The sequence below is a fragment of the Rhinatrema bivittatum genome, chromosome 6 (assembly GCF_901001135.1).
Source record: "Rhinatrema bivittatum chromosome 6, aRhiBiv1.1, whole genome shotgun sequence".
Taxonomy (NCBI): Eukaryota; Metazoa; Chordata; class Amphibia; order Gymnophiona; family Rhinatrematidae; genus Rhinatrema; species Rhinatrema bivittatum.
Genome location: NC_042620.1, coordinates 368,633,913 through 368,778,091, shown reverse-complemented (window position 1 = coordinate 368,778,091; position 144,179 = coordinate 368,633,913). Strand labels below are relative to the sequence as shown.

The following is a 144,179-nucleotide window of genomic DNA, read 5'->3' as shown; positions in this document are numbered from 1 at the left end:
ATGTTTTCAAAACTCTGTCTCTATCTAGAGACGATAAAAATTTTACAATTAGGGTACCTCTCTGTTCTACTTGGGAAACAAGGGACGTTTCTATAAGTTCTGTGACATTCAAGGATACATCCTGTAGCATTTGTTCAGAATTTTTCTTAACATTTATAAAATATGCATTGATAATCATTGGAAAACTTTCCGGCTGCCATGTTAATATTTCACGAAAATAATCTTTAAGTTGTTCTTTAGCAGATATCATCTTGCATTGGGGAAAATTAACAAACCTCAAGTTTAAATATCTAACAGAATTTTCAAGTGATTCTACCTTCTTTGTGAGTGCCAATTCTCCCTTTATTATTACAGATTGTACATTTTTAATTGAACAAACATCTTCTTGGACCTTAGACAATGCTGTCCCATAGTTAGTAACCATGGGATTTAGATTCAATAGAACATTTTGCATATCTTTAATGTTATCATTTAGTTTCATAATATTATTCTGTAACATAGTCATGGCATGCCATAACATTTCCAAAGTTACCATTTTAGGATTCCCAGTCAAGGCCTCAGGCATAGGGAGTGAAGTATTTAAATATAATGACTCTTGATTAACGTCGTTCCCTGCTTGTGGGTTTACTGCCCCACCTTTAGGTGGCATTGGGGGACCTACAGCTCCCTGGTTCTGTGTTATAGAAAAATTTATGTGATATATAATTTGCTAGACCAGCACCCCTTTTGTTTTGTACTTAGAAAGCAGGAATTGATATGTTATAATATATGTACTTAGAGGTTTATGTAACCACATTGTGATATTCCTGCTCTCTTTAATATATTCAATGTTATTAATTGGATAATGTACTATGAAAAATTAATAAATAAATAAATAAAAAAAAAAAAAAAGAAAGAAACCTTACACCATTATGGTTTTCAAAGTCCCTTTATCTCATTTCTCAAAACTTTATATAATCAACCACAAGCTAATATTTGGGTAAATGGGGAATTATCTGAGGATTTTACATTAGCTCGAGGCACCAGGCAGGGTTGCCCATTGTCTCCCTTCCTGTTTATTCTATCCTTGGATCCCCTATTACGTATTCCTGAGGAAAATCAGAGTATAAAAGGGATTAAAATGGGTTCATTGGTATTCAAATCGGCCGCATTCGCGGACGATCTTTTGTTTCATCTGACGAACCCCACATGCTCACTTCCAGTTGCTCTTCAAGTGATTGCAGAATATGGTCTTCATGCTGGTTTTAGCTTAAATTTGGATAAATCTGAAGCCATGGTAATTGGACCAACATCTACTATACCTTGGTGTGGGGAATTCCCTTTAAAGTGGGCAGTTGATAAAATAAAATATTTAGGGATATGGATTCCAAAGTGTCTTACCAATCTATATGATTTGAATGTATCCCCATTACAACAAAAAACTGATCTTTTTCTAAATGCTTGGCTTTCTCTTCCGCTGTCTCTTTTTGGACGAATACACCTATTGAAAATGACAATACTACCACATTGGCTGTATGTCTCAGTGTTCTGCCTCTACTTCTCACCCAAGCGACTATTGCTAAATATCAGAGAGTAGTTACTAAATTCCTATGGAGAGGGAAAAGATCAAGAATGAAACTATCTAATCTTATGAAACCATTATCCACGGGTGGAATGGGTCTACCTGACTTGAAATTTTATAACCAATCTATTAATTTGTGACATATAGGAGATTGATTGATGGGCATGCAATATTTTTCTGATATCAGTCTTGAAGCACAGCTACTTACTCTGATATCGCTTTGTTATGCTCTACATGTTCCTTATGCTTCTTTGTCAAGCACAATCAAATCTGATCTCCTTCTACAACCATTACGAAGAACATGGAAATGGCTATTAAAGAAGATTTCATTATCTGACAAAATATCCCCATTTCTTCCATTTTATGGTAATCCAATGCTGTCTGTAGGCTCAGCTGCTTCACGTTACCGTTTATTTATTTATTTATTTAGCAGTTTTTTCATATACCGAGGTACAGCAGAAATCGCCTTCACTCCGGTTTACATTTACAACAACCTGATACATTTAAAGCATTTTAACAATAGCATAAATTGGTTCCGAACAGCAACTTAGTCCAAAACAATATCTGCAATATAACAAGGTATATATCAGTTTCAAATTATGCGAGGGGGGGAATTGAAAAGGAGAGACTAAAAGTTTCAGTGAATCAGTGAATCAGTTTATGGGATCGTTCAAGACTCAGATGCGTTGGACAGTTATTAAATGTAAATGGATCCTTCTTTTCTTTCTCGGAACTCCGTTCTCTTTATAGACTTCAACCAATTGATTATTTTCAATACCTTCAGGCTCATCATTATGTGCAATCGATAGGCGCGCCCACCTTCATGGATCCCAAGTGGCAATTTCTTACAAGCTGGTTTGATTTAGACAATCCCCAGAAACGTTCTATTTCATTCTTGTACAAACTATTGGAGACTACATTTAAGAGTTGGTTTTTGGAAGAGGTACAACTTAAATGGCAATCAGAACTTAGACATTCAATATCAATTGCAGCGCTAAAGTCTGCATTTGTCATGACATGAAAAATTACATGCAATATGCTTCTGCGTGAAACTCGATACAAAATCGTACATTTCTCAACATCAAGCATACAGAGCGGGTTTTTCTAATTCTGATAAATGTCTCAGATGTAGGGGAGGGTCAGTGCATTTGGGTCACTCCTTTTGGAGTTGTCCAATAATTCAAATTTTTTGGAAGAAGGTTTATCGTTCTGCTAATATGATTGTGGGATTTAAAATTCCTTTTTCGTCGTTGGTGGCACTTTTTGGAATCTTTCCTAACTCTTTCAAAGGAAATAAGAGCTCAATTCTCTGGATTACAAAAGTCTTTTTGTTGGCCTGTAAAGCTATATTAACAACTTGGATGACACCGGAGGGACCTTCTCTTTTATACTGGCGTTCCTCTATAATAAATCTATTAACCTTGGAAACTCTGGCTAATACTAATCTGCCAATCAAGACTAGAAGAGAAATAAATGCAATTTGGCTACCCTTTCTACTAACATTACCACATGACTCGAAAAGTCTTTTTCTTAATCGAATAGATATCTGACATATGATCCTTAATGTACTTTACTATGTATTTTTAGGGATGAGATAAATTTAAGGGCCCCATTAGTGCAGGGAGAGAGGACGGGAGGGATGGAGGAAGGAAGGGAGGGATGGGTTGGAGGAAAGGTTTGGGGAGGAGGGGTAAGAGTTAAATGGACTAGAGTTAGAAATAGTGAACATAAGAGTTTTACAAAAAAAAAAATATATCTGTTGTATGTAATCAGATATACAATTTGTGATGTTCATGGTTATATGGGTTTTAAAAAAATAAAAACAGATTTACCATAAAAAACAGTTTGCGAAAAAAAATTTCTGGGTGCCCAATATACACCCACAATATACCCAGTCTGGACCGTGAATATTGTGAGAAGGTACAGAGAAGGGCTACCAAAATGATAAGGGGAATGGAACAACTCCCCTATGAGGAAAGGCTAAAGAGGTTAGGACTTTTCAGCTTGGAGAAGAGACGGCTGAGGGGGGATATGATAGAGATGTTTAAAATCATGAGAGGTCTAGAATGGGTAGATGTGAATCGGTTATTTACTCTTTCGGATAGTAGAAAGACTAGGGGGCACATTTAAAACTAATCGGAGAAAGTTCTTTTTTACTCAGCGCACAATTAAACTCTGGAATTTGTTGCCAGAGGATGTGGTTAGTGTAGTTAATATAGCTGTGTTTAAAAAAGGATTGGATAAGTTCTTGGAGAAGTCCATTACCTGCTATTAAGTTCACTTAGAGAATAGCCACTGCCATTAGCAATGGTAACATGGAATAGACTTAGTTTTTGGGTACTTGCCAGGTTCTTATGGCCTGGATTGGCCACTGTTGAAAACAGGATGCTGGGCTTGATGGACCCTTGGTCTGACCCAGTATGGCATTTTCTTATGTTCTTATCTTGTTATGTGGTTGTATATTGTGCCAATAGCTGGAGAAAACTGACGCTCATATTAGAACATAAGAACATAAGAAAATGCCATACTGGGTCAGACCAAGGGTCCATCAAGCCCAGCATCCTGTTTCCAACAGTGGCCAATCCAGGCCATAAGAACCTGGCAAGTACCCAAAAACTAAGTCTATTCCATGTTACCATTGCTAATGGCAGTGGCTATTCTCTAAGGGGTAGATTTTGAAAAACTGCGCGATCACGTACTTTTGTTTGCGCAGCAGGCGCAAACAAACGTACGCTGTATTTTATAAGATACGCGCGTAGCCGCACGTATCTTCTAAAATCCTGGATCGGCGCGCGCAAGGCTGCCGATTTTGGGCAGCAAGCGCGCGCCGAGCCGCGCAGCCTGCCTCCGTTCCCTCCGAGGCCGCTCCAAAATTGGAGCGGCCTCGGAGGGAACTCTCTTTCGCCCTCCCCTCACCTTCCCCTCCCTTCCTCTACCTAACCCACCCCCCGGCCCTATCTAAACCCCCCCTACCTTTATCCATGGATTTACGCCTCCCGGAGGGAGACGTAAATCCACGTGCGCCAGCGGGCTGCTGGCGCGCCGAGACCAGACCCGGGGCGGTTCCGGAGGGCGCGGCCACGCCCCCGGAATGCCCCGGCCCGAAACCACGACCCCGGGCCCACCCCCGAAACGCCCCGCCCCCAAAACACCGCGCCGTTCGGCCCCGCCCCCGACACGCTCCCTTCCGAAAACCCCGGGACCTACGCGCGTCCCGGGGTTCTGCGCACGCCGGCGGCCTATGGAAAATAGGCGCGCCGGCGCGCAAGGCCCTGCTCGCGTAAATCCGCCCGGATTTACGCGAGCAGGGCTTTGAAAATCCACCCGTAAGTGAACTTAATAGCAGGTAATGGACTTCTCCTCCAAGAATGTATCCAATCCTTTTTTAAACACAGCTATACTAACTGCACTAACCACATCCTCTGGCAACAAATTCCAGAGTTTAATTGTACGTTGAGTAAAAAAGAACTTTCTCCGATTAGTTTTAAATGTGCCCCATGCTAACTTCATGGAGTGCCCCCTAGTCTTTCTACTATCCGAAAGAGTAAATTACCGATTCACATCTACCCGTTCTAGACCTCTCATGATTTTAAACACCTCTATCATATCCCCCCTCAGTCGTCTCTTCTCCAAGCTGAAAAGTCCTAACCTCTTTAGTCTTAATATAAAAAATATAAAATATATATAAAATCGGGCAATCAGGAGAGGTGGCCCGGCATGCATTAAGAGAGTTGGTGCTCAATCATGGGCGCCGGTGTAACACACAGCGATATTGCTTCGGCCTGAAACTGCGTTAATTATGTGCATATGTTACATTAAGTATATGTGCACACTTTTGTAAAATACATTTAGAAAATACACAGCTTCCTGCATTTAAAAAAAGTGTGTGCATCCCCTTTGACGCAAAACGGCCATCAGGATGCTGATTGCGCCCCTGCCTTCACGGCACAAAAGCCTAAATGGACCGCCAGCAGCCCTTCTGCTCCCCCTGACAAGGATATCCAGGGTTCCTGGAAGCCTAACTGATCCCCCATACCGCTTTGTAGGTAGAAGGAGAGGTGCTCATCTCCTGCTGTCTTGCACATTACTATCAGAAACACACCAGCTCCCCACCACCTCACACTTTGTCCTCATGCAGGTCAAAGTATGAAGCAGGGATGTGCTGACACCATTTTGTCAGTGATGGACAAGGTAGCAGAAGGTAAGTGCCCTCTCCTCTCTGGCAGGACAGAGATTCAGGGAGGCCTGGGCAATGGGGAGGTTTGAGGACTGAGCAGCCTTGTTACAGACAACCCAAGTTTGGATTACGAATTTCAGGGAGATGGGCGGCGCAGAGTTGAGAAGGGAAGCAAAAGTTCGTATATGTGCACAACAAGCCCCTGCAGGTGAAAAATAGCAAAAATAATAAAAAAACAAAATATGCATTTGCTAAATACTGCAGGACATACAGGTAACATAAGGAAAGCATAGCCAACCATCTAATGACAGCTACTACACCTAGAATCAGGTGTTTGAAGCTAAGCTGTACCTCAGGCAGTCATTCGTCTCCCTTGCCCCTTCTGAAAACGCTGCCTAGAATTTTAAAAATTAATTTAAAAAATACATGTAACATAACTTAAACCTTCCCACAGGTCAATCAAACAGGTTGATCCAGTCCTGGTTTTGCCCCCCCCCCCCCCCCCCCTTACATGGAGTTCATGTTTTCTTAGGAGAATCAAATCTGCAACTTTAACCATGCAGTGGCAGGTGGGGTTGGGGGTAAAATCATGACTAGATGAGCCTGTTGGATTGAACTGAGGGAGGTGACAATCCTGTCCTTCATCTGCTTCTCTCATTATCTCTCTGCTGGCCAGCCCTAGTCTGTAGCTGTCGCACCTTCTCCTGTTCTACAGGCCAATGCAGTAACCCGTGCATGACAAGTGGGCACTGAAATTCAGCGCATTGTCTCATAATGCAAATGTTAAATCTTTTATATAACTCCCAATGCAGTAAGCTAATGCTATGACAATGCACCAGGAGTTATAAAAAAAAGGCACAGACCAGAAAATGTGCATTCAGCTCAGGCACATTTTATGGAACCTGCTTTAGCCGCAGGGAGGGCACATGCAGCTTCTGGAAACCAACAGAACTCATCAGAACAGTCAGGCACCACTCCCCTCTGTCCTCCAGAACCCAGTCAGCCCTGAACCTGCCTGGCTTTGGATGATTAATATATATAATTTTTTTTTTTGTTCTCTCCCTTGGACACTTCATATGAAGGCCCCCTACCTTCCCCCCTGCGATCACAAAGGGCTGAAGCAGCAGAAATTGGCAGTTTTGTTGTACGCGAGACGCTTTACTACAGCTCTGACCAGGATTTAAGTTTCCAGCACTAAGACACTCTGGGTTAGGGCTAGCATACCTCAATGCACTGGCGGGGGGGATGTCTGCTTAATGCCCTCATTTGCATAGGAATTCCATGCAAGGGTGCCAAACAGGATGCACAGTTTTTCACGTACGTTATGTGCCCGTAAAACTCCTTGTGGCATCAGCAGTAGGGTTTATGTGCACAAAAGGCATGCGCAACTGTGAATAAAACTGCATTTGGCTGAATGCACCTTATTGCATCAGCTTGTTTGTAGCTGTCAGCTCCCCGCTCATGCTCTGCTCAGACTGCAAGCTATTTAGAAAGGGACTTGTATCTGAATACTTGTTATAAAAACGGTAAGTTTGCCCATCTTTTTAGATTGTAAATGTTTTGGGTCAGGGACTCTCCACTACCCAGCATTACCCTTCTTCTCCCCCAAATTGGCTGATCTTTACTACTCCTTATTCCTCCTCCGATGGTGGTTCTCAGGGCAGCAGAGTGCTCCCTCAGTCTTTCCTTTGATGCAAGCTCCACCAGCTGCAGAGGTATCAGCAGGCAGGTCCCATCCAGAGCTCCCAGCTCCTGCATATTGCATGGGCTCACCCTTCCCCTCAATGCCTACTCGCTAGGTCCCAGAAAGGAACATAACCTGGGAACTTTTCACTTGTGGTCATCCTTAGATGTAGTGTGCAGGGGAGGGGTGGGGAGTGCCCACACTCCCTAAAGTTTCTCTCTCACTCTCACTCTCTTTCCCCTCTCCTCCCCCTTATGGATGACCCCAAGGCCCTCTCCCTTGCTTTGAATCTCACTCAGCAGAGAAATATATTTTGCTGTCTGTTTCTCTTGTTGTCCCCAGAACAACAGGAGAAACAATAGCTCCCTAATCTGTTTCTCCCCACTCCCAGGCACCCTGCAGAGATCAAGAGGGTTGGGCCTGCACCATGAGATTTTCCAGGTGACTTCCCTATCCACCATTCCCAGGAACCATGGTCACAAGTCTGCAGGGCAGGGGGAAATAACAGCTCTCAGCTCTGCTGCAGTGGCTGTGGGGGACAACAAACCAGAAGAGGCTAACATTCTCTTGTGTTCTGTGCAAAATACAAAGATATCAGAGATACATATTTCTGAAAACTGACAGTGAAAAGCAGACTTCCCACAAAAAAATGAGCAGGAAAAGCTCTATATAATTCTGTTACCAGGCCATAAATGTAATCTGACCAGAGAAAACATGGACCAGCACCAAAAATAAGACCCATCCTTGATATTTTTCTTCCTGTAACCTGTAACTTTGCATGACTATAGTTTTCCATTTTTTTCTTTCTTTTCTTCCCCTTTTATTTTAAATCATTATGTATATTACCTTAGCAATACAAAGACTAGGGGAAATTCCATGAAGTTACTAAGTAGCACAATTAAAACAAATCAGAGAAAATATGTTTTCACTCAATGCACATTTAAGCTCTGGAATTCATTGCTGGGGGATGTGGTCAAGGTAGTTAGTATAGCTGAGTTTAAAAAAGATTTGGATAAGTTCCTGGAGGAAGTGTCCATAAGCCATTATTAGCCAGGGTAGACTTGGAGAAAGCCATTGCTTATCCCTGGGCATTAGCAGCATGAGATCTATCTACTATTGGGAATCTTGCCAAGTACTTATGTACTACATTGGCCACTGTTGGAAACAGGATACTGGACGATGGACCCTCGGTCTGACCTAGTATTTCAAATCTTATATTCTTATGTAAAATTGTCATGCCAATAAATTTATCTGAATCGGAGACTAAAACTCCCCTCCCCCTCTTCCTGCTCAGCTGTACTTCAAAGAGCCTCAGTTTCTCCAGCCCTGAATTGCAGGGTCTTTGATTGGTGGTGCATGGCACATTTAAGTTGGTGATGACTCGGCTCTACGCCAATGTGTACTGGAACCCAAAATAAGTATTAACTTACCAAATTCTTTGGTTTACGTTGAAACTGAGTTGTAGTATTTCTGCTTTTCTCTACAACCCTCTTCATAACAAGGAAACAGCTTGTTATGAGGACATTTGTGCGGGTGCCGATCCCGAAGCAGTCTTGTGTTCTGGCTGCTCCCCTATGGTCGGCTCCCGTATTTTATTCTTTATTATGTATTCAAATGTATTTTATTTAATTTTATTATTTTACTAAAAAGTCCGCTGCCCAATTCCCTCGACAGTCTTGCCCGTGTAGCAGACCGACCCTTCACCTTCGATTTATATTAACTTGTTATGTATACTTGCTAAGTAGATTTTAACAGCTAAATCCCGTGAGGCTCAGGTCAGGTCTGCCAGCCCGACACGGTCCATGTTTCGGCGGTTGCCTGCTTCAGGGGCTGCGGGGACTGGACTGGAACCGGGACTTTCTATGGACCTGTAGATACCTGTAGATACCATCATTATTGTCTGCTTTTGGCAGTTAACTTTTGTTTGGCATAATATCATATTTGCACCATAATCTTTAATGCTGAATATTTTGTCCTTAAAAATAAATGTGAATTAATTTCAGCAAATTCTACTGTTGTTTATTATTATAAGAACATAAGAAATTGCCATGCTGGGTCAGACCAAGGTTCCATCAAGCCCAGCATCCTGTTTCCAACAGAGGCCAAAACCAGGCACCAGAACCTGGCAATTACCCAAACACTAAGAAGATCCCATGCTACTGATGCAATTAATAGCAGTGGCTATTCCCTAAGTAAAATTGATTAATAGCCATTAATGGACTTCTCCTCCAAGAACTTATCCAAACCTTTTTTGAACCCAGCTACACTAACTGCACTAACCACATCCTCTGGCAACAAATTCCAGAACTTTATTGTGCGTTGAGTGAAAAAGAATTTTCTCCGAATAGTCTTAAATGTGCTACTTGCTAACTTCATGGAATGCCCCCTAGTCCTTCTATTATTCAAACGTGAAAATAACCGAGTCACATCTACTCGTTCAAGACCTCTCATGATCTTAAAGACCTCTATCATATCCCCCCCCAGCCGTCTCTTCTCCAAGCTGAACAGCCCTAATCTCTTCAGCCTATCCTCATAGGGAAGCTGTTCCATCCCCTTTATCATTTTGGTTGCCCTTCTCTGTACCTTCTCCATCGCAACTATATCTTTTTTGAGATGTGGCGACCAGAATTGTACACAGTATTCAAGGTGTGGTCTCACCATGGAGCGATATAGAGGCATTATGACATTTTCCGTTCTATTAAGCATTCCCTTCCTAATAATTCCTAACATTCTATTTGCTTTTTTGACTGCTGCAGCACACTGAGCTGACAATTTTAAAGTATTATCCACTATGATGCCTAGATCTTTTTCCTGGGTGGTAGCTCCTAATATGGAACCTAACATCGTGTAACTACAGCAACGGTTATTTTTCCCTATATGCAACACCTTGCACTTGTCCACATTAAATTTCATCTGCCATTTGGATGCCCAATCTTCAAGTCTTGCAAGGTCCTCCTGCAATGTATCACAGTCTGCTTGTGATTTAACTACTCTAAATAATTTTGTATCATCTGTAAATTTGATAACCTCACTCGTCGTATTCCTTTCCAGATCATTTATATATATATTGAAAAGCACCGGTCCAAGTACAGATCCCTGAGGCACTCCACTGTTTACCCTTTTCCACTGAGAAAATTGACCATTTAATCCTACTCTCTGTTTCCTGTCTTTTAACCAGCTTGTAATCCATGAAAGGACATCGCCTCCTATCCCATGACTTTTTAGTTTACGTAGAAGCCTCTCATGAGGCCTTGTTAATAATTTTATTATAAATGTTCACTGTATTTTGACTATGGAAATATTTTTCCTGCTTTTCTGTGTATGTAAACCGGTATGATTTGCAGTTTAATGTAAGAATGTCGGTATATAAAAATTAGAAATAAATAAATGAGGGACTTTGTCAAATGCCTTCTGAAAATCCAAATACACTACATCTACCGGTTCACCTTTATCCACATGTTTATTAACCCCTTCAAAAAAATGAAGCAGATTTGTTAGGCAAGACTTCCCTTGGGTAAATCCATGTTGACTATGTTCCATTAAATCATGTCTTTCTATATGCTTTACAATTTTGTTCTTGAGAATAGTTTCCACTATTTTTCCCGGCACTGAAGTCAGGCTCACTGGTCTATAGTTACCTGGATTGCCCCTGGAGCCTTTTTTAAATATTGGGGTTACATTGGCCACCCTCCAGTCTTCAGGTACAATGGATGATTTTAATGATAGGTTACAAATTTTAACTAATAGATCAGAAATTTCATTTTTGAGTTCCTTCAGAACCCTAGGATGCATACCATCTGGTCCAGGTGATTTGCTACTCTTTAGTTTGTCAATCTGGCCTACTACATCTTCCAGGTTCACAGTGATTTCGTTCAGTTCGTCTGACTCATCACCCCTGAAAACCATCTCCGGAACTGGTATCTCCCCAACATCCTCATTTGTAAACACGGAGGCAAAGAATTCATTTAGTCTTTCTGCAATGGCCTTATCTTCCCTAAGAGCCCCTTTAACCCCTCTGTCATCTAATGGTCCAACCGACTCCCTCACAGGTTTCTTGCTTTGGATATATTTAAAAAAGTTTTTATTATGAGTTTTTGCCTCTATGGCCAATTTAATTTCAAATTCTCTCTTCGCCTGTCTTATCAATGTTTTACACTTAGCTTGACAATGCTTATGTTCACTCTATTCACCATCATCCTTTTCAACGCTCAATCGCTCACCAACAAAACTCTTATTCTAAACGACATACTGCAGGACTCAACCCCAGACTTTTGTGCCATAACAGAAACATGGCTCAAATCCACCGATATAACCCTCATTAACCAACTACCAACACAGACGTACGATTTCTTCTCAATCCCAAGACAAAAGAAAAAGAGGAGGGGGTATCTTCTTAGCTGCAAAAAAATCCTTAAGGTTCACAGACCACCACATCAGCACAGCTACTAAACTAGAACTAGGACTGTTCAAATCAGAACATCTCCAAATCCTTCTAGTCTATGCCCCTCCAGGATTACTAGAGTCAGACGCCTCACCTATTATTGAAACCATAACTTTACATCTCAATCTTGACTCCCCTGCTATAATCCTGGGCGACTTCAACTTACATGTTGACAAAGTCCCTCTTTCAACAAACTGTGAAGCTTTCCTTACCGCAATGTCAGCGATGGGTTTCAAACAACAAATCAACAAACCCACTCACAAAGCAGGCCACACGCTCGATCTCTTCTTTACAAACTCAGGTATTTCTCTTACAAATCAACCAAATTGCAAAAAAGTCCCATGGTCTGACCATTCGCTAATCTCCACCAGCTTCTCTTTACCAAGATCAGACTCCAATCTAAACTCAAGACCCTCTTTCTTATACAGAAAACCTTGCTCCTCGGAACACCTCAGCAACCTTCTTACTTCAGATCTACCACTCATAGATGTCTCTACGCCCAACTCGGCCCTCCAATCCTGGTCCAAAATAACTAAATCTATAGCAAACACTCTCTGCCCACTGACAACCAAAATAAGGTCTTCTAATGCATCCAAAAGACAACCCTGGTTTAATGATGAACTGCGAAAGCTCAAACAACTACTTCGGCAGAAAGAAAGAAAATGGCGCAAAGCCCCCTCACCGGCCTCACTATCTGAATACAAACGCTCACTCCATCTATACAAAAGTATCACGCTGAAAACCAAAAGAGACTATTACGCCCGGAAAGTTCATCATCTAATCTTTGATTCAAAAGCCCTATTCGCCTTCGTCTCCAGCCTCACTAAACCCATCATTCCAGATATCCCACCCGAGCTAGCCCAGACTAAAGCAGATGAATTGGCTCTTCATTTCAACAAAAAAATATCTGATCTCCTCAATCAGCTGATTACAAACACTACTGCTCCAGATATCACATATCTCCCCCAAGACAAAGACATCCAGCTTAACGCTTTCGAACCCATCACAATCACAGAGATACATTCGGTGTTAAAAAGAATGAAACCGTCATCACACCCATTTGATCAAATCCCTTCCAAATTGCTTCTTCTCATCCCCGATACTATAGCAAAAACACTGGCAGAAATCATAAATTGCTCCCTATCACAAGGGATCTACCCAGATGACCTAAAAACAGCCTCAATCAAGCCACTGCTAAAAAAAACCAAATCTAAATGCTTGTGATCCCAATAACTTCCGCCCGATTTCCAACCTCCCATTCATAGCTAAAATCATGGAAAAATTGGTAAACACCTAACTATCCAACTACTTAGAGGACCACAGTATTCTGTCCCCAAACCAATATGGTTTTCGCAAAGCTGCAAGCACCGAAACCCTACTACTCTCTCTCACGGACTTCCTCATTTCTGGAATTGATAAAGGCCAAACATTTTTACTAATCCTCCTTGACTTCTCGGCGGCCTTTGACACCGTCAATCACGCCCTACTTCTAAAACAACTGGCAAACATTGGATTGACAGGTGCTACACTAAACTGGTTCAAAACATTTCTAGAAAACAGAGGATATAGAGTCAAAATTCACAATAAAGAATCCCAATACCACCCTTCTAACAGAGGGGTGCCGCAAGGTTCATCACTTTCACCCACGCTCTTTAATGTCTGCCTGTTACCACTATGTCAACTTCTTACAAAATTAAACCTGAAACACTTCCTTTTCGCAGACGACGTACCGATCGTGATTCCCATAAAAGAAACAATCTAAAAAACAATGGAACACTGGGACAGTTGCTTATTAGAAATTAAAATTCTCCTCACCAGCCTAAACCTCGTACTCAATGCTTCAAAAACGGAATTCCTGCTCATATCACCGGAAAACAATAACACACTTCCAAAACCAACCACACTCCTTCAAACTACCCATGTAAGAGATCTAGGAGCTATCTTAGACAATCGTCTCAACCTCAAAACATTCATTAACCAAACCACCAAAGATTGCTTCTACAAATTACATATTCTGAAAAGAATCAAACCACTTTTCCATGCTCTGGACTTTAGAACAATCTTGCAAGCAATAATTTTTTCCAAACTAGATTATTGCAACTCATTACTATTAGGCCTCCCAGCTTCTTATACCAAACCCCTACAAATGGTTCAGAACTCCGCAGCCAGAGTTCTTACAAATTCCAGGAAAATGGACCACATCTCCCCTATCCTCAAAAACCTCCATTGGCTACCAATCCACTATAGAATCATGTACAAATCCATCAACATCATATACAAGACCATCAACCAACACACGCAACTCGATCTACAATTACCATTTAAAAAATACACTTCCGCCAGACCCATCAGGGAATACTACAAAGAGTCACTCCAAATTCCAAATGCCAAAACCTACCAACATAAATCCTTGAGTCTCAGAGCCTTCTCTACAGCAGGTCCAGTTCTGTGGAACTCTATACCACCTGATTTGAGACAGGAGCCATGCGCTCTAACATTTAGGAAAAGACTAAAAACTTGGCTTTTCAAAAAAGCATTTCCAGGCCTTGAATAAAACTCACTCATCAACACAAACTCTTATATAATAACTGGATCTAAATAAATAAGAATCCACCTATCACTAACTTACACTCAATATTACCTGCTGAGTTTCTATCATATCATCATCATGCACTACTGTGTCATATTTATTCTCTTGGTTATTTATTTTACCGTTCATATTTATGTACCGTCACATTCATTCAAATAGGCTTATTTATTTACTCTGCTACACTATTACTCTAATTGGATGAAATGTAAATATTGCATTGTTTAACCTCTCCCCTCTTCCAGTTCCATGTTAACTTTCCCTGTTTTATTGTAACTTTCTCACACCCTTTAATTGATTCTCTGTATTTAAAGTTCACAGTTTTATTGGAAATATTTATTACGTTACGCTATACTTTACACACATTGTTATTTGTAAACCGGGTTGATGTGATGCCTGTCATGAAACTCGGTATAACAAAAATAATAAATAAATAAAATAAAATAAATGTTTTATCCTATTTTCTTCAGATGGATCCTTCTTCCAGTTTTTGAAGGATGTTTTTTTGGCTAAAATAGCCTCTTTCACCTCACCTTTTAACCATGACGGTAATTGTTTTTCCTTCCTTCCACCTTTCTTAATGCACGGAATACATATGGACTACACCTCTAGGATTGTATTTTTAAACAATGTCCATGCCTGTTGAACACTTTTAACCTTTGCAGCTGCACCTTTCAGTTTTTTTCTAACTATTTTTCTCATTTTATCAAAGTTTCCCTTTTTAAAATTTAGTGTTAGAGCTGCAGATTTACTTATTGACTTATGTTAGTCTATTGAATGGAATCAGAGTTAAGAATGTACAGGTAGTTATTAATAATATATATTGTACTTCTTTCAAATCCTTTTTTAGTCATTTATGGAACAAAAATGTGAATGTTTATTGCTTTGGGCACTCCATGCTACCAGTGCTACCAAGTTCTTGAAATATAATAGTTTAGTTGTACATGGACCTGAAAGGTAAAAGATATGGAATAAATAAGGAGAAAGTCAGTTTATTATCTTCACCTCCTCAAGCCTGAGGTAATTTTCTTGGAAAAAAAAAGTACCAGGTCAGAGCTAGCGGCAGCCTCTACCTTCCAGTCCAGCTGCAACAGAGACCTTAGACCAGTGGTTCTCAACCGGTGTGTAGCCAAGCACCTGCAAGTGTGTCGCGCACTTTCTGGTCTCCTGCTGCCCTGCCTTCCCTCTCTCTCCTCACTCCAATAAGACGCACACAATTCTTCAATGAACACTGCTGCCATTCCTACCTGGGCTATCGGCACATTCAAGCCCAGAGAGGAATGGCAGCAGTATTCGAGGAAGCCAGCAACAGCAGCATGGCCTTTTTTAGTTCCCACCCCTGCGGCCCGGAAGAGGAAGTGATGTTTAGGGGTGCGTGGGAAGAAGAAAGAGCTGTGCTGCTGCTGCTGCGGCCACTGCAGAAATCATGTCCCAAGACTCCCTCCACCTCCTGCGATCATGGGAGCACGTCCATCTCCTTTCTCAAGCAGTCCTTCACCGCTGCATACCCAGGGCAGCTAATTATGGATTTCCCAAACAGACAAGTGGCAGGAAATCCCTGAGGCCGCATTCTCAGCTGACTACTCTGCACCATGATGATTGCAGCACAGGAAAACAGCTGAGTGCTGTCTTCTTACCACTGCAGGGCCGGGGAAAGTCACTCCTGCTGCAGTTCCCAGCCTGTCATGACTCTGCTTTAATAGCAGCATACCGGTTGCCTTTTGCTGTAGCTGCCATGTGTGCTGATGGCAGGGGTAGTGAGGGAGATAGAGAGAGTGAGCCAGCATGTGTATAAGCATGTGAGAGACTATATGTGATTGAGACTGTGTGTGTAAGTAAGAGAGAGAAAGCATGTGTGATACCAAGAGACTGGTCAGGGAGGTGACTGGTGTGTGTGCATGTGAGAGAGAGATTGGTCAGGGAGGTGACTGGTGTGTGTGTGGGTATGTGTGTGTGTGTGTGTGAGAGAGAGAGAAAGAAATTGGTCAGGGAAGTGACTGGTATGTGTGTGTGAGAGAGAAAGAGAGATTGGTCATGGAGGTGACTGGTGTGTGAGAGAGCTTGTGTGTAAGTAAGAGAGAGAAAGCATGTGTGAGAGAGCTTGTGTGTAAGTAAGAGAGAGAAAGCATGTGTGAGAGCAAGAGACTGGTCAGGGAGGTGACTGGTGTGCATGTGAGAGAGAACCTGGTCGGGGAAATGACTGGTGTATGAGAGACAGAAAGTGTGTGTGTGTGCATGTGTGTGAGACAGACTAGTCATGGGCCCTAAGGCAGAGGAGCTTGGGGACAGAGCTTCAGCAGCCATTGCTGCTTCTGGTATGTGCTATTGGCTTACAAGGGAAAGGAGTAGGAGAGTTGCTGGAGAGGGTAAGTAAAGGTGGCTTTTTAAGTTTATCTTTCTTGATTGACTGCCATGTTAATTATTGGGTATTATGTGATGTGTCTGCTGTTTGAAATATTTTATTGGTGTTTAGAGAATTTTTAATAATTATGTAAGTTTTAAATGATTGAATGTTATTCTATGTATCAGTTGTTTTGAAACATTTATTATATTTATTATTCTAGTTTTTGAATTATTATTTTATATTTCTTGAGAAATGTATAAATAGAAATGTGGAGACAAAAACTGAACTGGAAACAGCCAGACTGAGTATGCAGTGCAACAATGGAAAAACAAAAATATTAACTTGATGGTCACTTTATTCTGTATTTGGTGAGGGTCTGTCTGTGTTCTGCATGTGTGACCCAGTTAAGGTTATTCTGCAAGCTTGTAGTTTCTGTGTAAGGATCTATAGGAGCTTGGCTTGTTCTGTTTTCCTAATAGGAGGTGTATTGGTGTTTAGGGCATGGTTAAATATTTGTAGTGTTGCCTTTTCATAGATACTGTTGTTACTGTCTGAGTGCATTCCATACACTTTGTGTGGATTATTGCAGAGCCTGGGACTATGTTAGGTGCTATATTTCTCGTCCCATTTCTCCAGGTTTGCACTGCCTGCAGAGTGGCTTTTTTGGTTTTCCATTCCAGTTTCTGTCTCCATATTTATAATTTGTGTCTTTCTGTACTTGGAGAAGGTCAGTTTTGGGTGTGTGACCAAGGTGAGGTATTTTACTAGCATGTAGGCATTTGTATCAATCTTATTTGTTGTGTTTTCTCAATAGGACATGCATTAATGGTAAATTACTGTCTTTTCATAAGGAGGGCTATTGCACCTGGTAGGAGAGAGTGTTTATGTTGCTGTTACTGAGATGACACCAGAAATATCTGTTTTGTATGGGAAATTGAACGGGGAGTGTCCTAGTTCTGTTCTGTATCCATTGTTGGGGGGTCAGGGCGGTTCCTAAGAACATAAGAAAATGCCATACTGGGTCAGACCAAGGGTCCATCAAGCCCAGCATCCTGTTTCCAACAGTGGCCAGTCCAGGCCATAAGAACCTGGCAAGTACCCAAAAACTAAGTCTATTCCATGTAACCATTGCTAATGGCAGTGGCTATTCTCTAAGGGAACTTAGTAGCAGGTAATGGACTTCTCCTCCAAGAACTTATCCAATCATTTTTTAAACACAGCTATACTTCATGGAGTGCCCCCTAGTCTTTCTACTATCCGAAAGAGTAAATAACCGATTCACATCTACCCGTTCTAGACCTCTCATGATTTTAAACACCTCTATCATATCCCCCCTCAGTCGTCTCTTCTCCAAGCTGAAAAGTCCTGACCTCTTTAGTCTTTCCTCATAGGGGAGTTGTTCCATTCCCCTTATCATTTTGGTAGCCCTTCTTTGTACCTTCTCCATCGCAATTATATCTTTTTTGAGATGCGGCGACCAGAATTGTACACAGTATTCAAGGTGCGGTCTCACCATGGAGCGATACAGAGGCATTATGACATTTTCCGTTTTATTCACCATTCCCTTTCTAATAATTCCCAACATTCTGTTTGCTTTTTTGACTGCCGCAGCACACTGTACCGACGATTTCAATGTGTTATCCACTATGACACCTAGATCTCTTTCTTGGGTTGTAGCACCTAATATGGAACCCAACATTGTGTAATTATAACATGGGTTATTTTTCCCTATATGCATCACCTTGCACTTATCCACATTAAATTTCATCTGCCATTTGGATGCCCAATTTTCCAGTCTCACAAGGTCTTCCTGCAATTTATCACAATCTGCTTGTGATTTAACTACTCTGAACAATTTTGTGTCATATGCAAATTTGATTATCTCACTTGTCGTATTTCTTTCCAGATCATTTATAAATATATTGAAAAGTAAGGGTCCCAATACAGATCCCTGAGGCACTCCACTGTCCACTCCCTTCCACTGAGAAAATTGCCCATTTAATCCTACTCTCTGTTTCCTGTTTTTTAGCCAGTTTGCAATCCATGAAAGGACATCGCCACCTATCCCATGACTTTTTACTTTTCCTAGAAGCCTCTCATGAGGAACTTTGTGAAACGCCTTCTGAAAATCCAAGTATACTATATCTACCAGTTCACCTTTATCCACATGTTTATTAACTCCTTCAAAAAAGTGAAGCAGATTTGTGAGGCAAGACTTGCCCTGGGTAAAGCCATGCTGACTTTGTTCCATTAAAACATGTCTTTCTATATGTTCTGTGATTTTGATGTTTAGAACACTTTCCACTATTTTTCCTGGCACTGAAGTCAGGCTAACCAGTCTGTAGTTTCCCGGATCACCCCTGGAGCCCTTTTTAAATATTGGGGTTACATTTACTATCCTCCAGTCTTCAGGTACAATGGATGATTTTAATGATAAGTTACACATTTTTACTAATAGGTCTGAAATTTCATTTTTTAGTTCCTTCAGAACTCTGGGGTGTATACCATCCGGTCCAGGTGATTTACTACTCTTCAGTTTGTCAATCAGGCCTACCACATCTTCTAGGTTCACCCTGATTTGATTCAGTCCATCTGAATCATTACCCATGAAAACCTTCTCCATTAAGGGTACCTCTCCAACATCCTCTTCAGTAAACACCGAGGCAAAGAAATCATTTAATCTTTCCGCGATGGCCTTATCTTCTCTAAGTGCCCCTTTAACCCCTCGATCATCTAATGGTCCAACTGACTCCCTAACAGGCTTTCTGCTTCGGATATATTTAAAAAAGTTTTTACTGTGAGTTTTTGCCTCTACAGCCAACTTCTTTTCAAATTCTCTCTTAGCCTGTCTTATCAATATCTTACATTTAACTTGCCAATGTTTTTACTTTATCCTATTTTCTTCTGTTGGCTCCTTCTTCCAATTTTTGAATGAAGATCTTTTGGCTAAAATAGCTTCTTTCACCTCCCCTTTTAACCATGCCGGTAATTGTTTTGCCTTCTTTCCACCTTTCTTAATGTGTGGAATACATCTGGACTGTGCTTCTAGAATGGTATTTTTTAACAATGACCATGCCTCTTGGACATTTTTTACTTTTGTAGCTGCTCCTTTCAGTTTTTTTCTAACAATTTTTCTCATTTTATCAAAGTTTCCCTTTTGAAAGTTTAGCACGAGAGCCTTGGATTTGCACACTGTTCCTTTTCCAGTCATTAAATCAAATTTGATCATATTATGATCACTATTGCCAAGCGGCCCCACCACCGTTACCTCTCTCACCAAGTCCTGTGCTCCACTGAGAATTAGATCTAAAATTGCTCCCTCTCTCGTCGGTTCCTGAACCAATTGCTCCATAAAGCTATCATTTATTGCATCCAGGAACATTATCTCTCTAGCGTGACCCGATGATACATTTACCCAGTCTATATTGGGGTAATTGAAGTCTCGCGAGAGCTGTCACGTTCGCGCCTTTTCTGTGTTTAAATGCCCCACACCTGTGTGAGCTTGCGCGCTCCGGGTATTTTCATAAAGGTATGTACATTCGTAAAGTTCGGTACTGTGTAGCCCCTTTTTCACCATTATTTATACTCATTGATATTTGTTTTATGTCTTAGATTATAATATACCCCTGGTCCCTCCCGAAGCAGCCCAGCGAAACACGGGACCGTGTCGGGGGACCTGTTTGAATTCTGTTCTGTTGAACGCATGGAGTTGCCACTATAAAAAATTGATTCCTTTCATTATTGGAATTGCTAATAACCACCATAGAAATTGTGGTGATTAAACTTTGATCTTGCACCAGTGTTGTGTGGTAATTGAAGTCTCCCATTATTACTGCACTACCAATTTGGTTAGCTTCCCTAATTTCTCTTAGCATTTCACTGTCCGTCTCACCATCTTGACCAGGTGGATGGTAGTATACCCCTATCACTATAGTCTTCCCTGACACACAAGGGATTTCTACTGTGATGAGTTGAGCCAGTGCGGAGTCTCTGTGCTGTAAAACTTTGAGGTGTTTTCCTCAATGGCATGGTTACTTTGCAGGAAGGAAACTACATTTCCCAGGTGCCCTGGTAGTCAGCCTCAGGAAGGGTTGGGGGCAGGGAAACACAAGGGCGGTTTCTTCCTAGGGAGGGGCACTCTATCTGACATAAAGAGAGTAGCCCTCCAAAGAGAAAGGGGAGAGGAGAGCTGGCGGGAAGGCAAGTAAGATCCAAAGCCTGAGTCTGGGGGATGGTGCCCAGGCAGACCTTTTCCACTAAAAGCTAAGTCAGCTCTAACAGAGGGTTTTTAGAACTGCACAGCCCGGGGAGCTTGTAGCAGGGAAGAGTTGTTTTACTTAATTAAGGCAGCTGAAGGAAAAGAGGTAATTAGGACCTGGCAGCTGGCCTAAGGAGATGTTCCTGCCTTGGGGGAGGTTTCATTACTATGTTATGCTTGGGGGAAGTAGAATGTACTGGGAGAAAAACCTACTTTGCCCACATGTTGTGCAGGGGAAAGTATATTAGAAACTCAGAGTGAGAAGCTTGGTTGGTAATGCTTGTTAAGTTGAGTGTTTTTCCTTTCTGTGGAGTTTGGTTTAATTAATAAACTTCAGAACATAAGAAGCTTCTGCCTGAATATAATATGTTATGTTAAAGGGCTGCCAGGGAGGTGACCCTTACTCTAGTGGAGAATGAGGGGTTTGGGCTCAGGGGCCTAGTTGTAAGAGGGCCTTCCCTTACCAGTGGTGCTGACCCATAGCCTTCTTGCCTTATGGTTATCCTCTACTCCTGTCTCCTGGGAGAAACTTCAGGCAGGGATCTGCTATAAAGGACTTTGTGGAAGCAGTCCTTGATAATTAGCCCCGAGCCCGAAGTCACCGCTGAGGACCTGCCACCAGGGGCACCATCATCGCCACACTACCCATAAAGATTCAATTTTGTATTTAGTCTCATGCAGGATGTTTATCCTGTTGGACTCTATGTCATCCCAGACATAAAGTGCCACACCTCCTCCCGAGTGCTCCTCTCTGTCATTGCGATATAATTTGTACCCCGGTATAGCACTGTCCCATTGGTTATCCTCTTTCCACCATGTCTCTGAGATGCCAATTAAGTCTATGTCATCATTTACTGCTATACATTCTAGTTCTCCCATCTTACTTCTTAGACTTCTGGCATTAGCATACAAACATTTCAAAGTTTGTTTTTTGTTTGTATTTTCATTCTGCTTTTTAATTGATAGGGATAAGTTAGAATTTTTTAGCTCAGGTGAGTTTTTAGTTACAGGCACTTGGACTATTTTTCTAATTATTGGAACCTCACTGTCAGGATGCCCTAATTCTAATGCATCATTAGTATCCTTTAAAGATACCTCTCTCCGAACCATGCGCTGCTGAGCGACTGTCGGCTTTCCCCTTTGTTCTAGTTTAAAAGCTGCTCTATCTCCTTTTTAAAGGTTAGCGCCAGCAGTCTGGTTCCACCCTGGTTAAGGTGGAGCCCATCCCTTCGGAAGAAACTCCCCCTTCCCCATAAGGTTCCCCAGTTCCTAACAAAACTGAATCCCTTTTCTTTGCACCATCGTCTCATCCACGCATTGAGACTCCGGAGCTCTGCCTGCCTCTGGTGACCTGCGCATGGAACAGGGAGCATTTCAGAGAATGCTACCCTGGAGGTTCTGGATTTAAGCTTTCTATCTAAGAGCCTAAATTTGGCTTCCAGAACCTCCCTCCCACATTTTCCTATGTCGTTGGTGCCCACATGTACCACGACAGCCGGCTCCTCCCCAGCACTGTCTAAAATCGTATCTAGGTGACGCGTGAGGTCCGCCACCTTCGCACCAGGTAGACATGTTACCAGGCGATCCTCACGCCCACCAGCCACCCAGCTATCTACATTCCTAATAATCGAATCACCAACTATGACTGCCGACCTAACCCTTCCCTCCTGGTCAGTAGGCCTTGGGGAGATATCCTCAGTGCGAAAGGACAATGCATCACCTAGAGAGCAGGTCCTTGCTACAGGATCCTTTCCTGCTACACCTGGTTGGTGCTCTCCCATCATGAGACCTTCTTCCTCCAAGGCAGCACCAGGGCTGCCAGTCTGAAGTTGGGACTTGACTACTATGTCCCTGAAGGTCTCATCTATGTACCTCTCTGTCTGCCTCAGCTCCTCCAGGAATGCCACTCTAGCCTCCAGAGATCGGATTCGTTCTCTGAGAGCCAGGAGCTCTTTGCATCGCATGCACATGTACAACTTCTCACCGGTGGGTAAAAAATCATACATGTGAAACTCGATGCAAAAGACTGGGAAGCCCCCCTCTTGCTGCTGGACTGCTGCCTTCATCTCAATTTTGATCAGTTCCTAGTTAAATTTTAGGTTGCTATGGGAGTAGGAATGTGTCTAACTTCCTTTAAATGTATTAGTGAATTCACTATGTGTCTGGTAGTGGCCTACCAGGGTCTGATCGAATTCTCAATAAAGTTTTTGTTGATGGTTTTTTTTTTTGTGAAAGTGGCACCTGCCTATAAATTAAGGGATGAGCTAGGGGTGGGTGGGCGAGGGGTGGGAGGGTTGGGAAATACAAACAGTCTAACTTCAGTTAGTCAGCCTAACTCACTGCTCCCTTGATTAACAGATGTTGGTCCCTTTTCAAACCCAATCACACTACCTCAACACCTTTCAAAGGTGAGTAACTGAGCTGAACTATTCAACTTTTTTACTTTGGTATACACTGCTCCTAGCTTATTTCTAGCTTCTGGCTACTTTTTGGGTTTGTTTGTTTTTGGGGTTTTTTTTGTGGGTTTTGTTTTTTTTTTCAATACAAGCACTCAGTTAGTATTAAATACAAACACTCAGCTCGTTAAAAGTCTGGAGAACACTCAGTTCTGCAGACTTTTAAAAATAAACACACTACCTACTGCTACCTTATTGACTGACTAAAAATACAAACAGTCTAACTTGTTTATTCACTGCCTTTCTGACTATTAAAGGCACAAACACACTAAATAATATAGATAGATACAAACTATATGTTTACATTTAGCCCCATGACGATCGTGTTTTCAGTGTATCACCCATATAAGAACCATCTCTCAGCTGTGTCCCGACAGAAAAAAGGTTGAGAACCACTTCCGTAGAGCAATGGTGTTTGAGTAATAAATTGTCATTAAATATTTAAAAAACTGAGATCATGCATCTAGCTTGCTAAGAACATAAGAACATTGTTTTCTATATGATGTTCTGCCTTTTTTATTTATTTTTTTTACTTCTAATGATTTAGAGCTTCCAGTTTCTCAGACTGCTAGAAACGTGGGTGTTGCCTTTGATGCCACCTTGTCATTTTCTCCTCATGTTAAACAAACTTTCCAGACAGCATTCTTTTACTTGAGAGTTCTATGTAATCTACAACCACTGTCATAGCCAGGCAACTTTCATCTGGTGGTCCAGAATTTAGTTATTTGTGGCCTGAATTACTGTAATGCAGTTTATTTGGGCTGTCTGCTGTTATGCTAAGAGTTTTACAGCTCGACTGATAGTAGGTGTGCTACGCTGGGAACATATATCCTTTGTATTGTAGTCACTGTACTGGCCCAGATCATCTGGCGTGTTAAGTTTTAAGTACTGCTAATGGTTTTTAAGGCTCTGCATTGCAAGGTGCCTCCCCTGTATTACTTTGGCCTTAACATTTTATGTTCCTGCTCACCAGCTTAGTTCACAGGGATAGAGCTTACTTGAGGTTCCATTGTTTGGATTCTCGAAACTGTGAAATAAGAGCACGAGATTTTACTCTTGCTGGTCTTACTCTCTCAAACTCTTTGCCTGAGGTTTGCATAAAGATTTTCAGAAAAAGGTGAAAAGTTTTATGTTTAAGCAGGCATTTAGAAAATGCTAATCCTTAACTTGTTTTGATCAGCATATTTAATTGCAAAGAAGGCAGTACCACAGTGATTTTACTTTCATTTCTGTTTGTAAAGCATTGGAAATATTTATGTGGCAGATTGCTGTTTTTATGTCATTATGTAATATGTATGCTCTTTCTGCAACCTGCCTAGGATAATATATAGGTAGCTTAGAAATTTGAAGTACATTTTGAAAGAAAGAAAGAAAGAAAATGATTCCTTCTAGGTTGGTGAGTTGGCGTGACTTGACCGAAAATCAGTACTGGTAAGATTTGTTAATCAAGGTGGTTGAAATAGCTAAACTATTACATTTTAAGGATGTGCATTCATTTGAAACAAATGGGGACAATATAACAAATGAGACCATTTTCATTTTATTTGTGGAGGGTGCCCACATATTTAAACAAATTTTTCATTTTCATTTGTGTTTCACATTGAAGTCTATGGCTGTACAGAGCAAGCTGAAGGTGCAGGCAGGGATTAACTGGCAACTTTATCAACCAGCTCTTGTCTATATGACATAGCAGCCTAATTGGAGCTGAGGAGGGAGAAATAGGCAATGAGGATAAATCACAGTGAAACTTCTTTTTAAATAGCCTATTGCTGCCATTTGGATCAAGTGACACTGACATCCTCCCACTGAAAAGTCTAAGCATGCACAAAGAAATTCCACTTGCTCTGTTACATTTTGCAGAAAAAAAGTTGTGCATTCAACAACTTTCATAGAGTTAAAAAAAAACTATGAGAGCTTTTGGCACAGGGCTTGGTCTGATCTTCAGTGTTGCAGTTAGTCAGTGCATTCACTCACTGTGACAGAAAGACACAGGCATTGTTTTACATCTGTTTACTGGGGCAGAGTAGGATTAGAGTGTGATTGAAGTTATGCTAGTGAAGACTGATTTATTGTGTCTCTATCTGACACAGCACAGCCCAGTGCTCTCAGGTTAACTGCAGACAGATTGAAGTGAACAAAAGCATGGACTTGTCAATCTTCTTTGCTTTCTTTCTAACAGTTTTTTTTGTCTTTCTAGGGATATCCTTCATAGTGTGTGCAAAAGAAGTCAGTCAGCAGTGAACATACATACCGTATACTGTGTATGTGTGTGTGTTGTGTGAAACAGAGACATTTTTGCACACACTGTGAAGGATAACCCTAGAAAGACAGAGCCTGAATCTATGTACTAGCAAACACTCTGTGAACTTAATTGAGTATGTTTGACAGACATACTTATTAGTACTAGAGTGCTACTGTGAATGCTGGTACTGTATCAATAAATTTTATTGTGATATCAAAACCCCCAGTAGTACTTCAAATTCAATCATGCCACTGTGAGGAAAGGGCAGAGGAGAGAATGACAGGGATAGAGGAATGGGTGTTGCTGCAGAGCTAGCCCAACCTGTGAGAAATACAAACAGTACTAGTAGCAGTGAGAAAAAAGGGAGTCCTATTCCTAAACCAAAGTGGTTTTTTTTAGCCACAAATCCAGGAGTGGAAGCCAGCTCAAGCCATAAGAAATTAAAATTGGGAGAGAATGTGCCACCACTACCTGTGCCTCTTCCTCTTGTAGTTAAGCAGGGGCAAAAGGTGGGATAGCCATCAGAGGCTGGTGTTATCAGGGTAGAGGCAAGGACAGGGGCAGCAGAAGTGCAATACCCAGAGCTAGCAGTGCACTCCTCCATGTTTACTGTTTCTGAGGTAATGGAGGCAGTATTTTCTGAGGAAGAATCTTGTCTGGGATTTCCCGAATCAGAAGATATTGAAGAGCTAGAAGCTGAAGAAAGTTTGAGAGGTCTGGTCATTAGTGTCTTAGCCTCCAATGAGATGATGAGTTGGGAGATAGATAATATTGATGATGTTGAGAGCAAACTCCAGAAAGAGCAGACAGTTCAGGTAGAGCGCATAAAAGATGCCCCTGGCCTTTTTCCTCATGGTCTGTCCTCAACTTCAACTCCTGTGCCAGCATCAGGCCCCACGGATGCAGAAAAGTGTTCAAATAAGACATCCCTGGTCTGGAATCACTTTGAAGTGAGGAAGGACCTGTGTTTTACTCAATATATTCACTGCAGTAAAGCCATCAGTCAAGAAAAGTTACTGGGGCATCTGAAAAATGCTAGTATGCAGCATCGCCTGCAGAAACAGCATCTGCTAGCATTGGTATTAGGGGAGAGGGCAGTATTAGCCTGTGGATCCCCTTGACACTCAAAGCCACAAGAAATCACTTTGGGAACGGTTTGGGAAGCTTTAATGATGATACAGAATTCAATAATTTCATTAACAGAGACTATTAATAATTCTCAGAGTAAAATTCAAGTAATTGAACCAATGCTGGCCTCTCATGATACGAAAATAAAGGATTTGGCAATAAAAATGTCCTCTATGCAGGACATACAGGCTAAATTAATTCAGGATGAGAGTGTTTCAATGAAGAAGATCGAGAACTTAAAAAATTCTATTAGATATTTGAACCTTTGGGTATTAAACTTCCCCAAAGTAAAATTAATTTCTGCCAGAGAATAGTTCAAGAAATATCTTGTTGAAGTTCTTCAATTTTCAAAGGAAACCATACCTTCAATATCAAATATATATTTTGTATCATCAACAATGAAAGAAGTAGATCTAACTGCATTTCTTGAAACATCAACAGAGGAACAGGTTGAATATCGAGGGACACTCTTGGTATCATTTGTTCTGTCTATGGATAGAGATTTAGTCTTGAGTATGTTTTTTCGAAATAGAAGTAAAATGTACTTGGGCATTCCCGGATGTTACCTCGGCTACCCAAATTCGAAGGAGAAAGTTCTTGGAAACGAGTCAAGAAGCTAGACAGTTGGGGGCAAAAATCTCAGTCAGGTACCCTTGTAAATGCCTTGTATATTTGAATAATATCCAATATCTCTTTTTTGAGCCATCCCCATTGAGAATTTTGTTGGATAATCATGGAATTGGGAGTAATGTAGTCCAACCAACTCAGGATAATTTAGAATAGGGTTATCTCCTTTTTTCTTTTTCCATTTTATTTAGTAAAATGTTCTAGTAAATCTTGAATCTTATATTTTTACCTTTGATTAAGGTTTATCTATAGATTAAGGTGTAGACAGGTAATGTCTTAAATTTACTTTGGTATATTATAAGATGTAAGCATGATAATTGAATGAATGATATGTAAAACCTAAATTAGTTTAGTCTATATATCAGTTGCCAATAATTGGGATTTTTTTTTTTAAGTCAATTAGTTTAAGTCTTTTCTTTCTTTTGAGTTTTTTATAAAATAATTGCCAATTTGTTTTTTTCCATCATTATAAGTTATTTTATTGATATTACCCCCTTTTGTATTTTTATTCTTACTTTATCCTATTATTGTCATTGTTGTTTTATTTATTTATTTACTTGCTTTTTTTTGGTTTTTTGTTTAATATTAACTATACTCCTATTTTATAAGACCATTGTGAACCGCTTTGAACAGTAGTATTACTGAAAAAACGGTATAGAAATGTTTTAAATAAAATAAAAAATTAAAACCTGGGACATTTTTCTACAACCTTTCTGTTAAAAAGAGCAATCAATAATTTAAAAAAAAAAAAAAAAAGTCATAGGAAAAAGGGGAAGACTTTTCCCCAAGCTGATCCTTGGGCCTTGCCTTCATGCCATGCTTTAGGGTCTGATGTTTTTGCTGAAATGTATAAAGCAGTAGGTTCTGGATTTTCCCCTTCTTCTGATCTGGCGTTATTGGGATACTGGGGTCAGTTTCAGGCCTCAGGCAAAATGACGAAATTAATCTCTCAGATATTACTAGCAGCCACTCTTAAGTGATCTGATAAGCTGTATGATTCTATTTGGGGTAGATTATGGTCCTATCACTCGTCTTTATAATCACTAAGTCAAAATTATTCTCATGTCATTTATTTCGACTGGATCTTTTAAAATATTTGAAGCAATGTAATGTTATATCTCTGATATTTATGGAGGCAGAGTCTCTCAATATCTTTATTACTGTGGTGGTTACCTGTATGGATGTGTAAACCGCTGCCTGTTGGTTATAGAAATTAAAAGATATATTTTAAAAAAACTGTGTTTTGTCTAACGATTTCTTGCACACCTACAGCTTTGAACTGCACCTTGAAAAAAACTATAGAAATGATGGTGAAGACAGAAAAATTGTTAAAAATAGTCTACATCTGTCAAAAAATAAAAGTTGTCATAAATACTGCTGTAATTCTACAAATACCTGTGAGAGCTATTGCATAACTGTGCCAGCAACAAGCGTGACCTTTCCATGTAATTTATTCCAAAGCTGCTCAGGCCTCTTTTATTAAAAGCAACACTTCTGAAGCAGAATTAAATCCTTTTATAATCATCTCTGTGGCTGAATAACATTTTTCTTCCATAAGTGGAGAATGTTATTAAAATGACACTGTTTCAAATCCAGGATATAGGATCCTGGCAAACTCTCATCTTTTGGGCTAGAATTCTGAACATGCCCTTCCAAGCCTGGCTGGAGGAACCTTCCCCTTTTCTGGTACCTTCTCATTGGTCGAATGGTAGGGAAGAGCTTGAAGGTTGCCCCAGCTCTCAAGCTGAGGTAATGTACCAAGAGAAACGTAAATGTCTCAGAGTGTGGGCGTCAAGTGAGCAGCTCCAGAGCTCCTGCCAAGCTGTCGAACTGGTGCCATAATGTTTGGAGCGGGATTAGTGAGTCACATTCTGATTTGGAATGTAATATTTTCATCTGTGATGCTCAGGGCCATTAAAAGGCAGTGGCGGATGTCAGTGCGGAGAGCAGAAGAGCAGGTGATGTTTGACGAAAGGCTGGCAATTTTGCTCTGAGGATATTAATCACAATCCATCACAAATCACTTTAAAAAGAAATTTAGCAACAGTTTAGAACTTGTAAATGCATGACGAGTTGGGGCTATGATATGCATTCATTTTCAGCTAGATGTTCTTTGCACCACCTTTTTTTTGTTGTGGTAGTTGTCTTAATATGTAAAGTAATACAGGTTACCAGCTTATGCTGTATGTTTGTTAGCTTACTGGGAAAATTAGTGCTAAAACTGCCCAAAATTTTCTTCGTCACCCATCTTTAGAATTGTCAAAAAATAATCTATGTGGAACCTGAAATTTGTTGTCTCCCATAGTGCAGGCAGGATCTCTTAAGGGGTAGGCTTACCTGCTGGATAGTCTGTCATGGGTCAAAAGTGCAGGGCATGGCACTCATGGCATGTGATGTCTGTTGCGTTCGTGGACCCTTGACCTGAGGTGGTATTAGCACCATCTGTGGGGGAAACCCCCACAGGTCCCCACCATCGGGTGGCGAGGCTGGATAGGAAGCAGAGGCAAACTGGAGCTTCTCCACTACCAGCCCGCGTTCCCCGCAGGTTGAGCCTTTGGGTACTGGGGCTGGCTGGTCTTAGGTGGGCCTCTACATGGTTGATCCCAGGGAGTAGGTGAGAGAGCACGGTGGTAAACAGGAGAGAGAGAGGCCGGAGGCTTGATGCCAATGGCGGCACTGATCCAGTCCAGTAGGCCAGGCTAGGCGGAGAGCATGGCCGGGCCTGGCCCAGAAGAGCGGAGGGACGAGGCAAGGCCGCATCCAGGACAGGGGCCCGAGGCGAGCAGCGGTAAGCGAGGTCAGGTCTGGTCCAAGGTTCAGAGGCAGGCAGCGGTAAGCGAGGTCAGGTCTGGTCCAAGGTTCAGAGGCAGGCAGCGGTAAGCGAGGTCAGATCTGGTCCAAGGTTCAGAGGCAGGCAGCGGTAAGCGAAGTCAGGTCCGGTCCAAGATCAGAAACAGGCAGCAGGAACAGGTGAACTGGAAAAGCAACTACAGGAATTTGAGTAAGCAAGAGCGAAGAGACCCATTGCCAAGGCAAGCTCTTGAGTGTCGGGGCTTGCCTTATACACCCGGGACATGCAATGTCATCACTAGTGGCCGCGGGAAGGTTTCCCACCGCAGCCCCTTTAAATCTGGGTCAGTGGAGCACGCGTGCCTAGCAGCAGGGATCAGACGAGGCGGCGTAGCATGGCTCCCTTGTCGCGGCTGGGAGGTGGGAGGTGAACACGGCAGCATCCCTCCTCCGTGGAGGAGCTGAAGGGCAGGCCAGAGCCGAGCCGGGAAGCGGCAGGACTGTGACGGGATCCAGCGGGCGCCGCCGGGGTGAGAAAGGCCACAGCCTGGACCTGGCGCCGAAAGGTGAGGACAGGCCTCTTGGGACCGAGAATTGTAACAATGTCCAGCGCCACTGGTCTGCTAGGCACCCTGCAAAACTGGCACTCCAGCTCCACCACAACCTGACCTTGTGTGAGACTCAGCAAGACTTCTGGGGAAGTAGTGCTCCAAACTTCCTCTCTTGTTTGCTTCTCTGCTAAAGGCTTTACAGCACGCTGTGTCCACAACACGCCATACTGCATCACACTCCTGGCCCATGTGTACGTGATGATGTGACATATATGTATAGGTGCCGCATGATGACTCACTCCTCGCACAGAGGATGCAACAGTTCTAGAGAGTTCTACCGGCTTGCACAGATTCGGTAAACCTTCTTTTACTGAAATTCTGACGACAGACCCTGCAGTCATCTTAGGTTTAAATGTGCAGCATTTGCACCAAAAGTCATTAATGAACAAAACAGTTCAGAATATACTGTTTCCCATAAAATTGGCAGGATCTGTCAAGGGATAGACTTTAGGTGTAGCTTCCACAACTCCATGTTCTCATGTGATTCCACAATAAAACCACAGGATTCACTGCAGTTGAGTCCAACCATCTCGTTCTTGCACACATATAACGTGACAGATGAAGATTCTAGATAAGAGGTAGCTGTTCTCAGCGTAATCAAATCTCTAAACCGCCAGTACATCAAATGCTATTAATTATGTCTGACGCAATCTGATGAGCCACATCAGGCATACTATTCATATATTCTGAGATTTCACTAAACAGAGGATTAATCTATAAAACATGATACTAAGGGGTTAGATTTGCTATAAAATATAATTTAAACAATTAAACAATGTTCTTTCCTATGAACAATATTGATGTAAACTGATCAAGATATGTACTAGAAACCTATTCTCTCTCTATGCTATAAATTACACTTAATACTCGTTGACAAGATTAACCATGTGGTAAACTGTTTTGAAGAGACTGACCAGCCACAAAAGTGGAATAGAAATCTTAAGAGTGTCATATGTTTAAATTGCTGGTCCTTATTTTCAAAATGTTTACTTGATATGGGCCCATTTTATCTCAGAAAGCATCTTGTTCGGATATGCTGCCCTCACTCCTCTAATGACTTTCTGCCATACAGCCTTTCTTCCAAAGTTCTCAGATTGCATACTACAGGGCAAGAAGCCTTCTCAGTACTGGGCTCTCTCTACCCTTCAAAACATTATTCCCCAAAGATGTGTGCTTCCATAATTCTCGTTTTGCCTGTTGGAAGGATGCCAAAACCTGGCTCTTCCAACTGGCATTTGTTTGAGTTGTTACTGAGGTGGTGCCTTTCTGCTAGGTGCTTGTTTGTTTTGGCATTAAATATGGTGAATAGATGAGATACATCTGGTACTATTCTATGTGCCATTCTTATAACTTTTTTATTTGTTTTTTTTGTTTTCAATATTTGCAGAAAGTTTGTTTTGTGTGTTTTATTTCATGTTTGTTAGTATTTTGTTGCAATATCTGTTGTTTGTATTTTGTATTTATTTTACATTGGCTGTATTTACAAATGTTTTTTGATTGATGTGCTTATTATTGTATGTATTTTTATTGCTGTCATTCACTTTGGGTGTTCAAAAATGGTAAGGCAAAATTTAAATAAGTAAGTGATGATGATGATGATGTTTTCTTTACCACATTTGCCCATGAGTGCATCTTTTTCAGAGCTGTGTGTGATCTGAACATCATCCACAGTATCCCTCCTTTCCTTTCCAATGTAATCATAATGTATGTTATTATGTAGTTGTAAAATGAAGTTTTAAAATTATTTAATGAGCCATTCATTTCTTCCTTTATAATCTGGAATTTTTTCTGAACATTATTGTTTTGCTTACATGTGGGCACGTCCAGGTTGACTCTCATTTCTTGTTCCATCAATTAATCACAAAATTTCAGTTATAAATTACTTCCCAGTATTTGTTCTGCCTGCTTAATTAAATCCTTTGTGTCATCCTTGGTCAGGCATGCTTTATTGTCATCTATTTTCAATTTTGAACCTGGAATTCAGTGTTCTGTGAGATAAAAGGATTATTATTGAGCTACTAGTTTTGTTTTGTTTTCAGTATTTATCCCTGGATCATTCATCAGCATTTAATTATTTTCTAGATATGCCCTTGTTTTTGCAAAGTTTCTCTAAGAATAAGTGAATAAACTCAGTTTTAGAATTCTTGTTTTTTGAAAAATGTTTCTGATTATGAATGCTGTAGTCTCAGTATTCATCAGATTAAAAGAATAATATTTCCGTAAAAGAATTAGAAACTCCACCTTGGCCTTTTATTAAAAAAAAAAAAAAAAAAAATTAAAAAAATAAACTTCTTTTCCGGTCAGCTTAGGCTGAGAATGCTGCACAAGTGGCTCTCACAGGCCCTGGGGAGAGGGAATCATAGTCATTGTGCAATGGTGACACCCAGTGGCTGGGTTTAAAGATCACAATTACAGGGTTTTGAAAGGTGCATGCGCCCCCCCAGACCAAGGATAATCATTGCTATAACTGGGCTTAAGTAAGTTACGAAGGGATGTAAAACAGGAGAATAATCCCTGAGTGGTTGTGAATGGAGCCTCATGGTGCCAGATCCCAGCCCTTGTTCTCACTGAGCTGGAATTACAAAGGACCCTGGGAGAGGGTCTCACTTCCTCTGTTTTTTGGTCTGAGTCCCCTGGGAGAGGGATACATGTACTCACTGTGAGCTGTGTGCTCAATAACCACGCTGGAGACATTTGCATATTATTCAAACTTAAAACTTCACAGAGTTGAATAGTCTCATGAAATGGCACAATTGAACAAATCCCAGCACCACTGTATTTGTCTATTGGTTTATAGTATCTACCTCTATCTGTGCAGGAATCTTGTTTGCAGGCAAGGAAACCATCCATCCTCTTGTATTAGTTGGAGGTCTCAGTGGGCAGGGTAACCCTAAGATGGTTGGGAAACCCCTTCCAATGATGGCCAAAATCCTGTCTTTACAAAGAGTCCAAACCTCTGTCTGCCAGGGTGAAGATGACAGAAGGGTGTCCTGAATGGTGTATTTAGATTCTTACTCACAATTAGCAGGTCTTCTGGATCTTTTTATTCATTCTTTTGCTTAGTCCATTTCCTGTGGGGATCCCAGATGGTTGAGATCCTGTGTCCAAACAGCAGCTTGGGCTTTTTCTTGCTCCAGGCAGGAATGAGGGAAAAAATCTTCCTCCTGGGCAGCTAACCAAAATTCTTCTTATCCCCAAACAATACTAACACAGGAGTTGTTCCTTGCAGCAAGTCCTTGACGTCCATCGTAGGGGCCGCCGGTGGGAATACCTCCTTTCTTGGGAGGCTTATGGACCCGAAGAAAATTCTTGAGAACCAACTCAGAACATCCTGGACAAAGCCCTCCTCCTGAACTTTCATTGTGCCCATCCGGGCAAACCCTGACCTCCAAGAGGGGGGCGTAATGGAGGGGTACTGTTACGGGTACCGTCCATGGCAGACCTGCGGCATGGCCCCCTCACTTTTCCACACTGACTCCAGCTTCTGGTTCCTCCTCGCTGGTGGCAGTGGGCCATCAGTTCTGTCCTCTGGCCTCCCCTGGTGCCTCCGACTCTGCCACAGTATCTGGCGTTCCCAGTCCTGCTACTACTGCTTGTCGGGCCTCTCCGCGTGGCCCGTGGAGAGATGCTGCTACTCACGCTGCACCCCTCACTAGGCATGTGTGCACTATTGATTCTTAAGTAGTGACCACGGCGGGAACCTAACCACGGCCCTGGATGATGACGTCAACTTAACTACAGTATTTAAGCTCAAGCTTCACTCCCTAGCGTTGCTTTTGCAACAGGTCTCCTCGCTGGTTGAGTATTCGTTGCCTCCTAGAGAGTCGTCTCATCCCTACATTCCTGTTCCTCATTGTTCCTGGTTCCTGTCTCCTTGTTCCTACCTTGATTAATTCATTGGATTGACTACATGGATTTTGACTTCGCTTTGCCTGACTTCGCCATTGACTATCTCCAAGCCCGGCCCTCCACTTCGCCTGACCACGCCATTGACTCTCTCCATGCCCGGACCTCCGCTTCGCCTGATCACACTACTGCCTATCTCCAGACCCAGACCTCTGCTTCGTCCAACTACACTACTGCCTATCTCCAGACCCAGAACTTTGCTTCACCTGACTATGCTATTGCCTATCTCCAGACCCATACCTCCACTGTGCCTGACTCCGCTCTTGACTATCTCCATGATCAGACCTCAGCCTTGCTTGCCACTGCCTTCAGATTGCCGCCAGCCTTGACTCGTCTGCCCTTGGACGCCTCTTCAGCTTACTCCCTGGACGTGGTTTCTTCAGGCTTCAGCCTGGTTTTGCTTGAGCGCCCTCTGTTTGCTTCTGTTCCATTGGCGTCCAAGTTTCCAGGACATTATCCAGTCCAGAGTACCATCTCTCATCTTTTGTCTCTGGGCTGAACCAACTCTTGCTTCAACTACACACAGAGGCCCACCTAAGTGCTGCTGACCCCAGCACCCAAAGGCTCAACCCGCGGGGAACGAGGGCTGGTATAGGTGAAGCTCCAGTGGCCTCTGTCTATCAGCCCACTCTGCTTGCCAATGGTGGGGACTCATAGGTCCTTACCTACAGGTGGCATCAACCCCACCTTGGCCCAAGGGTCCACCTCCGATGCAACAGATTGCAAAGACCATGGACTCTGTGGAGCAGTGTGCCCTCCAGAACATTCCAGGCCTAGCATCCAAGGTACAAGATCAGCAGCAGTTTCTTGAGGCATTGGCCTCCTACATTGGACGTCTCCACTTCCGGTTTAATGACTGCACCAGGGATCCGGTTCCTACCCCGGCTCCTCCTCATCCACAGCCATCACCATCGATGCCTTGAGCCCTGCTGGCCCTACCAGCACCCCCACACTTCAACGGTGACCCCAGACTCTGCAGAGGGTTTATCAACCCTCACTCTGCAGCCCTCTGTCTTTCAGGACGAACTGACCAAAGTCACCTTTATCCTATCTCGTCTTGAAGGGAAGGCACTGGCTTGGGCTTCGCCCCTATGGGAACGATCAGACTCCCTCCTAAGGGAGTTATCTCAGTTCATGGCTGTGTTTAAATGGACCTTTCATGATCCTGGGTGGCAAGCCGTGTCAGCTTGTTACATCTTCATCAAGGTCAAAGAATTCTCCTTGACTATACCATTGAGTTCCGAACTTTGGCTTCCAAGCTCGCTTGGCAGGAAGACTGCCTACGAGCCATTTACCTGGATGGACTTTCCTCACAGCTGAAGGATGAGCTGATTGCAAGGGAGCTCCTCTCCTCTCTCGAGGACCTTATAGATTTGACAGGCCGAATCGACCACCGTCTCCAAGAGCGTCACCGGGAGTGTCGGATGCCCAAGAAGCCCTCTCTGGTTCGATCCCATTCGCCACCAGCCCTGCTCTGAGTAGAGTCACTACCGTGGCCAAGATGGAAGAGCCCATGCAGCTGGGCCGTGGTCAGCTGACACTGGAAAAACGCTTCCGGCGGCGACTGACCTGTCTATGTCTGTATTGTAGAGCACATGGCCACCATCTACAGACCTGTCCTGTCCGTCCAGGAAGCTTCCCACGCTAAGTTCAGTAGGGGTCCTGAACTTGGGCACAATTTCTCCAGCCCCTCAATTGTCTGTACCGGTCACCTTGATCTGGGACTCTCGGTCCTTTCCAGTTCTTGCTCTGGTGGATTCCAGAGCAGGAGGTAACTTCATTCTCAAGGATCTAGTCCAGCTCCTGGGTATAAAGACCCGTCCTCTTGAGACCTCCTTGTGCTTAGCGTCTATTTATGGAGAACCGATACCCAGTCGAATCTTTCTTACTACAGAACCAGTCCAATTGTGTACTGGAGCCCTGCATACTGAAGAACTTGAACTGTTAGTATTGAAGAAATCCATCCATCCGGACATCCTAGAACTCCCCTGGCTTCAAAGACACCCTCCCCAATTGAATTGGGGTTCGTTGCAACTGGTGGAATGGGGCCTGGGGAGGGCCACGACAGGATATGGGGCATCCGGCATTGGCTTCTTTGACAGAGCTATGGGAATGGATCCCACACAAATTAAGGAGGAAAATTTGTAAAAGAAAATATATAAATATTTTCTGGTTGTTGGAAGGCAGAAGAGGGGGCAAGAATGATAGAAAGAAAAGTAAGAAAAAAGGCTATGAAAGGGATTAAGGTGTCTGGGTACGATGTTTTTTCCGATTGGCTAGTGTGGTGGGGCACTTCCAGCCCGATCAGCATGGGGCTTTGCTGGCGTACGGAGATAGCATATTAGGGGCATTTAGGGATTATGAAGGTTGGGCCTGGCTCAATTATGATGAAAAGTTTAGGGACAAGATGGCAGGGAACCGATTTATGTCTTGGGGGACTCAAGATATTAATTTGTGGTTAACCCAAATGACAAGAGTGCAGGAAATCTGAAACACAGAATGGGTGGGGTTCAGGCGGCAGGATGGGCCAGTGCCAGAGGAGGAGGAGGGGGCAACTATTCCTTTCATGCTAGTGGGACAGTGGGAAAAGGGACGGCGAGTGGGAAGGGTGCGGGAGGGAGCGGGGACGTCTGTTGGAGGTTTAATAAAGTCATGTGCCTTTTCCCAGACTGCAAGTTTAGGCACGTCTGTGCTGTGATGAGGCACACCCATCTTTCAAGTGCACTCAAGACGTTATCATAGCGGTCAAGCGTGGAAAGGTGTGAATTGTTGAGGCCGGCAGGATTACCGGTGAGATTCGCAGTGCTGGCTATGTGGCTGCGAGCATATCCGAATCGCAAGGTGGCGCAGTTGCTTTTTTTTGGGTTTCAAGGAGGGTTTTCAGATTCCGTATGAGATCCTGGGGGTGGGGGAGGGATCCGGAACTCAACAACGGTGGGGCAATTGGAAGGGGTGGTGCGGAAAAAATTAGAGTCAGAGTTGTGATTAGGTAGGATTGCGGGCCCATTCGAGGTGCCTCCGTATGACCGGATGCATCTGTCTCCTTTGGCGGTTATTCCAAAGAAAGCAGTGGGGAAGTACAGGTTAATCCTTAATTTGTCTTATCCAAAAGAAGCGTCAGTGAATGATTACATTCCAAAAGAAAAATGTACGGTTCGTTATGCTTCACTGATGCAGCTTTAGAGCTGGTACGGCAAGCAGGGCGGAGGGCCATGATGGCAAAGGCAGATATAGAATCGGCTTTTAGGTTGTTACCAATTCACCCGAGCAGTTTGCACTTATTAGGATTTTATTTTGACGGTGGTTTTTTCATCGATTGGTGTTTACCAATGGAATGCACCATATCTTGCGCATACTTCGAAGCATTTAGTTCCTTCCTGCAGCGGGTAACAGAAAGGTACACCGGATGTCAGCAAATGTTACATTACCTGGATGACTTTTTGTTTGAGGGAGAGAGCGAAACTGAATTGTGTCGGGAGCAGTTAAAAGGGTTTTTGGAGATGGCAAAGCAGTTGGGGGTCCCAATAGTGGGGGACAAGACAGAAGGTCCGGCTACTAAATTGACAATCTTGGGAATTGAATTGGACTCGGATGTGATGATTTCCCAATTGCCGGATGACAAAGTAGTGAGATTGCGGGAGTTGGTAGGCGAGGTTAGGAGTGCAAAGAAAGTGACTCTAAAGAAATTGCAGTCGTTGATAGGGTCGCTGAATTTCACGTGTCGGGTGATACCGATGGGGAGGGCGTTCATCTGACAATTGTCGGCTGCTACCAAGGGTATCAAGGTGAGTCATCATCACATACGGGTGACCCAATCCATTCAGGAAGAGCTAGGGGTGTGTGAAGTCTTTTTGCAGTCTTTTAATGGGGTACGGGTGATTCCAGAGTTGGAAGTAGGAAATCGGGACATAGAGCTGTTCTCGGATGCGGCGGGGGCAGGGGGGGGGGCACACAGGGTTCAGAGTATTCTTTAAGGGGATGTGGTGCACGCAACTGTGGCCTAGGGACTGGGTGGACAAGGGTTTGACGAAGAATGTCACTTTTTTGGAGTTATTCACTACAGTAGCTGCAGTAGTGATATGGAAGGAGCTCTTAGCCAACCAGAGAGTGGTGTTTTGGTGTGACAAACTAGGGGTGGTTCAGGTAATTAATAATTTGACAGCGCGGTGTCCCCGGGTCTCCAGGTTGCTGTGAGCATTAATAGCGCATTGCTTAAGTAGAAATGTAAGCATTAGGGCCAAGCATGTACCGGGAGAGCAGAACCTCATAGCTGATGCTTTGTCTCATTTCCAATGGAAGTTTTTTTGGGATTTGGCACCGCATGCGAAGGAATCTCCAGAGAAATTTCCGGAAGATTTGTGGTCTCTTGGACGGATGAGGAATGGAGTATGATACAGCAATATGTGGCGCCAGCCACATGGGCGGCTTATACAGTGGGCAGGGCAACCGTGTTTCGTTTTCTGTGGTCTGATGGATGGCTTTCGGGGCCAGTGCCAAAGAGAGTTTAGTGCATTATATTTTAAGAGCCCGGCGATTAGGATATTCGGCGGGATCGGTACGAACTCAGCTAGTGGGATTTGCCTTTTTCCAGAAGTTGCAGGGATGGGGTAACCCGCTGAGTAGTTTCCGGATAAAGCAGGTTCTAAAGGGGTGGCAGAGGGACAGGTATGGTGAGGGAGATTTACGAAGACCAATAAGATATTTGGATTTGATTCAGTTAACAACTCACTTGCTGGCGGTATGTTGGTCTGATTATGAGGCACTGTTATTCAGCACCGCTTTTTCATTTGCCTTTTTCGGGGCTATGAGAATCAGTGAGTTGGTAGCGAAATCAAAAGGGGATCGTTCGGATCAGGGGATCCTGGTCTGGAATGTCAAGTTGTATGAGGCAGGGGTTGAGCTCTTTTTAGAGAAAGCCAAAACCGACCAAAAAAGGAAAGGGCAAATCATCATGCTGATGCCAGTAGCGAACGTGGATGTATGTCCAGTGCGGATAACCAAACTACTGATGAGGGTTAGACCGTCATTACAACGTCCTTTTCTGATTCATGAGAATGGAAAGCCGTTAACTAGGTTTCAATTCAATAGGGTATTGCACATGGTGGTCAGAAAGATGGGGTGGAATGAGAAGCTTTACCACTCACATTCTTGTTGAATTGGGGCAGCCACGTCAGCAGCGGAAGGGGGAATATCGGGAACTGGTATTCAGGCAATAGGTCAATGGAACTCCAATGCATTCCTGACATACATCAGACCATAAAAAAAAAAAAATTAAGAGGGGGCAGAGAAGAATATGGTTTTAAGAGGGAGTCTCCAGGGGTGTTGGAAGGGGGCGGGGTGGAGAAAAGGGGGTACGAGGAATACTTAATGACACCGTCTTTTTGTTTCAGAGATACTAGTGCTTTACCTCTGGGACGAGGGGTAGAGACAGAAAAGGCAGGAGGGGGGAAGATTGGGGGAGGGGGAGTTGGTGGAAAATGTTATAAGTTTACTACTGTTTGTAAGGAGCTCGGGTTTATGGATTAAACTGCGGCCTATGTTAAATGCCAAAAGTGGTACGTGTTTTATTGGGGGGGGGGGGGGGGGTATGGAGCTAGCTGAACTCAGGTCTAATCTCCCTGAGTTAATTACATCTAAGACTTAGTATCTTGCCAACTTAACAAACTTGTAATGAATAACATCAAATTTTAATTCTCGCTTTTAAAAAGGACGAATCTAATGGAATCCTGCCCTGGGTGTCAAAATGTGTTTCTAGGTATTACAAGAACTCATTGCTTGCTCTCCTACTGGAGAACTCAGAGTAAGGCACAGGACTAAAACGAAGGTACTTCCCGGCCAAAGACAAGAAGAGGGTCTGCTGGTGCTGCAACCCGAAGAGAAACCTGCAGGGTCGCAGCAGCGCTATCCTGCCACAGCCGGAAGACAGCCATGCAGGGCTGGAAGAGAGGCCTGCAAGGCCGCGGCAGAGCGCCCACCAGAGCCCAAGCAGAAGGGGTCATGAGTCGCCGCCGGAGCCCAAGCTAGCAGCGGCTAAAAAAAAGTGAAGAGAAACCCAAGTGTCACCGCAAGAACCCGGGAGAGTGACGTCCAAGAGGAAAAAAGAGGCCACAAGCCACCACCGGAACCCAAGCCAGTGGCAGTCAAAGAAAAGGAAAGGAGGCCATGGGCCAACGTGAGAGCCCAGGTGGTGGTGGAAGAATGGGATAAGGGCCGGCAGCAGTGTTATTGGAGGCTGGCAACTGCGGCTGGGCCTTTTCTTCTTCCCGCACCTGCCCCCCTGGCCAGGAACAGGAAGTGATGTGCAGTGGGGTGCGCGGGAAGAAGAGCTATGCCGCACCAAAAGTAGTGTCGGGCAGCGTTGGCCCCGGGCAATAGCGTGCGCCCGAAGCAAAATCAGAAGCAGCCAGAAATTGGCACAGGAGACAGCAGAATTAGCCTTCCATGGCCGATAGGAATCTTCTTTCTTGGCATGCGGGGACTAGAGAAGGAGGCTGCTGCAGCTACCATTTGTGCTCGGGGGGGTGGGGGGGCAGGAAATGAGAAAGCCAGCCAGCCTGTCTGTGAGAGAATGTATGTGTGATTGAGTGTGCATGTGTAACTGTGAGTGAGAGCCTGTGTGTAAGTGAGAGCATTTGATTGAGATCATCTATGTAAAGTGTGTGAAAGAGAGCATGTGTGTGATTGAGAGAAACTGGTCAGAGAGGTGATGTGTGTGTGTGTGTATATAGGAGAGACAATGGAAGTGACTGGTCAGGGAGATGACTGGAGTGTGTGTGTGTGAGAAAGAAAGTGATTATGGGAATGAAAAGCCTGTGCATGTGGTGAGAGCTAGCATAGGAGTAAGAAACCTGGGTGAGTGTGAGACAGCATGGGAGTGAGAAGCCTGTATATGTAAGATAGAACATGGGAGTGGGAAGCCTGTGTGTGTGTGTGTGTGTGTGTGTGTGTGTGTGTGTGTATGAGAGAGAGAGACTGATCGGGAAGGAAACTGGTGTGTATGTAAGAGAAAAACCGGTCGGGAGATGATTGGTGTGTGAAAGACAGAAACTGGTCATGGGGGTGTAACTTGTATGTGTGTGTGTGTGAGAGAAAGAGAGATTGGTCGTGTGCCCTAAGGAAGAGGACCATGAGTACAGAGCTTCAGCCACTACTGCTTCTGGTGTGTGCTACTGGCCTGCATGGGAGTAGGAGATCTGCTGGAGGGGGTTAGTAAAGGTGGCTTTTTAAGTTTATTTTCTTGATTGACTGCCATTTTAAATACTGAATATTATGTAATGTGTCTGCTGTTTTGAAATATTTTATTGGTGTTTGGAGAATTTTAAATAATTTTTATGAGTTCTTAATTGTTGGATATTATTCTGTTCATAGTTGTGAAACATTTATTCTGCTTATTAGTATAGTTATACAATTATTTCTGTGTTGGGATCTATAGCTGCTTGGCTAGTTCTGTTTTCCTAATAGGAGGTGTATTGGTGTTTAGGGCCTGATTTAATATTTGTAGTATTGCCTTTTGAGTGCATTCCATAATACAAGTGTAACTGTGTGCGGATTAATTTATGTGCATTACTGCAGATCCTGGGAGTATGTTAGGTCGGTTCTGTGTATGTGACCGAGGTGAGGTATATTACTGTATCTTATTTGTTTTATTTTCTCAAGAGGACATGCATTAGTGATAAACTGCTGTCTTTTCATAAGTAGGGCTATTGAGCCTGGTAGTTGGAGTTTGTGTTGCTGTTACTGAGATGACACTAGAACCAGAATATATATTTTTGTAAGGTGAGTTGTACAGGGAATGTCCTAATTCTGCTTTAATTGTGGGTCAGGGGGGTTCCTGTGGATGCAAACTGTACTTTTACATTTAGCCCTATGATGGTCATGTGTTCAGTGTGTCACGCATGTAAGAACCATCTGTCAGGTGTGTCCCGAAAGAAAAAAGGTTGAGAACCACTGTGCTAGAGAACAACTAATTCATGACCATCTCAAGGTGACTGGAATTAAAAGTTCCCAGGTATGGAGAAATGGGGATTTTTTCTATCCTTATTAGTTTTAATTATTGAATATTATTTGACGTCTGCTCTTTTTGAAATATTTTATTGGTGTTATATACAAATTTTTGAAAATTTCCCTGAGTTAAATACTGGAGATTCTATTCATCAGCAGTTTTGAAATATATATTTTTAGTATGATTTTCCTATTGTGATTGATGTTTTATAGTTCATGATTTTATTGTTTGATGTTTTATGAGGAATGATGGTATTTTCTGTTTTTCCATTGCTGCATTACATACGGTCTAACTTGTTGTGATTTCCAGTTCAGTTTGTCTGTGCATTTCTGTGTATATTTTATGGTCCCTTTATTCTGTATTTGGTGACTCACCAAATTGTATGTGTAATTGGGTACCCATGGGCCAGTACGGAGAAAAATCCCCCGGGCCACTATTTTCCCACAATCCGCCCCTGGTTCTATTGCTAATTTTTTTGTATAAATGAAGGAGATATGGGGATACTGCAGAAGAGCAGAAATAGTCAATTACTACTAAGTTCATGGTTATGGAAAGTGTGGTTTCCTGAATAGCCAATAGATGCATCCTGTATGGTAAAATTACACTATGCTAACGAAAATGTGGAAGCGTATTTATTGGGGCCTGTTCTCCTTCTTTAAGGAAGGATGGGAGAGAAGTCCACTAGAGTATTTCACAGTATAAAATGTTGAGTTCAAAGCTTAGTGGGAAAGGGGTGGTTTAGGGTGGCCCAGGGGGCCTCTACCTGGAGAGGGCTCTGCAGGGGTTTTCTCCCTCAAGGGGAAGGACCCAAGGCTGAAAGAATTTTTCTCGCCACGAAAAAATAAATAAAGAGGACTCATCCATGAAGAAGAAGAGTAATTGAAGGTCTCGCCATCAATGGAGGACCTAGTAAGGAGGTGGTCCGGATGAGGCCTTATGTGGAGAACCCGGGAAAAACCCGTGCTAAAGATTCAGGGAGTATTTCAGATACTATCCTGGGAGGACAGGAGACTCCAGAGTGGCAGGAGAAAAAATATTTACATGTTTCTGAAGAAAGGGTTTTAGGGTACTCATTTAAGAGAAACCTTGGAGTGCCATTCTGTACGGGGATGGCATGGAGCAATGGGAAGGGAAGTACTTGGACACATTGTATTTGGCACTGTTCTGCAAGTTATGCTTGATAATCTGTAAAATGTTTTGTAAAATCTGATTGCTGGTAACCCCAGAAAATGCAAGATACAAGATGAGTCCCTATTTATTTATTGGTGGGAGTATTTGGGAACAAATTTTAGTAAAGCAGTCAGAAAGGGTTCATAGAGGGGAGATCTATGAGGTACAGTTCTCTGACAGCTCAGGAAAGCATCACTCTTACTTCGGGGCCTGGGTCCACTACACTGTCTGCTTGACCCAATAGCTATTGTATCCTACTAAGAGATCAGTGCTGTACTCCCAAACTGGCACTGGACCCTCTCAGTTTTTATGTACCCTTCCTTGGAGGGCTGCAACAATAAAAATAGATAACTTATTACATAATACATAAATATAGCATGCATGCATAACAAACCAATACCATAACACATGCATTCCTTTCTATAGTCCTTCATAAACTCTTAGGAGCAGATTTTTAACGAGTGTGCGCGGGGTACATTGTGCGTGCTACCTGGCGGCACTAATGTATGCCCGATTTTATAATATGCGCGCGCTGCCGCGCACATGTTATAAAATCCAGGGTCCGCGTGTGCAAGTGGGTGCACTTTGCGCATGTCGAGCCTTAGGGAAGATCTGATGGCTTTTCCCGTTCCCTCCGAGGCTGCTCCGGGGGGGATTAAGGTAGGGCTGGGGAGTGGGTTAGATAGGGGAAGGTGGGGGGAGCGAAAGGAAAGTTCCCTCCGAGGCCGCTCCGAAGGGAACTTTCCTTTCGCTCCCCTCCACCTTCCCCTCTCTTCCGCTATCTAACACACCCCCCCAGCCCTACCTAAATCCCCCCCTACCTTTCTTCTCTAAGTTACGCCTGCCTGCGCCAGCCGGCTGCCAGCGCGCCGTCTCCTGGCACGGCCGCTGTGCCGGAGGACTCGGGACCATCACCCCTCCCCCTTCCCGCCCCCTTCCCGCCCCTTTTTCAAAGCCCCGGGACATACGCGTGACCCGGGGCTTGCACGCACTACTGAGCCTATGCAAAATAGGCTCGGCGTGTGCAGGAGGGTTTTTAAAGGGTTACGCGCGTATATTACATGCGTAACCCTTTGAAAATCTACCCCTTAGGTTTCACTATGAGGTGGCAAGAGCTCCCCTCCTCCCCCCAAAAAAATACCTTGCCAAGCCTTAGTTACTCAACCTTGGCTGGTACCCCTAACCCACTGTGGCTGCGGCTACTGCTGCTGCTTCTTGCTTCCAGGTAGAGTTCTCTTACCTCCTTTCCCCTATCTCCTGTGAACCTAAGATATTTGAACTGCAGGGCAATCCATGGAGCCCTGTGTGGTTGAAACATCAGCTGTTTGAACTACAAGAGACCCTCATGGTACAAACAGATGATTTTTTAACCATGTGGGGATCTGTAGATACATAACCCAGTGATTCAAACATCATTTTTGAACTGCACGGGCCGCAGGAGGGAGGGAAGACAAGGGAAGGGGGCTGAAGCTGGAAGCAGCAACAGTCACAGCCACTTCAAGTTAGAGAGAGGCCAAGCTGTAGGTTAAATTAGAAGCTCCTTGGGGAAGGGGAGGAGGAGGAAGAGAGAGATCAAGGACTTGGTATTATGGGGAGTGCAGGAATTCATAAATTTGCTGGGGAGGGAGGAAAAGCAGGGGAAGAATGGGAATTTCTGGAGAGCAGAGACTCAAGGATTAGGGATGTGTGGAAACTTCTGGGGGTAGAGGGAAACTGGGGACTGAGTTTGGTTGGCAGAGTGGGGACTCAAATAGAATAAGGGACAGAACAGGGACTTGGGATGGGGAAAGCAGAGGCTCAGATTGAACAGGGAATTTTTTGGAGGGAACAGTAGGGACTCGGCAATTAGGTGGGTATGAGTGTGAATGGGGGTATTAGATGGGGATAATAGAAGAGGGCTGAAGGGTGGGGAAGAACTGAGAGTTGAAGACTAGAGAAAGGATGGGAGAAAGTGGAAAGGGATTGGGAGGCTGTGGAGGGATGAGCAAGGAGAGGGATGATTCTGTGAAGGGGTGAGAGGATGGGAATGGGGCTGCAGAAATAGTGAAAGGGAGTAATAGAGGGCTGGACAAGCAGTAAGAAAAAGGGGCCTGGAGGGCAGGGAGAAAGTGAGCTACAGATGGAGCCAGGACTGGTGAGGGGCTGAGAGGTAGAGGAAAGTTTATACACTTTAATAAATGTAAAGAAAACGAGGGGTGGAGTGGGTGAGGCGAGGGAAAGTTTTTAGGGTGGAAATGGGGAGCTAAGGAGTGAGAAAGATGGGGGAATCGGAGGCTGGGGAATGAGTGAGAGAGAGGTGGCATGGCAGAGCTGGGGAGAGAGGTGAGAGTGGAAGGTTAAAGAGGAGGTGAAATCTAGCTATGAATGGATGGAGAGACAGAGATGAGAGAAATGGAAGAAAAAAATGAAAGGGAAAGATTAATATCAGAGACAGATGCAGGGAAAGAAGGGAAGGAAAAAAGTGAGCAGCCGGCCAGATAGTGAGGAAGTTGCAGTCCATTTGTTTACTTCTCCCAGCTGCCTTGGTGGTCTACTCCAGAAATCACCACAACCCACCTTGGGCCTGAACTGTTCTCACCCCGTGCCCTCCAGCAGCCAGCCATGGGCTGGGGAGATTATAGACCTCTCTATTTCATAAGAACATAAGAAAATGCCATACTGGGTCAGACCAAGGGTCCATCAAGCCCAGCATCCTGTTTCCAACAGTGGCCAATCCAGGCCATAAGAACCTGGCAAGTACCCAAAAACTAAGTCTATTCCATGTAACCAACCATTGCTAATGGCAGTGGCTATTCTCTAAGTGAACTTAATAGCAGGTAATGGACTTCTCCTCCAAGAACTTATCCAATCCTTTTTTAAACACAGCTATACTAACTGCACTAACCACATCCTCTGGCAACAAATTCCAGAGTTTAATTGTGCGTTGAGTAAAAAAGAACTTTCTCCGATTAATTTAAATGTGCCCCATGCTAACTTCATGGAGTGCCCCCTAGTCTTTCTACTATCCGAAAGAGTAAATAACCGATTCACATCTACCCGTTCTAGACCTCTCATGATTTTAAACACCTCTATCATATCCCCCCTCAGTCGTCTCTTCTCCAAGCTGAAAAGTCCTAACCTCTTTAGTCTTTCCTCATAGGGGAGTTGTTCCATTCCCCTTATCATTTTGGTAGCCCTTCTCTGTACCTTCTCCATCGCAATTATATCTTTTTTGAGATGCGGCGACCAGAATTGTACACAGTATTCAAGGTGCGGTCTCACCATGGAGCGATACAGAGGCATTATGACATTTTCCGTTTTATTCACCATTCCTTTTCTAATAATTCCCAACATTCTGTTTGCTTTTTTGACTGCCGCACCGACAATTTCAGTGTGTTATCCACTATGACACCTAGATCTCTTTCTTGGGTTGTAGCACCTAATATGGAACCCGACATTGTGTAATTATAGCATGGGTTATTTTTCCCTATATGCATCACCTTGCACTTATCCACATTAAATTTCATCTGCCATTTGGATGCCCAATTTTCCAGTCTCACAAGGTCTTCCTGCAATTTATCACAATCTGCTTGTGATTTAACTACTCTGAACAATTTTGTGTCACCTGCAAATTTGATTATCTCACTCGTCCTATTTCTTTCCAGATCATTTATAAATATATTGAACAGTAAGGGTCCCAATACAGATCCCTGAGGCACTCCACTGTCCACTCCCTTCCACTGAGAAAATTGCCCATTTAATCCTACTCTCTGTTTCCTGTCTTTTAGCCAGTTTGCAATCCACGAAAGGACATCGCCACCTATCCCATGACTTTTTACTTTTCCTAGAAGCCTCTCATGAGGAACTTTGTCAAACTCTTCATGATGCTAATCCTCCCCAGTCTTATTTCCTGCTGCAAACCACTACTATCACCTAGTCCTACCTTCCCTTACATTCCCTTCCTATTCCTTACATTCCTTATCTCACCTGCCATTCTGTCATCTGCACTGTCTACTACTTTTCAAAGTTTTCTTCCTCTCATCCAGCCATCTCCACTTTCCTGATAGCATCTTATCCTTGTTGTTTTCATTGTATTCTCCTGCTCCTCCTCCTCCTATTCTCAGCTGGCGATATCAATCCCAAGGCAACTTTCATCCCATTGGTGCATATCAAACCATTACTCCTCCAGTCTTATCACTATTCCTCTTCTCCCTCCTTTCTTGTGCTCCCTGTGGAATGCCCAAGAAGCTTGCCTTTTTTCATGACCTCTTTTCTTTCATGCTCTTCATGTCCTTGCATTGACTGAGAACTGAGGACTCTACTTCAGGTGCTGCTAGTGCTTTCTGTCATGGGGGTTATCCCATACACTTCACACAAGTAGGCCACAGTGGTGGTTTTGGACTGCTGCTCTCCCCCTCCTGTAGGTTTCAACCCCTTCTTCCATCTCAATTCCACTCTATCCACATATTTTCACACTACCTCTCTGGGTCACTGTCATTTATTGACCCCCCTGATAATTCCCCCTCCTCCTTTCTTACCGATTTTGATTCCTGACTTTCCTTCTTCCTTGACCCATCTTACCCCTTCGCTTATTCTTGGTGACTTTAACATCTATGTTGATGACCCTTTTGACTTTTATGCCTCAAAACTCCTTTCCTTCACCTCCTCATTTGATCTCCAATGCTGTTCTACTACATCTACTCACAAGCATGGCCACTTCCTTGACCTAGTCCTTTCCTCCAACTGCTGTCTCTTAGACTTCTCCACCTCAGTTCCTACTCTCTTAGACCATCACCTGATAACTTTCACACTAAACCAACTTCCCCCACAGCCTCATCCAGTCACCACCAACACCTTCAGGAATCCTACTGTTTCATCTCTCCTTTCTTCCACTACATTGTCTGAGTAGGGCAACAAAGAAATTTCTTCTTGTAACACTATACTCTCCTCTGCTTTAGACCCTCTTGCCCCTCCTCTTACCTGTCCTGTAAGGTGCATCAAACCCCAGCCTTGACTCACCCCTGGAATTTGCTTCCTATGTTCCTAAGCCTGTTCTGCAGGATGTCTCTGGCTAATATTTTAGATCTGAAGTATTTTAGTATTAATTGACAGTACTTTTATGTGAGATTTTTTTGTATATGTTTTTATTTAATTATGAACGTTTTAGCTGTAATCCACACTGGCCATTTGTTATGGAGATATAAATCTGTGAAATAAATAAATAAATAAAATCCCATGTCCATGCAGACGTTATACATTTCAAATTTGTGTTAACCTTCTTCCAGTCCGCTATTGCACTTGCCAAGCAAGACTACTGTGTCCATCTCACAAACTCTCATGGATCCAACCCTCTCCATCTGTTTTCCTCACTCAATTCTCTTCTCAAACTTCCTTCACCTCCCTCATCACTCTACCCAGACTATGGCTGATTTCTTCCATGACAAGATTCGCAAAATTAGTTGAGTTCTCAACTAGGTCCTCTCTACCTCTCTCTCCCCATGTTCTTCCTCCCTCTTCCCCTGATCTCAGCAACTTCTCCATTTCTGAAGTCCGAGTGGAGGAAACTGCCCATCTTCTCTCCTTCTCCTTTTTCCTCTGACCTCATTCGCACCTAGTTCCTCAGCTCTGTTTCCAATGCAGTTATCCCTTTCATCTGTCACATCCTCAATCACTCATTTTCCATTGCTACTGCTCCTGCTACCTTCAAATATGCTGTGATCACAGTACTCTTCAAAAAAAACCTCACTGGATCTTATCTGTCCTGCCAACTAACATCCTATTTTTCTTTCTCTTTTGCCTTCAAACTACTTGAACCTACTGATCACTGCTACTGTTTTGACTTTCATCTCAAATCATCATTCTTGATCCACTCCAGTCTGGTTTTCACCCTCTACATTCCACGGAAACAGCTCTTGCCAAAGTCTCCAGTGACCTGTTTTTGGCTAAAACTGAAGTCCTTTACTCAGGCCTTATCCTTCTTGACCTGTCTGCTGCTTTTGACAATGTGATCACTTCCTACTTTTTGATACTCTGTTCTCACTTGCATTTTGGGACTCTGTCCTGTCTTGGTTTTCTTCTTACTTCTCCCATCACACTTTTAGTGTTTCCTCTGGCAGATCTTACTCCACTGTGTGCCTTAAGGTTCTATCCTCTTTTCTCTGTATACTAATTCCCTTGGTGCTCTGATTTCCTCTCATGGCTTTCAATACTATCTTTATGCTGATAATTCCCAGATTTACCTCACTACACCACACATTACATCAGGAATCCAGTCCCAGATCTCAGACTGCCTGAGATTGTTGCCTGGACATCCCACTGCCACCTTAATCTCAACATGGTCAAAGATAGTGCTCCTTTTTTCCCAAGTCCACTTCCCATCTTCATCCATATTCTATTTCTATGGATAACACTGTAATCCGCCCAGTCCCCTGGTCAGTTACCTTACAGTCATTTCAATTTATCTCTTTCCTTCTCTACACATATCCAAAACACTGCTAAAATGTGCCATTTCTTTCTCTGTAACATTACCAAAATCTATCTCTTCCTTTCTGAACCTATTACCAAAACCCTTATCAACTCATCATCTCCCACTTAGACTATTGAAACCTGCTCCTCACAGGCTTCCTAATGAGCCATCTCTCTCTACGATCCAATCAAAATTCAGTTGTGCAACGTATCTTTTGTCAGTCATTACACCCATATAACCCCCCTCTTCTCATCACTACATTGGCTTCCTATCCATTCCCACATGTAGTTCATCCTTCTCTTACTCACCTACAACAACCTTCATTCTGGAGCTTATCTTTACCTCTCCTCTCTTCTCTCTCTCTACACCCCTCCTCATGCACTCCACTCATCTGGCAATCTATTCCTATTTATTTTATTTAAATCTTTTCTATACCATCGTTAAGGTGGGTACCGTCACAACGGTTTACAATAAGGCACATAAAGTAATGATACCAAAGTCTGTCACTTTACATAGGTGCCATAAGGTTCGGTAACATAGTTTGTGATCAATGTTAATTGATAAATGTGATAATTCATGTCCGGGTCTCTGTCTATCATTTTCGAGTATAGCACTAGTTTTATAATTGTAACTTATCGTTTAGTGATGGGCTATCTATTAAAAACCTCACACTTAGTAAATACTGTAGTGTGTGTGGGTGTTCAATTGTCTGTACCTTGCACTTCCCTGGCTTCTATTCTCCCTTATCTTTTAGAAAAGCTTGTTTAAGGAGCCAGGTTTTTAAATTTTTTCTAAAGGCTTTGCTGTCTCTTTGTAATCTTAACTCCAAGGGCATGGAGTTCCATAGTATGGTGGACGTAGCAGATATACAAACGAGAATTTTCAAGGCCGAGGCGGAGGAGGTTACCATGTAAACAGCAGTTCAACATGGGTCAGAGGGTAGATACCTCTGACCCATAGTATGGGTCCTGCCAAGGATAATGCCCTTTCTCTTACTTGTGTTAGTCTTGTTGTTTTGACTGATGGAATAGTTAGGAGTGCTTTGTTGGCTGACCTTAGGTTTCGGTTAGGGCTGTGTTAAGCCAGTCTGCATTTTCGTTGTGTATTAATTTATGTATGGTGCATAGTGTTTTGTATTTTATTCTTTGTTCAATGGGAAGCCAGTGTAACTCAGCCAGTGTTTCGGTGATGTGTTTTCTTTTACTTATGCCAGTTAAAACTCTTGCAGCCGTGTTTTGCAAAATTTGTAGTGGTCTTAGTGAGGTGTATGGTAGGCCTAGTAGAAGGGCATTGCAATAATCTGTGCTTGCGAATATCAACGCCTGTAGTACTGATTGAAAGTTGGCAGTTGTTAGGAGTGGTTTTAGTCTTTTGAGAACCATTAGTTTGGCGTATCCTTCCTTAACCTTTAGAGATATGTGTTGTTTTAAGCTTAGTTCTGTGTGAATTATTACTCCTAGATTCCGTACTTTCTCTGCTAGTGTTATTTGTTGGTTGTTATTGAGTGTGATTTGGCTCTGTGTGATCTCCATATTTTTTCGTTCTAAATGTAGGAATTCTGTCTTCTCTATATTGATTACTAGCTCCATTTGGTTTAGTAGCTGTTTGATGATGTCAAGATACATGTTGGCTATGTTTAGTGTTTTCTCAATTGTGTCGTCAATGGGTAATATTAACTGAACATCATCAGCGTATATATAGTGTGTGATTCCCAGACCTGCTAGCAGGTGGCACAGTGGTAGTAGGTATATATTAAAAAGTGTAGCAGATAGGGCGGATCCCTGTGGTACTCCAGTTTGAAGGTTTATTTTATCTGACATAGCGTCTTTGATTTGTACTTGAAAGTATCTGTTACTTAGATATGATCTAAACCATTTGATAGTTTTGTTGTTTAGTCCTATTTCTTCTAGTCTATTTAGCAGTATGTCATGATTTACAGTATCCAAGGCAGCTGACAAGTCTAGCATCACTAGAATGTAATGTTGACCGTTATCGAATCCCCTCTTGATGTTGTCTGTCAGCGCAAGTAGAAGTGTCTCCGTGCTATAATGTTTTTGAAATTCATGTTGTGAGGGGTATAGGATATTATTGCTATCTAGGAGGGCCGCGCTGATGTGCAGGAACGACGGACATCAGGTTTCTGCAGCTTCCCCCAATGTTGCCGCGGCAGGTTGCCGTTGCGGGTCAGGTAGGGGACCGCGGCCGCGGAACACAATTACTTTTGGAAAGATCTAAACATTTTACAATTTCCACAGACTATTCATATTCTCCATGTGCAGTGGCTACTACAGTTTTTGTTGTATTTATTTTCTCAGGTTCTGTGTTGCTCCAAGTTATTTGAAAATATAATATTAATTTAATTTTATATCATCTTTTTCATGCCACAGGTTCCTAGAACACTCTGCATTTCTAGTGGGAACAGCACACTACAATTTCTCTTTTCGATAATATGATTGATGGAAGAGAGAGAGAATGAATTAAAGGTGACAGTGGTGAGCTAACCCATGTCAGGAAAGAGACAAATTGGCAAAATTTGTGTAGAAAAATGAGCACCTAGCCTCCTCACATAACAAAATGCTGACAATAACTTTAAAAAGCTAAATTATCTAGTTTTGTTTATATGATGATCTAATTATTCTATGCTACAAAGATGCAATGGTATCCTGCAATAATAGTTGCTAAAAACAGTCATATTGGCTAGTCTTCCTGGTCAAATTTGGCTTCTGCGGTGATCATAATGCTTTATTTAGTATCCTTGGCTTACAGGACTGGTGCTTTCATTAAACCAGTGGTCCCCAACCCTGTCCTGGGGGCCCTCCAGCCAGTCGGGTTTTCAGGATATCCACAATGAATATGCATGAGAGAAAATTTGCATGTACATAAATTTGCATGTACATATTCATTGTGGATAACCTGAAAATCCGACTGGCTGGTGGGCCCCCAGGACAGGGTTGGGGACCACTGCATTAGACAAACTAGGTCAGGGATGGCAAACTGCAGTCCTCGAGTGCCACAAACAGGTCAGGATTTCAAGATTTTATTTTTTATTTATTTAGAGTTTTTCTATACTGGCATTCATGATCAAATCACATCATGCGGTTTACATTTAACAAGGGGTGAGTATGAACATGAACATGGAACAAGTGAAGAGAGAAGAATGCAGTTACAATAAAACAAGGTTGATCAAAACTAGGAGTGAAGGAGAAGATAGAGTAGAATTTAACATAACAAAGGCATAATTATTTACAATAATCGCAAGTGGCTGACTAAAGTTGCTGTTGGATTATAGATCAGTTGGGGTCTGTAAAGGCTTGTTTAAATAGCCAAGTCTTAAGCCTTTTTCTGAATGTTGGGAGGCATGGTTCCTGTCGAAGATCCGGTGGAATGGAATTCCATATCGCTGGTCCTGCTGAAGAAAATGTCCGGTCTCTGAATGTTAGATGTTGTGTGGTTTTGGAATGTTTTACATGAAGTGATCCTCTGTAGGCTTCTCTAATGGGTCTGGTAGAAGACCCATTAGAGAAGCCTACAGGCTTCTCTAATGGGTCTTCTGAGAGGGATTTGTAGGTTAAGATGAGTATGGTGATGAATGGCTTTGTAGATCATTGTGATGGCTTTATGTAGAATCCTGAAGTGTATAGGAAGCCAGTGTAAGATTTTGAGGATGGGGGTGATGTGGTTTCTTCTCCTCGTGTTTGTCAGAATTCTGGCGGCTGTATTTTGGATCATCTGAAGGGGCTTAGTAGAGGATGATGGGAGCCCTAGTAAGATAGAGTTGCAATAATCAAGCTTAGAGAAGATTATTGCTTGAAGAACTGTTCTGAAATCTTGGAAGTGAAGGAGAGGTTTTATTCTTTTCAGAACCTGTAATTTGTAAAAGCAGTCCTTTGTTGTTTGGTTGATGAATGATTTTAAATTTAGACGATTATCAATTAATACTCCTAAGTCTCTTGCTTGGGTGATGAGTAGGTTGTCTGGCGGACACGAGATGATGTTTCTGTTTTCGGGGGATATGAGTAGGAGTTCGCTCTTTGCAGTGTTTAGAATCAGGTTTAAACTAGCGAGGAGGCTGTTGATTTCTCTAAGGCAGTTTTTTTTTTTTAAACATATACAAAGCATACATATCTTTGCACAGAAACTCAGCAATTTGCCAGTATTATATCTATTATTTAACCACCATCTGCATTGTGTGGAGGGGGCAGAAGGATTTATGGGAGAATACATAGAACTAAAACAAAAAGGTAATGGGCTTCACAGGAATTACAACTACATTCAAGAAGAGACTTAAGACACTACTCTTCAGACAAGCCTTCCCATAACCACTCGTCCTGGCCACTTCCTCCACGGACTCACCCCTCCCAGGTTAAGATTCCTAAGCACATTTTTTTCCGCTGCCTAAGCTATCCAGTATATGCATTTGACTCTCATTAAAGCTATGGTAACCCGCATACTATCCCTCCCCCACCTCTCCAACCCCTCCCTCAGATTTTTTTTCCTTTCACCACAAAAAGCCAACTCTTTCAGCTCTTACCAGTTCGATATGTTATATTTTCCCCTTGCTTAAGTTGTATCCAAGTTTCTCCTCCTGTTCTATGTAAGACAATTTTTTGTCACTGACTGTTTATGGTTGCAATGTAAACCGGAGTGATAATTAACCCTGTTATTTGAACCGGTATAGAAAAGTTATAAATAAATAAATTAATTAATTAATAACATTTATCCATCATTCTTATTGTCTGAAATATTCACAGTATTATCTCTAGGGGAAGATGTTAATAAGTTCCTTTTCCTGGTATCAAGAAACATTCTTAATTAGGGATGTGAATCGTTTTTTAACGATTAAAATTATCGTCCGATAATTTTAATATCGTCTTAAATCGTTATAGAACACGATACAATAGAAATTCTAACGATTTATCGTTAAAAATCGTTAAATCGTGTTAGTGCGCACTAACGGGAGTTAGTGCGCACTAACTCCGAGTTAGTGCGCACTAACTCGAGTTAGTGCGCACTAACTGAAAATGATACAAATTGACACTTTCCAGGTCAGTAAAGGTCAGTTAGGAATGAATATGTGTTCCTATTGGCTGGCTGCCCTCTTATCTATTGATGTTAACCAGGTTCCCACTGAGGTGATGGTTGGGGGGATGGGAAATGGAAATGGAAACTCAGGAACACTAACAGAAAATGATACAAATTATTGACACTATCCAGGTCAGTAAAGGTCAGTTAGGAATGAATATGTATTCCTATTGGCTGGCTGCCCTCTTATCTATTGATGTTACAAAGGTTACAACTGAGGTGATGGTTGGGGGGATGGGAAATGAAAACTGTTGGTAGTTGACAAAAAAAGTAATGTGATCAGTCAATATGACTAGAACCTGTGCCCTATTCCTGATACCAGGGGTGTTGTGATCTTCCTGCACTCAGTGCCCTATCCCTGATACCAGTCTGAGACAGCTCCCTCCCTGCATTACTAGTGAGAGGCTGGCTTCACAGACAGGGGGGAGCTGCCTGACCCTCACTCCTGACTTCCCCCATGTCCCAGCTAGTGAATGGTGTGTGGGTGAGGGGGGGGAGGATGGTGAAGTCTGAGACAGCTCCCTCCCTGCATTACTAGTGAGAGGCTGGCTTCACAGACAGGGGGGAGCTGCCTGACCCTCACTCCTGACTTCCCCCATGTCCCAGCTAGTGAATGGTGTGTGGGTGAGGGGGGGGGGGGGAGGATGGTGAAGTCTGAGACAGCTCCCTCCCTGCATTACTAGTGAGAGGCTGGCTTCACAGACAGGGGGGAGCTGCCTGACCCTCACTCCTGACTTCCCCCATGTCCCAGCTAGTGAATGGTGTGTGGGTGAGGGGGGGGGGGGGGGGAGGATGGTGAAGTCTGAGACAGCTCCCTCCCTGCATTACTAGTGAGAGGCTGGCTTCACAGACAGGGGGGAGCTGCCTGACCCTCACTCCTGACTTCCCCCATGTCCCAGCTAGTGAATGGTGTGTGGGTGAGGGGGGGTGGGAGGATGGTGAAGTCTGAGACAGCTCCCTCCCTGCATTACTAGTGAGAGGCTGGCTTCACAGACAGGGGGGAGCTGCCTGACCCTCACTCCTCCGGGGTATTGTGATCTTCCTGCACACAGTGCCCTATCCCTGATACCAGGGGTGTTGTGATCTTCCTGCATGCAGTGCCCTATCCCTGATACCGGGATGTGTGCAAGAAGATCCCAACACCCCCGGTATCAGGAATAGGGCACTGTGTGCAGGAAGATCACAACACCCCTGGTATTAGGGATAGGGCACTGTGTGCAGGAAGATCACAACACTCCTGGTATTAATAGGGATAGGGCACTGTGTACATGAAGATCACAACACCCCTGGTGCCAGGGATAGGGCACTGTGTGCAGGAAGATCACAACACCCCTGGTGTCAGGGTTAGGGCACTGTGTGCAGGAAGATCACAACACTCCTGGTATTAATAGGGATAGGGCACTGTGTGCAGGAAGATCACAACACCCCTGGTGCCAGGGTTAGGGCACTGTGTGCAGGAAGATCACAACACTCCTGTTATTAATAGGGATAGGGCACTGTGTGCAGGAAGATCACAACACCCCTGGTGCCAGGGTTAGGGCACTGTGTGCAGGAAGATCACAACACTCCTGGTATTAATAGGGATAGGGCACTGTGTGCAGGAAGATCACAACAACCCTGGTGCCAGGGTTAGGGCACTGTGTGCAGGAAGATCACAACACTCCTGGTATTAATAGGGATAGGGCACTGTGTGCAGGAAGATCACAACACCCCTGGTGCCAGGGTTAGGGCACTGTGTGCAGGAAGATCAACAACACTCCTGGTATTAATAGGGATAGGGCACTGTGTGCAGGAAGATCACAACACCCCTGGTGCCAGGGTTAGGGCACTGTGTGCAGGAAGATCACAACACTCCTGGTATTAATAGGGATAGGGCACTGTGTGCAGGAAGATCACAACACCCCTGGTGCCAGGGTTAGGGCACTGTGTGCAGGAAGATCACAACACTCCTGGTATTAATAGGGATAGGGCACTGTGTGCAGGAAGATCACAACACCCCTGGTGCCAGGGTTAGGGCACTGTGTGTAGGAAGATCACAACACTCCTGGTATTAATAGGGATAGGGCACTGTGTGCAGGAAGATCACAACACTCCTGGTATTAATAGGGATAGGGCACTGTGTGCAGGAAGATCACAACACCCCTGGTGCCAGGGTTAGGGCACTGTGTGCAGGAAGATCACAACACTCCTGGTATTAATAGGGATAGGGCACTGTGTGCAGGAAGATCACAATACCCCTGGTATCAGGGTTAGGGCACAAGTTCTAGTCACATTGACTGATCACATTACTTGTTTTGTCAAGCTACCAACTGTTTCCATTTCCCATCCCCCATATACTGTCAGTGGGAAGCTTGGTAACATGAATAAATAAGAGGGCAGCCAATAGGAATACATATTCATTCCTAAACTGACCTTAACTGATCTGAAAAGTGTCAAATTGTATCACATCTCTATTCTTAATTGCTCTGGGGCAAAAAAAATGAAAACATCTTTATTACACGTTACTACACATTTACACGGATATCTTAGAAGAAACTTAGCCCCAATAGCCATACATTCCTGTCTCATCAACAAAAAAGCTTTCCTCCTCTCCTGTGTTATTTTAGCCATATCAGGGAAAATTAGTACTGAATATCCCATATGTACCCATATGTTGAAAATAATATCTCATAAGCAGGCTTACATCACTCTGTTATTAAAGAAACAAGTAAAGTAGATCTTTCTACTATTTCACATGAGGACTCTAGAAACTCTGTCAGGTTTCCAATGTCTACCTGTTGTTGTTGATTAACTTCCCCTCCTCTCTTAAATGGAAGAAAGTACACCTTGTTGAACGCTGGTTTCATTAGGTATTCTCAGTACTTCTGTTAGGTACTTTTTTTAGAGTTACTCGAGGCATTTCACCAATGACCCTTGGGAAGTTTAGAACTCTCAAATTTAATCTCCTCATTTTATTCTCCATGATTTCCAGCTTTCTAATCACAGTTTGTTTGTCCTGAATTAACTTTGCACAAACATTATGCGTTTCCTTTACTGAATCTTCTGGAACACCAATCTTGTCTGCATATTCCTTAAAACGGTTATCTTGTTCTGATGAGATTCTGTCCATTTTCCCAGATAGCAAAAACAATTGTTGAGAATAGGCCTTAAACATGGGGCGATATGAAGCATGTAACTCCCACATGGAGTCTAAAGTTACCGTTGTTGGTTTAGGGATGTCTTCCACTTCCAGGAGCTTTTGGAGCTCTAATTGATCTTCCGACAGGCTACCACTTGCTTCTTCTCCCTCAGGGGAAGATACCACTCCACTCCTACAGCCTGTTTCTGCTCCCGCCACAGCTCCTTCTAAACCGAACTCACCGAGTGCCATTGTTGGTCTGGGGCCTTCTAGCTCAGAAGCTGCTCCCTCAGCGTTGCAAGTTAAACTCTTCGGTATTCGCTCGCTCCGTGGCAGCACAGGGAGCTGACAGGAATCCGGCGCTTTCGGCGTTCTCAGATCTCGGGGGCTTAGTGATGTCTCCCCAGATAGATTCGCTGCTCCCAACAGCTTTCCATCAGCGGGGTCCGCTCCCCCATTTGGATAAATTGCGGCAAATTCAGGGATCATTTTCTGGCCAGGCAGAGTTGAAGGCATTGAAGGATATACCCTCACTCTGCCCTTCCTTTTTGGAGGCATTTTAACAGTGTTTTTCAAAGAAACGAAGAAACAGGAGCGGCCAGCACCTCCCTGCCACTACTCTCCTGCCGCCATCTTGACTCCGCCCCCTTTCTAAGGCAGTTTTCCCAATATTCAAGAGTTTTGGCAATGGTTTTTTTAAGTGGGATCAGGATCTGGACATCGTCGGCATATAGGAAGTGATTTAGATTCCGTTTGGTTAACAGCTGGCACAGTGGAAGAAGGTAAATGTTAAAGAGAGTAGGTGATAGGGAAGAACCCTGGGGAACTCCCAGGGGGGAGTTATAGCAGATGGATTCTTTATTGTGAATTCTAACCTTGTAACCTCTGTTGCTAAGGAATGTTTTGAACCATGCAAATGCCGTTCCTGTTATTCCAATGTCCGACAGCTGTTTTAGTAGGATGGCATGGTTGATGGTGTCAAATGCTGCCGAGAGGTCAAGGAGAATCAGTAGGAAAGATTGACCTTTATCCAGGCCCATGATGAGGTGGTCTGTCAGGGATATGAGTAAGGTTTCTGTGCTTGATGTTTTGCGGAACCCGTATTGGGTAGGGAACAGAATCTTATGATCTTCAATATAATCAGACAGTTGTGTATTTAGTAGTTTCTCAATGATCTTGGCTATGAATGGGAGATTGGAGATCGGACGAAAGTTGTTAGGATCTTTAGGATCCAGATTTGTTTTTTTAGGAGAGGTTTGAGGGAGGCCAATTTCAAGTCGTCCGGGAAGATTCCCTGAGATAGGGAACAGTTTATGATATCGGCCAGTGTATTGGAGATGGTGTCGGGAATTAGCAGGAGAAGTCTAGTGGGGACTTGGTCAAAAAGAGGGGAGGAAGGTTTCATTTTCTTTAGTTCTGATTGGATGTCTGAGGCGGTGATGGGTTCAAAGGAGTCGAGAGAAATACCTTTATTGGGAGGAAGATATGGACTGGTGAGAGGGATGGTGCTAGTAGGCAACTGTGTGAGGACTAGCAATTTTGTTTTGAAAGAAAAAAGCCAACTTGTCGGCTTTGGTTTGTGCTTGGATGCTGGGGATCTCGGGAGTGTTGATTTGTGTTAGTTGGGATAAGTAGGCAAAAAGGGCTTTAGCGTCGAAGATGAGGTCATGGATCTTATGCGCGTAGAAATCCCTTTTTGCTCTTAAGGTGGAGTTCTTGTAGTGGTGAAGTGCCAGTTTATAGGCAGCGATTGTGTTGGGGGAGGGGGCTTTGCGCCATTTACTCTCTTTCTGTCTTAGACTCTGTTTTAGTTTTCAAAGGTCGTTGGTGAACCATGGTTGTCTTTTGCCAGTGTTTGGGTTGAATTTTTTTGTTGATAGAGGACAAAGTTTGTTCGCTACCGCCTCTGTAATATTGCTTCAGGAGAGGAGGGCTGAGTTGGGATTGGAGAGATCTATGTGCGGGAGTTTTGAAGCAAACTGGTTGCTGAGGTCATGGAGGAGCAGGCTTTTCTGTAAAGAAATGGGGGTTGGGAAGGGAGTGTGTTACGGGTTTCTGTCAGCGTGAAGGTGGTAGAGATTAAAGAGTGGTCTGACCAAGGAACCTGCTTGCATGCAAGGTGGGATGAGTGCATGATCCCCGAATTTATGAAGATAAGGTCCAGTATGTGGCCAGCTCTGTGGGTGGGTTTGTCGATGATCTGCTTAAAACCCATGGCTGAGAGGGCGGTGAGAAAAGCTTCACAGCTGGATGAGGGAGACGGGTTGTCTACATGCAGGTTGAAATCTCCTAGAACTATAGCCGGGGAGTCCAGATTTATGTGATTGCGATTATTTCAACAATAAGATATCCACAACGATGAATATGCATGAGATAGATTTGTATACAATGGAGGCAGTGCATGCAAATCTTTCTCATGCATATTCAGTGTAGATATCCTGAAAACCTGGTTTGTTTGTGCACTTGAGGACTGGAGTTCGCCATCCCTGAACTAGGTGGTTACCTAGAGCATCAAAATTTGAGGGGGTAGCAAAATCCCTCTAAACAAAAAATAAAGCCTGTTACCTGTTCTGATTATGAACCTGAAACTCAGCGGAACTCACTGCTCTGTTGGTTATGGGTGGCAAAATCCTACCAGCACGAATCCCAGAGGGGGACGGTCGAAAACTGCCAAAGAAGGGAGCGCAGTGCTGGAGCTGCCGCTAATAGGTAAGCTGGGAGTAGGGGGTGCATGACCAACTTCTCTTGCACCAGCCTTGCTTGCTTAACTATAGTTTTTATTTTTGATGATCTTTATGTAGTCCTTTTGTCCGATTATATGTTATATACAGTATTTATGTTTATGTGCTGAGATGATTTTACTGTTGGTATAGAGGAGATGTTCTTATCCCTTTATTTCTTTATTTATTTTATTTAACGTATTTATATACCGTTTTACCAATATAACATTGACCAAAGTGGTTTACAACAACATAATTATAATCAAACCAACATAAAATATATCTTTAAAAACAAATAAAGAGATTTTATCAGCTTAGAGAGAGATAGAATGCATTTTTATTATGTATTTTGCAGTATTTTCTTTTTATGATCGGAAGTTATCTGAGCTGATTTTGGAAGAGTGATTTCTAGATGTAATAAAGTAGATACATTGTTTCACAGTATGTGTTTGATATTCACACAAATGGTATGAATAAACCCTTTAATAGCTATGTACACCCGACAAAGAGGCTAGGAAATAAATAAAAAAAGGGGGGAAACAATAAACGTCCTGGTCAAATTAGCTGAGATAATGCCTTTACTTAGCAAACAGTTAGCATTAATGTAAATGGAAGACACTCATTTGATACTCTTTAGTTTGTGAATCTGGCCTAGGACATCCTCCAAGTTCACAGTGATTTGGTTCAGTTCATCTGACATATCACCCTTGAAAACCATCTCTGGAACTGGTATCTCCCCAACATCCTCATTAGTAAACATGGAAGCAAAGAATTCATTAGTCTTTCTGCAATGGCTTTATCTTCCCTAACGGCCTCTTTAACCCCTTGGTCAAGTAACAGTCAAACCAACTCCCTCACAGGTTTATTGCTTTGGATATATTTTAAAAAGTTATTATTATGAGCTTTTGTCTCTATGGCCAATTTAATTTCAAATTCTTTCTTAGCTTGTGTTATCATTGTTTTTTTTACACTTGACAATGCTTATGCTTTTTCTTATTTTCTTCAGATGGGCCTTCTGATTTTTGAAGGATTGTTTTTGGCTTAAATAGCCTCTTTTACCTCACTTTTTAAAGATGCCAGTAATTGTTTGTCCTTCCTTCCACCTTTCTTAATGCGTGAAATACATCTGGAATGTGCTTCTAAGATTGTATTTTTAAACAATTTCCATGCTTGTACATTTTTAACCTTTGCAGCTGTACCTTTCAATTTTTCTCTATTTTCCTCAATTTATCAGTTTTCCTTTTGAAAATTTAGTGTTAAAGCTGCAAATTTACATATTGTCCCCTTCCAGTCATTAGTTCAAATTTGATCATGTTATGATCACTATTACCTCACTATTGTTACCTTTCTCACCAAATCCACCATTCCACAAAGAGATCTCTCTCTCTCTCTCTCTCATTGGTTCCTTAATTAATTGCTCCATGAAGCATTTGTTTATTCCTTTCAGGAACTTTATGACTCTAGCATATTCTGATGATATATTTACCCAGTAAATATTGGGGTAATTGAAATCTCCCATTATTGCTGCACTGCCACATTGGTTAGCTTCCCTGATCTCTCTTAGCATTTCATCATCTATCTGATCATTTTGGCCAGGTGGACGGTAGTATACTATCACTATTCTCTTACCCCAACCCTCATGGGATTTCAACCCATATAGATTCTTCTGAGCATGTAGTATGATCTTTATCCCATTGGACTCTATACCCTCCCGAACATAAAGTGCTACACCCCCATCCAGTTGATCCTACCTATCATTGCGTTATAATTTGTACCCTGATATAGCACTGTCCCATTAGTTATCCACCTTCCTGCACAGTTTCTGAGATGCCAATTATGTCTATCTCATCATTCACTGCTATACAAACAATCCATGAACCGAAAATCATGTGAAAAAACTTCCCAAAAATTATAATATTTTTTCCCTTGCACATCCCTAATATCTCTTCTTCCTTCACTGTCTCTCGCAGCAGGATCCATCACTGGTGCTTGCCCACCTCGACTTTAGCGAAGACTCACAGGTCTTTGGTCACCTGGTGAGAACCCTTTTGTCCCTAAAGGGTATCAGGCTTAAAAGTCTATCTCTCTGTAACTTATAAGAAGGACCCTCAGGCAGGGAGGGCACTGGGAGGTGTCACTTCTAAAATAAACTCCTTTGGGTGAAGCTGGGAGGCCCTACCAGAGTGTGGAAAAAGTACATCTTTACCCTCTGAGTGCTTCCTTAAACTGAACCTTATGGTGTGTTAAAATGGCTGTGCTAAATAGTCTTCAGTCATCCAATCCAGACCCTCCAGGTTAGAGGGAATGAGGGTATGAATAGCTTCTTAGAAAGTGTGTTCTAAGGGGTGATCTATACATGGACAATGACATCTGCTGGCCAGACCTGGAGCATCTGCCACAATTAGATTTCCCATCTAGAGGCCGATGTGCTAAGACGCTTACACTATGCTGGAAGCCTGTACTATCATTTAATCTGCCTAGTGATGTCAGAAGTGCCGGTCCCAGATTATGGTAAGCCGCTACCATGATCCGGGCTGAAGACAAACCTAGAAAGGTACCTAGAGGGTGGGAGGGTAAGAGCTGGAGTGTGTGGGAGGTCCTGGAGAGTTAAAATTTTAAAAAATTGTATTGAACCTGGGAGCAGGGATTGGATGGAGAGATTTTTGGGGAAGCTGTAGGCTCGGCCTGGCAGGGCCGAGCTTTTGGAACTAGGATGGGAGGGAGGACAGGGATTCTGTTAGAGCCAGTAGGCCCGTGATTCTTATTTTTTTTTAATTTTGCACTTCACCACTTAATCAGCTATGTTCTTTTGAATATAGTCGGTTAAGGATAAAGTTATCCGGGAACACGTTCTCGGAAAACTTTACACCTGCTCTCATGCACTTCTAGAGTTAGTCAAATAACTTATCGGAGTTAGCCGGATAAGTTATTCAGCTAATTCAACCTTGCCCCAGAATGCCCCCAAAATGCCCCTTGCTTATTTGGTTAAATCTTACCTGGATAATGACTTGATTGGCTAATTTCTAGCTGGATAAGCTAGAGAAATATTTAAAACAAGCCACTTATGTGGATGACTAGTCAGTTATCTCTGTTTAAATAGCTTTGAATATTCACCTGTATGTTACTGTTGTTGTCGTCTGGGAAGCTGCAGTCCTGGTGTGGACCCTTGAGCCGAACCACCCTGGGTAGAGTAGCTCGGGAGGCGGAGACTCAGGCACAGATCTTCACCCGGGAACCAGGAACCCCCCAGGAGGAGCCCATAGGGTCCTAGAACCTTGGGACTTAAGAGACACAGGTACAGGTCTTCACCCGGGAACCGGGAACCCCCCAGGAGGAGCCCGTAGGGTCCCAGAACCTTGGGACTCAGGAGTAAGGTCTCAGTCTCTAGGAAAGGCCTGGAAAAGGTTAAGTCACAGAGTCCAGTGGCAGGGAGCAGGTAGGCCCAGCGAGGGCAGGACAGACAGGTAACTGGAATGGTGTCTGTGTAACCTCGTGGAGTATGACCGGCACAAGGCAGGACCGGAGCCAGCAGCGTGTAGAGACTCAGACTTGGCAGCGAGTAGCAGGAGAAGAAACCCAAGTCAAACTGGCAGCCAATGGAAACAGTCCTGTGAACAGACCGGGGTTGGAGGCTGACGGCAAACAGAAGCAGAGTCGGGCACAAGCTGAAGTCAGTGGCAGGCTGCAGGCAGAGGCGGAGTCGGGTACACGCTGAGGTCAGGGGCTGGCGGCAGGCAGAAGCGGAGTCAGGAACGAGCAGTGGTCAATGGCAGGAAGCAGTACAGCAGAGATGCAACTAAGAACTACAAGCAGTAGCGACCCTCGTTGCAAGGTAATGAGAAACCCGATGAACGCCGGTTAAATCAGGCTTGGGGCGTGGCATGGTTAACTCAGGCGGAGCCAGACTTCCGGTGAGCGTGCGTCCATAACGCTTCCTTGCGCGCATGCAGGGCCGCAGAGAGACGGCCCAGCAATGGCGGACGCCCCATAGACCCAGCAGAGTCGCGGGAGCGGCGTTCCCGGCATAGAAGGTGAGCCCTGAATACGGCAATTAGAGGGGAAGCGGTGGAGACCGCAACAGTACCCCCCCTTTACGGCCCCTTTTAAGAGGACCGGGTTTCTCTGGATGGTCCCGGTGAAACTGGTGCAGAAGTTCTTTATCCAAAATATTCCGACTGGGCTCCCAGGTGTTATCCTCGTCACCACAACCTTCCCATGCCAGTAAATATTCCCATCGGCGATTGTGAAATCGAATGTCCAGGACGTCCCGTACTTGGTATGTAGGATCATCCTCAACGGTCGTGGTTACAGGATCCGGAGGTGCAGGATGGTTCCGGGAGAGAACCACAGGCTTGAGTAACGAAGCATGGAACACGTTGTGTACCTTGAAGGAAGAAGGTAACCGCAGCCGATATGATACCATTCCCACTCGTTCAGCCACTCGAAACGGGCCACAGAACTTTGGGGCGAATCTTCGAGATGGGAGTCGAAGATGCAAATTCCTTGTGCTTAGCCAGACTCTATCCCCTGGCTGGAAGGTAGGTGCTGGCCGACGATGGCAATCGGCCGTTAGTTTAGCTTTTGCAGTAGCTCGGAGACTCTGCCTTCGTGTCATGTGCCACAAAGCCTGGAGCTGTTGAGCTGTAATTTGAGCAGCGGGTGAGGCACTGGGAGCCTCTAGTGGGAGTGGTGGTCGCAATGGTTTGCCATACACCAAATGGAACGGAGATTTGCCCGTGGCTGCATGGACTTGATTGTAATAGGCAAATTCCGCTCAAGGTAGCAGCTCGGCCCAGTTATCTTGTCTCTCATTAATGAAGGCCCGGAGATATGCCTTCAGCGTTCTGTTCATTCTCTCGGTCTGCCCGTTGCTCTGCGGATGAAAAGCAGTGGAAAAACTAAGCTTAACTTGGAAGCATTTGCAGAGAGCTCTCCAGTAGCGGGCCACAAACTGCGACCCTCTGTCCGAAACAATATCTTGTGGGAGACCGTGGAGCCTGAACACATGTTGAGTGAACAGGAGGGCCAACTCGGGTGCAGTGGGAAGCTTAGGCAGGGGGACCAGATGGACCATCTTGGAAAAAGGTCGACCGTGACCCAGACGACCGTGTGTCCCTGAGAGGGGGGCAGGTCCACGACAAAATCGGTGGCTATATGGGTCCATGGTTCGGTGGGAACCTGGAGCGGATGCAAGAGACCATAAGGAGAGCCAGAATTGGGCTTCTGGCGAGCGCAGGTAGGGCAAGAGGCCACATAAGAAGCGACGTCCCGCCGGATGTTGGGCCACCAATAGTACCGGTTGACCAGTTCTAGAGTTCTTTCACGCCCGGCATGTCCTCCAATTAAGGAGTCGTGGGCCCATCGTAGCGCCGTCAAGCGGTCCCGGCGGGCGAGCACTGTGCGGTCTTGCGAGAGGATGGTCAAGGCTGAAAGCCGAACCTTAGAGGGGTCCAAGATGAACTGTGGAGGATCCACCTCCTCTTCGGCACAGGCGATACGAGACAGGGCATCTGCTCGGAGGTTCTTGGCAGCAGGACGGTATTGTACTATGAAATCGAATCGACTGAAGAACAAGGCCCAGCGGGCTTGGCGGGGGTTCAGTCGTTGAGCCTGGGTAAGAAATTCTAAGTTCTTGTGATCCGTATAAACGGTAGTTGTGTGCAAGGAGCCTTCGAGCCACTGTCTCCATTCCTCGAAGGCAAGTTTTATTGCCATCAATTCCTTATCCCCAATGGAATAGTTGATTTCTGCGGGTGAGAACTTCCGGGAATAATAAGAACACGGCAGGAGTTGTCCCGAGTCAGAGTGCTGACTGAGAACGGCACCCACAGCGATGCTGGAGGCGTCGACCTCTACGATGAATGGTCGTGTGGGGTCCGGGTGTCGGAGACAGACCTCCGAGAGGAAGGCCTCTTTGAGATCAGAAAAGGCCGCGATGGCCGCCTCTGGCCAATGCTTGACATCTGCTCCTTTCCGGGTCAAGGCGGTGAGAGGAGCCACACGGTGAGAGTAGCGTGGAATAAAATGCCTATAAAAGTTCGCAAAGCCCAGAAAGTGCTGGAGGGCTTTGAGACCTGTGGGCTGTGGCCATTTCGTGATGGCGGCTACCTTTTCTGGGTCCATGCGGAAACCTGCTGCTGATACAATATACCCCAAGAAGGGTAGAGACTCCACTTCAAACACACATTTCTCCAGCTTGGCATAGAGGTGATTGGCCTGGAGAGCCTGAAGAACTTGGCAGACATGCTGACGGTGGGAGACTATATCCTTGGAGTAGATAAGGACGTCGTCCAAATAGACGATTACATGGGAGTGGAGCATCTCTCGAAGAACCTCATTTATGAGGTGCTGGAAGACGGCGGGGGCATTACAAAGCCCAAAGGGCATCACAAGGTACTCGTAATGCCCGTCACGTGTGTTGAACACCGTCTTCCACTCGTCTCCTGGGCGAATACGTACGAGGTTATAAGCCCCTCTCAGGTCCAGCTTGGTAAAGATGCGGGCACCTTGGAGACGGTCCAGTAGCTCTGGGATGAGTGGCAACGGCTAACGGTTTCGCTTAGTAATGGCGTTGAGACCACGATAGTCAATGCATGGTCGTAGCGAACCATTCTTTTTGCCCACAAAAAAGAACCCCGCACCTGCTGGTGAGCGGGAAGGACGAATAAATCCTTTGGCTAAGTTCTCGGAGATGTATTGAGACATCGCCTTAGTCTCGGGTAGCGAGAGAGGATATACACGACCACGGGGTGGAGTGGTACCAGGAACCAGATCAATGGGGCAGTCAAAGGGTCTGTGTTCCGGAAGGATATCCGCCATCTCCTTGGAGAAGACGTCTTGAAACTCCTGATAAGCCTCTGGCAGGAGGTGTGTAGAACAGAGTTGCAGAGCGCTGGGAGGACGAGGAAGCCTCAAACATTGGTCAAAGCAAGCAGGACCCCAGCTAACCAGCTGGAAGTCATCCCATCTGATGATGGGGGAGTGTTGGCGAAGCCACGGAAGTCCCAGCACCAATGGATGCACGGCTCGTTCCAGAACGAGTAACGAGATCTCCTCGGAATGGAATAGACCTATCTGCAAGGTCAATGGTCTCGTAGAGCAGGAGATGATTCCAGGCAACAAGGTCCCACGAATTGAAGAGATGCGCAAGGGAGGATTCCTTGGTTCTGTGGGTAACCCCAGTTGGTTCACCAGCTCGGCCACAATAAAGTTCCCCTCGGCTCCAGAGTCAACAAAGGCCCGTATCTGGATCTCCCCACCGGGGTACTTGAGGGTGACAGGCAGTGTACAGAGAGGAGCGGATCCGGTAGCGCCTAGGTGTAGCTCCTCGGTATAACCTAGGCACGGCCGTTTCCCGGACGCTCAGTGCAGGCTGATAGATAATGTCCTTTACCTCCACAATAAAGGCAGAGGCCTAGTGAGCGCCGACGGCTCCTCTCTTCCGGAGTAAGTGGTGATCTGCCCAGCTGCATAGGCTTAGAAGCAGGGTTAGAAGCAGGAGGGATCCTTTGCTGAGAAGACCTGGAGGAGGTGTGTAGACGGGTCTGACTCCTGTTACCAGACTGAGTCTCTCTGTCACGCTGTTGGAGCCAACGGTCTACCTTGCCTGCAATGTCTATTAAGTCATTCAGCTCCTCAGGAATCTCCCGTCCCGCTAATTCATCTTTTATTCGCCCGGCCAGACCTTCAAGGAAGATACCCTTTAAACAATCATTCTGCCAAGCCAGTTCCATAGCCAGAGTCCGGAAGTTGATGATGTATTCTGCTACTGGACGTGTGCCCTGTCGAAGATGCAGAAGTTCAGATGCCGCTGTGGACTGGCGTGCAGGGTCATCAAAGGCCAGGCGAAACTGCAGAAGGAATTACTGGAGATTCTGTAGCAGCGGGTCAGAGCACTCCCACAATGGGGAGGCCCACTCTAGCGCCTTGCCATCGAGTAACGAAAAGATGTATACCACCTTGGCCGCCTCTGTGGGAAACTGGGCTGGTAGCAAGGTGAACCGTACCTGACATTGGTTCAGAAACCCACGACAGGACTTACTGTCTCCAGCATACCTGCTGGGAGCTGGTAATTGAGTCTGGTGTACAGCGCCTGAAACGGAAGGCCCTTGTCGGGTAGAAGCTTCTAGCGAGAGACCAGTTGATCCACCGTGGCAGCAAGAGTGTCAATACAATGTTGCTGCTGTTGAAGGCGTTGCGCCATTCCAGGTATAGCCTGCAGACTGGGGGACTCCGCCGAGTCCATGGCCTTGCAAACTGTTGCAGTCTGGTAAGCTGCAGTCCTGGTGTGGACCCTTGAGCCGAACCACCCTGGGTAGAGTAGCTCGGGAGGCGGAGTCTCAGGCACAGATCTTCACCCGGGAACCAGGAACCCCCCAGGAGGAGCCCGTAGGGTCCTAGAACCTTGGGACTTAAGAGACACAGGTACAGGTCTTCACCCGGGAAACGGGAACCCCCCAGGAGGAGCCCGTAGGGTCTCAGAACCTTGGGACTTAAGAGACAGAGGTACAGGTCTTCACCCGGGAACCGGGAACCCCCCAGGAGGAGCCCGTAGGGTCCCAGAACCTTGGGACTCAGGAGTAAGGTCTCAGTCTCTAGGAAAGGCGTGGAAAAGGTTAAGTCACAGAGTCCAGTGGCAGGGAGCAGGTAGGCCCAGCGAGGGCAGGACAGACAGGTAACTGGAATGGTGTCTGTGTAACCTTGTGGAGTATGACCGGCACAAGGCAGGACCGGAGCCAGCAGCGTGTAGAGACTCAGACTTGGCAGCGAGTAGCAGGAGAAGAAACCCAAGTCAAACTGGCAGCCAATGGAAACAGTCCTGTGAACAGACCGGGGTTGGAGGCTGGCGGCAAACAGAAGCAGAGTCGGGCACAAGCTGAAGTCGGTGGCAGGCTGCAGGCAGAGGCGGAGTCGGGTACACGCTGAGGTCAGGGGCTGGCGGCAGGCAGAAGCGAAGTCAGGAGCGAAGCAGAGGTCGGTGGCAGGCGGCACTATCGCTGTTGCCTTATGCTTTTCCAGATTTGCATAAGATCTAGGATAACAGCCTGCAGCAGAACTGTTGACTAGGCACGAGCTGCATGACAGCAGTGTCATGGGGGAAGGGGGATGCAAGAGCAATAATTGTGCATACATTAATCGCTGCAGGGTTAGAGAGAATTATTCTACTTATGCCTGCCTACTTCAAACAGCTTACATAACTATAGACTGTTGCATATACAACAATTTTGCTGCAAAAAAAGTGCCTTCCCCATAGAGTTTACAAAATTCTAAGTGCACGTGCAACAACTTTGCACACAATGTTAACCATTGTGCAAATAAGTGCCTTCCCCAAAAAAGAAGTACATTTTTAACTTTATGTCTGTCTGGTGCACCTTTTCAGATGTTTTCTGTACACAATCATTTTTTTTTTTTGCACATGCAAATCAAGATGTTTGCACATAAATCATGTTTCATTTTCACTACACATATTTTTGTGTGCATGTTTTTGGGTAGGCGTGCTTATTTTAATACTTCCGATGCATTACTGTGTGAGTAAAGAAAGCATGAGTTAGAATTTAGCTCACATTTTTTACTCACATTTTATTACATTGAGCCCCTAGTTACTAGGTTGCAATGATTCTGCTTAACTGACTTTATGGTCAATTACTGTACTGTTCTCCTTAGGTAGAATGAGGAGGCCATTAAATAACTTTGCAAGAAATTTTTTCCTTATAAGACATCCATATTCACTGGACCTTTTCATTATGTGTACCCTGGTTCATTGCATTTTGCTCTACTGGGTGATAGGAGTAGACTCTCTTGTATTTGTAGTATGGAGGCAGGTAGGGATGGCAAGCAAATGATCTAGGGAGGTATTGCCTTCCTCTAAAAAACATAATAATTTGTTGCTCAGTACCTAATCACCCAGTCTCCTGGTTTTGCAATGCTTCAGTGCGACCAAATGAGTATCCATGCATTGAAAACTGTTTCCAAAGTGGCACTTGGGTCCATGAAGGATGTCACTACCCTTTAGACAGCCTAGTGGTGGAATAAAAATACCCATCCAGTGGAATGCCTGATGAAACTAGCATGGTTGAGAGAGATGGTTCTCAAATATTGACGCTTGAGAGCCTGTGATTAGTAATGCAAATTGAAAGTGATTTTTTTTAAATGCATGGATATTGATACTCAGTCTTAGTCACATCAAGCTACATTATTTATTTATTTATTTAAGGCCTTTATATACCGACTTTCTTGATACAAATCAAATCAACTCGGTTTACATCGAACTAAGCAGTTAACCATAACCAATTAACAAAAGACAAAATTTGATGCAGCATAAAGTTACATTATAACAAGGGAGCAAAAACTGGGGATAGGAAAATAAAGGGGGGAGAACAGAGATAGTTTACTATATACAGGTGGGGTTGTGGGAGGGAGGCAAGGAGCCAATCTCATTATGATGTATTAGCGAGTCTTAGTGCTAGTTTAATTACAGTGGAGATGGGAACAGTTCTGAGTCATGCTGGGAACAGTACTGAGTCATGCTATTGGACTAGGAACAGGGAAAGGCTCGACCGAAAAACCATGTCTTGAGTTTCTTTTTAAAAGTTAGGAGACAGGTTTCCTGCCTGAGGTCCAGGGGCATGGAGTTCCAAATGGAGGGACCTATTGTTGAAAATGCCCGGTCTCTGATGTTTGAGTGGTGCACCGCTTTGATAGGGGGAACGTGTAAGGATCCTTTGTAGGCTTCCCTTAAGGGTCTGGCTGTAGAGTGAAGTTTGAGAGGGTGTAGCAGGTCAAGAGGCGTCTGGTGGTGAATGTTTTTGTGAATAATTGTAAGTGATTTATGTAGAATCCTAAAGTTTACTGGGAGCCAATGAAGATCTTTTAATATGGGCGAGATGTGCTCTCTCCGATTAGTATTTGTCAGGATTCTTGCCGCCGCATTTTGAAGCAGCTGGAGGGGTTTTATTGTAGTAGCAGGAAGACCTTGCAAGATGGAGTTGCAGTAATCGACCTTAGAGAACAGGATGGCTTGGAGGACCGATCTGAAATCATGATGGAAGAGAAGCGGCTTGAGTTTTTTGAGTACCTGTAGCTTGTAGAAGCACTCCTTCGTAGTGTGGTTTATAAATTTCTTTAGGATCAGGTGACTATCTATTATGACTCCAAGGTCTCTTGCGTGGGAAATTTGTGTGTTGGTGTGTAGCTTTTGATGGAAGGGACTACCTTCTGGGGTGATGAGCAGGAGTTCTGTCTTGTTAGTGTTAAGGCCCAGGTTGAGGCTTGAGAGGTAGAGGTTGATCGTTTGCAAGTGAGAATCCCATATTTTGAGGGCTGAATCCAGTGAATTAGATATAGGGATTAAAATTTGAACGTCGTCTGCATATATGTAGAACTTCAGATTTAATTTTGAGAGTAAATGGCAGAGAGGGAGTAGGTAGATATTGAACAGAGTGGGCGATAATGAGGAGCCTTGGGGGACTCCGAATGGGGAGTTAGTGCGAGGAGATTCTTTGTTATTGATTTTTACCTTGTAGCCTCTGTTGCTAATGAAAGAGTCGAACCATCTGAGGGCGGGTCCTGTGACTCCTATGTCTGATAACCGGTTTATAAGGGTAGTATGATTTATGGTGTCGAAAGCCGCTGAGATATCAAGAAGAACTAAGAGGAAGGACTGTCCTTTGTCAATGCCAGTGTATAGCTGATCTAGGAGCAAGATGAGGAGAGTTTCAGTGTTGTGTTCTTTTCGGAATCCATATTGTGAAGGGTGTAGAATATTTTGTTCCTCCAGGTAATTTGAGAGTTGGCTATTTACAATTTTCTCCATGATCTTGGCTACAAACGGCAGATTTGATATGGGACGATAGTTGTTGGGATCATTCGGGTCCAGGTTTGGTTTTTTGAGGATGGTTTTCAGGGTGGCCAGTTTGAGAGCATCCAGGAAGTTTGCTTGTGAGAGGGAGCAGTTGATAATATCTGCTAGATGTTTAGAGAAAGATTCTGGTATGAGAATCAAGAGTTTGGATGGGATTTGGTCTAGAGGGTGAGAAGAGGGTTTCATTCTTTTTATTAGGGTTTCCACCTCTATAGCATAGGTGGGATCAAAGGATTCCAAACCAACATCTAGGTTCGGGGGAAGGGGGGGATCTGGAGGCAGCATGTTAAGGTTAGAAGGTAATCTAGCCAGGGTATTGGATATTTTGTTCTGGAAGAATAAGGCCAGATCATTGGCTTACGATTGGGCTAGGTCATCGGGGATTGTAGGGGGGGCAGTCTTGGTGAGTTCCGAAATGTACGAGAAGAGAGCCTTCGCATCGAAGATCATATCATGGATACGGTGGGTGTAGAAATCCCTTTTTGTTCGTAGCGTTGCAGTTCTGTATTGGTGGAGAGCGGCTTTGTATGAGGTTAGGGAGTGAGGGTTGGGGTTCTTCCTCCATTCCTTTTCTTTCCGTCTCAGGCCTTGCTTTTGGGCGCGGAGCTCCTTTGAGAACCATGGCTGCTTGTTATTTGGAGAGGGGTTAAAATTTTTTGTCGACAGTGGGCATAAGTTGTTGGCAATAGTTTCAGTGATGTTTTGCCAAGAGAGGAAGGCTGCATTGGGGTTTGATAGATCCAGGTTAGTAAGTTCTTTGATCAGTGAGTTGCTGAGGGCCTCTGATGGGCAGGGTTTCCTATAGTGGAGGGTGGAGAGCTGAGGGGGTGCAGACAGTCTTGTCATTGATCTGAGGGTGGAGGAGACCAAGAGATGGTCTGACCATGGGACTGAGAGGCAAAGAGGGGGGGGGGAGAGAGGGGTGAGGCTGGTGTTTGTGAAGATAAGGTCGAGAGTGTGACCTGCTTTATGTGTGGGTTGGTTGACGAGTTGTTTGAAGCCCATGTCCAAAAGTGAGAATAAAAAGGCTTCGCAGTTGGAAGATTGAGGCTTGGCGTCTATGTGTAGATTAAAGTCCCCAAGGATAATGGCTGGTGAATCCAAGTTTAAGTATTTTGCAATGATTTCCACTATAGGGGAGGCATCTAGGGCTAGTAATCCAAGGGGGGGTGTATGTGAGGAGGATTTGGAGAGATTTGGATTTGAATAGGCCCACCTCTAGTTTTGGTATTGTATTGATAGGTTGTAGGATGAGATTAAGCGCTTTTTTGGCAGCCAGAAGGAGACCTCCCCCTTTTTTCTTTTGTCTAGGGATGGAGAAGACATCATACATCTGGGTAGGAAGTTGATTTCTCAGGACTGTGTCTGTAGGCTTCAGCCAAGTCTCTGTGATGGCACAGATGTCTGGTTTGGCGTCAAGCAGGTGATCGTGTAGAATGTGGGTTTTTTTGATGATTGATTGGGCATTGAATAGTGATAGAGTGAATAGAGCAAGTCCAAGGAGTTGAGTAATAGGGGAGATCATGACCGGGGTGCGATTTCTGCGAGATATAGGATGGTATCGCAGCGGAGGCTTCATCTTGAGGGAAGTACTGTGATATAGTATGGATATTGAGTATCCTAGCATCCTAATTGGATTATCGTAATTGCTTGGACCGGATTTGTCAGCAGTGGTTATCCTATGGCCTGAGGGGATATGATGAGTTGTGGATATGGTCTATGAGGGGGGTAAGATTGGTGAAGCGTAGTGGTGATGTTCCGTAGTTGGACGAATGCTGGGGTGGTTGGACGACTGCTGGGGTGGTTGGACGACTGCTGGAGTGGCTGGATGACTGCTGGAGTGGCTGAGTGGATGCTGGATGGATGATGGAGTGGCTGGATGACTGCTGGAGTGGCTGGATGACTGCTGGAGTGGCTGAGCAGATGCTGGATGACTGCTGGAGTGGCTGGATGACTGCTGGATGGAAGATGGAGAGGATGGGTGGTTGTTGGAGAGGCTGGGCGAATGTTGGGGGGAGAGCTGAGGAGGTCGGTTGTGGTGTAGAAATTCCGGTTGATGTAGAATGTGTAGTTGCAGCTTCTATGTTCTGGTGCGCACGAAGGGGCGCACAAAGGGGCAGGCTCCTTTGTCGCGCACCTTCGGCGTGCGACGCCCGGCGCGCGGTGCCTGGAGGGAGTGCTTGGGTTTAAATCCCCTGAAGAAGCCTCCCTATTGGTCCTCGGGCTTCCTTCTCGCCGATTGGATGATCCTCGGGGTGGAGGCGGAGCGCGAGGTCCGCGAAGGACGTCGGGTCGGCGCGACGCGGCGAGCCTCGTGGCCGGTGGGGGAGACAGAGGAGGTAAGAGATGTTTTTGCCGGCCTTACCCCGACGGGCTCTTGCGCCGGCTGTGCAGGCCCAGGCTCCCACCCCAGTCCGGTCGTCCGTTTCGGGTTCCGGGTCCGGGCGCGCGGGAAAAGGGCGCCTGGAGGGAGTGCTGGGGTTTAAAGACCCTGAAGAAGCCTCCTTATTGGTCCTCGGGCTTCCTTCTCGCCGATTGGATGATCCTCGGGGTGGAGGCAGAGCACAAGGTCCGGGAAGGACGTCAGGTCGGCGCGGCAAGCCTCGTGGCCGGTGGGGGAGACAGAGGAGGTAAGAGATGTTTTTGCAGGCCTTACCCCGACGGGCTCTCGCGCCGGCTGCGCAGGCCCAGGCTCCCACCCCAGTCCGGTCGTCCGCTTCGGGTTCCAAGTCCGGGCGCGCGTTAAATCTTAAAAAGACAAATTTCCAGAAATGTCTTTCATCCTTAAACTGTATATTTAAGTGTGTTATACTTTGCTGTTTTAAAATAATTTTGTGGTGCTTAACTACAACCATGGCAATACAGAAGAGCTATTGCTTATTTGACTCCCTTGCTTCCATTTTATATTTAGTTACTTTTTGGATCCTGGTTTTCCCTCTTTAATTAAACCCTCACCCCGGATGATGTACCTAGGCAGCTCAGGAATCCCCTGTTCTGCCACTAAGGTAGGGGCTGCTGAAAAGCCCCTTCTAAGAACATCCTTTGGCAGTGCTCTGAGGCAGAGTTGGGCTTCCTGTGATGGCATAAATCATCTTCCCTCCCTCCAGCGCATGACCTCTGCAGGACAGCAGGCTTGAACACAAGTCTCCTGTGCCGCAATGCATAACACTGTGGATTGGGTCACAAGGTCAGTGGCTCGGCCTCAAGTTTAGTAGAACCTGAACTGTGCTGGTTTTGGAAGCTGACTGATGAACATTTAAGTGAAACCCCATTCTGAAGGTTTAATGAAACACTTCTAAGTCATAGCCAGACTTAATGCAGGTAGGGCTCTGCGTAAATCTAGTGAAGACTCTGCATGGATGCTAAACCGCAGTGCTTTTTCAGCAGCTCTCTTTAGAAATGTTCCCGGTCTCCTAATTCTTTACATCTTAGAAAGGACAGAAAATTGGAGCACTTAGAAGTAGGTATCTCGGCAAGAAACAGTATCTATGATATCAATGTAATGCATCGATGTTAGAGAAAAAGTAGCAGCCTTCTAAAAAGAGAGAAGTAAACAAAGAACTCTGATTGCTTGGATACTTTCACCAACTAGTCAATTACAGTCAATTATTGTGCTTCAACTATCTTTAGCATGCTTTCAGTGTGTTCAATTTAGCTTGCCCTCTTTCATGAGTTTGCAATTTTCTCATTCTGTCTAAAATAATCTAACTAGAGACTCCATGAAAAGCGCCAGCAATTAAGTATATCACAATTGCAATACTTTTGACTGAAACCTGATTTGATTCAGTTGAAAATGACTTTAGTGCATTGAATTTACGGTTCATTAACAAGTGCTGAGATGTCAGTGTGTTAGTGTGAACCTGATGCAGATGATAATTTGGTTTCTAATGAGCTTCCCAGGCGGTAGCCTACTATACAGCGTGGAACATTCTTTGGTAAAGAGCAAACCATACCTGTCTGATCATGAATGTTATGATAGGGTGTAAAGATGGCTTATCCTACCAGCAAAAGTTCAAGTCTAGGTCTTACTGCACACTTGAATGACATCTATCTGATAAGGATATCTACTGACAGGAAAGCACAAAGCATCTCACATGGCAGACTAGTCATTCCGGCACCCAAATAATCATGATGAGAAAGAGGAATTTTCTTGCAGAATGCTTTCAACTATGGATCTTATGAATGAAACACACTTCATCCTTTTCAATGTTTTACAGGCCATAAAAGGCCAGATTTCACTCAACTTGAAAGCTGACAAGCATCTTGGCAGATGTTCCAGCATGTCTGTCTGACACTGGGCTAACACTGACACTCACAACATTGTTTGGAAATGAGATGCATGAATCGCTAGAGCTGTCCTTAGCAAAATATATTAAACTGAATTGAATTCACTGGATGTTCAGGGACATGCACAGGCCTCTTGCAAGATATGATGGACAGGATTCATTCGTGACAATCTGATGAGCTTAGGAGCTCTGCTTCAAAATTTATCTACCTATCACCATTTCAGAGAGAGTGGGCATAGCGCTGGACTTATCTCCTCCTGCTCCGGAGAGTAGGTGCAAATCCCCTGGTTTGTGGAGACACATTTACCTGCAACTCCTTGCATACAAAGCTGACAGTTCAGGTGTTTTTTAAATATGAGCACTTTCTGCTATCCTCAATCCAGACAGCTCGAGAGAAAAGGCAAATGGTGTGAGAACTTCATGTCTTCTCAGCATGACTGGATGATTGCCCAGGCTAACCTTTACTAGGCTGAAACAAATTGTTGCGAAAGTCGGCCGAATGGGACCGCAGCCAGACCCCTCCCACCTACCGGCTTGGCCGCCTCCACCTCCTCAGACCCGGGAATCTCGCTTCAGCCAGCGGTCGCAGCCAGCGAGCTGTGCCATGGCCCTCCCTCTGGACCGCCATGCCGACTCTGCGTGCAGGATGGTATGCTGGCGGCTCCTGTTCTGGCTTTCCTCCTGACCCCCAGCTTCCCAGGTGCGCGTGCGCACGCCACCTCTCCCCTATTCAAGGGTCACCGTGGGAGGGGCCCAGAGTCCTCTTCCCAAACCTGCAGGTATTTAAGGCAGGGCCCGCTTCTCAGGCCTTGCCTTGGCTACTCCTGGCTCCAGCTCCTGTTTGGATTCTCCGTCGTCTGTTACCTGTTTTCTTTCTTCTGCTTCTTCGTGCCAAGACCCTTTCCTGACTACGAGATACGCTGCCTGCCAAGACCCTAGCCTGCCTGACTACCAGATACGCTGCCTGCCAAGATCCTTGCCTGCCTGACTATGAGATACGCTGCCTGCAAAGACCCTTGCCAGCTTCGCCATGAGGTACACCTTTGCCTAAGTCCTTGCCTGCAGACTCTAGTTCACCTCTAGCCTGAGACCCCGGTACCCAAGGGCTCAACCTGCGGGGAATGAGGGCTGGTAGTGGTGAAGGACCTGAGGGGTCTTGGGTCTCCTATTGTCTCGCCTACCATCAGAAGGGCCCTCTGGGTCTCCTCCCCATTGGTTCCCTACTCTGCCAGCACAAGGATCCACTATCGTAATACAAATAACTGTGCAAAGCAGATCTTGTTCACAAAACCCTGCAAAGGATAGTCTGCCTTACTCAATGACATGTTGATAGTGTCTTTACTGCAAACAGCATGTTCTTCTGTTTATCGTCCTTGGATCCCTTGATATTGAAATTTCTTCTCATCTCTTCTGCTCCCAAGCCCTGTCCCCACCCCTTCCAAAAGCCCTTTTCGCCCAGATGACACAGGGACCTCTTCCCAGGCCTTGGGTTGGAAGAGGAGTCTCCTCCAAGGGCCGCTCTTGGCACAGCTAGTTGGCTGGTAGATGTCTCCATGCAGGCAAGAGATATAAATGTGGCCCTGCATAAAAATGTTTGCCCACCCCTGCTCTAGGCGCTGTGCACATGTCAGCGTACGGTTCTGCAAACATTTTTCTGTGCATAGAACTTTACTTCTGATGTAGCAAGGAGTTTTGTTCCCCAGAAGTGGTGTGCTCCCAGTTAATTAGTTATATGGATGAAGTTAAGGGGTTGGATGAGTGTCAATCAGGTTTTAGTAAGGGGTATGGCAGAAAGACGTTTAGCAGCAGTACAAGATTAGATTTTGAAACATAGGGATAAGGGGGATGCTGTGGTTTTGATATTGTTGGATCTATCAAGTGCTTCTGATTTGGTGGATCATGGGTTGCTTTTGCAGAGACGTAAGAATCTGGGGTTAGGTGGAACTGTACTGAATTTGCTAGCATCCTTTTTGACAGGACGATTAGCAGTAGTAGAAGTGAGGGGTATTTTTACTCCGTATAGATTGAATTATGGGGTGTCTCAGGGATCACCATTATCTCCCTTGTTGTTTCATCTTTTTTTGCAACTTCTAGGGCCAATTTATCTGGAAACAGGGATTTACAGGTTTTATTTATGCAGACAATGTTCAGCTTCTGTTCCTAGTAGGTAAGGATGAAATTGAGTCGATGAAGAGGATTTATGATGGGTGGGATACTAAGGTGGTTTGAATCTTAGAAGTTATTAGTGAATATGGGAAAGATAGAAGGAATACATGTGGGGAGCGGTGATAGCCATACCAGTCATTGTCTTTGAATATAAGGGGTACAACCATAGAAAAAAGTAAGAAACTTAGAAATTTGAAGATGTTGTTAGATGATACTTGGAATCTGGATCACCATATTTGTATGGTGTTGCAGAAGGTCTTTATTAGGCTTAGACATTTGAGAAGGTTACATTGGTATCTGGATATTTCAGTGTTGGTGGTTCAGGCATTGATATGCCCTTTGTATGATTATTGTAATATCGTGTTGATGGGCCTTCCCAAGAAAAATATACATCATTTACAAGTGGTACAAAACCTCTACTACTAGTAATACCAAACATTTCTACAGTGCTACACAATATTTATTTATTTATTTATTTTATTTATTTAAGGTTTTTCTATACCGGCATTCATGATAAGATCATATCATGCCGGTTTACATATAACAGGGGGTGCAAAAACTGTTCTTTTAACAAGTGCAACGGAAGCAAAAGTTACAATAAAACAAGGTTGTAGAACTGGGAGAGGAAGGAAATAAGGATAGTAGCGTAAAATTTACAGAGGTAACTTATTTACATTGTGCAGTGATGTCTCTTTATGGATATTAACATTGTGCAGTGAGGTCTCTCAATGGATATTTGACTCCGGAAAGGCTTGCCTGAATAGCCAAGTCTTAAGTTTTTTTTTGAATGTTGGTAAGCAGGGTTCAAGTCTAAGGTCCGGTGGTAAGGTATTCCAAAGAGAGGGGCCCGCTGTAGAAAAGGCCCGGTCTCTGAGTGCCTTATGGAGTGTAGATTTAGTTGGAGGAACGGTCAGGGAGCCTTTGTAGGCGTCTCTGATAGGTCTGGATGATGAGTGCATTCTGAGGGGGATTTGGAGGTTGAGAGGGGCCTGTGAGTGGATGGATTTGTGGATGATGGTGATGGACTTGTGTAGGATTCTGTAGTGTATTGGCAGCCAGTGAAGATTAGATAGAATTGGCGAGATGTGGTCTCTTCTTCTGGAATTTGTCAGAATTCTGGCTGCCGCGTTCTGTAGCATCTGAAGTGGTTTTATACAATATATGCAGTGCTGTACAAACCCACAAAAAGTCAGTTCCTGCTCAATAGAACATACAATCTAATAAGAACATGGCAGCTTGTCTGAATTTTGGTCTCTCAAGACGGGTGAATGTGACGCCTTCATTGGCTGCTGGTTGAAAAGAAAGCACAATTTAAGTTAATGACCATGATGTACATGAGTTGGGTGCTGGTTACTTATAAGACAGGATTAGGAGTTATATGCCTAATCGAAATTTGTGCTCCGTAACAACCACGCTGGTACATGTTGCGACTAGTCAGGAGGTCCGTAAGAAAAATAAAGTTCTCAGTCTGTGGACCGGAACTGTGGAATTCAGCGCCCTTGGAAGTGAGAGCTGAAGCAAATTATCTTAGTTTTAGGAAGAAGGTGAAAGCATGGCTCTTTCCATTGTAATGAGTGTCTCATTGTCTGGCTACTTTTGGATGGAACAGATTGGGGTGGGTAGAAGGTGGTCTTTTTGTTAAATATATTGTAGTGGGATTGTAATTTTATTTGGGTTTGTACTTGTGAACCACTCTGGCCAGATTGGTATCTGTTATGTTGTATAAGAAACAATAGATAAATAAATAAAATGTGTGCACAAACTTGTGCACAGTACAGAGTTCCACCATGCAAATCCCAAGTTAATGAAGACATTAGCTATCACTCCCCAGTGCAGAGAGATGCATAGGCCAGAAACAACTCCTGGTCAGAGGTGGAGCAAAGTTTCTGGGGCTAGGGTTAGTTTATGCAGGGCCACCACATCCACTTGGCAAAACTAGGTGGTCACCTAGGACACCAACCAGTAGGAGACAGCAAAGAGTAGCTATTTGGGGCCACAAGCAGAGCCCATCTTGCTCGTGGCTGAGAGAAGTAGAGACTCGGTGGGCTGTGAGCAGAACCCATCCTGTTCGAGGCAAAGAGAAGACTCGGCAACCGCGAGTGGCACCCATCCTGCTAGCGGCTGAGAGAAGAGATCTGCGGGCTGCGAACGGTGTGAAGGAGTAGGGGTGTGCATTCATTTTCAACGAATGCACACCCCTACTCCTGTTGGCAATCCACAACGTATATGTCCCTATTCATTGTATTCGTGGGGAAGCGAAACGTATCGCAACTCCCCACGAATATAATGTATCATCCGTTTCATCCATTTGGCAGCGCGCACATTTCTTCGCTGCCATTTGCAATTGGAGGATGCCATTTGGGTGTATCCAGTGCCAAAAACCAGCCCTTTCCTGTGAGTCATCAGTGACCTCACAGCCCTGTCAGAGTGGGTCAGACAAGTTGGCACGGATACCGGAATGCAGAGTATCAGCGATAACATAATGTGAAATGCATTGAATGCAGCCAATTGTGCTGTCATTCAGTGCTCGGTGACAATTTTCCTGATGACCCAGCACAATATATAGTTAAGCACACGGCATGCCATGAACTTCCTTTGCAGGGGTGGTCTGGGGAGGTGGTCTCTGCAGAAGATGGCTGCACTCAGAGCTAGTCTGAGTTCAGAAATCTATATTGAATTGCTAGATAGGCTAGTTACTTAAGAGAAAAAGATATTTCTTTATTTTGCTGCAGCCCTGTTTGTTTTTTAAGCAGTTTATTTAGGTGATCTAAGACGGTCTCTCTGTGCCAGGGAGAGAAGCTGCTAGCAGTGCCATTTTGTTCAATTCACCCTCTGGGCTAGGCTGCAAGCAAGCACCATTTGGGTGTTGTGACTGGGAGAGATATATTCAATTTTTAGCTAGTTTGCTAGAATTTCCATTGGAAAATATATTTCATCGATTTTCCTGCTGTGCCAACAATTCCAGCTTTTTTTAAACTGAGTTTGTTTAATTCAACTCACTCAGTCTCTCTGTGCACTGGGCTTCAGTGGGCTGGCAGTTTAGCAGACTGAACTCTATTATTGGGACAGTCTGTGCAGTGAAATCCCCAGGTTGCCTCTTTTGTGCTTACAAGCAAGCTGTGTGTGTGTGTGTGTGTGTGCACACCACACACTTTACATTAGTGCATAGTAAAGCACCGTGACAGTGGGCAGTGGGTAGTTTAGCATACTGAGCTTTACTATTGGGACAGTCTGTGCAGTGAAATCCCCAGTCTGCCTCTTTTGTGCTTACAAGCAAGCTGTGTGTGTGTGCACACCACACATTACATTAGTGCATAGCAAGGCACTGTGACAGTGGGCAGTGGGTAGTTTAGCATACTGAGCTTTATTATTGGGACAGTCTGTGCAGTGAAATCCCCAGTCTTCCTCTTTTGTGCGTACAAGCAATCTGTGTGTGTGTGTGCACAGCAAGGCGCTGTGACAGTGGACAGTGGGTAGTTTAGCAAATTATATCACAATGATAGGGAGGATCAACTTGGCAGGGGTGTGGCAATTTATGTCCGGGAGGGTATAGAGTCCAACAGGATAAAGATCATACAAGAGACTAAATGCTCAGTAGAATCTATATGGGTAGAAAATAAATCCCATGTGTGCTGGGTAAGAGTATAGTGATAGGAGTATACTACTGTCCACCTGGACAAAATGGTCAGACAGATGATGAAATGCTAAGAGAAATCAGGGAAGCAAACCAATTTGGCAGTGCAATAATAATGGGAGATTTCAATTACCCCAATATTGACTGGGTAAATGTAACATCAGGACTTGCTAGAGATATAAAGTTCCTGGATGTAATAAATGATTGCTTCATGGAGCAATTGGTTCAGGAACCAACAAGAGAGGGAGCTATTTTAGATTTAATTCTTAGTGGAACACAGGATTTGGTGAGAGAGGTTACGGTGGTGAGGCCACTTGGCAACAGTGATCATAACATGATCAAATTTAAACTAATAACTGGAAGGGGGACAATAAGTAAAGCTGCAGCTCTAACACTAAATTTTAAAAAGGGAAACTTTGATAAAATGAGGAAAATAGTAAAAAACTGAAAGGTGCAGCTGCAAAGGTTAAAAGTGTTCAACAGGCTTGGACATTGTTTAAAAATACAATCCTAGAGGCACAGTCCATATGTATTCCATGCATTAAGAAAGATGGAAGGAAGGCAAAATGATTACCATCATGGTTAAAAGGTGAGGTGAAAGAGGTTATTTTAGCCAAAAAATCATCCTTCAAAAATTGGAAGAAGGATCTATCTGAAGAAAATAGGATAAAACATAAATATTGTCAAGTTAAGAGAGAATTTGAAATTAAGTTGGCCATAGAGGCAAAAACTCATTATAAAAACTTTTTAAAATATATCCAAAGCAAGAAACCTGTGAGGGAGTCGGTTGGACCATTAGATGACCGAGGGGTTAAAGGGGCTCTTAGGGAAGATAAGGCCATTGCAGAAAGACTAAATTAATTCTTTGCTTCCATGTTTACTAATGAGGATGTTGGGGAGATACCTGTTCTGGAGATGGTTTTCAGGGGTGATGAGTCAGACAAACTGAATGAAATCACTGTGAACCTGGAAGATGTAGTAGGCGAGATTGACAAACTAAAGAGTAGCAAATCACCTGGACTGGATGGTATGCATCCTAAGGTACTAAAGGAACTCAAAAATGAAATTTCTGATCTATTAGTTAAAATTTGTAACCTATCATTAAAATCATCCATTGTACCTGAAGACTGGAGGGTGGCCAATGTAACCCCAATATTTAAAAAAGGGCTCCAGGGGCTAATCCCAGTAACTATAGACCAGTGAGCCTGACTTCAGTGCCGGGAAAAATAGTGGAAACTATTCTCAAGATCAAAATCGTAGAGCATATAGAAAGACATGATTTAATGGAACTCAGTCAACATGGATTTACCCAAGGGAAGTCTTGCCTAACAAACCTGCTTCATTTTTTTGAAGGGGTTAATAAACATGTGGATAAAGATGAACTGGTAGATGTAGTGCATTTGGATTTTCAGAAGGCATTTGACAAAGTCCCTCATGAGAGGCTTCTACGAAAACTAAAAAGTCATGGGATAGGAGGCGATGTCCTTTCATGGATTACAAACTGGTTAAAAGACAGGAAACAGAGAGTAGGACTAAATGGTCAATTTTCTCAGTGGAAAAAGGTAAACAGTGGAGTGCCTCAGGGATCTGTGCTTGGACCGGTGCTTTTCAATATATATATAAATGATCTGGAAAGGATTACGATGAGTGACATTATCAAATTTGCGGATGATACAAAATTATTCAGAGTAGTTAAATCACAAGCAGCTTGTGATACATTACAGGAGGACCTTGCAAGACTGGAAGATTGGGCATCCAAATGGCAGATGAAATTTAATGTGGACAAGTGCAAGGTGTTGCATATAGGGAAAAATAACCCTTGCTGTAGTTACACGATGTTAGGTTCCATATTAGGAGCTACCACCCATGAAAAAGATCTAGTGGATAATACTTTAAAATTGTCGGCTCAGTGTGCTGCAGCAGTCAAAAAAGCAAACAGAATGTTAGGAATTATTAGGAAGGGAATGGTTAATAAAACGGAAAATGTCATAATGCCTCTATATTGCTCCATGGTGAGACCGCACCTTGAATAATGTGTACAATTCTGGTCGCCGCATCTCAAAAAAGATATAGTTGCGATGGAGAAGGTACAGAGAAGAGCAACCAAAATGATAAAGGGGATGGAACAGCTCCCTTATGAGGAAAGGCTGAAGAGGTTAGGGCTGTTCAGCTTGGAGAAGAGATGGCTGAGGGGGGATATGATAGAGGTCTTTAAGATCATGAGAGGTCTTGAATGAGTAGATGTGACTCGGTTATTTACACTTTCGAATAATAGAAGGACTAGGGGGCATTCCATGGAGTTAGCAAGTAGCATATTTAAGACTAATCGGAGAAAATTCTTTTTCACTCAGCGCACAATTAAGTTCTGGAATTGTTGCCAGAGGATGTGGTTAGTGCAGTTAGTGTAGCTGGATTCAAAAAAGGTTTGGATAAGTTCTTGGAGGAGAAGTCCATTAACAGTTATTAATCAAGTTTACTTAATGAAAAGCCACTGCTATTAATTGCATCAGTAGCATGAGATCGTCTTAGTGTTTGGATAATTGCCAGGTTCTTGTAGCCTGGTTTGGCCTCTGTTGGAAACAGGATGCTGGGCTTGATGGACCCTTGGTCTGACCCAGCATGGCAATTTCTTATGTTCTTATGTTCTAAGGAAGCCCTTTCCTGCTTAAAGAAAGGGAACTCTCCCTGGTGTTGCAGTCTATCTCTTAGTACCTGTTGACCCATGTTGAACCACTATTCACATTGCACCCTGCTCCAGGTCGCCTCGCTTTGAAGGCTCGTGCTCCACTCTAGGGGCCAACCCATTCCGGGGAGCCCTTCCCGGCTCAAAGGAAAGGGAACTCTCCCCGGGTGTAACCAGCCTGTATCTTCCCTCTGACCCATGTTGAACTGCTGTTCACATGCACCCTCCTCTACTTCGACCTTGAAAATTCTCGTTTGTATATCTGCTACGTCCACTAGATTTTAAAGACCAGTGAGAGCTCACTAGATGCCAACGGAAATACCCCACTCTAGGGGTGAACCCATTCTTGGGAGCCCTTTCCTGCACAAAGGAAAGAGAACTCTCTCTGGGTGTAGCCAGCCTGTATCTACCCTCTGACCCATGTTGAACCGCTGTTTACATTGTAACCTCCTCCGCTTCGGCCTTGAAAATTCTCGTTTGTATATCTGCTACGTCCACTAGATTTTAAAGACCAGCGAGAGCTCACTAGATGCCAACGGAAATACCCCACTCTAGGGGTGGACCCATTCTAGGGAGCCCTTTCCTGCACAAAGGAAAGGGAACTCTCCCCGGGTGTAGCCAGCTTGTATCTACCCTCTGTTTCTGTGCCTTGCTGCCATACACCAGATGACTCACTCAACTCCTTGTGGTGTTCTGGCTACTATCATAGTTGCTCAGTGTGTTGGTGCTAGTCTTTCTACTTGCTATCTTCCCCCTTCATTGTGCTGTAGGATGTTGATGCCACTTGTCTTCCCGCTTTGCCTGTCGTTCTGCCTTCGAGGGTTCATGCATCTGTTATCGGTGCTCTCTTTTGAAGCTGTAGTGTGTTTTTGACACTCTCACTGCTGCTTTGCACCTCTATTATAGCACTCTTCTTGCCACTCCTGGTATCTCTTTGCCCCTTTAAAGTACCTTAGGCTATTCATGCCACTTTGGTGCACTTTGCCACAGTCTAAGTACCTTGGAGCTTTTTTGTTGTTCTGATGATTGCTCCCCAGAAGTTTCATCAAAATTGATAAGAAACCCCCAATTCTGCAGCCCAAAATAGGCTGGAAATACTTCCCCCATTGACTTTAATGGGAACCGGAAAATGAATGTACGTATCAACGTATCAGGGGCGCCATTGAACGAATGCAACGAATTTGCCCGCCGATGAATACGAATCCCGAATCGGACGAATCCGTACCCTGTGCACATCCCTATGAGGGCATGAGGGAATGAGAGTGCATGTGTGTGAATGAGAAAGGGAGCTTGTGTAAGGGTGTGTGTGAGCCAAAGAGAGGGAACCTGTGTGAAGGGGGGGGGGGGGGTTTGCAAGAGACAGAGTGTATGAGAGAGAGAGAGCCTTTATGAGGAAATGTGCATGTGAGTGTGTGAGAGAGAACTTGCATGAGGGTGTGTATGTGTGTGGGTGAGAGGGATTGTGTGTGTAAGAGAGAGCAATGGTGTTAATGAAAGGAAGGGAGCCTGTGTAAGGGTATTTGTGTGTGAATGAGACAAGGAAACTAAATGTGTGTGTGAGAGAAGGGCTTGTCTGAGGGGCAGATTTTAAAAACGCTGTGCGCCGGCGCACCTATGTTGCATAGGCCGCCGGCACACGCAAAGCCCCGGGATGCGTGTACGTCCCGGGGCTTTGCTTGGGGGGGGGTGTCGGGGGGTGTGCCGGGGATGGTGCGGCATTTGGGGGTGTTCCGGGGGTGGGGCCGTGGGCGTAGTGCTGGCCTGGGGGTGTTCTGGGGGCGTGGCTGAGGCCTCCGAACCAGCCCCCAGGCTGGGGAATTATGTGCTGGCAGCCTGCCAGCAGACGCAAGTTACGCCTGCCTTGGGCAGGCGTAACTTTCTTACAAAAGGTAGGGGTTGATTTAGTTAGGGCTGGGGGGTGGGGGGTGGGATAGGTAGGGGAAGGGAGGGGAAGGTGGGGTGGGGGGGGGGGCAGAAAAAAAGTTCCCTTCGAGGCTGCTCTGATTTCGGAGCAGCCTCGAAGGGAACGGAGGCAGGCTACTCGGCTCGGTGCGTGCAGGTTGCACAATTGTGCACCCCCTCTGCGCGCGCCAACCCTGGATTTTATGACATGTGCGCGCTACCGCGCGCACATGTTATAAAATCGGGCGTAGATTTGTTCGCGCCGGGTTGCGCGAACAAATCTACACCCGCACATAACTTTAAAAATCTACCCCTGAAGTGAAAAAGGGCATATGTATTGAGGGAGAGAGGGTGTGAGAGTGAGAGAGCTTATGTGTGTGTGTGTGTGTCAAGTAGAGTGTGCGTGTGTGGCAGAGCCTGTATGAGTTTGTGTGTGAGAAAGAACGAACATGTATAATTATGTGTGTGTATATGAGTGAAAAGAGAAAGTATGCACACAACAACCCACTGTCCCTATCCCATCAGCTAATTCAGGACAATCTCAGGCCATCTGGAAATCAAAATGTTCCCAGGTAGTTTTGTTAGTTTTAATCACTGGGTGTTAATATTTGACGTGTGTGCTGTTTTTCAATTTTTGTTTTGGAGCTGTAACTTTTTTTTTTTTTTAGTTTTTATTTATTGGATGTCACTCTACACATGGATGTCTGCTATTTTGAAATATTTCTTTTACTAGTATGGTTTTACTATTATTGATGTTTTATAATTCTTCATTTTATTGTTGCATAATTTTTCTTGTTTGTTTGGGCAAGTGGCATGGCAGAAGGTTCGCCTAGGCACCTAACACTGTTGCACCAGCCCTGAGTTTATGGGTTTGGATATGGAGTTTGTGGTGCCGAGGTCCTCTACTCTGGGATTTATACTCCTAACACATGTTTTAAGTGCACAACTTAGGAACATAGCTTCTGCCCTGTCTCATGTTTTGTTTTGTGCTTGTAACTCATATTTTCCATGCACAACTTTGAGGAGCACAACTTTTCTATGCATAATGTTACTTAAGGGTTTTTCGTGTGCCCTTGGGCCTCGGCCCGACCCCAGACGGATCCAGGACCGAACCGAGGGTTGGCGACATGTCCCAGCATGGCAGAGACATGGTCTTACCCTCTGCCAGGCCTGCAAGCTCTCAGAGCCAACAAGATGATGTTGGAAGTTGAACAGTCCTCCGACTGTTCCAAGCCCTTTTGGACCTGCCGCTTAGGATCGGCATGGAGCAGCAGGCCGGCCTGAGGATGAGGGCAGAAGGGGGCCTTGACACAAAGACTTGAGACTATGACTAAGGCAAAGACATCACAGACGAAGGACTGATGCGACGGCATCACAGATGAAGGACTGATGCGACAGCATCACAGACGAGGAACTGACGTGAAGACATCACAGATGAGGAGCTGATGTGACAGCATCACAGGCAAGACAAAAAGCTGGGAAGGTAGACATTGGCACTGTCTCTCAGGGCACCCTACTCAGCCCACCTTCACGGGCGAACCCAATGGGCTGGTCGCGGACCACCCTGTCCCACTACGCGCCCTACAAAGCCCAAGGAGGCTGGTCACGGACCACGAGGAGAGCGGGACAAGCGCAGTAAGGAATCCAGCTGAGGCGGGACTTCGATGACGGAGCCGGTGTCATCCAGAGCACCACAAAGGCTGGCAGGACAGGACGGCTCAGGAGCACAGGACACAAGTCCACTGCAGGCAATGCCAATGACGAAGACGCGTCACCCTGGAGAACCAACCGCCTGCAGAACAGAAGGCTCCACAGCACAGGAGAAGGACACCAAGGAACCTGGAACATCAGGAAGCGGGACATCAGACGACGAGACATCAGGAAACCTGGACAAGGACCTCAGGCGACGAAGACATGGCACAAGAAGCAGACGACACTTGGAGCTCCAACGAGGAAATACAAAGGACCTGATGGAGGGCTGGAAGACAGGAGCCTCCAGAGGCGAAGTAATTCCGATGCAAGGCAAAGACGGAATGCAGGAGTAGCCCTTTTATAGGGCTGGCACAGGAAACAGTCTGAAGGTGGGGCCCAGGGCATATCCGGCAGTGGGCCCTTTAAATCCTGAAGAGAGGCGTGGCCGCGCGCCTAGAGAGGAAGCAGGAAATGTGCAGGACCGTGGACAGCGGCCCTGTACCGACGTCAGCGCGGAAGAGGCAGAGCTGGGCCCAGGAGCAGGCCCCGACGACGGTAGCGGCTCCTGCTGCTGCAGGAGGCCCCGAGGACGGCTCCAGTCGCCAAGCCAGCCGCGAAGATGACGAGGATGTCGGCGGCGGCTCAGTCGTGAAGAAGCAAAGAAGTCCGCGGCTCCGGCCGTGGTAAAGAAGGCATGATGGGCGGCCTCCGGGCCGCGAGAGGAAAACAGAATCCGCGGCTCCAGCCGCGTGGGAGGCCCGACATCTGCGGCATCCGGCCGCGTCGGGGGCAGCAGCAGTAGCAAGGTGAGGAGCCTGCTCGCGGGAAACTGCATGCAGGATTCATAGAAACATAGAAACATAGAAACATAGAAATGACGGCAGAAGAAGACCAAATGGCCCATCTAGTCTGCCCAGCAAGCTTCACACATTTTTTCTCTCATACTTATCATTTTCTCTTAACTCTTGGTTCTATTTCCCTTCCACCCCCACCATTAATGTAGAGAGCAGTGATGGAGCTGCATCCAAGTGAAATACCTAGCTTGATTAGTTAGGGGTAGTAGGGGTAGTAACTGCTGCAATAAGCAAGCTACACCCATGTTTATTCCCTTTACCCGGACTATGTCATACAGCCCCTATTGGTTGTTTTTCTTCTCTCCTGCCGTTGAAGCGGAGAGCCATGCTGGTTATGCATTGAAAGTGAAGTATCAGGCCCTTTTGGTTTAGGGTAGTAACCGCCGTAACAAGCCAGCTACTCCCTGCTTTGTGAGTGCGAATCCTTTTTTTTTTTTTTCCTTCTCCCCTGCAGTTGAAGCTATTTTGGATATGCGTGAAGCCTCAGCTTTTCTTATTCCCCTGCTGTTGAAGCAGAGAGCTATGCTGGAAATGCTTGATGTATCAGCCTCTCCCATGCCATGAAGCAGAGAGCCATGCTGGATATGCATCGAAAGCGAAGTATCAGGCACATTTGGTTTGGGGTAGTAACCGCCGTAATAAGCCAGCTACTCCCCGCTTTGTGAGTGCGAACCCTCTTTTCTTCTCCCCTGCCGTTGAAGCAGAGAACTATGCTGTATATGCTTGGAAAGTAAGTATTAGGCTTATTTGGTTTAGGGTAGTAACCGCCGTAACAAGCCAGCTACTCCCCTCTTTGTGATAGCAAATCCTTTTTTCCACATTTCCTCTTGCCGTTGAAGCTTAGAGCGATGTTGGAGTCACAGTAAGCATCTGTATGTTTATTTAATAAGGGTATTGTCTCCGGGCAGTAGCCATCGTTCTGGTGAGCCACCCACTCTACATTGGCGGTCTCTTGACTTTATGGATCCACAGTGTTTATCCCACGCCCCTTTGAAGTCCCTCACAGTTCTGGTCTTCACCACTTCCTCCGGAAGGGCATTCCAGGCATCCACCACCCTCTCCGTGAAGAAATACTTCCTGACATTGGTTCTGAATCTTCCTCCCTGGAGCTTCAAATCGTGACCCCTGGTTCTGCTGATTTTCTTCCTACGGAAAAGGTTTGTCGTTGTCTTTGGATCATTAAAACCTTTCAAGTATCTGAAAGTCTGTATCATATCACCTCTGCTCCTCCTCTCCTCCAGGGTGTACATATTTAGATTCTTCAATCTCTCCTCGTACGTCATCCGATGAAGATCCTCCACCTTCCTGGTCGCCCTTCTCTGTACCGCTTCCATCTTGTCTTTGTCTTTTTGAAGATACGGTCTCCAGAACTGAACACAGTACTCCAGGTGAGGCCTCACCAAGGACCTGTACAGGGGAATAATCACTTCCCTTTTCTTACTCGATATTCCTCTCTCTATGCAGCCCAGCATTCTTCTGGCTTTTGCTATCGCCTTGTCGCATTGTTTCGCAGACTTCATATAACACATAAATCGTGATTATATGCTCCCAACATGTTTTTGTGTGCATTATCCATGATTTATGTGTGCAATTCATTTTCAGATGCATTTTCATTCCAATAGGTCACCACATCTGGAGATAAACTTTTTCTAAGCAAGCGTGTTAAGAAAATGTGCCTTGAAATACAGTGTATATTTTTTTACTCCTGTCTTACTGCATCTCACCCTCAGTGAGCAAGTCGTTGTCCTATCCTAATCAGACAGAGGCAGAGCCATGCAAAGAGTACATGGTAATCAACACTTCAAAGCGGATCACATTTAGGCACTGTAGATATTTCCCGAGCCCCAGAGGGATTATGATTTAAGTTTGTACATGAAGCAATGGAGGGTGAAGTTACCTTGGGCAAGGTCACAAGGAGCAGCAGTGGGTGTTGAACTCCGACTTCTCCAGTTCATATTTTCACTGCTCTAACTACTAGACAGCTATTCCACTCTCATACTGATTTTTTTCATATAGGGGCGGATTTTCAGAGCCCTGCTCGCGTAAATCCGCCCAAAACCGGGCGGATTTACGCGAGCAGGGCCCTGCGCGCCGGGAAGCCTATTTTACATAGGCCTCCCGGCGCGCGCAGAGCCCCGGGACTCGCGTAAGTCCCGGGGTTCTCCGAGGGGGGCGTGTTGGGGGGCGGGCCCGGTCGTCGCGGCGTTTCGGGGGCGTGTCGGCAGCGTTTTGGGGGCGGGTACAGGGGCGTGGCTACGGCCCGGGGCGGTCCGGGGGCGTGGCCGCGCCCTCCGTACCCGCCCCCAGGTCGCGGCCCGGCGCACAGGAGGCCCGCTCGCGCGCGGGGATTTACGCCTCCCGGAGGGAGGCGTAAATCCCCCGACAAAGGTAAGGGGGGGTTTTAGACAGGGCCGGGTGGGTGGGTTAGGTAGGGGAAGGGAGGGGAAGGTGAGGGGAGGGCAAAGGAAAGTTCCCTCCGAGGCCGCTCCGATTTCGGAGCGGCCTTGGAGGGAACGGGGGTAGGCTGCGCGGCTCGGCGCGCGCCGGCTATACAAAATCGATAGCCTTGCGCGCGCCGATCCAGGTTTTTAGCAGATATGCGCGGCTCCGCGCGTATCTACTAAAATCCAGCGTACTTTTGTTTGCGCCTGGAGCGCAAACAAAAGTAGGCTATTTGTGCGCCTTTTAAAATCCGCCCCATAGTGAATGGCATTAAAAATTGTTAATGAGAGTTGGTATTAGAACATTCTCCAGTTAAATATAGAAGACGCTTTAGAGTTCTAGGCACTTGGGAATAGGTGTGCGAGCTGATGAGTTCAAGGCTAACAGAAATAGAAAATCAAATTAGATTTTGTCCTTACTTTGTGTAAATAGTATAAACAAATAAATTAAAAAGAGAGTTACCTGGAAGCAAGAAAAGCTGGGAACCAGTGTTTTATTTTGTTTGTTTTGTCCCTCCGTTGTGGGCAGTGCTGATTCAGAGCTGATGTCACCATGAGAGAAAGGAGGGGCAAAGAGAAACGTTTGTTTCTGTTGCTTGTCACTGCCTCAGGATGAGATAGGCAGCACTGAGTCAGGTCTGATACAATTACAGGCCGATACAGTACAGTGCCCTCCAGTAAGGGGTAATAGCGCGTCGAACACTCGCATCCAACCCCCCCGAGACTAATAGCGCCCGCAACATGCAAATGCATGTTGATGGCTCTATTAATCATTCCTGCGCGATACAGTAAGTAAAATGTGCAGCCAAGCCGCACATTTTACTTTAAGAAATTAGCGCCTACCCAAAGGTAGCCGTTAATTTCTGCCGGCGCAGGGGAAGTGCACAGAAAAGCAGTAAAAACTGCTTTTCTGTGCACCCTTCGACTTAATATCATGGCGATATTAAGTCGGAGGGCCCAAAAGTAAAAAAAAAAGTTAAAAAAAAAAATTAAAAGCAGCCCACGGCTCGCGGGTTGAAAACCAGACGCTCAATTTTGCCGGCATCCTGTTTCCGAACCCGTGGCTGTCAGCGGGCTCGAGAACCGACGCCGGCAAAATTGAGTGTCGGCTGTCAAACCCGCTGACAGCCGCCGCTCCTGTCGAAAAAGAGGCGCTAGGGACGCGCTAGTGTCCCTAGCGCCTCTTTTTACCGCGGGCCCTAATTTAAATATTTTAGTTTACTGAATCATGCGCACAGGACACTGGCCGCTTGCCCGCTCTCCCGTGAACTTTACTGTATCGGCCCGTCAGAGAGGCAGGGAACAGAGTTGAGCCCTGAACAGGATGCAATCAGGAAGTAAACAGAACAGCAATTTGGGGGGAGGAGCCATGATCGAGATGAGAGAGAAAAGTTTTGTAAACATTGCAAGGGAGCTGTGCTGTGTCAGACAGTGCTGCTGCTGCAGCTGAGAGAAAGAAAGGAGCAGGCCTTGCTGGAGTGCAGGACAGCTCCAGAGTTGAAGAGAGAGTGAAGAAACCAGCACAGGAGGGATCAGCTGAGCAAAATCTCTGTCTCTGCAGATGGCATTTCCCTTCAGTATGAGAAGCATCCGAGCAGGCAGAAAGGAACAGCTGAGTCAAGAGAAACAGAAATTCTGGGTGAGTTTTTAATGTGAAGGGAGCAGTTATAGAGAATTCTGATTAAAGTCTGATTAGTGCAGGACTGGTTACTAGCAGTTTATGTGATGTCATTAATGATGTCATCAGAGACCTGCTCTTAAGTGGGTGGGGGGGGGGGGGGATATTAATTTTAAGTAAAATAAAGAAAATTAAGAATTTATTAAAATAAATGATAGTGATAGCCTGAAATAGAGGTTTAAGCCACTTGGAAAAGTCCAGGATAACAGAAATGTTTTAAAATGTGTAAATAGACTCAATGAACATCCTGATGTGTTAGAAACTAAAATAACCCATAAAACCTATAGGAAAATTTAAGAAGGAATGGAAACAGTTTAAGTAAACTGTAGTTACTTTAGTTAAGTATTAGGAATGAGTGTGTGGTAGTTTGAATGAAATATGTATTTTTATTACGTTGGTATGAATGGTGAAAGTATAAGAAGGAATTAAAATACTGGGAAGGTAAAAAGAAAATATGTAAAATATTTTTATTATAATTAGAAAAGATGAAAATGTCTGATAAAGGTAACATGAATAAATGATAATCCAATTGGTATATTCCAAACACCCATATGAAGGACAGTATAAGCTAAAACAACTTTGAAAACTTAGAGAGTAACTAAGGGATGATGTCATTAGCTTCCCTGGTTACAGATGACAAGGCAAGCACAAGTATACTAGTTAGAGCCTCAGCGCTGAATTTGAATAAGATGGGATTTTATCAATAAACATTATATTAAAATTTTTCTTATATTGAAATTAATAAACCCAAATAAAAATGAACACAAATAGAAAAAGATAATATATCTAATGAGCCAGTGACGTAGCCAGAATTGATTTTTTGGGTGGGCACAAGGTTAACATAGGTGGGCACAAGGCATGCAGGTCTACTAGTTGTTTTCTTACTGATAAATAATGCCATATACTGCACCCTAGAATGGCTTTCTAAGTAGTTTGCAACAGCCATTATGTGTCATGTATGAAACTTTAAAATAATTTACTTCAATTATTTCAAGTATAGAAAACAATCAAATCCAATCATATAATAAAACAAAAATTAATGTATTCTTTCATGAACCATCTTTGCAGAAACCCAGAAATCTTCATAAATACAATAAAATATAATTAATCATCAGAACAGGTGCAGTGCAAAGCTAGGGCAATTCACATTACAAGTAACATGAAAAAAAAATTCAAATTCTGGTGTAATCTCAGCAAAAAATAACCCTCCACTGCTATTTTGTGAAGTAACAAACTCTTGCAAAGAAAGAGGCATCTGGAACCTTGCCAAACAATCACAGCACTGACTCTCAGGATTCAAACAGCAACCTTATGAAAAAGCAGCAATGCAAATACTACACCAGGCCCTAGAACATTAATACATCACCTACGGGAATAACAGAACAGGCTGGACTACTACTACAGAGAAACTATATGCTAGAAATACTCATTTCTGTCACAAACAGGCAAAACTGAGACCGACCCTTACCTAATATAGAAATAAGAGACTATAAATTAGAAACAGAAACATGTAGATAAAGCCAAAATAGAAAGCCTGAGAAACTAAAATGTCTGAACAGTGGAATACTTAAGAAAGAGCAAAATACAAAAATATAAGAATGCACATTCCCAAAGATGACATATTTAAATTGCTAACATCTCTCTCTCTCTCTCTCTATATATATATATATATATTTTTTTTTACCTTTGTTGTCTGATCTATGTATTTTTCTAATCAGTTGGTCCTGGTCTCTCTTTCCCATTTTTTCCCTTGTCGCTCATTTCCTAATTCCTCTTCAGTGTCTTTTCTACTACTGTCTTCTTCCCTTCCACACACACACACACACACACACACACACACACACACAAACACACAGGCTTTCTCTCACAGATTCCCTCACACACTCAAGCTCTCACTCTCATATGCTCTCCCCCCCCCCAGCTCACATTCTCTGCAGACACACATACAAGCTCTCACTTTCTCACCCCTCCCCAGGCTTATATTCTTATGCACACACAGACGCACATCCAGGCACCCATTCTCATCCACACACACAAACCCATTCTCCCATTCTCACCCACACATACACACATTTAAGGTCCCATTCTCACCCACACATACACACTTTCAAGCACCCATTCTTACCCACATATTCAAGCTTCCATTCTCACCCACACACACAAACCCAGGCTCCCATTCTCACCCATATATATACACATTCAAGCTTCCATCCTCACCCACATATTCAAGCTTCCATTCTCACCCACATATTCAAGCTTCCATTCTCACCCACACACACAAACCCAGGCTCCCATTCTCACCCATATATACACACATTCAAGCTTCCATCCTCACCCATATATACACACATTCAAGCTTCCAACCTCACCCACATATTCAAGCTTCCAACCTCATCCACATATTCAAGCTTCCATTATCACCCACACACATTCAAGACTCCATTCTCACTCCCATACACACCCAAGGTCCGATTTTCACCCACACACACACAAGGCTCCCATTCTCATCCTCACATACACATTCAAGCCTGTGCACAGTTTCCGCTTCCTCCCCCCAGAGCAGGAAGATCAGCTGGCCTCTCCTGCTGCCACTGGCCTCCTGCTATCTTCGGGCCGTATGGCCGACCGATCTTCCTGTTTGGGGGGGGGGGAGGAGAGCGGAAGCGCCGCGCACAGTTTCCGCTTCCTCCCCCCAGAGCAGGAAGATCAGCTGGCCTCTCCTGCTGCCACTGGCCTCCTGCTATCTTCGAGCCATACGGCCGATCGATCTTCCTGCTAGGGGGGGGGGGGGAGCGGAAGCTGTGCGCGGCGCTTCCGCTCTTCTCCCCCCCTAGCAGGAAGATCGATCGGCTGTACGCAGGAGGCCAGTGGCAGCAGGAGAGGCCAGCTGATCTTCCTGCTCTGGGGGAGGAAGCGGAAACTGTGCGCGGCACTTCCGCTCTCCTCCCCCCCCCCCAAACAGGAAGATCGGTCGGCCATATGGTTGTAGGACCGCTTCCCCACGTGTGCCGTGATGGCGTGCCAAGCATGGGTTCTCCTCTTCACTGTCGCGGGGATGGGATCCCGCGACAGCCTTGCAGTTCTGGTGTCAGTTGGGTGGGCCTGGGTCTAAATTGGGTGGGCAGCTGCCCACCCAGGCCCACCTGTGGCTACGCCATTGTAATGAGCAGGGTAGGGTACTATTTAAAGGAGTGACATCAGCAGGAGAAATGATCTAAGAATCTAAGGAAAAGAAAGAGACAGTTAATGAAACAGTTTAGAGCCTGAAGTCAAATGTATCAGAAGTGCTGTCAATGCACTCTGACTTTGAGGCCTATAAAAAATTATAAACATTAAACAGTAAATGAAAGAACATTCACTATAGTTTATAAGTATGAGTGTATGAAAGAGTGAATGATTATAAGGTTCCTGACAGGGTAGGAATAGAAGTAGCAAAGTTAACTCATAAATGTTGTTGCTGTACCGCGATTTAAAACAGCAATTATATTAGGAATGTTATAGTATGTATGTTTGTGACTCCTATTAATGGTGAATGACAAGAAATGACTATGCAGGGTAAATAACTATAAAAAATAGGAGATCACACAGAAGAGACATACTGTGATGATGAAGCTATAAATGTAACCGTCTCTAAAAGTCAGAAAGGAGGCCCAGACAACTGATTCGTAAAGATAGACTTTTATTGCCAGCAAGATGCAGCTAAGGCAAAGGCTTAGTACAACTGCATGCCACGCCCCTTTAGGAGCAGGCTCTTATACATTCTACATTTCTTATCTTTTACACATGCGTTCTACAACCTGCTGAACAAGCATTTTCTAGCCTGGTTTTCAAGTAGGTGTAGCTTATAATCAGACTATTGCTTCGTCATTTAATTGACGTGTTAGCCATTTTATAGTATCTATCGTATTAATACAATACAAGTTATTATTTCAAAATGGAGGCGCGCTCCACTGAATGTCAGTACGTAACTACGTCACTACGTAATGCATGCCGTTTGCGTTTCAAATGTTAATACATTCAAGATGGCTGTGCGTTTCACTGCTGGCATGGTTAGTCAGAGGTTTTCAGTTGTCTTATTCGGCAACGTCCATAAAATTGAACTCCTTCATTCCCCCCTTTGATACTTCAACTTCTGTGGAAGGCAGAAGTATCACTTTCATCTGTGAGGTAGCTGAAAAGACAAACAATAATTAGTGTTGCATTTACTAAATGTGGGCCCTAGTATATTTGCTAGGCTGTTGGTTTCTTCACCGGGGTTGAGACGAGGGGTCCCTAGTGGAGCACCCCCCCCTTTGTAGCCGGACTTAACCCAACAAACATGGTGGCCCATGTGTGTTAGTTACATTAATTGCATTTAAAGATTAGTGTCAAAGTATACAGAAGATTCATCTTCGGAGTCTGACGAATCATAGGAAGGAGTTGATGAGACAGAAGCATACTGGTGTAGCATCAGGATTTGGGCTACTGCTCTCCGGTCAGCGATCTTCTCCATCATGGTGGACAAACTCCTGAGTAAGAGAGGGAAACATAAAGGAAAAAGTGCACAAGAGAGCAGGAAGAATAACAAAGGAAATAAGAGATCCTTGAGTCCTGGAATGGATGACAACCAAGTGGGTAGTGAGGTTGTCCAGTCGAGAGCTCCAGTCCAGGTTTGCACAGGTACATGGGCCAATCGAATCATACGATCGGTGATTTCCTCGATGACCTTGCTTTTATCATCAATCTGCAAACAACAATTAGAGAGATTAAATTTTCCACATACACCCCCTTCTTGAGCTAGGAGATAGTCCAAAGCCAATCGGTTTTGGTATACAGCAGTAATTAGCTTCGTGTTTTGTTTGGCTAATATGTTAAGAGCCAGTACAGAATCATTAGTAAGGAGCTCAAGTACTGCTTGGAGTCTAATGATACGATTTATCATATAAATCGGAGTTCTGTATCCATATGAACCGTCTTCTGCCCAGGTAGCAGGTCCATAGTATGCTATAATACGTTCGGGTGGCCACTCTTGATCAGACCAATCTCCGATTGAAACTTTAGATTCTCTGCGCCGCTTGTTTGGCTTCATTGGACTATATACAGGAACACCTAGAGTTTCTCCTACTGTGACTGGTAGCAGGAAGAAACTAGGACGTATGGTTGCCAAGAAACATGTACCATTGGATGGGTAGTTGTTCATAAGCTCGTCGTCCACATACCAGGTAATACCCATCATCAGGGGCTGTGAATTGAGTAGAAGGTTGTCCTGCTGTTTTCCAAGTGGCATTCAGATTAGGTTCAGTCCAAAATGGAGCAGGTATAGTCTGATTTTCTGTCTGCCACCACGTTTGGTTGACTATGTTAACGGTGAGCACTCCAGTGCAGGGTGAATTTCCAACTGGTACAGTATATACTTTAGAGAGGTGTCGTGATATGCATTGTCTTCCAATGACGTCAGTCTGAAGTGCCCATTCATAAGGATTATGCTTCCGGTTGTAGGTTGTAGTGGCATTCATAGCATTCAGATCGGACTGAAAAATCTCCTTAGCTTCCCATGGCCATTGTTCTCCAAGATTGGTACCACCACAGATGAAACAGTTCTTTACTTCCAGGGACAAAGCTATATTCTCGGCCAGATTCACAAACATGTTTTTAGCTTGATGAGATGCCGTTGAGTGATGGTAAGGTATGTCATCGGATCCCCTCCTGTGCCATCGATTCCAAATCCCCAAGTATCCTGCCATGGGGATCCTTCTGTCCTGATTGGCCATTCCAGAGTGACGATGTTTCCGGGTTCTTTCTTCAGTCTGCCTACTCCTGGGCAACCTGGGTAACCTCCTCCTGTGTAATCGCACACTAAGCTCCATCCTGTAAGTTTACTGTCTCCGGCACATGGTAGCCACTTGGAGGGGTTATTAGCCCGATCATATGGGCAGAGATACTTATGGTTGAACATATAGTTTTGTTTCCAAGCTTGAGAGCCGCAGTGTACGGCGTTTGGATGTTTGTCGATAGCTTCACATGCATCGAAGGTAAGTGTAACACTGGAATGGCCTCTTATCAGGACTTTTGTTGAGTTAAGATAATAGAGTATTCCTTTTCCGTCTGGTATGATATCAGAAGTATAGGCCTTGGGCAGACCAGTTGTTAATGTTACGTTATAGTACTTTGGGGTAGCTGGTGAATGGCAGATAACCTTGTTATTCTGAATGCATCGATGGAAAGACTGATATCCTTGGGTAGTGTTTAGAGAACAAGCAGGTTTCTCTGTGCACGAAGGTGGTGGCTGGGATTGATGTATTATTGTGAAGACGAGCTGGTATCCATTCTCTGTTGTAGTGCGGACTTGTTTGATACATTCAGTACAATTTTGACTTAATGGAGAGTGAGAAGAACTGGCGATTTTGCCCAAGAAGATAATTAAGAGTGCCATGATTCTCTGATGGTGATATAGATGAGCAACAGTTGAGCAGAGATGAGGATATAGATAATGTTGATGAACCATTTCCAGTCACTGTTGGATGGGCATATAAGGCTTAAAGTAGTAATCAGAAGAGCACAAAGGGCCCACTTCCAGAGTAGTGAAAGCATGTAACACTATATCTGTAAAGAAGAAAAACACAAACACATCATTAAGATCTTAGTAAGCTAAGGTAAGAGTCTACACAGTGGGGCGGATTTTCAGAGCCCTGCTCGCGTAAATCCGCCCAAAACCGGGCGGATTTACGCGAGCAGGGCCCTGCGCGCCGGTAAGCCTATTTTACATAGGCCTACCGGCGCGCGCAGAGCCCCGGGACTCGCGTAAGTCCCGGGGTTTTCGGAGGGGGCGTGTAGGGGGCGTGTCCGAACCATGCGGCGTTTTCGGGGCGTGTCGGGAGCGTTCCGGGGGCGGGCCTGGGGGCGTGGCCGCGCCCTCCGGACCCGCCCCCAGGTCGCATCCCGGCGCGCAGGAGGCCCGCTGACGCGCGGGGATTTACGCCTTCCTCCAGGAGGCGTAAATCCCCCGACAAAGGTAAGGGGGGGGTTTAGACAGGGCCGGGCGGGTGGGTTAGGTAGGGGAAGGGAGGGGAAGGTGAGGGGAGGGCAAAGGAAAGTTCCCTCCGAGGCCGCTCCGATTTCGGAGTGGCCTTGGAGGGAATGGGGGTAGGCTGCGCGGCTCGGCGCGCGCCGGCTATACAAAATCCATAGCCTTGCGCGCGCCGATCCAGGTTTTTAGCAGATACGCGCGGCTCCGCGCGTATCTACTAAAATCCAGCGTACTTTTGTTTGCGCCTGGAGCGCAAACAAAAGTAGGCTATTCGCGCTCCTTTTAAAATCCGCCCCAGTATTAGGATTGGTTGCTGCTGCATGTCTAGTAAATCTTAATTTGTTTTCTCCCATCTTGGAGACTTGCCAAGCGTCAGTAGCAGGTTTGATGCGGGTCCAATGAATCCAAGTTGGACACCCAGCAACCTTTACAGCAGTAGGTGTGGTCAGTAATATGGTGTAGGGTCCTTTCCATCGAGGTTTGAGGAAATCGGATTCATCCCATTCTTTGACCGAGACAGAATCTTCCACATGGAAATGATGAGTCGGTGTTATCACATTTAGTGGTTCAGTCTCGCATGTGTACTTCCGGATGGCTTCTGTGGTTTCATATAGTCTTTTCAATTGTTTACTGAGTGCCATTTCTCCTTGGATTTGCAACGACTCAGGAAATGATGGAAGTGGAGGAGGCCGTGCATACATCATCTCATACGGAGTCAGCCCAGACTGCCGAGGGATGCATCGGATATGAAGCAAGGCGAGTGGCAAGATATCAGGCCATTTAGTTTTTGTTTCTTGGCATAATTTAGCTAATTGACTTTTCAAGGTTCTATTTGCTCGTTCAACTGTCCCACTGCTCTGTGGTCGCCAAGTACAATGCAAGTGCCACTGTAGGCCCAGAATCTTACTGAGCTGCTGAGTAACTTCACTGGTGAAAGCTGGTCCATTATCAGAATTTATCTGTCTTGGTAAGCCATATCGAGGTAAAATTTGATTTAAGAGTAAGGAAACTACTTCTCTGGCGGTTTCCGTTCGCGTGGGTATAGCTTCAATCCATCCAGTATAAGTGCAGACCGCGACTAGCATGGCTTTGTAGCCTTTTGCAGGAGTCATGTGAGTGAAATCAATTTGACAAACTTGGAATGGCACAGTCCCTCGAAGGACATGCCCAGGAGCAGGACCTGGTCCGTTGCGAGGATTATTCCTTGCACACGTAACACACTGATTACTTGCATGCTTTGTCAATTGTGTGATTCGATTTATATAATATGTTTTTTCCAGTAACTTTGCCAATGAATCACGTCCGAGATGTGTGTGGCTGTGTGCTTCCTTAACTACTGCCCAAGCAATGGTTTCAGGTATCCAAATTCTCCCGTCTTGTAGGACCCACCACCCATTCTTTTGCTGAAAGTTATCACTTTGTGCCCATTCGTTTTCCTCTGCTGAGTAGGTGGGTGTCTCGTTTGGAAATTGCAAGAGTGGGCATATTGTTTCAGCCTGATATAGTTCTTGAGCTGCTGCTTTCGCAGCGCGGTCTGCTTTTTGGTTTCCTCTGGAAATGGGATCGGATTTACCAGTGTGTGCTTTGCAATGCATCACAGCGACTTTATGAGGTAACCAGACTGCATTCAATAGTTCATGTATTTCTGGTGCATTTGTCAATTGTTTTCCCTCAGCAGTTAGAAACCCTCGTTCTTTATACAATGCTCCATGTACTTGAATGGTTAGAAAAGCATATTTGGAGTCTGTATAGATCTTAGGGATGTGAATCGTTTTTTGACGATTTAAAATATCGTCCGATATATTTTAAATTGTCAAAAATCGTTAGGGCCACGATACAATACCAATTCCCCCGATTTATCGTTAAAAAATCGTAAATCGGGGGAAGGGGGAGGGCAGGAAAACCGGCACACTAAAACCCCCTAAAACCCACCCCCGACCCTTTAAATTAAATCCCCCACCCTCCCGAACCCCCCCCAAATGCTTTAAATTACCTGGGGATCCAGCGGTGGTCCAGAACGGCGGCGGTCCGGAACGGCCCCTCAATTGAATCCTTTTGTCTTCAGCCGGCGCCATTTTGCAAAATGGCCGCCGCAAAATGGCGGCGGCCATAGACAAAAACGATTTGACGCAGGAGGTCGTTCCGGACCCCCGCTGGACTTTTGGCAAGTCTTGTGGGGGTCAGGAGGCCCCCCCAAGCTGGCCAAAAGTTTCTGGGAGTCCAGCGGGGTTCAGGAAGTGATTTCTTGCCGCGAATCGTTTTCCGTACGGAAAATGGCGCCGGCAGGAGATCGACTGCAGGAGGTCGTTCAGCGGCGGTCCGGAACCCCCGCTGAACGACCTCCTGCAGTCGATCTCCTGCCGGCGCCATTTTCCGTATGGAAAAAGATTTGCGGCAAGAAATCGCTTCCTGAACCCCGCTGGACTCCCAGAAACTTTTGGCCAGCTTGGGGGGGCCTCCTGACCCCCACAAGACTTGCCAAAAGTCCAGCGGGGGTCCGGAACGACCTCCTGCGTCGAATCATTTTTGTCTATGGCCGCCGCCATTTTGCGGCGGCCATTTTGCAAAATGGCGCCGGCTGAAGACAAAAGGATTCAATTGAGGGGGCCGTTCCGGACCGCCGCCGTTCTGGACCACCGCTGGATCCCCAGGTAATTTAAAGCATTTGGGGGGGGGGGGGGTCGGGGGGGGGGGGGATTTAATTTAAAGGGTCGGGGTGGGTTTTAGGGGGTTGGCTCACGATTTTAACAATTTTTCACGATATTTTTAAAACCCAAACGGCAACAATACGATTCCCTCCCCCTCCCAGCCGAAATCGATCGTTAAGACGATCGAGGACACGATTCACATCTCTAATAGATATTTACAATTTGCCCTTCTGCCAGTTGTAGAGCTCGGGTGAGGGCAATTAATACAGCTTTTTGTGCAGATGTTCCCGATGGTAAAGAATCAATTTCAATGATTTCATCCTCTGAAACCACAGCATACCCAGCAACTCGAGTCCATTTATAACTTGGCTACTTCCATCAGTAAACAGAGTCCATGCTCCTTGCCACGGTTGATCTCTCAAATCAGGTCGACTAGAATGCACTGTAGCCATAACTTCTTCGCAGTTGTGCAAAATTGGTTCCGGGGCTGGCATTAGAGTAGCTGGGTTCAGGTTTTTACTGTCTTGTATTTGGATTTCAGGTGTTTCGCATAGCAAGGCTTGATACTTGACAAGACGCGAATTTGTCATCCACTTTGGTCCATGAGTTTCAAGAAGTCCTTGAACGGTGTGTGGAGTTGTTACTTGCAGAGTTTGTCCAAATGTTAGCTTAACAGCTTCGGGTATTAGTAAGCATGCAGCAGCAATGCTTCGAAGGCACCCAGGCCATCCTTTTGCAACATTGTCCATTCCTTTTGACAGGTATGCAACAGGTCGTTCCCATGATCCAAAACTTTGAGTCAATACCCCAATGGCCATTCCTTTTTTCTCGTCTATGAACAAATGGAAGGGTTTGGTTATCTCAGGTAACCCTAAGGCAGGGGGTGAGATCAAGGCTTTCTTCAACTGCTGTAGAGTTGCTAGTTCAGGTCCTTCCCACTGGAAGGGATGAGATTCAGATTCTTTTCCTCGCAGTTTATCATACAATGGCTGGGCTAAGAGTGCATAATTTGCAATCCAAATTCTGCAGTATCCTGCGGCTCCCAAAAATGCACGAAGTTCTTTCTTGCAGGTAGGTACAGGTTGATTTCTTATAGCACTTGTACGAGAGATTCCGAGGCAACGAGTGCCTTCACGTATTCGAAAACCCAAATATTCTACTTCCAGTTCACAGATTTGAGCTTTCTTTTTACTTGCACGGTACCCTTTCGAGTACAAAGTCTCTAATAAACGGAGGGTTGCTTCAGCACATTCATGATAAGTTTCTCTGAACAACAAGAGGTCATCCACATATTGTATGACTGGCCCATACATAACTTGATACATCTTTAAGTCTTTTGCCAGTTGTTCACCAAACAGAGTAGGTGAATGCTTGAATCCTTGAGGTAAGCGAGTCCATGTGTACTGTTGCTTTATTCCAGTATGGGCATTTTCCCATGTGAAGGCGAAAATTTTCTGACATTCCTTTGCTAAAGGAACGGAGAAGAAAGCATCCTTGAGATCAATAACACTGTACCATTTTGACTTTGGAGAAACTTGAACCAGGATTGAATACGGATTTGGCACAAGGGCCACCAGATCCGTCACTTGATTATTTACTTTCCTTAAGTCTTGTACTGGTCGATAGTCATTTGTTCCTGGTTTCTTGACTGGCAATAAGGGAGTATTCCAGGCAGATCGGATGCGCCGCAGGATACCCAGATCAAATAATCTTTGTAGATGTACTTGTATTCCTTGTCGGGCCATGTAAGGGATAGGGTATTGAGTTTGATTGATGACCTGTGCATTTTCTTTCATTTCGATCCATATAGGAGTAGCTTCCTTAGCTAATCCTCCTGGGTTGTTCTCAGACCACACTTGAGGCACACTGTCCATCAGCTGCCTTCGCTTTTCATTAAGAGGTGTGTCTTCTTCATATCGATGTTCACTGACTTTGTCAACAACAGGAAGATGTAATCTCCACTCTTCTTGCAGAGGACAGATTAAGGATACTGGGTTATTAGCAAATGAAGCCTTGACTTCACCATTTGATTCAAACTGTAAATTTGCTCTTAGTTTACATAAAAGGTCTCTACCAATTAGTGGTACTGGACACCCTGGGACAAAAAGGAATCGGTGGGATACTAATTGCCCACCTACTCGAACCTGTCTATTTTGTAGAACAGGGGCTGCCAGTGGTTTTCCGGAGGCCCCTACAATAGAAATGCTTTGTGATGTGGGCGTAGTTATTGCAGTGGTCATGACTGATCGCTGTGCTCCAGAGTCCAGTAGCCCCTTAAATGTTTTTGTCCCAACCTTTACTTCCACCAAAGGATCGAGGGGCAATTTCTCCTTGCCTAGTCATGAGTCGCGTCCAATATCGTCACCTCCGTCCTCAGACATCTCGTCCACTGCCATTTGCCACTCGGCCTTCTGTGATTTTGATGATTTATATCCTTCCCCTTCTCCTCTCCGTTGCGGAGTCTCCGGGCAATCAGACTTCCAATGTCCCTCTTGTTTGCAAAATGCACACTGATTTATTCCTAGAGGTATTCGTCCTCCTCTAAACTGTCCACTTCGGAACGATCTTCCTCTGAATGAAGCCCTAAAAGGCGATCTGCCTCTTCCTCTATATCCAGGATATCCTTGATATTGCCTGGCTTGCTCTCCAAAATTGGTTTCATCCATAGCTGCGGCTAACAAACTAACACTTTCTCTCACCCTTCGACTACTTTCCTTTTTTTCTTTCTTTTCATCCTTCAATTCCCGGTTTCCATAGACTTTATCTGCCAAAATTTTCAACTGGCTAATATTCATTCCCTCAAAGCCTTCTGTCTTCTGCAACTTTCTACGTATGTCTGGGAATGATTGCCCTACAAAGCTCATTACTATTATAGAATGATTCTTAGAATCTTCTGGGTCAAATGGACTATATCTGCGGTATGCATCCATTAAACGCTCTAAGAAATCCCCAGGAGTTTCATCCTTTCTCTGCACTACATCCTGTATCTTAGTCATGTTCATCACTTTTCTCTTTCCCTTTTTTAACGCTTCTAGGAAGGCTCTTTGATAAGCAGCTATGCGCTCTCGCCCAGCTGACATCTGATAATCCCAGTGAGGATCCACCCTCGGGGCAGATCCCCTCATTGCCTCTTCTGGATTGTCATCTACCCCGGCTCCTTCTCTGGCAGCTTCTTCCATATTTTGCTGTATTTGTCGTCTCTCCTCAGTTGTGAAAAGGAAGGCAGCCAAATGGCGAATGTCAGCCCAATTAGGATTATGGGTGGTGAAAATTCCAGAGAGAAAGTCAATCATCTGATCTGGTTTTTCAGCATATGAGGGGCCAAGTTGTTTCCAATTAAAAAGATCGTTAGATGTAAAGGGAACATAAGTAAATAATCTTATAGTTTGCGTACTTTGGAAAGAATTTTCTTCCGTGGGTACCACCGGCACTACTGTTGCGGTTTCTCTAATCGGAAGATGTAAACTTGCAGCTTGCGTCTTACTGCGAGTACCGGCTGAGACGGAAGGCTCGGCATCTCTCTCAGTTTTCGCCGCTTCTATCTCTTTCTTTATTTCATGCGACTTACTAGGTAAAGGATCAACTTGTTCATAAGCAGGGGTTGGTGGTAGCGCATGCAATGGAGGGTAAATTGGAACGTACGGCGGCGGCGGCGCTAAGTTTTCTGGTTCATCCGCTGTTTCAGGCACTGCTGCGGGCAGCGGTTTAACTTTTTTTTCTTGATTTGCATTATCCTTTTGTACTACAAGTATGGCCGCCGCCGATGACGTATCATCTTCCGCATTCAAGATGGCCGACTTTTTCTTTCTCTTCCGGCCTGGGGACTTCCGGCCACTCGTTGTATATGCGCCACCATTGTGAGGGCGGCTCCTTCTACTAACTTCGCTGCCCATGACGGCGGATTCAAAATTACTGCAATCCAGGCTTCAATATACGGTCTATCTTCGGGACATCCTGGATTGCCTTCTTTTATTACTATATTTCGGACTCTCACTGCCGTTGGATAATCGAAAGTTCCTGCCGGGGGCCAATTAACACATAGACTCGGCCATCGATATGCACATCGTTGAATCATGCCGGGTTTTGTGCATGCATGTTTGTCGAATACTTCACTAAAGTGCTCCGTCATGGCTTTTAGCGGAGTGGAACCACCCCCTCCCATTTTCAGGTTAGAAACACAGACAGAGGAGGGAAGGGAAGACGGATAGGTAAGGGGTCCGTATCCGTCAGACACAGAAGGGTCACACTCGCCCCGACTAGGACGCGGTCAGCCCGGCCTAGAACTGCGAGGCCATTCACTCTCTTTCACACAACAAGAAACCTATTCCTAACTTTTCCCAATCGCGTGGTCTTCGGAGCGGGATCCCTACTAGCCACTGCGCGGGGCTTGATCAGGGCCCCCTCGATCCTTCTTAAAGGATCGGCTTGTAATTTAGCTTTACTCGTCTCTAATTCTAGTTCCCACTATTTCTCATTCTCATATACTTGCCTGAAATGTTCTCTCGATCGCGAAGAAAGCCTTCTTCCCGAATCACCAGCCCAGGGGTCTCGAGAGGTTTCCTGCGGAATGGTCCCCTCAGAAACCTGATCGCTGAACTCAGCGGTGGCCACTCACCAGGTAAGTCTGGGGTATCGGTCCGCCACCAAACTACCGGACCAACTGGGGGGCTAAAATAGCGTCCCCGGTACCTCCTGGCTGGCTCGCCAAATGTAACCGTCTCTAAAAGTCAGAAAGGAGGCCCAGACAACTGATTCGTAAAGATAGACTTTTATTGCCAGCAAGATGCAGCTAAGGCAAAGGCTTAGTACAACTGCATGCCACGCCCCTTTAGGAGCAGGCTCTTATACATTCTACATTACTTATCTTTTACACATGCGTTCTACAACCTGCTGAACAAGCATTTTCTAGCGTGGTTTTCAAGTAGGTGTAGCTTATAATCAGACTATTGTTTCGTCATTTAATTGACGTGTTAGCCATTTTATAGCATCTATCGTATTAATACAATACAAGTTATTATTTCAAAATGGAGGCGCGCTCCACTGAATGTCAGTACGTAACTACGTCACTACGTAATGCATGCCGTTTGCGTTTCAAATGTTAATACATTCAAGATGGCTGTGCGTTTCACTGCTGGCATGGTTAGTCAGAGGTTTTCAGTTGTCTTATTTGACAACGTCCATAAAATTGAACTCCTTCATAAAGAACAACATCAAACAAGTAAATGAACTAACAGATGGAATATTATTTATAAAAGATATATATAAGAGACAAACATATAATATATTGTCTCTATATAAAGAAAATAGTTTTACAGATAAAAGAGAAAATAAGCAAGTTTGCTTACCGTAAACGATGTTTCCGTAGATAGCAGGATGAATTAGCCTTGCTGTCATGGGATCTGTCAATCAGGCCCGGGAGGCGGAGCTTGTCAAAGCAAAGAACAGAGCTTTGCTCTCTGCGGCTGCGTGTGTGTTCCCGTGCAGGAAAGTAACGGAATCTCCTCAGTCTGTAATTAAGCTGTAGTGTAGTCGAAGACTAGGTGATTGCCAGGGAGGAGGGTGGGTCAGCATGGCTAATTCATCCTGCTATCTACGGAAACATCATTTACGGTAAGCAAACTTGCTTTTTCCCATCGATAGCAGGGCTGAATTAGCCATGCTGTCATGGGAGTCCCAAGCTCCCGATCACGTCAGTGGTTATATAATTGTTTGGACGTGATTCTTGACAGTGTGGCAGTCACCGTGGAGATGAGGATAGAGATTGCAGTATTGCTTGCCCTATCTTTGCATCAGTGGCTGTTGGTTGGTCAAGGCAGTAATGAGATGTGAAGGTATGCAGTGATGACCATGTAGCCGCCTTGCAAATGTCTATGGGTTGCACATTATTCAAGTGTGCTAAGGAGGTTGCTACTGCTCTAACTTGGTGAGCTTTAGGACTAGACTACAAATGTAAACTTTGTTTTTCATAGCAGAATTTGATGCACTGCACTATCCAACTGGAGATGGTGCGTTTAGCCACTGGTAGTCCAGGTGCCTTTGGGTCAAAGGAGACAAAGAGTTGAGAAACCCAGGAGTCCAAGTTCATTCTTTCTTTGTAGTGTGTTAACACTCTTTTACAATCCAATGTGTGCAGTAGTTTTTCCCTATCGTTCAAATGAGGTTTAGGGAAAAAAGTTGGTAATTCCATTGTCTGATTGAGATGGAATGGGGTAACTACTTTCGGTAGAAAGGACGGGTGAGTTCGTAGAACTACCTTCTGGTGATGAAATTGCAAGTATGGAGGATAATGGACCAAAGCTTGTAACTCACTAACTCTTCGTGCTGATGTGATTGCAACCAGGAATACCACCTTCCAGGTGAGGTATTTAATGTGTGCCGAATCCATGGGTTCAAAAGGATAAAGCATGAGCTGTTCCAGAACTATGTTGAGGTTCCATGGAACTGGAGGTTTGGATATCGGAGGACGAATGTGTGTTAAACCCTTTATGAAACGAGTCAGTAATGGGTGATTGGATATAGGAATGTCATTGATTGGTCTATGATAGGCGCCTATGGCGCTGAGGTGAACTCTGATGGATGATGTTGCTAGATCAGCGACATATAGTGTATGAAGATAATCAATGAGCAATTCCGGGGAGCAGTCCAATGGTGGTACACCGTTGGAAGTGCACCAGGCAGAGTAGCGTTTCCATTTATAGCTATAATTTTTCCTGGTTGAGAGTTTCCTTGACTGTAACAAAATGAATTGTGCTGAAGTGGAAACTCCTTGTTCTGTCAGAAGGAGCCTCTCAATCTCCAAGCTGTCAAGTGTAGAGATGAGTGTAGCAGGTGTAGGAGTGTTCCTTGATCTTGGCTGAGAAGATCTTGACGATTCGGTAATAGAATTGGATCCTTGATGGATAGTCGAAGCAGGAAACTGTACCATGGTTGCCTTGGCCATGCTGGGGCTATGAGTATCAGCTGAGCTTTGTCTGCTATACACTTCTGAATTGTTCTTGTTATGAGAGGTATGGGAGGAAAGGCATACAGAAGGTCTGACGTCCACGGAATGAGGAAGGCATCTTGGGCTATCCTGAATTGGCTTGGTCATATCGAGCAGAATTTGGGAACCTGCGCATTGACCTCTGTTGCAAAGAGATCTATCGAAGGTGTTCCCCATTGCAGAAATATGTCCTGGACTATTTCTGTATTGAGTGTCCATTCGTGTGGATGAAAGATGCGGCTTAGTCTGTCCGCTCTTGTGTTTGCAACTCCCGGTAGGCAAGTTGCTTGTAGATGTATGCAATTCTTGTGAGCGTGTTCGAAGATTGTCAGGGTCTCCTTGCAGAGGGACCATGAACCGGACCCTCCTTGTTTGTTGATGTAAAACATCGCTACTTGGTTGCCTGTGTAGATCATGACCCTGCATCCCTTCAGGTGGTCTTGGAAGACTCACAATGCATTGCGAATCGCTCTGAGTTCCAATAGATTTATTTGTAGATTCTGTTCTGAGAGTGTCCATAACCCTTGGGTTTCATAAATCTCGAGGTGTGCACCCCATCCCTTGCGAGACGCATCTGTGGTTAGGACTGCATTGTGAGATGGGGGGGCTGAACAATGCTCCTTTGGACAGGGTAGAGTCTAGGAGCCACCATGCTATATCTTTTTTCATTTCTGCGGTCAGCGATACCTTCTGCGTCAATGGTTGTGAATGCTGTTTCCATTGGCGCTTTAGACCCCATTGCAGGCGTCTCATGTGTAGCCTGGTATTGGGAACCGTGAAATTCGCCGCTGCCATGTGTCCCAGAATTACCAGGACTTGTCTTGTTGACGGTCTGTGAGTATGTTGCAAAGTGTGTAGAAGTTGACTGAAATGTGATATTTTGTCGTCTGGGAGCTTTGCTCTGTTGCACGTAGTGTCCAGGTATGTGCCTATGAACTGCAACTGTTGTGTTGGTTGTAGGTGTGATTTTTGAAAATTTATCACCAACCCTAGTTCTTGCAAACAGTGTATCACCCGATGGAGGTGATCTAGTAAGATGTTTGGAGTTGAGGCTATTATGAGCCAATCGTCCAGATATGGAAAGATGGTTATACCTTGTTTCCTGAGATGAGCCACCACCACTATCATGCATTTGGTGAAAACTCTGGGTGCAGCCAATAGTCCAAAGGGAAGAACTTTGTACTGGTAGTGTTGATGTCTGTAGCGAAAGCACAGGTAACGCCACGAGGATGGATGGATTGGAATGTGTGTGTAAGCAACCTTCAGGTCGATAGAGCACATCCAATCGTTGATTTGAATGAGAGGAAGAATTGACTTCAACGATACCATTTTGAATTTCTCCTTGATGAGAAATTTGTTCAACTCCCTTAGGTCTAATATGGGGCGAAGGCCCCCAGACTTCTTTGGTATGAGGAAGTATGGGGAGTAAAAAGCTGCTAGATTGGGGTATGGGTGGATCCCTGGGTACTGTGGGAGATGACCTCGCCCACGGGGAGGAGCCCCTTGAGGAACCACAGTACAGGCTAGACTCAGAATGCACAAACACAGTTCTTTTATTATACATAAGAACATAAGAAAATGCCATACTGGGTCAGACCAAGGGTCGTTCAAGCCCAGCATCCTGTTTCCAACAGTGGCCAATCCAGGCCATAAGAACCTGGCAAGTACCCAAAAACTAAGTCTATTCCATGTTACCATTGCTAATGGCAGTGGCTATTCTCTAAGTGAACTTAATGGCAGGTAATGGACTTCTCCTCCAAGAACTTATCCAATCCTTTTTTAAACACAGCTATACTAACTGCACTAACCACATCCTCTGGCAACAAATTCCAGAGTTTAATTGTGCGTTGAGTAAAAAAGAACTTTCTCCGATTAGTTTTAAATGTGCCCCATGCTACTTCATGGAGTGCCCCCTAGTCTTTCTACTATCCGAAAGAATAAATAACCGATTCACATCTACCCATTCTAGACCTCTCATGATTTTAAACATCTCTATCATATCCCCCCTCAGTCGTCTCTTCTCCAAGCTGAAAAGTCCTAACCTCTTTAGTCTTTCCTCGTAGGGGAGTTGTTCCATTCCCCTTATCATTTTGGTAGCTCTTCTCTGTACCTTCTCCATCGCAATTATATCTTTTTTGAGATGCGGCAACCAGAATTGTACACAGTATTCAAGGTGCGGTCTCACCATGGAGCAATACAGAGGCATTATGACATTTTCCGTTTTATTCACCATTCCCTTTCTAATAATTCCCAACATTCTGTTTGCTTTTTTGACTGCCGCAGCACACTGCACCGACGATTTCAGTGTGTTATCCACTATGACACCTAGATCTCTTTCTTGGGTTGTAGCACCTAATATGGAACCCAACATTGTGTAATTATAGCATGGGTTATTTTTCCCTATATTGTCAGGAGAAAAGTGACAAACTCCTAGCACGGCAGGATATTCTACAGGTCCCTGTTCAGCAGTGGTCCCAAGATACCAAGGGGAAACAGCAGGGGGCGTGGAGACACCCTGTGTGGACTACAGTTCCCAGGATCCCAGAGCGGCAGGGGAAGGCTCCTAACCAGAAGGAGGCTGAGGTGAAGGCCGAGGGTAATCTGGAGGAATTAGAGGCAGCTGAGAGCATGCTGTGGGAAGCAGAGGGTGTGTCCAGGAGTGAGGAAGAAAGCTCAGAGAGCAGTAGCATGGAGAGTGAGGAGGAGATGGACTGGGAGCTGCCTTCCGAGGATTCCTCTGCGTCTGACATGGAGACGGAGTGAGTGTGTCCTGCAGCATTGGTGTTACCTGGTTTCACTACACACTTACAAGGAGGATAAGGTTGATTACCGCAAGAGATAGAGGTGAGACAGGACGGGGAGCACAACTATAGGGGAGAAGGGGTGAGTTGATGCTGGATCCCCACGCTGGGTAGTCAGTGCAAGGTTAGAAGCCTGACTACAGACATTTCGGTTTCAGTGCAGAGGCAATAGTGAATTGCAATTTCTGCACAATCTTAGGAACGAAACAAAAAGACCTGGATTTTTGATAAACTATTATATGTTTGTTTGTGAATCCTTCCTCAGTGGAGGAGGGGGAAGAACTGAGAATTGCATCTCGGTGAGAGCACAGGAAAAATACCTGACTGGAGGAGGGCCAGTCAGAGACAGAATGGGAAACCTCATTCAACAGGTTGACTCCTAAACTGTTTTAAAGAATTGCCAGAACGTCTGAATTTGCAGCAGAGCCCAGCCGTTTCAGCCTTGCCGCGATGCCTAGAGGGATGACAGCCCTGTGAGTGAAGGAACCACATCTCGCGGGTGAGAACTCCAGAGGTGCCCGCGACATAAAATGGTGGCAGCAGTGGGATCCTGAAGTTCGCCTGCCACAGAAGATTGGATGTGAAAGTGCACCTAAATGCTTGATGAAACTGTTTTAAGGTAAAGGTGCACAGGGAGCACTAAAGCGGCGGGATTGAAAAAAAAAAAAAAAAAAAAAAAAAGGGTGCTGTTTAAAAGGAATATCCGGTAAGAGGCCAAACCCCTCCAGTGGGCACGGCAAAACCGGAGTTACCGAATTACAAAGGGGAAGGGTTGTTGTGTGATATAACCGCACTTGGGTTCCTTTTTGTGTTTCCTTTCTTTACAGACATGGCATCAGAGGAGATCCTAACCTGGCTGGCAAGCCAAATGCAAAAGCAGCAAGAAGGCATGCAGCAGATGCTTCATCAATTCATGGACCTTCAGCAGCAGCAACAGAGACCCTTATTGCAGTTATTGGAGGAACAACAGAAAGCTTTGCAACTTCTAAAGGGACAGGCTACTATGGAAGCCACAGGTACCACAGACAGGGGAGTGCATCCGGCAGGACCAAGCCGGCCTGACTGGGGTCAGAAACTGCATTTGGAAAAGATGGGACCTGGGGACGATCCGGAGGCCTTCTTAGTAACTTTTGAAAGGGTAGCTAGCGTGGCCTGTTGGCCCAGGGAACAATGGACAGCGCGTCTAGCACCTTGTTTAACCGGTGAAGCCCAAGCTGCTTATAGAGCCCTGACACCGGAACAGGCATTGAACTATACTGCAGTTAAAGCAGCTATCTTAGATAGATTAGGTATAACGCAAGACTCCTATAGACGGCGTTTTAGGGAAACTTGCCTAAAGCCTAATGAGCGCCCTAGGGCCGTAGCCCAAAGGCTAAAAGATTTAGCTCATCGCTGGTTAGAACCCGAGGGCAAATCGGTTTCTAAGATAATAGAAATGGTGGTACTAGAACAATATATTGAGGCGCTACCTTTGCCAATGAGAACCTGGGTGGTGCGGCAAGGGGCTGGAGGGTTGGAAAGGGCCATTATAAATACGGAAAGGTATATGGAATCCGAATCCACGATAAAAGCTTCAGCCCATAAAGGGAGGGTAGAGGAGCACAAAGAAGCTAAAGCCTCAGGTAATGGGGGACAAGAAGGTTTAGGTGTTCCTCGAATTAACACTGCTGGAGTTAGGCGGGAGGGGCCTACCTATAAGGAGAAAGGAAAAGGGCCAGTAAGGAGTAGTATGGCCGGACCCCGGAGATGTTATCATTGTGGGGCTGTAGGGCATTACCGTAGTGAATGTCCGCATTATACGGCGGCCTACACTTACCCTCCACAAACCGAAAAGGAGGGGAATGGCTCTACCAGCAATCCCTATTTACAGAGGGTGAAAGTGAACGGACATGAGGTTCAGGCATTACTAGATACAGGTACCAACCAGTCTTTGATCTCTGACCACACCGCGCAGGAAATAGGGTTATATGACACCCAAGAGCAGGGAAATTACGTAACTGTTAGATGTGTACACGGGCATGCGATCCAACACCCTGTCCAGAAGGTATGGATCCAATGTCGGGGTTACGAGGACTTCATAGAAGTAGCTATGGTGAAAGGGCTACCAGTGCAACTCATTCTGGGGAGAGAATGGAGGCGCCTTAGAGAATTAATGGAGGATAGGCACACTTTTGTAACCACGCGAGCCCAAGAGCAAGCAGCTTTAACCAGAGGTCAGACTTTGGGGGAGGTGTTTCCATTTGAAGGAGAGGAGGTAATAGCACCTCCAGGGAAGGATCGCAAATCCGCGGCACAGCGGAAGAAAGCCCAGCAGCACTTTAATGAGCTGCTAGAGGAAGGGGCAGAGGGGGTGGCAGCACCAAACTTGTTAAGGGAAATATTATTACAAGTTCCAAATTTGAGGGAAGAACAAAGGAGGGATCCTTCATTGAAAATAGCTTGGGAAAAGGCTAAAGTGGATAGCTCGAATGTGGCTAATAAAGATCAAATTATTTATCCTTATTTTGTTATACAACAAGGTTTATTATACCGAGTGGAGGAAGGGCTAACCCCAGAAGAACCTCACCATCAATTACTGATACCTAGCAGTTGCCAGGATAGGGTTTTGGCGTTAGCTCATGAGCATCCCCTAGCGGGCCATTTAGGGGTTCATAGTACCTTGGCTCGTGTTAAAAGACGTTTTTTTTGGCCAGGGATATATGCGGCAGTCAAGAAATTTTGTAGGTCATGTGGGGACTGTCAATTGGTTGCACCCCGAGGGCCTCCAAAAGCGCCGTTAGTACCTTTACCTGTTGTGCAAGAACCAATGGATCGAATAGCGATGGATATTATCGGTCCCTTGGAAAAGAGCAAGCGAGGTCACCAATACATACTAGTAGTAATTGATTATGCTACTAGATTCCCCTGGGCAATCCCCCTACGGTCTACGGGAGCCAAAGTAATAGGACAGGAGTTAATTAAAATTTTCTGCCAATTCGGGTTCCCCAGAGCAGTGCTAACGGATAGAGGGTCTAACTTCAGGTCCCGGGAGTTGGCCAGAATGTGGAAGCAGTTCGGTATTAAACACTTGCTTACGGCTGCTTACCATCCGCAAACAGACGGGTTGGTGGAAAGATACAATCAAACCCTGAAGGCTATGCTCCGGAGCTGTTTGAAACAAGACTCTAGTGACTGGGACCAGTTGGTGCCGTTTTTATTATTTGCCACTAGGGAAGTGCCCCAAGCATCTACAGGATTTTCCCCTTTCGAACTGACCTTTGGGCGTCAGCCACGAGGTTTATTGGATGTTCTCAGTGAACAATGGAGGGGGGAGGAACCGGAGCAGCAAGATATCGTGAGTTACATGCAAAACCTAAAGCAACATGCTGAAACAGCGCTTAGTATGGCTAAAGAAAATTTAAGAAAAGCCCAGGATAAACAGAGAACCTATTATGATAAGGAAGCCCGAGAAAGGGAATTTAGGGAAGGTGATTGGGTATTAATTCTGGTTCCTACTTCCCCAAACAGATTAGTGGCTAAGTGGAAGGGGCCCGGTAAAGTGGTACGGAGATTAGGACCCGTAGATTATGAAGTACAGGTCGAATCCAAAAAACCCCAAGTATATCATGTTAATCTACTCAAACCCTGGGTAGAAAGGCAGGGATTAGGGGCAGATGTAAGACCTGAAGAGGAGGTAGAATTGGGCCCCCAAATAAGAGACATAAAATTAGGAGGGACTGTACTTATAGGAAGCGAACTAACGGAGATGCAGAAAAGACAAGTCAAGAGGTTAATAGACCAAGCTCGGGATGTATTTTCCCCGTTACCCGGGCACACAAAGTTAGTGACGCACACAATTAGTACCCCTCCAGGTCAAGTGGTGAGAAGAAGACCTTATCGCTTGCCAGAGACCATGCAGAAAGAGATGGATCAGCAGGTAGCAGAAATGCTACAATTGGGAGTTATTGAGGAGTCCAATAGCGCGTGGTGTAGTCCAGTGGTATTAGTACCAAAACCGGATGGGACCATGCGTTTTTGCATTGATTTCAGAATGGTTAATTCCATTTCCACCTTTGATGCCTATCCGATGCCTCGGGTAGATGAGCTGGTGGAGAAACTAGGTACTGCTCAGTATCTCACGACTTTGGATCTAACCAAAGGATATTGGCAGATCCCCTTAGAGCAGTGCTCAAAAGAGAAGACAGCCTTCGCTACACCTAGGGGCTTGTACCATTTTGTAAGAATGCCGTTTGGCTTACAAGGGGCAGCCGCAAGTTGTCAGCGCCTGCTGAATAGAGTGTTACGGCCCCATCTAAAGTACGCCGCTGCATATATGGATGACATTGTTATTTATTCGAAAGAATGGAGAACCCATCTGGGCCATGTCAAAGCGGTACTGCAGTCTTTGAGAGAGGCAGGATTAACTGCCAATCCCACAAAATGCAAGCTGGCTCAAAGAGAAGTGAAATATTTAGGACACATAGTGGGGCGGGGAGTAGTGAGGCCATTACTGGACAAAGTGCAAAGTATAAGAGACTATGTGCTGCCCCAAACGCAGAAGCAACTAAGAGCTTTCTTGGGTCTAGTAGGGTATTACAGGAGGTTCATTCCTCATTTCGCAGAATCAGCCTGTTCCCTGAATGATATGTTAAAAAAAGGAGCTCCTAATAAGTTAATATGGGAAAAGGAGTCAACCCAAGATTTCAAGACGCTTAGGCAGGCTTTATGCCAAGAGCCCCTACTAAAGGCAGTGGACTTTGCTCTGCCCTTCGTGTTACAAACTGACGCCTCTGGAAGAGGTTTGGGAGCTGTATTATCCCAGCTCGAAGGGGGGGAAGAACACCCAGTTTTGTATTTAAGCCGGAAATTACACCCCCATGAAGAGAATTATGCTACAATAGAGAAAGAATGTCTAGCTGTGAAATGGGCTGTGGAATCTCTAAAGTATTACTTGGGCGGTAGACAGTTTGTTCTTGTTACCGACCATGCCCCCTTGAAGTGGTTACACCAAATGAAAGATTCTAATGCCCGGTTAACCCGATGGTATTTAGCCCTACAGGCCTATGCATTTGAAGTGCGCCATAGAGCGGGCAAAGAGCATATAAATGCAGATTTCTTATCTCGCCTGGAGGAGAACACTGCAACTCCCAATCCTAGGGGTTCCAGCGTTTTCAAAAGGGGGGGGATATGTCAGGAGAAAAGTGACAAACTCCTAGCACGGCAGGATATTCTACAGGTCCCTGTTCAGCAGTGGTCCCAAGATACCAAGGGGAAACAGCAGGGGGCGTGGAGACACCCTGTGTGGACTACAGTTCCCAGGATCCCAGAGCGGCAGGGGAAGGCTCCTAACCAGAAGGAGGCTGAGGTGAAGGCCGAGGGTAATCTGGAGGAATTAGAGGCAGCTGAGAGCATGCTGTGGGAAGCAGAGGGTGTGTCCAGGAGTGAGGAAGAAAGCTCAGAGAGCAGTAGCATGGAGAGTGAGGAGGAGATGGACTGGGAGCTGCCTTCCGAGGATTCCTCTGCGTCTGACATGGAGACGGAGTGAGTGTGTCCTGCAGCATTGGTGTTACCTGGTTTCACTACACACTTACAAGGAGGATAAGGTTGATTACCGCAAGAGATAGAGGTGAGACAGGACGGGGAGCACAACTATAGGGGAGAAGGGGTGAGTTGATGCTGGATCCCCACGCTGGGTAGTCAGTGCAAGGTTAGAAGCCTGACTACAGACATTTCGGTTTCAGTGCAGAGGCAATAGTGAATTGCAATTTCTGCACAATCTTAGGAACGAAACAAAAAGACCTGGATTTTTGATAAACTATTATATGTTTGTTTGTGAATCCTTCCTCAGTGGAGGAGGGGGAAGAACTGAGAATTGCATCTCGGTGAGAGCACAGGAAAAATACCTGACTGGAGGAGGGCCAGTCAGAGACAGAATGGGAAACCTCATTCAACAGGTTGACTCCTAAACTGTTTTAAAGAATTGCCAGAACGTCTGAATTTGCAGCAGAGCCCAGCCGTTTCAGCCTTGCCGCGATGCCTAGAGGGATGACAGCCCTGTGAGTGAAGGAACCACATCTCGCGGGTGAGAACTCCAGAGGTGCCCGCGACAATATGCATCACCTTGCACTTATCCACATTAAATTTCATCTGCCATTTGGATGCCCAATTTTCCAGTCTCACAAGGTCTTCCTGCAATTTATCACAATCTGCTTGTGATTTAACTACTCTGAACAATTTTGTGTCATCTGCAAATTTGATTATCTCACTTGTCGTATTTCTTTCCAGATCATTTATAAATATATTGAAAAGTAAGGGTCCCAATACAGATCCCTGAGGCACTCCACTGTCCACTCCCTTCCACTGAGAAAATTGTCCATTTAATCCAACTCTCTGTTTCCTGTCTTTTAGCCAATTTGCAATCCACGAAAGGACATCGCCATCTACCCTATACAGCTTGAAGAGAGCCACCAGAGGTGGCAGTAGTGAGGCAGTTTGGTAGTTGCAGTCTCAAGGACCTCGGCAGAGGGAGCCCTTTCTCACCCTGATGGTATAGGGACGTTCTGCAGCAGGTTTCCCAGCAAGGAAGTACTGTGGATGAGATGACTGAGAGTTAGAGTGCTGTAGATATGTGTTTCCACCAGGAAGAAGCAGGCACCAAGGCAGGGAGAGCAGGCCCTCGAGGAGCGAGTACCTGTTCCCTGTAAGGCACCTGAAATAAAGCAGAGGGCCCCCAAGGAGCGGGTATCCAGGTTAGCAGTTACCCCGTAGGGCAGAGAGAGAGCTTCCAGCGGCAGCACGGAAGCAGCAGAGTACTGTAGACAAGAAAGGAACATATCCGGAATCAAGTCCTTGCTAACTCAACGAGCTAGCAAATTAGAGTAGTTTATATAGCTGGATGGCGTGACGTCAGCAAGGGGGGACGCCCTCGAGGTTTGCGCCAAGGTTGGAATAAAGACGTGGGAGGCACGCATGCGCGAACCCTAGTAGGTACCTGGGAGGAACATGTCGGGAGGCTGCACCATAGCCGTTCCTGGGACACTGGAGAGGTCGACTTGTAGACGTAGCGGTAGCCATCTTTCCTAGGTAAGCGGGAGGAGCCGTGAAGAAGGTGAGGCAAACGGGGCGAAGCCATCTAGCACCGACGGACGCAACAATTCCACAGCAACAGTTTGTTTTTGGGTTTTTTTTCAAATATTTGACAATTCCAAAGAATAGTGGAATGAAATTTAATAAAATTTACATTATTTAATATGTAAAACTCTTTTGCATTATACAAATAAAGTACTTCAACAACATTTCTGGTGAGCCTGGATATTTTATTTTATTCTTGTTTACTTTTCATAAATTCTTTTCTCCATTTTGGAGGTCACCTCTGTCACTGCTGCCTGTTTCCCTTGTGCCCCTCACCCCCATCCAAATGAGCAGCTGTTTCTCCCAGGATGGTCCGGGGTGGGGGGGGAGGAGGAGGTTGGGATTGGTGCGAGGGACTGGGCAGTTGGTGGAGTGTTAGGTGGGGAGGTGAGGGTGTGGTGGGAAGTTATTATCGCTAGGTGGCCTGAGGCAGTCTCTTCATATTTTAGAAGGAGTGCACAAAGGGGGAATGCCCTTCGGCATTGGGTCCACCTAGGACACGGCTCTGGTTGGCAGCAGTGTATGATGTTAGCAGAATGTCAGCATTGGGTGTGGGAAGGAGGCTACCTGCCATGCTCGCTCACCCCTGCTGCTGCTTCCCCATAAAATGTCTCTTTAACATGTCTCCTCAGCCACCACTGGCAGTTGCTGGCCGTAAAAGGAAGAGAAGTGTCATGCAGCCTCACCTCTTAACTTCTCATCCCTCCCAAATTTCATCCTTTTCTGCCTCATCCCTGGGCCTCTCCCTTTCCATCTCTGATTCTCACTCCCTCTCATCCTTTCTCCCTTACTTCCCCCTCCTCCTTCCCCTTCCCCCTTCTGCTCTCTCTTCCACTCCCTCCAGGCCAAACCTCTAATCCCCCTTTCTTCCCCCCTACCCAGGCCAATCTTCTGATCTCTCTTCCTATTCCCCCAGGCCAATCCTGCGCCCTCCCTTCCTCTCTTCCTTGTTCTTCTGATGTCCCTTCCTCCTCTTCCCTCCCCCCAGACTGATCATCTTTCTTGGCTGGCAGGAGAAGGAGCGTGGCATATCATGCTACATGTATCTCCTCCTGCCACCCAGGTGAGACTCATGGTTTGACCATGCAGTACACCATAGCGACAGTCAGACTTCTTAAGTCAACCATATCCTGGGGAGTGAATTTTTAGCCACCTGAAAGCATGCGTGGCAGACTTTCATAATATGCTTACTTTGGGCCACATAGAAAAGTAGCATCCAGGGGCAGGGTGCATTTCAGAGGTGTGCTTGGAAACTACATGAGTGCATTTAATTGCCAGAAATGTGTGTATGCTCTAAGTATGTCCTCATTCAACTAACTAGTTACTAAGTTAACTTAGGAGATAATATTTAGATGAGTACGGGCAAAGGCATAATTTCTAAATGATATGTGTCTCATCAAGAATGCTTTTCTCACAAACTGGTGAAGAAATACAATATTCAGACTAAGTGCAAGCAGATACCTTGTTTTTGAACATCGACTTGTTTTACATGGGCTTAAAAGTGTGCACACTTCTATGAGCCTCTGTAGTTAGTGAACATGGAACCTCCTTTCTGTTGGTGTGGTCCCTTCCTAGATGCCTTGTTACATTGCTCAGCTAAATTAATTCAGCTCTACTTTATGTCCCTACTAGAAAATCCTTACATGCCAGTACAGGAGCAAAAATGATTGACCCAACTAATATAGAAGACAATATTCAAAGGCCCTTTCTATGGGTAAGAAACATATTTTCCCATGGAAGCAGGGGATTTCAACGTTGCCCATCTTGTCTGCGGGTAAAGAGAGGATGCACATTGTTCAACAGCACGCATAACTTCTACTAGCTAGCTCTGGGGTGCCCCCGGTGGTGGAAAGAGAAACAACGCACATAGGTCTGATTATTCAAACCTACCCACATGGTTTCCGACTGGAAAAATTATATGAAGGAGGATGGGGGTGGGAACAATAATCAAAACAAAAGCTTGGATTATTGGTGCAAACGCCGCAAGTAAAAGTACATTCATCCATGGTGTTTGCACCAACGCAGGGAGTTTTGATTCTTGCTCCCATAGAATTCAGGCATAGCATCCCTCCATTTAATGTAAATTAAATACTCACGAAAAGGTAACAATAAATGTCAATTTTTTAAAGAATCTAGTCGGCTAACTACCAAAATAGCCGGCTGATCTCTTGCTTGATAATTGCCCTGCTGCTGAGCAGCTAAATATAGCTGTGTACTTTTACAATATGGCAATATTTAGCCATGTTCAAAAGTGAGCATTCTGGGGTGGGATTGAAGAAAATTATGCACATACATTTGATTTTCAATATGTGTGCGCCCAGATTATATATACATGGATTTCCACCACCGTCCTTCAAAGCGGTGCAAATCTAAGCACACACTTACTGCCTGACTCCTCCTCTCAACCTTTCTACCCCGCAGCCCCACCCCTACCCAACCCCTCAAACCAACCCCTGCAGCATCTCCTTCCTCCTTCTCAACCCAACCCCTGGTCTGTCAAAGAAACAACCTCCCCAAGGTCCTGGCAACATATAACTAACCCTGTTTTCCCCTTTATCAGCCAACATTTCCCGGTGGTGCTCTTACCTCCTTCCTGCTCCTGTGCTGACAGCTACTGGTAGGAGGTTGCACGTGCACCAACCATCAGCTTTCAGAAGTCAGTGCTGCTGCTGAGAGGAGGTAAGGACACCTCTTCCTGATTCTGAGGTATGAGGTGATGGGGGTGGGGTGATTAGAGAAGGGGGGGGGGGGGGATCAAGATTGGTTAGATATTGCTGGGTCTGGGAGTGGGGTGGAGAAGGAGAGGTTGCCTACTTGACATATTTGGTTTGGGTGATTGGGAGGGAGGAATTACCATCTGCATTGTTTCCCTTTTGTGGTTTTGGGGGCGGCTAGCTGGGCAAAAATTAGCCAAGTATGTTAGATCCGGTTAGGGGTTTGGGCTAATTTTCAGCAGCAATCTGCACAATTAGGTTGAGGTTGACAATGATCATAAACATTATTTATTTGTTTTAAATAATTTATATACCATTTTTTATACTAAATGTAATCAAATTATACTAATGCCTGTGCGATGCTTGCTGGAGAGATGGAAGCCTTCATATTTGCCAACTTGGAAATGGCTATTGGTTAACCATCGACTCAATGCAGGTAGGTTTACAATTGTGTTGATGTGAAAAATCGGCCTCCTCAATTAAAATGTGGCTTACACAAGTATATGTGTTGAGAGCACAGAGGTGCAGTCGCTTGCTCAGAGAGATTGTGAGTCCTTGGGCCACAGCACGGCTCAGGGAGGAGCCCCAAGACACACACTGAGAGTGTTCAGACACGGGCTGGAGCTGGAACAAGGCTGGATCAGGATCAAGACTTGGAACATCAGGAACTGGAACAAGGCAGGCTCAGCCCTCCACTGGTCCTGCATGCACCGGTGAGACCCAGCAATGCAATTCTGGTCTCAAGAGTAGCTCTCCGGCCACTCTGTAGCCCTTCCGGACCTGCCGCTTGGGAACGACGTGTGCGTGAGGCCAGATGGAGGTTAAGGGCAGGAACAAGACGAGACATGGAACTCAAGGAACTTGGAAGACTCGGACAAGGACTGAAGGAACTTGGAAGACTCAGACGAGGATACATGGAACTCAGAAGACTCAGATGAGATTTCAGGGTACTTGGAAGAATCGGACAAGGATACATGGAACTCGGAAGATTCAGATGAGATTTCAGGATACTTGGAAGACTCGGACAAGGACTCAGGGAACTTGGAAGACTCAGACAAAGTTTCATAGAACTTGGAAGTCTTGGACAAGGATCCAGGATATTTGGGAGACTCAGGTGAGGATTCAGGGTTTAGGCACTAGTACAGGGTGAGTACTGCACTGCAGCGGGCCCTACACAGCCGCCCATGGCTGGTAGCGGACCACGCTGAAGTGGAGCAGGTTCTAGATTGAGTCTTGGGCATGGACGGAAGCAGGCACAAGGTACTCCGAAGACTGGGAACAGGATTCAAGACTCAGGATTCAAGTCATCGGAACTCAGATTCAGTAACAGACCTCGGAATTAAAAACAAGGGGCCTTCCGGAGACTTGCGCTGAAGACATGAAGTCAGGCCTTGTGTCACAAAGCGCCCTACACAGCCTCCCCATGGCTGGTCACGGACCATGACGGTAGCATGCCAGAAAAGGTGGACAAGCAGGGAACCTGGAAGCAGGACGAAGAGCCGGAGATAAGGACATCAGGACCAGGACTGGAACACGGAACATCAGGAACTTCAGGACATGGAACATTGGAACGTCTGGACATGGAACATTGGAACTTCTGGACATGGAACATCAGGACACCGAAGAGACAATGAAGGAGCTCCAATGAAGAACAGGACCAAGAACATCAGGACAAAGGAGATCAGGAATGTCAGGAACGTCAGGAACATCTGAAACATCAAACGAGGAGCCATCTAGACAAGCAAAGACCATGGAGGACCTTGACCGGAAGAAGACCACAGACCACTGTGAAGTCCAGTTTGAAGGCCCCAAGGAGTGAAAGCTGAGCCCTTTTATAGGGCTGGATGAGGAGCAGATTGATGAGGTCATCCGGTGGGGCCGTGAGCTTTTCCTGACGCTGGCCCTTTAAATGCAGAGGAGAGGTGTGAGCGCACCTAGAGGCCCGGGGAAGCAGGAGCAAGTGTTGGCAGCATTCCTGCCGAATGAAGGAGGTAATGACGGCGGCACCAGGGCCTCATGAAGAGGCCTCCCAGCGGCAGCACCAGGGCCGCGAAGATGAAAGGAGTAGCGGCTTCCCTGCCGCTCAGGCAGTGGCGACGATGGAGGCTCCTGCTGCGAAGGAGCTACAGCGGCCCCTCCTGCCGCATATAGCGGCGTCAGGCCACGATGCGCGGCAGCAATGATTCGGGGGCGGCCTAGGCCGCACGAAGGAGTCCTGCGGCATTGAGCCGGTGCAGTGCAGGTGAGAGGCTGCTCGTGGGATGGGGTCCGCGAGCAGCATCGTAACATCATGACATAGCCACAATAGAAAATCCAGCTTACATGCTGAGGCACAACATGTCTATGTATGAGAAGATCTGGGGCAGTTTTGGGATTATTGGAACAACAGACCTAACTAATAAGGTATTGATAAAATGGTAATACAGCTTCTATATGTCTAGCCTTGGGGCATGTTCATAAGGTGGGAATGTTCTGTATTGGTTTGTACTGGTCTATATGCTGCTGGCTCACTCTCTATGTTAAGAACTTGAGATGTTCTGTATCTAAAAATGATTTATTTGCTGATGATTCTGTATGATCATAAACTTAGCTGGATATAATGAGGTCACTATTCAAATGCTCGCTGACTGGCTGACTGGCGACCCCTGTATGCCAGGGGTCACCTTCCCAGCCTCAGGGAGCAAGGTAATTACTATACTGAGGTAGGGAAATAAACACCTGGGGCTGTGAGCTGGGGGCAGGATAACCTGCAGGGCCAGTACTGGGCCGAGAACACTCCACATAAATAAACCGCTCTCCACACTCAAGCTGTGCTCCAAATAATAGATTATTTACCACAAAATCTTCAGGATCAAACATAATGACAGTGACAGTTCAGGTAGATGCAGAAATCAAACAGAATCACAGTTCCAGAATTCTTAATTCTTTTCCTAAAATAGCAGTTTCTTCTTACAGCAACACAGTAGTCCTGGTTACTTTGTCTCTCCTCTTTCCGCAGCTTTGGTACCCCTAGCCTGGTACTCTTGTTAGTCTCCTTAGTTAGCAAATTAATTACCATTACTCACAAGAATGTCCTGCTCAGCTCAAGGAAAAAATCCCTCTAGTGCAGCATCAGGATCCTCCGAGCCCCAAAACAAGTTTCCACTGGCACACAGTTTGACTTCCTGGCACGGATGAGTTCCTGCCTTAGTTAATTGCAGCTTTTTCCTTTTAATCTTTTATCTTCTACTTCTCCTCTACTCTCAAGCCTCCGGGGATTTTTAGGGAAAAATCCCTGCACTCCTGCTGCTCCCTTCTGAGATCCTGGGTGAGGATCACAGCTCCATCTTTCCTTGCAATCTGGAACAGCCCCAGACTCAGGAGAGTCAGGGTCTTTTATCACCTCTGCTACATAACCAAGCCCCTCAGGGGACGAACCCCCTTGTTTCTCAAGAAGGCAGGTTACACCTCCTGATACAAAGCCAACCAGGGCTCTGGAACATTCCATTGCTGCTTCCAGATTTACCTTCTGCCCCAAGCACATCCTGTGCTCTTCCAGCTAATGCAGACTCACTGCCTACCACCCCTTAAAGCTCCTATAAAGAGGAAACCTGCATTTTTACCTGTAGCAGGGTCCCCGTTTGAGTTGTTAACTGCATCCAGGGAGCTACATTTACCGGGGTTCATCGATGGGGGGGTGGGGAAAGATAAACTTCCAGGGCCCTAAGCATATCTAAGAAACTCCTCTGTTCCAAGCCTCTGTACCCCGGGATGCCACTTAGGTGCAGGGGTAACCACAGTAACCAGTGAAAAATAACACCAAACGCAGGTAGCAGAAGCAAAAATAAAAAGGTAGAGTCCACTTTGGTATTCAAAGTAAAAATGTACATGCAGAAAAAATAAAGTTCCAGTCAGTATGGAAACATCAAACTGCATAAAAATCATAATAGTCAAAACTGTGGTTCTTGTTGCACCACTGTCCAGGCTTAATGATCCCTTCCTTTGGAGAGTAGGGTACTGGGCAGCTCCAGCATAACCAAAATCCAAAAACAGAGTCCATGATTATCACAATTCCTACAAATCTCCTTGCCCTTGCTTTTGCATTGCAGCGTGGGCTTAAAGATCAGCGATTCCACCTTCCCGAATACAGAGGGGGAGCTGTACCTTCCAGACTGGTCAACTGAAAGGCCAAAAATCTTCTTCACATCTAATGCAGACTCCTTCTCTTCTAGTCAAACCTGCAAGGGGTGAGGCAACGACCATTTACAAAATTCTACTCCCGTTTCTCTTCCTCTCTTCTCCAGGCCTGAGGGGCCTAGACAGGGATCTCCACCAACTCCACACCCTCTCTCTTCGTGTCACCTGCCCTTTGACCCTGAGCATGTTCATGGGGATATTTGTACCCCACACAAACCTCCCACAAAGAAGGTGGGTTTAATGCAAGGGAAGGATCCAAAAATTCAAACAACGCTCCCACTGCCTATGGCTGGAAAAACTGGTGGGGATTGAAATAGTGATGAGCATAGCCCCCGCCACATACCATTAAACCTTTCAGCACCTTTAACCTCTATGCACTTTCTGTGGCATAGGTGCCACATTAAGATATTCAGGGGTACATCTGCACCACTCAATATATCTGGCTATATCAGAGTTAGCTGGTTAAGTTTTTCCACCTAAATTTAGGGCTGCTTTATGGCAGTCCTAAAGTTATCTGGCTATATTTATTTCTATGTTAGCTGGATAATTCCGAAAATCGTTTAGCTGGATAACTTAGCTGGATAGCTGGCTCTGCACTAGCATGCCCCTGGCCTGCCTCTGAGCTAGCCGGATAACCTTTTAGCTGGATAAACAGCCAATGGTCTTGGGGCTGAACAACGCAATGGGATGTTTGAATCCCACCATTTGTCCAGCTAAATCCGACCATAGCTAGATAAATGGTGCTCAATATGGACCTCAATATATCTGGCTGACTTGGGGGGCTGCTTGTGCTATTGGAAATTGCCTCTATAATGTCCTGTCACAAAAACTGATGCTGTCTATAATAACAACGCGTTGGGTGATTTGATTGGAAAAGTGGGTTTTAAGAAATGATTAATAATGATACAATAAGCATCTTTGAGATTAATGCCAGATAATTAATCTATAAACTCTTCACACACACCCCTGTTGTGATAGTGAATGCAGATTTACTTCAGGATCACTGTGGTTTGCCTTCACACTGGAGAGGGATTGGCTCACGCAGAAAAAAGCCAGTGACCGACAGGACATAGTCTGTGGCTCTTTTCCTAAAGCCAGTTTCATGGAAAGGTGTGACAAAACCCAACAGTGTATATTTTCAGCATTTCCTTTTGTGAAGTCCTCTGCACTGATTTGTTTGTTCAGAATTGGTTTCACAGGTAATCCACCAGCTTCAAAAAGGCACCATAAAAATCTAAAACATTTCTCTGGTAGCCTTTTAAATAGTGACCACCAATTTTTTTTTTTTTTTTTTTAAAGAAGAATGTTACCCTGTAATTCCTTAACATAGGAGGCAGGAATGTTGGAAATAGCAACTGGTTTAAAAATCAATCTTCCATTTTGTTTTTAATTTGGATATGTTTGGTAGGGTAGTTGTCATTGATTCCAATGGTACCAGGATTGTTGGAACTGGGTTGCTGATGTCCTTGCAGACATTCAGCTTCATAGATGGAACTGCGGGGATGTCACGGCAATAGTTTCATACTCGTAGTACCAGTAAGAGCCAACATTCAAAACAGCAAAAGGAAGAACTGTTTAAGTTGTCTCCTCTGGTATGCGATTGCAAGGTTCATTTGCAGTAATATTCTTTAAGAAGTTTGTGGCGGTGGCCCTCCTTGCTCTGCAATTTTTGCGTGAGAGACAATTTATATATAAAAAAAAAAAAAGTAGAAGCTGCGCAAAAAGCTGTAAGTAATTATCACATAAGTACACATTTACAAGAAAGGAAATGTAAACACCAGCTGCTTGGTGGCTTTTGTGACTGTTTTCTGCTATTACACATTAAATTTTCTCATGGAAGACCCACAGGATATCTTAACTAGACGTCTGATAAAGATGCCTTACTTCTGACTCTTTGGATAGCACACTTAGCATTCGCTGTTCATCTGTACCTGTCATGCATTTCCAAGACCATTACAATGACTGTATGGCAACCCAGAAGGACCGTCAGTATTGTCCACGTGCTCTACTCTGTCTTCTACAGATGCTTATGTTCTGCCGAAATAAAATCCATATCACTTTTACAGTGAATCCCAAGGTGGCACATCTGTACCCTGATTCAAATTCAGGGCATTGGTATCCCAGCTGAGCTTCTGGCTTGGGTATATTAAGAAGGATCCAGATGTCTCCTGAGTAACCCAAACTACAAGCCCAGCTATGACTATGCCACCTGAGAGCCACTAACAATGTGGGTCATCTGCATGAGCAATTTGGAGAATTAGAAAAGTAAGCATTATCTTTAAAGCAAAAGTGCCTCCAACTTCAGATTATCAGCCGGTGGAAGAACCACCATTAGTTTACTATGGGGCAAGAACATCCAGAGCATTGATATAAGTAGTTCCAATAGCCAATGAAACAGCTGCCTCCTTCATCATGTTGCGTCCGTCGGTCTCAGACGGCTTCAACCTCTGTGCCTCACCATTCTTCCTTCCCTCTCCACTAGCCTTGGGAAGATGGCTGCTGCCGTGTCATCCTGCTGTTCTCTCCGGTGTCCCCGGAACGGCTACGGCGACAGTGTTTGCCATGTTTCTCCTGAGGGCCTCCTAGGGTGCGTGCGTGCATGCCACCCACATCTTTATCCACGTCATGGTGGGAACCTCGGGGGCGGCCCCTCCGAGCGACGTCATGCCATACGGGTATTTAGCCTGCTCTTCGTTTGCTAACAAACTGAGATAGCAAGGATTGGATTTGCCTCCGGTCTAAGCTACTCTGCCGCTTCCTTGCTGCTGCTGGAAGTTCTCTCTGCCCTCTGGGGTCATTCACCTCTAACCTGGGTACCCGCTCCTTGGGGGCCCTATGCTTTCTTTCAGGTGCCTATCTGGGATACCAGCTACTCGCTCCTTGAGGGCCTGCTCTCCCTGCCCTGGTGCCTGCACATCCAACTACTTCTGCCTGCCAGGATCTTCATCAAATACAGCTATCTATTCAGTGAATAAACTAACCTTGTCAGCTTGTCTCACCTTCAGCTTCAGTGCTGCGAGTCTACATCCGGGACACTCTTCTCTACCCAGTGCAGCCTACCATCATTGGAGTGTGGGATGGGTCTCCTCTGCCGAGGACCCCCGGACTACTCTATTGGGTTACCTCACTGCTGCCACCTCCTGGGCAGTACCATCAAGCTGTATAATAAACACAAATTCTCTGTGTCTGCATGTATAGAGTCTAGCCTACTACTGCGGTTCCTCATGGGGCCCCTCCCCATGGGAGTGGCCATCTCCGCAGTACCCAAGAATCCACTCAAACATCTCAAAACCATAACAGATTGCTAACTCCATGGATTCGGCTCAGCTCACCGCTCTGCAGGCCATTCCAGGCCTTGCCCAACGAATCTCCGAACAACAGAATTCGTTGGATAACCTGACTGTTGCCTTTAACCAGCTTCAAGCACAGATGAATACATCGACTTCCGCAGGTAAAGAAGTTACACCACCTGAAGTGACGGTCAAGATTACAGTGCCTCTATCTGCTCCAACATGCTTCTCGGGTGAACTGTGGAGATGTAGAGGATTCATCAATCAATGTTGCATGCACTTTTCTCTACAACCTAATCATTTCCCTACAGTATATGCCAAGACCACCTATATCCTTTTGTATCTGGACGGAAGAGCGCTGGCTTGGGCGCTGTGGGAGCACAATGGGAGCACAAAGACCCTATCCTGAATGATCTTTCCGGGTTTCTTGAACTGTTCAGATCAGTATTCGATGACCCTGCCCAGTATACTACAGCAGGATCCACTTTGGTTCATCTGAAACAAGGTAATAAACCTTTACCAGACTTCGCCATAGAATTCAAGACATTGGCTTCTGAATTATTTTGGGACCCTAAATGCCTGAAGACTCTCTTCTTTGAAGGTCTGAACTCCTGCTTGAAGGATGAGCTGGCGGCTCGAGAGATGCCTGAGACCTTAGCTGAACTGATTTATTTATTTAGCATTTTTATATACCGATATTCATGTAAAAAATTACACATCACTTCGGTTTACAATAGAACGTGAACTGGCATGTAAGAATGCATTACATCACAACAAGGGATACATTAAACTGGGATCAACCGGGCAAAAGAAGAATGGGCTCTTCCGGAGAGCCGGTGGATAAAGAACTGAACAAATTGACTGTACCTAAAGGGTAACTAAAAAGCTGAAAAGAGTCTTATATCTAGGGAATCTGAGGAATTGAAAGTGTCATGTACACAGAGGACCTGTATACGGAACTCATCTTCTGAAGAGTGGTGGATGTGGAAGGCACGAGTGAAATTAAGGGAAAGCTTGCTCAAATAGCCAGGTTTTGAGTCTTTTTTTGAAGGTAATTGGGCATTGTTCGCGCCGAAGATCTGGTGGGAGAGCATTCCATTGCTGCGGGCCAGTTGTGGAAAGAGCTCGTTTCCTTAATGTGCTTTTTGCTGGGGGAGCGACGAGGGTGTCTCTGTAGGCAGATCTTACTGTTCTGGAGGGTAAGTGCGGACGAAGTGGGATATTAAGGTCCAGTGGAGCAGTATTGTGGATGGCTTTGTGTAGGACCATAAGGACTTTGTACATGATTCTGAACTTCATTGGGATCAATCCTTGTTGCTAACTGATGAAGTTAGCAACAAGGATTGATCGCCGACTTCGCGACAAGGTTCAAGAAATCAATTGCCCCAGAAGACCACCTCAGGGAGGGATGCAAGTCAAGTCTGTACCCAGGCCTATACCGCCAGGTCCTGTTTCTGGTGAAGAAGAACCAATGCAATTGGGCCGCACTCATTTGACTTCTAAAGAGAGATGAACTCGAAAGAGATTGGGACTATGCATGTATTGTGGACAAGCTAGTCATGCCGTTCAAACATGCCCTGTATGTCCGGGAAACTGGCAGACCTAAGTCCTGTGGGAGGACTCTTTTTAGGTCTAACTGCACCCTCTCCTCCACTCTCTCTTCCAGTATCCTTAATCTGTGGACCTCTAGAATACCAGACCCTTGCCTTAGTGGACTCTGGGGCAGGGGGAAACTTCATTTTGAAATGTCTAGTGGAACATTTGTGGATCCCCACCACTACCATGACGTCTCCTCTAGGGATGTGAATCGTGTGCCCGATCATTTTAACGATCGGGTTTGGCTGGGGGGGCGGGGGAAATCTGATCATTACGAGATGTGAATTGGAATCGTTCCGATTCCAATTCACATCACTAATTTTTTTTTGTGAGGCCCGCGCCGATAAAAAAAACAACCCACCCCGACCCTTTAAAATTACCCCCTTAGCCTCCCCCACTCTCCCGACCCCCCCCCCCCCAAACTTTTTACACATACCTGGTGGTCCAGGGGGGGCCGCGGGGAGCCATCTCCTGTTCCCACGCTATCAGCTGCGCTAAAAAAAAAAATGGCACCGATGGCCCTTTGCCCTTACCAGCCGACGGTCGGCCCCTATGACATAGTGAGGGCAAAGGTAGCGCCGGCGCCATTTTGAATACTGGCAATACGGCCGGAGTGCAGGAGGTCTCTCCTGGACCCCCGCTAGACTTTGACAAGTCTTGTGGGGGTCAGGAGGCCCCCCCCAAGCTGGCCAAAAGTCCCTGGGGGTCCAGCGGGGGCCCGGGAACGATCTCCTGCACGCGGGCCGTATTGCCAGTATTCAAAATGGCGCCGGCGCTACCTTTGCCCTGTCAAATGGTAAGGGCAAAGGGCCATCGGCGCCATTTTTTTTTTTAGCGCAGCTGATAGCGTGGGAACGGGAGATCGCTCCCTGCGGCCCCCCTGGACCACCAGGTATGTGTAAAAGGTTTTGGGGGGGGGGGGGTCGGGAGAGTGGGGGAGGCTAAGGGTGTAATTTTAAAGGGTGTGGGGGGGGGGGGGGGTTTATCGGGCCATCGGTGCCATTTATGATAGTGGCAGCCAAAATGCGCCGATGGCCCGAGAGCAGGAGATTGTGCCGGGACCCCCCCACTGGACCACCAGGTAATTTAAAACATTTTGGGGGGGGGGGGGGTTCGGGAGGGTGGGGGATTTGTTTTAAAGGGTCGGGGTGGGTTTAGGGGTTGTTTTGGTGTGCCGGTTTTCCCGCCCTGCCCCCTCCCCCGATTTACGATTTTTCACGATAAATCGGGGGAATTTCTATTGTATCGCGACTCTAATGATTTTTGATGATTTAAAAATTATCTGACGATTTTTTTAAATCGTCAAAAAACGATTCACATCCCTAGTCTCCTCTATTCCTGTCCTCTATTCATGGAGAGCCCTTACTGGGTGAAGTAACCCTGCTTACAGAACCAGTAAGCTTACATACTGGTGCTCTTCATACAGAGACTATTTCCTTCTTTGTGCTAGAGAAGACCATGCACCCTTTGGTACTTGGGTTACTGTGGCTGCAGAAACATATGCCACAATTCAACTGGGCCACTTTGGAGCTTTCACGTTGGGGTCCAGATTGCCATGGCAAATGCCTGATGGAATTTTCTCCTATACCATGCATGCCAACTACCCCGTTATTGCCTGGGTTTCTGCCTCAATATGCATTTTTTCAAGATGTGTTTTCCAAAGAAGCCGCTGATGTATTACCTCCACACAGATCCTATGACTGCGCCATCAATTTGAAGCCTAATACGGAACCACCCAAAGGAAGGGTTTACCCTCTGTTGTAGAGAATAAAGCGATGTCAGAGTACATCCAGGAGAATCTCCAGAAAGGCTTCATAAGACCTTCCAAGTCTCCTGCCGGTGCAGGCTTCTTCTTCGTGGGGAAGAAGGACGGAACATTATGTCCATGCATTGATTACAGAGGCCTGAATGAGATCACCGTAAAGGATCGCTATCCCTTACCACTCATCTTGGAGCTATTCGACAGGTTACAGGGAGCCAAGATATTCTCCAAGCTTGACCTCAAAGGAGCATATAACTTAGTTCGCATCTGGCGATGAATGGAAGACAGCTTTTAAAAACAGGGATGGGCACTTTGAATATCTTGTGCAATGCCCTGGCCATCTTCCACAACATGATGAATGACATTCTGCATGATCTACTCTACCAATGTGTTGTTGTCTACCTAGATGACATCTTGATATTCTCACAGGACCTGCAATCCCACCAGGAGGATGTCAAAAGAGTTTTGCAGAGACTTCGTGAGAACTTCTTATACGCCAAGTTGTCTGAATGCGAATACCACAAGGAATCCATGCCCTTCTTAGGGTATATTGTCTCCAACAAAGGTTTCTAGTTGGACCCTCAGAAGCTTGAGAGTATTCAAAAATGGATGCAACCCACTGGCCTCAAAGCTCTAAGAAGATTTTTGGGATTTACAAACTACTACAGGACCTTCAACAAAGACTACTCTTCATTGACTGTTCCATTAACAGCGATGACTAAGAAGGGAGCCAACATTGCCACTTGGTCTACAGAGGCCGTGACAGCATTTCAGAAGTTAAAAGATGCCTTCTCAAGCAAACCATGTCTCTGCCATCTGGACCCTACACGACCCTTCATTGTGGAGGTCGATGCCTCTGACGTTGGTGTAGGAGCCGTGCTAAGCCAGACCAGTGACTCTAAGATCTTGCACCCCTGTTCATTCTTTTCCCGACGCTTCTCGCCAGCAGAGAAGAACTACAGTATTGGGAATAAAGAATTGCTGGCAATAAAGATGGCATTCGAAGAATGGCGCCCCTGGCTTGAAGGTGCACAACATCAGATCACTGTCTTTACTGATCATAAAAATCTGGAGTACCTCCGTTACGCTCAACTCCTTAACCATAGACAGGCGAGATGGTCCCTGTTCTTCAACAGATTTGACTTTGTGCTGAAATATCGCCCTGGTGATAAGAATGTCAGAGCGGATGCATTATCTTGCTCTTTTCTCTCTGAAGACGTACCTGATGAACCCCAGCATATCATCGACCTGAAGAGAGTTATGCTGACAGCTACACATCTGGTACCCACAGGCAAGACCCTTGTACCCCGCAATTTAAGGAAGAAATTATTAGCACGGACTCACGACTCGAAACTGGCTGGACACCCTAGTCAATGACGAACACTGGCTAAGCTACAGAAGTACTATTGGTGGCCCACCATGAAGGAAGACACTCTGGCGTACGTAGCTTCCTCTTCCAATTGTGCCAGACAGAAACCTCTGCCTGGACAACCTTGGGGCCTGCTTCAACCCTTGCCAGTACCAGATGAGCCCTGGACCCACAGTGCTACAGACTTTGTGGTGGACTTGCCACTTTCTGGTGGTAACGATACCATCTGGGTAACAGTGGATCGATTCTCGAAGATGGCTCACTTCGTGGCTCTCCCTGGCTTGCCTTCAGTCATGGAACTTGCTATACTATTCATCAGTCACATCTTTCGCCTACACGGCATGCCAAAACACATTGTCTCTGACAGAGGAGCTCATTTTACAGCCAATTTCTGGAAAGGTTTATGTAAGAGATTCGACATTACACTTGACTTCACCTCTGCATGCCATCCTCAGTCAAATGGCCAAACAGAGAATAAATAGAACTCTCAAACAGTTCCTCTGCACCTATGTTGGTACACGACAGAATGACTGGGCTGAACTGTTGCCCTGGGCTGAATTCACCATCAGTTCGCATCCAGCATCATCTACTGGATCTACACCTTTTGAAGTGGTCTACGGACAACAACCCTTACCACCTTTACCACTTCCACTTTCAGTGTCATCCCCGGCAGCTGAATCTACTGCCAAAGATATACAGCAGCTCTGGAGAAAGATGATCCAAAAAGCTGGATAGAGAGCAAAGAAAGGCTATGACACTCACCATTGCAAAGCTCCTGAATTTCAACCTGGTGATAAAGTCTGGCTGTCTACCAAACATCTAAGACTCAAGCTTCCATCTGCTCGATTTGCTCCACGTTTTGTCAGACCCTTTCCCATCCTCCGATGATTGGGCCCACTTACCTACAGTCTGAAACTTCCTCCAGCTATGAAGATTCATAATGCATTCCATGTTTCGCTGCTGAAACCGCTTGTTCTTAGCGAGTTTTCCACCAAAACACCTGAACCTACTCCTGTTGATGCAGAAGAAGACATCGAGTACAAGGTTGATGCCATCCTTGATGTGAGAAAGAGAGGCAGAGTTTGGGAATACCTCCTGTCATGGGAGGGATGTGGACCAGAATAAAACTCTTGGGAACCTTTGGCTAATATCATGGACAAAGAGATGCTTCATCAATTTCATCGATCGCATCCTCAAAAACCAAGACCAAGTAGGGGTCTGGAGGGGGCCCTTTGAAGGGGGGTACTGTTGCGTCAGTCGGTCTCAGACGGCTTCTACCTCTGTGCCTCACCTTTCTTCCTTCCCTCTCCACTAGCCTTGGGAAGATGGCTGCTGCTGCGTCATCTTGCCGCTCTCTCCGGCGTCCCCAGAACGGCTACGGAAACGGTGTTCGCCATGTTTCCTGAGGGCCTCCTAGGGTGCGCGCATGCATGCCACCCACGTCTTTATCCATGTCATGGCGGGAACCTCGGGGGCGGCCCCTCCGAGTGACGTCACACCATCCTGGTATTTAGCCTGCCCTTCGTTTGCTAACAAACTGAGTTAGCAAGGATTGGATTTGCCTCCGGTCTAAGCTACTCTGCCGCTTCCTTGCTGGTGCTGAATGTTTTCTCTGCCCTCCGGGGCCATTCACCTCTAACCTGGTTACCCATTCCTCGGGGGCCTTATGCTTTCTTTCAGGTGCCTAACTGAGTGCCTGCTCTCCCTGCCCTGCTGCCTGCACATCCAACTACTTCTGCCTGCCAGGATCTTCATCAAATACAGCTATCTATTCAGTGAGTAAACTAACCTTGTCAGCTTGTCTCACCTTCAGCTTCAGCACTGCGAGTCTACATCCGGGACTCTCTACCCAGCGCAGACTACCATCGTTGGAGTGTGGGACGGGTCTCCTTTGCCGAGGACCCCTGGACTACTCTACTGGGTTACCTCACTGCTGCCACCTCCTGGGCAGTACCATCAATCTGTATAATAAACACGAATTCTCTGTGTCTCTGTGTATAGAGTCTAGCCTAGTACTGCGGTTCCTCACAGGGCTCCTCCCCGTGGGAGTGGCCATCTCCACAGTACCCAAGAATCCACTCAAACACCTCGAAACCATAACACATCACCCCATTCTTTTGTCAAACTCCTGTCCTCTGTTTGGGCATCCTTTTGAAATCAGTTCCACATAATCTGTTGCCAGGGAAATGACTGGCAGAGCAGAAGGCAGAAATCAGAGAGAAGGTCCTAGTGACCATTTTCTCACCTCACTTTTATATTCTAAGATTTGACATTGTGTTTTAGAAATGACTGACTAGACAAGGCCTTTTTTTTTTTTTTTTACATATTTCAGTACAAAAAGGGGCTTTCCTCCTAGACAGTACCATCTTAATACTGTCAAAATCTCAATAAGGGGTTGAGCGAACACAGTAATAGCTTTTGAAAACCAATTAGCAAATTGCAGATACAGTTTTATGATTTCAAGGCACATGGGCGTGCAAATGGAACGCAAATATCACAGACTGTTTTTCTCTCTGGGTAAAAAAAAAATAGCTTGTTTGGCACCCAACCTTGATTTCCTTTAGTGTTATATTTTTCCACACTATTCATTTGTTGCTGGCTTGATAATAATTCATTTGATTTTAACTATTATCATGTTAATTATTAATGCAACAAACTATTTCTTTGATGCATTGCTCTTCGAGAAAACATGCCTGCATTTTAAATGCCGTAGGACCGAGTAAATAAAATGACACTGAAGGCCAAGTATTAATAATGTATCGGTAAAACCATAATTTATTTTTCTCGTTTTCAATATTCTAATAAAAGATATTTTGGATGTAAGGGTTGTTGTATTGCTGACTCTGAATGCCAGGCATCCAACCTAACTTTTTTTTGGTTTCTGCAGCTAAAACATTTTTTTATTCAGTACTTACATGCCTGTTGTTGTTTTTTTTAATTGAGATTTTATTAGAAAACACAACCATTTACAACTGCATGAAAAACAATACATAAATCCACTCCATCAATTCAAACCTGTCACCCCTTTCATACATATATCCATCCAAAAAATATTGATACTATTTGAGGACCAAAGACAGAGCATATCACACAACTAAAAGAATAAGAATAAGAATCATGAGTGTTTGCATTATTTGTATTTCTCTACCTCCCCCCCCCCCCCCAACATCCCCTCCCTCCTGAGGCACAAAGAACATAACTGCCCATTCCCGCATACCTCACAGGTCAGCAACTTAGCACTTCCCTTACACGCCTGTTTTGAAAGTAGCCCCACTGCTGTATTTCAAGGGCAACATTTTTTTTCCTCGAGCATAATGTATTGCTTTTTCTTAAAAAAAAAAAAAAAAAAAAGGGATGAGATACCGGTAACGTTCTGTGACTCAGCTCAGATCATGGATTGGCTTAGTTTTTGCAGCTCCTCAAAAGGTAGTACACGAGCACCTTAACAGTCCTTTGGCTCCCGGTATTATTCATTTTTCCCCACCAGGGCTCAGATCAAAATGCAAATTTTTACAGTCTGCTCTGACTATTTCAACTTGCTTCAGCTGGGATTTTTCAATTGAGTCAGCTTCACTTGTGTACTGCCTCTTCTTTTCAATGAAAAATCGGTCACATTTACTGGGCTTAGCAGAGGATGAATAGGCAGGAATGTGTCATGTGCTCAAAGCTGCCCCAATACCTAATCTAAAACTTTGAACAGTAATCTTACAGCACTAAAAATATGAGGTGAGTATGGACTTGTGAACCACCCTTGTTCTGGTTTGCTGAGCTGGGTCAAGAAATAGAAATTGGAGACAATTTGTAATTGACTTAGATTGTGGCAAACTAAGGGACCAACATACTAAAGCACATTAATGTTAGCGCATTGGTTAATGCATGCTAAATGCCTGTTATCGATCAAAAGCAGTAAATGTACATTAGTGTTAATGCAAAATCTAAGCTCGTGAGATAATGAGATGCAAAATAACTCATTACCTATTAGCACAGAAAAAAGGTATGAGCATTGAAATGCTGAAAATGTAAAGAAGATACATTGAGGCCAACTATACTTAGCAATGATGTAGTTGAATTTTTGCATTGCTATCTGCATTACTTTGCTGTCTGCAGTAATGTGTGCCTTATTTGCATTATCATTTACACTGGCTCTTAATGTTCATGTGAAAAAAAGAAATTAATTTACATTTGTTAACAGCTGGTGCTAGTGTAGTTTAGTACCTTGGCCCTTTACTTAAGCTAGCTAAAGGGCCTGAGCATACGCCTGAGCTGATCTTCTCAATTCCCCCCTTTTCCGGGTCAATTTCATTACATACCACATGATTCAATAATACAATAGCCAGCGGCTGTGGTGTTCAATATTCAACAATACTATCTTACTATGGCTGTGGTGTTGTTCAAGGTTCAATAATACTATAGCCAATGGCTTATCCATCTAGACAAGTTACAAATACTAGATACTCGATTGATTCATTCTAATTGCCTGTCTATAAGAAGATTGTTGTTATTTATTTGTTGTATTATTATGCCTTATTTGTTGTATTATTATGCCTTACTTTTAATTCAATTTTTTCCAAGTTCACTCTCCTGTTCTATGTAAGACTCATATGTTTAGTCATCCTAATGTTATATGAAAACCGAAGTGATTGGTAACATTGTTACCAGAACCTCGGTATATAAAAAATGTTAAATAAATAAATAAATAAAATATGATGAAAGAACCAGCCCTTGCTGTAACATCTAATCCCTTCCCCACAATCCAGAAGTGGTTCAAAGGAACACCAAGTTGACTTGTCCATTTCTAATTTGAATTGCTAATTTCTAGACCCAATTTTTCTCAACTCAGTTCTGAATGCATGCCAGTCTGATTTTCTTTTTCTTGCTTTATTTTGTTATAGCTTAGTTTTTATTGTGTGAAATTTCTGTAAACAACAGACAATGCCCAATAAATCATGGCACTTAAAGCATTACCTTAATTGAACTACAATATTTCAGTAACCCGTACTATTACAGGAGGATGTTTAATTGTGTTTACTCAAGACTATTGTTCTTGCACACATTTATATAACATTAATTCACTGATAGTGATAGTTGTAACTCCATATGGATATATTTGTAAAGACCCTTAGGGATCTCCACTAGATAGCCTTAGTCAAAGACCTGAATTGAGAACAGAGGAGCAAACCACTTACTACAACACCCCTGTAGAGTTGCTATAGTGGTAGGCCCCAGCTTGCTCAAGGGCTGGCTGCATCATAGATCTGTGTGGCATGCTGAGTTGGCAGCTACAGGAAAACAAGCTGTTTTGCTTGAGTTGGGTTTTCCCCTATTCTGGTGTGCTAGACTGCAAGGCTTGGGTTTTGCACTGAATAGGAAGGGAACAGTTGCCTTACTGGTACACAGCCTGTCTAGTAAGAGTGTCAGGTTTTTTTGCATTTGCCTTTTGGAAGTTTTTCCTGCAAAATCCATGGCTCAGGGAAAGACTTTTGTAAAAGCCAGGAGTAGAAGATTCTGCTGCTCTCCATCTTACAACCCATGGATGGATCACAGATGACTCACTACAGGAGAGTTCTAGTTTTTGCCTTTTGTGAAGATTTGCTGTTTCATTTTGGTGGGAAGTTTGCCCACCCCCCCCCCCCCTCCTTACTGGCCAGAAGTGAGAAAGAAAGGAATCTTCCCCACTGACTGGAGAATAATGAGTTTACCACTAAGAGAAGAACTGCAAGAACTTTTTCGTCAGGAGACACCCCCCCCCCCCTGGAGACGTCATTCTGGGAGAATTAAATTTGGGAGTTGTGGAGCATGGGCTAACCTTTGGACCTCCAATATTTTGGGAAGGGAATTCTGCCCACATCTAGGATGCTTACTCCTCCATGCCCTGGAGGGTCAGATATTCCTGGAGCTCAAATACGCCTGCATAGTTTGGAGAACTGAGATAATAACTGGATGTCTCAAGAACAAGTGTATATATCGCTAAATAGTAATTACTGAAGATCTGCAGCACCATAAATGTGTTTGGAGCACCCAACCCAAGTGTCCAGTCAAGTTATTTGGCACTCACATCCATCATATACACACAGGACTAGAACACCCAGAGAAGAGAGAGTCATTCCCCTGCACTTTTGTACTTTCAAGGTGTACCCTCCTTCCAGCAGAAGAATTTGATCCCCCTGGGGCTGTGAGATGCCCTGTGTGTCCCCTGCATTCTCGTCTCAAAACCAGAAGAGGGGCTTCTTATTGAACACCTCAATTTTTCAACTTGGGAATCAGATATATGTCAAGGTTTCTGTTTAAAACCTGCCTGCAACATTTTATCCAAGGGAGATCAAATGGAGAAAAAACTCATAGTTTGCTTTCAAGGATTTTGTTGTTTTCTCACAGGACACTAGGGATGTGAATCGTTTTTGAACGATTAAAATTATCGTCAGATAATTTTAAAATTGTCCAAAATCGTTAGAGTGCACGATACAATACAAATGCCCCCGATTTATCGTCAGGGGCATTTGTATAAGAACATAAGAACATAAGAAAATGCCATACTGGGTAGGACCAAGGGTCCATCAAGCCCAGCATCCTGTTTCCAACAGTGGCCAATCCAGGCCATAAGAACCTGGCAAGTACCCAAAAACTAAGTCCATTCCATGTAACCATTGTTAATGGCAGTGGCTATTCTCTAAGTGAACTTAATAGCAGGTAATGGACTTCTCCTCCAAGAACTTATCCAATCCTTTTTTAAACACAGCTATACTAACTGCACTAACCACATTCGCTGGCAACAAATTCCAGAGTTTAATTGTGCGTTGAGTAAAAAAGAACTTTCTCCGATTAGTTTTAAATGTGCCCCATGCTAACTTCATGGAGTGCCCCCTAGTCTTTCTACTATCCGAAAGAGTAAATAACCGATTCACATCTACCCGTTCTAGACCTCTCATGATTTTAAACACCTCTATCATATCCCCCCTCAGTCGTCTCTTCTCCAAGCTGAAAAGTCCTAACCTTTTTAGTCTTTCTTCATAGGGGAGTTGTTCCATTCCCCTTATCGTTTTGGTAGCCCTTCTCTGTACCTTCTCCATCGCAATTATATCTTTTTTGAGATGCGGCGACCAGAATTGTACACAGTATTCAAGGTCATACGGGCGACGGTCGCCCGTATGACATAGTGAGGGCAAAGGTAGCGCCGGCGCCATTTTGAAGATTTTGCCCTCACTATGTCATACGGGCGACGGTCGCCCGTATGACATAGTGAGGGCAAAGGTAGCGCCGGCGCCATTTTGAAGATTGGCAATATGGCCCGCTTGCAGGAGGTCGCTCCCGGACCTCCGCTGGACTTTTGGCAAGTCTTGGGGTCAGGAAGCCCCCCCAAGCTGGCCAAAAGTCCCTGGGGGTCCAGCGGGGGTCCGGGGGCGATCTCCTGCACGCGTGACGTCGAGACCCAGGAACCAAAATGGTGCCGGCGCTACCTTTGCCCTGTCACATGATAAGGGCAAAGGGCCACCGGCGCCATTTCTCTCAACGCAGTCGTGGCCAGAGAGAGGGAGATTGTGTCGGGACCCCTCCACTGGACCCCAGGTAATTTAAAACATTTTGGGGGGTTTCGGGAGGGTGGGGGATTTGTTCTAAAGGTTCGGGGTGGGTTTTAGGGTTTTTTTGGTGTGCCGGTTTTCCCGCCCTCCCCCGATTTACGATTTTTAATGATTTAAAAAAAAAAAAACAAAATACGACGATAAGATTTCCCTCCCCCCTCCAGCCAAGATCGATCGTTAAGACGATCGATCATAAGATTCACACCTCTATAGGACACTACTTTTCCTGCCTAATTATTCAGTATAAATTTGTCTTCTTGCGTCTTCTGCTTCCACGCCACCACAGTTCTGACTGTAAAGAGCAACTCTTTATTTAAAACTTTTTTATTGTCTGCCTAGCCAAATCCTAAGAGTGAAATCAGGCTGCTGGCACTAACTTTTAAAAAGGAGACAGAGCAGCTTTTAAATTTGAACATGGGGGGAAGCCAATGCCAGACGTCTAAGAAGTAAGATGGGAGAGTTAGAGTGTTTAGCACTAAATGATGAGATTGACATAACTGGCATCTCAGAGACCTGGTGGAAGGAGGATAACCAATGGGGCAGTGTTATATCAGGGTACAAATTATATCACAATGATAGGGAGGATCAACTTGGTGGGGGTGT

General features: G+C 45.1%; 1 protein-coding gene across 1 annotated transcript; it reads right to left on the bottom strand.

The window, feature by feature from the left end:
• Positions 1 to 66,123: 66,123 nt before the first annotated feature.
• LOC115094741 lies at positions 66,124 to 106,439 on the bottom strand. Its single transcript, XM_029607999.1, is given in 7 exon segments — positions 66,124 to 66,222; positions 67,179 to 67,697; positions 68,951 to 69,199; positions 98,924 to 99,053; positions 102,941 to 103,305; positions 104,413 to 104,552; positions 104,555 to 106,439. Coding segments are annotated over 7 exon segments (3,387 nt in total).
• Positions 106,440 to 144,179: the final 37,740 nt, after the last annotated feature.